This window comes from Typopeltis vanoorti, chromosome 19, assembly GCF_054136105.1.
Source record: "Typopeltis vanoorti isolate ZY-2024b chromosome 19, IOZ_Tvanoo_1.0, whole genome shotgun sequence".
NCBI lineage: Eukaryota > Metazoa > Arthropoda > Arachnida > Uropygi > Thelyphonidae > Typopeltis > Typopeltis vanoorti.
The window spans coordinates 84865709-85009887 of NC_143567.1; the positions used below are offsets into that span (position 1 = coordinate 84865709).

At 35.8% G+C, this 144179-nt stretch overlaps 1 protein-coding gene across 1 annotated transcript; it reads left to right on the top strand.

Moving 5' to 3' along the window:
- Nucleotides 1-2293: 2293 nt before the first annotated feature.
- LOC150096309 (uncharacterized) lies at nt 2294-62906 on the top strand. The gene is made up of 2 exons (XM_090409029.1): nt 2294-2416; nt 61244-62906. Exons 1-2 carry the CDS (start codon nt 2294-2296, stop codon nt 62417-62419), a joined length of 1299 nt encoding a protein of 432 aa, XP_090265155.1. The 3' UTR covers nt 62420-62906.
- Nucleotides 62907-144179: the final 81273 nt, after the last annotated feature.

Below are 144179 nucleotides of genomic sequence, written 5' to 3' on the forward strand. Positions count from 1 at the left end.
TAGATTTTGTCTTTCTCAGTGAGGAGATGGTTTTTTATGTATTTTCCATATGCGATATTTTATAACATTGATCAGAAAAATTAGGTATTTGCTCTGGTAGGGGATATTATTGCAGTTTCTGGTGGAAACTGCAATAGTACCACCTCGGAGAAAGTGGGCAACGGAATCCTAAGCACTTCAGTTGGCCTTCGCCAAATGCGCTGCACGGATAGAATAGTACCCTACTGTTTCAATTGCATAACATACTTCGCAAAAGAGGTCACAACGTTGGGGGTGATATTGTGATTTCACTAGTTTCACCGGGAGTCGTCCATAAGCGATTCACCAAGCCAAATCCCGGTGAAAAGTTTGTCCCCAGATCAGGAATCTCAAAACCAAAGAAATTGAAAAGTTTCCAGTACAGTTGCTTTGAGCTAAGCTGAAGCACCGAACCCATCTGTAACAAATCTTTTTAGTGTTTTACATATTAAATAGTACCACTCTGGTACTATCTCTGTGAATGGTCCAGCGTAGCCAGCGGTTCCAAAACATCAAAGTAGGAAATATCCAATAAGGTATTTAATTAGATTGCCAGGTGGGTGATTTGATGCCAGTGCTTTCCGTATGGTTCGAACAGTGTTGGTGAATTACTCGTGTGAATATTTCAAGATGGCCAGGGCAAACCTTCCTTGGGGGGACATGGAGAAATGTCCCGCGTACCTTGTGTATCCTGTGGCTCCAGAAGAAGTCGATGAGCTGCCTATAAATAACTTTATCTTTTGTATCTGTGATGAATATTAAGTTGATTGTGTGTGTACCTGCACTGGTATTTCATGATTGTTTTGATTATTGTTGTTGCTTTACTGTTGAAAGATATAATTTGGCTTAAAAAGAGTGAGCTTGTCATAACAGGAATTGAGTAGTTTTTGTGTTGGTAACACTGGGTTCGCAAGGAAGGGGAAACTTTAATATTGTTAGTAAACTGGTTAATGTTGGCAAACCATACGGAAGTTTGGCAGGGCCGAATTTTCTAAAAATTTAGATTTTCGTTTTGTCTGGGTTTGCGCGAAAGCTACTGAGCACGCTAAATTGTCGCAATATGCCAAATAAAATGTAAACCGAATCGTAAACCCGAAGGGGTTCAACAATATCATCAGCATACACGACAGTCTTGCTCTGTTTGGAGCCTATGGGCAGCGGAATTCGTCTCACTGCGTTTGAGTCGTCAATTTTATTACCAAAAAAAGGTTCTAGTACTAAAGACGAAAGAAGGAGCTTGGGGAAAAGAATGGATATGGAAATTGGTTTAGAAAAGAACCCATTAATGCCAATAAATGTTGTTCAATTGTAGATTCTTTTGATTATTTTCCTTACGCAAGACACCACATCCACTTTCTCTAGGATGTAGTGCAGGAAGTTGTGCTTTACACTATCGAACGCTTTTTCCAAATCCACTGACACGAGTGCGAGTGGGAGTTCCTTGCTCGTCACGAGGCGAATAAGATCTCTTATCAGAAATAGGTTGAATCCCATCAACCTACCCGGAACTCCGTACACATGAGTGCTGGTAAGCACATTTCTCATGCCCAATTTCACACGATTACACGCTGCTTTTGTGAATAGCTTGTGATCTGTATTGGTCAAGGAAATGGGCCTCCAGCTATCCACACTGTTCAAGTCTCTTTCCTTTTCGGGGATGGAAGTCGTGTACCCACTAACAAAGTCAACAGGCACGTGTCCTGTAGATAAAAACGTATTGAAAATCGAAACCATAGTAGGCAGAATGAAATTCCAGACAGACCGATAACACTCAACATGTAGCCCATCTAGGCCGGGGTTTTCTTCTTTAGTTGCTTGTAAGCCCTCTTTTAATGTTATCGGTCTACTATGAAGTGCACATAGGTGTTCAGGCATACTGTTCCAGCCATTAAAGTCGCCTATCACCCAGGCGTCATTGAAATAGGCTCTCGAATAATGATGAAAAATTGCTGCAGGATATCTCCCGTGATCTTGAAAGTTGACCGCTAACTTGGCCGAATGTAAAACGCGGCCAATGGTGTTTCCCATAACGGAAAAACAGCCTGGCGCGGAAATCGAGCTTGTTGACTTTTTTTTTTTTTTTTTTTGGCCGATATACCTCTGACTCGATTTTCACGTCTTTAATTAGGGAATCACTGGGAATACAGTTTCTTTGGGTTCGCATGGTACCACCCTAATTCTCTGTATTATCTCTCATTGTTTTCTTTTGTATATAAGCCCTTTCCCTCGAGGAATTCTAAAAAAAACTGTTTAACCTCGTTTTCTAAGGTGGCTCATGCCTCCTGATCCCAGTGTGCGTGCTTCCATTTGTCGCGTAGCAGTTGTAAATCCTCGTTATACATCTTCGGGAAGATTGGAGGATGTTTCCCAAGTCCTTTGGCTGTATCAAGGATCTCGGGTAGTTCGATAGTTAAAGAACCATTTTATGGTCTGTTAGTGAACTGCCAACCGCTATATGCTTTTCTGTAACAACTCATAGCTCTAGGTTTCTGGAAATGTCGAGTCTCGTTGAGACTTCTTCACGTGACCATGTGGTACCGACTCGCCTGGATTATCATCCCTCTAGATGTCAACATTATCATAACAGAGTTGCAGTTCCCTAAAGCTACCGGTATCCCGCGATGATATATTGAACTGTCGAAATAGGATTTTCGGGACGTGAAGGTGAGTTTTATTAGGATCAGAGACAGTGAGGAAGCGGATGGTTCTACCTCCAAACGTCTAGTCTATAGAGACTAGATGTCTTGCAACATCTTTTTGTACATTGAGAATCCGCCTAGAATAGACTGAAGAAAACAAGGATTTCCACCAGCCCCTCGCACAGTGTTCTCCGAAACACCAGAAGCTTTGTAAAAGGAAGCTTCTGGTAAAGTTTTCAATGTCACAGAAATAATCAAAATGCCTCTCCTGCAGACATCGTACATGGACCTTATGAATTAAAAGTAGTCTGCAAACAGCGCGCTGTGCTGAGATAGATCGCAAACACACACACCCCTTTTACTGTTTCAGTTAATGTCTCACCTAAGTGTGTTGTGGCCTCTTCATGAAATCCCTGTTTGAAGCTGAGATAGAGTTCTTAAATCTGTATTTACAGATAAAGAAAGATAACAACACCATTTATCTTTTTTCCCCCTTTTTTTTTCTCTAGATGAAAAGGGGAATATGAAAATGCTTTTCATATTCCCCGTTATTTGTAAAGAAAATGTATAGATAGGGTAACATAGCACTATAGGCTCTGATCATGGCAGGAAGGTAACAGCAACAGCCGAGCCTCAGTTAGAACTTCATTTGCTATCCATTACCCTCCCTGGGTACCCATTTAAGTCGCCTCGTACGACATGCATGGGCTACTGAATAAGTCAAGCCATCTCTAAAAATTAGGACGATCCATAGACCACTCCGTAGTGGCCGAAAGACTATCCAACTCAGCGTTGGCTCCACTCAGTGACGGCCTCCCCACACTACCGAGCAGAACCGTTCATATTCCAGGGAAAAGCAACCACATGTATTCAACTGCTACTACGATGAAATACTGCTTCCCACTATCTCTACACCGGTTTTTACGTTATTAACAAGCCTGGAAGTTTCTACAACTTCAAATAACACCCCCCCACAGCTATACAAATATCAACATGAACAACGAATTACTGAGTTGAAAATTGACATGGTATGAAGGGCTAATATAACAACGGGAAAAGTTTGGCTATTAAAACTAAGCTCATTGTTTTACACCATTGTTTCTGTCAGAGTCTAGCGAAAAACGAAGCAATAATGTATTACGTTAATACAGATTATGCTATTTTCATGTGCTTCTAGTTGGTAAAGATAAATCTACGCTAACAGAGCATAAGAGAAGATGTTAGAGGACGTGTTCCATTAGGGATGGATCACATTTTACATTAATTAAGTTACTTACGCGCTACTAAGTGATGAGTGAGTAGTCAAGTGATATACCTTATGGACAAACAGCACATAAAGAGTTTAAGTGTGTTACCTAAATAAAGAATCCAGTGAAAGTGTATGTAAGTAACAGGTTGATGTATGCTCTCTCTCTCTCTCTCTCTCTGTCTCTCACTATCTCTCCCTCTTTCTCGCACGCACCCATACACACAGCTCACTTGAATCCACATCGTAAATTGTAGCTCTCTCGTGCTACTGAATACCTCGGGCATTATTCATCGCAACAAGTGTAGAACAACTGATGTATCACTGTTGATGATTACTGCTTTATAAAATGTATTTTTTGGCATGCGATTATTAATGTTATAGGAGTATTCAACTGGGAAATAAAAGAAGATACATGGCGCTCAAATTAAAGTATCTCTGTTTAAAGCCTGTGGAGTGCCATCAAGTGATCCAAATGCTACGAAACAAGGAAAACTTTGGGCGGCATGGGGAAGTGATTGTTGAAAGAAAGTTCAAACATTCACCACCAGGGCGCTATATACACACCAAATGCATGGAATGTACATATCACGCTACTCAGCAGATGCCAGTAAGGTTCATAAAGATACACAACGGATTTTTCCCCTTCATTATAGTTCTTAATACCGTCCACAGTGATGGCACTAACTTTGTCCCAACGTGCTTTGCTCGTGAAGCTGAATTACCTAAACAATTGCAATGCTTTTGCTGCACTCCGCGAATTTCGATGCCTGAATAAATGTCAAGGAGGTCTGCTATCTCCATGTGTTCTGAGATGAATCATTAGTCGTTTTGAAGAAAAGGAGGGATTGTTGGGAGTTAGAACCGGCAGAGGTCGCAAAGTAATGAGTTCACATGAACTGAATGAAGTTGCTACTGTCGTTGTGGAGCAGACCATGAATAATAGCGTTGGTTCCTGCAGTACACGTGCTGTGTCAAGACACATGGATGTGCCTTACAAAACTGTCTGGAAAATTCTAAGGAAGATTCTGCATTTCTACTCATTGAAGATAACCTTGACCCAGGAGATGCAACCGCAGGACTTTGAAAGTCGATTGAAGTTAGTTTTAAGATTCCTTACTCAGCATGGCCGTGGATGATTTTTGTAGGGAGATGAGGCTCAATTTTACCTGAAGGGAGCTGTGAATAACCACGATTTCCGGGTATGGGCTAAGCAAAACCCGCATGCAATCCAACAAATTCCTTTGCATTCACTGGAAGTTACCGTCTGGTGTGGGTTCACAGCTTTGTTTATCGTCGCACCATTCTTCTTTAAGGGCATTCGCCAGATGGGTCCTGTGACCTGCTCAGTTATTTCCGAGAGGAATGGCGATATGAGAAACAATTTTGTTGTGCCACAACTACAGCAGCCTGTGCATGGATTCAGTCATTTTCATCGGTCGATCCGTACAGGAGGTTATGAGAACATTTCACGGAAACCAGAGTAATCAGCTGTACGTTTCCCGCTGCAAGGTAGCCTCGTTCACCATATCTGACCCCCTGTAAATTCTGGCTCTGCGGATTTCTCAAAGACACGGATTATCTTGATACATGGATACTTGCCAACGCTGAAAGACTGCATAAGACAGCATGTGCGCAACCTCACCCCCGACCTGCTGCGTTCTGCCGTTTAACACACTGTGCAAAGTTTGTGCCATACAGGGAAGGGCGTACATTGAATAGCACAGCCAATGAATGCATAATAGAAGTGAATAAAATGCGTTAGTTATGTTTGTGTGTTTTTACACACAGAGAAAAATTACTACAATTACTGAAAAAGAGAGCCAAAAAGCTTCACTCCGGCAATGCAAAATTATTCAGATTAAGCGGATATTGAATCCAACATTATTTCATAACCGAACATAGAAACTATAAGAGTTTCATGCCGAATATAGAGACTATATAAGTTTCGGCGGATACAAGCGTATGCCAACCTTTCATGACAGGGCAACTCGTAGTAAAGGTGGAGCAAGCGCTGATCACTATCCTTCGTATTTTCCCATAATGTAAAACACATCTCCTAGGAGATGTATGATGTTATACATTATGGGGGGAGGTCACTACCCAGACCGGTTTCGACCTATCCGCTGAAACTTATATAGTCTCTATATTCGGCATGAAACCCTTGTAGTTTCTATATTCGGCTATGAAATAATGTTGGATTCAATATCCACTTAATTTGAATAATACTACAATTACATTCGTTACATCATACAGTGCCCCTGGTGGTGAATCCAAAATTCACCACCAGGTGAATTTTTTTCTTCTTCTCAGATATCGCTTCTGCATTACGCACAATGTGTGCATTCTTTTAAAATTTTCGCAGCATTTGGATCACTCAATGGCGCTTCGAAACATTCTACACAGAGATACTTTAATTTTGATCACCCTGTATATGAAACGAAAACAGACTGACAAAACCAAATTAATATGAACAGGAATACATCGCATCCTTCAAACGTATTCTGCATCACCCATACGAAAATTGCATATAAAATCCAATCTGAATACCCGGAAACAAACTTATTTCCCATGGTTAAATATACACGCAATTAGAACGGTCACACTGAAATATCGATTTTAGAGATCACATGAGATAATTGGATTTTATTATTTTATTATTATTATTAGTTTGTTTACTATTACGTGAAAGAATGCAGTGGAGAAGTTTCATTGAGCCCTTATTTGTCTTTTCACTGCAGTAAACAAAACAGTGGAGTACAAACTCAGGTAGAAACAGTCTTGCATTCTGGTAGCGCACAATCTCTTAATTCTTTATTAAAAAGTCTAAACGGTGTTGGAGATTTTTATTGTATTACGAGTTACTACTTAATATTTTTCTCATATTTTCTTAAAAACAGAAGTAAACAAATTATGTACTTTCATCAGTAATAATTTCTAGACAAATATTTTGAGAGTAAGAAGGAAAATTCAAGAATTAACTAAAATACATTTGTACTTTTCACGTGATTTTTTCACTCGAATAAAGGTGAGTTAGTTTATCGGTACATTTAACTTTTTCTGCATCTAAGAAACTCACGATTCAGTTGTTGAATCCCGATTCAACAACTGAATCGTGATTTTCTTATATACAGTGAATTGTTGTGCAATAATTCAAGATTATCAAATCATACATGTGAATGACATCTTGTTTCGCGATAAATAATAATAATAAATGATAAATAGCATTGTTTTCTGACTAACACATTTCTAATATAATTTATATGCATTCGTAGATATTTAGGTGAATACATACCTTTCCTTGATGTGTACGTGCGAGAATTTGTTTGGGAACAGATAAACAAAATATTAATTTCAAAGCTGTAAAAAGGCTGTCAGGAAATGAGAAGAAATAAGAAGCCTACCTTATCTAATTGAATAAATATAATCCTTCAGGAAGTTATTATAAGACGAAATATTTTTAATTCCATTATGAACTACTCAAAATTCTTTAAAGCAACACACACACACACTGAAAGATTTGAATTTTTGCTATTCATCACTCTTTTTAGTATTCAATTTTATTAGTTCGTTCCTGAATTTCATAATTTAAGTTTGCTTTCTCTTATAGAACCTTTGACCTCTCGCTGTATAACAACACAGATTTAGTCTTTGTAGAAGAATGACGTCATATAATTATTCAGTCATTTATTGATTTGTAAACAGTAATAGGATGATATTGAGGCCTTTATTACAAACATGAAACATATATAAAACACTAGTAATTAAAATATAAAAAAAGAAAAAAGAAGAAATTCAAATTAAATAGAAAGTATTCTGCTATAAAATATATTAATAATTTTTGCACCATTTATTATATTCAAACAATTAATTATAATAGCATGGGCATGGGATAATGTTTTGGTTTTCGGTAAACTCTTTCAATTTTTGCATTCTTTATGTATACGTATATCCATGTATATATCCATGTATTTGGTGTTTACAAAGCCCTGGTGGTGAATGTTGGAACTTTTTCTCAGCAATCACTTCACTATGCCGCCCAATGTATTCCTTGTTTCGTAGCATTTGGATCACTTGATGGCACGCCACAGGCCTTAAACAGAGATACTTTAATTTGGATCGCCATGTATCTTCTTTTATTTCCCAGCTGAATACTACTACAATATTAATAATCGAATGCCAAAAATACATTTTATAAAGCAGTAATTATCAACAGTGATACATCAGTTGTTCTGCAGTAGTTGTGATGAATAATGCCCGAGGTATTCAGTAGCACGAGAGTGCAACAATTTTCGATGTGGATACAAGAGAGCTGTGTGTATGGGTGAGTGCGAGAAAGAAAGAGAGAGAGCATGCATCAACCTGTTACATACTCTTTTAATGGATTCTTTATTTAGGTAACCCACTTAAACTCTTTATGTGCTGTTTGTCCATAAGGTATATCATTTGACTACTCACTCATCACTTAGTAGCGCAAAAGTAAGTTAATTAATGAGAAATGTGATCCATCCCTAATGGAGCACGTCCTCTAACATCTTCTCTTATGCTCTGTTAGCGTAGATTTATTTTTACCAACTAGAAGCACTAAAATAGCATAATCTGCATTAACGTAATACATTATTGCTTCGTGTTTCGCAAGAATCTGACAGAAACAATGGTGTAAAACAATGAGCTTAGTTTTAATAGCCAAACTTTTCCCGTTATTATATTAGCCCTTCATACCATATCAATTTTCAACTCAGTAATTCGTTGTTCAGGTAGATATTTGTATAGCTGTGGAGGTAATCTAGTTTCCCGGTTATACATCCTCTACCAATAATTGTTGAAACACCCCTGTTGTTTGAAGTTGTAGAAACTTCCAGGCTTGTTAATAACGTAAAAACCGGTGTAGAGATAGTAGGAAGCAGTATTTCATCGTAGTAGCAATTGAATACATATGGTATGAAAAAACGAGGTGAAATGTGTGACTTCAAGAGAGGCGTCATTGTGGGCTGTCACATTGGTGGCATGTCCATGAGTGCCATTGCCGCTCAACTGGAGAATTCAAAATCAACGGTTGGATGTGATCAATAAATGGGGCCGTTCTTGCATCACTACTGCAGGAAAACACCCAGGACAGTCGCTGAAAATGACTGACAAGGAAGGAGGGTGGTGAATAGGTGGCAAGCAAAAACTGAATACAATCTGCACGGACCATCCATGATGAGTTCCATAGCGCCAGTAAAACCATGGTGAGCTCTAATACTTTACGAAATGAAATCCATTTACTGGGTTTCACGTTAAAGCCGAACATCACAACAACAATGAACAAGGCGGCTCGTCTGGCATGGTGCAAAGAGCGTGTGAATCGGACAATTGACCAATGGAATGAATCAAGGTTCACCTGTTTCCAGTCAGATGGCAGGGTGCGGGTGTGGAGGTAGCCTGATGAACGCTTGTTACCACTGTGTGTGGTACCCACAGTAAAGTTTGCTGGTGGTGGAGTAATTGTGTGGGGTGCATTCAGCTGGTTTGGAGTGGGACCGCTGGTCGTTGTCTGTGGTTCCGTGAAGGCAGCTCAGTACCTTGATATTCTGGATAATCAGGTGCTGCTTACACTGTGGAGTTTTTTTTGGAATGGACCCATGTTCTTATCAAGAAGACAATGCCACAAAACTGCGGTTGTTATGGAATGGTATGAAGAGATGGGTGTTAAACGACTGCCCTGGCCTGCACAGAGTTTTGACCTCAACCCCATGGAACACCTGTGGGACGAACTGGAGGAGCGATTGAACTCAGTGTTGCTTTGATGGAGAAATGGAGATAAATCCCTCCACCAAACAGCACTAAGTTCTTCCGCACATTGATGGAAAGCCTCCGTCAAAGGGTGTAGGAGGTGATCAAAAGCAAAGGTGGACGTATCCGATATTAGGGCTAGCTTACTGGTATCAATTGTAAATTTTTAAAGTGTCCGTATAATTATTGTTCGATAATGTATTTCCTGGAGAAATCCCACTGAAAGGTTATCGGATGTGGAGAAGTACAGTCTTAGCTACTGTTTAAATAAACAAAAAACATTTATTTATGTTTATTTATACAATAAGTATTTATTTATTTATGTAAACCATAAATGATTATTTCAATCTTTATTATTTGATTTTTTTATGGGACTCCCACTCACAAGACGTCGTAAATTAATAATACATTACTACAGAGAGAGGATTATTATTTATTTATTATTATGTTTACATAATCCGGAGACGGATTATGTAAAAATGTAAATTATGTAAAACTGCTCTAGAAACGGAATATGGAAATCATCAAGCCACTTCAAGCCTCCAGTATGCGGGCGATGATCTCACACCGAGCGAAGAAATTCATCTCCCATCTAAATAGAATCACAAACATCCATGCCCACTGCCGACAAGTTAGCATCTCCACTTTGTAAAAATGGATCTCTGATTGGAAGCTTCAAGTTAATGAAGCTTCAAGTTCTTTACCAAAAGACTAGCAACAACCCCCAAAGAAGATATTCAGTTATTGTTTAATAATAAGTCCATAGCAAACAGAAACAAAATACCTAGATATACAATTGGACAAAGCACTACCATCCACTAATAATGACAATCTCGTCTGCACGAAAGTATTCAAAGCAATCGCTCAACTTTACCCCGTGATTAACGGTAGTAGCAAACTAAATACGAGGGACGTCCAGAAAGTCAGTTCCGTTTTTAAATATTTTCACTGCAGCGCTGCGATTGCAATGGTGCGCATGCGTGCTGAGTTTGTTGATTCGTTAGCAAGGCGTTGGCTATTTTCAGACATTCTCGCAGTGCGTACGCTTGGTGTGTGTGTGTGTGTGTGTGTGTGTGTGTGTGTGTGTGTGTGTGTGTGTGTGTGTGTGTGTGTGTGTGTGTGTGTGTGTGTGTGTGTGTGTGTGTGTGTGTGTGTGTGTGTGTTTATAATGTCTAAGAAAATGGAATCGACCGCCGCATGTAAAATCGATGGGTAAGACTTTTTAATGAAGGAAGGACAGGTGTGCACGATGATGAACGGAGTGGGCAACCATCTTTAGTGACTGACGATTTGGACTAACGCCTAATGCCCGACCACACACGGCCGGCGTAACACAACAACTTCTCGCCACCTTCGGCCCGGAACAATTCCATCATCGCCCATATAGTCCTGACCTTGCGCCAAGCGACTTTCACCTGTTCAAACATCTGAAATCTTTCCTTGGTGGCCGTCGGTTTCAGGCCGACGACGAGGTCAAAGAAGCAGTCAATATGTGGTTTGCATCACAGGCGGCAACCTTTTATGACGAAGATATACAACTCTTGGTGCCCCGTTTTGATAAGTGCCTGAACAATGGCGGAAATTATGTAGAAAATTATTGAAAGATGTCTACTTTAATTTCCAATAAAAATGTTTTGTAAGTATATTTTTGTTTCTCTGACAGCCCATCAGAACTTACTTTCTGTACCCCCCCCCCTCGTATGAGAAATAAACCATTACTCTATCATATAGTGATACGAACTATAATTGTTTACGACTCTCCAGCTTGGAGCCATACTTCGAAATCTAACGTATTAAGACTCAGCGTAAAACAGATGCTTGCGGGTGATACTAGGTGCTCCATGGTTCACCTTCTCATTACTTCATTCTCTAGCGGTAAAGCGCTTTTCAAATGCGACCACGCACCCAAATCAAGTGATCCAACAAACTGCAGACTACAATGAATATGACCACTACAAGCATAAGAAACCAAAGGTCATTCTACTATTCGGTGATTGCATCAAAGGCCGAGCTTAAACGTCACAAACTACTCATAACAGTGTTTCTTTCTCCACAGATAAAGGGGAATATGAAAAGCGTACGCTTCACTCATCTCATCTTATCAATAGCGTTGTTGTTTCCCACTGCGGAATTCGAACCCGCAGTCTTTTAGTTGAGAGCGTATACGTTCACCACTTAGCATTTATTAATTTAAACCATAAAATAAATAACCATAAGCTTAGAGGTAAAGATAGTGTGCTTGTTAAGTAATGAGACAAAATTATTATATCAAAACAAAGAACTATATTTGGAATTGTCAATTACACGAGTTCAAAATAATAACCTTCCTCCAACTCCACACAACTTTGCATCTGTCGTACGGTGTTTTCCTCAATGTCGGTGAAGCGCTTCCCTTTGAAGGCACACTTCATCTTTGAGAAGAGGAAAAGTCTTCAGGAACCAAATGTGACGAATGGGGGAGGGTGTTCACTTACATGGATCGCTTTCGAAGCCAGAAACTACTGCACAGGCAGCGCATACTGCTCGGGTGCATTGTCGTAGAACAGACATTACTCCTAAATAATACTTACCGTTCACTGTGGGGTCCTCAGGACAAATTCGCGGTGGACAGTTCCAGCAGCGTCGAAAAACACAATAACCATTATCTTGACACGTGAGTTTTGGAACCTGACTTTCTTCAGCCGGAGAGAAGATGTTCTACGCCATTCCATGCTCTGGCGTTTCGTTTCGGGATTAAACTGGAAACCCCAACTTTCATCATCGGTGACAATTCTTTGGAACACATCACGATCTTGATCAACTGCACGGATGAAATTCTGACAACATGCAACCTGATGCTCTTTCTGTTCGTGTGCTAACGAGTGCGTCACAAACCTCGACCAAATCTTCCTCTTGTGCAAATCTCTTTCTATGTTTAATCTGGCCTTTCCTTACCGACGCCAAGATGTACAGCGAGTAGCCTAGTGGTTATTCGCCTGTCATGGGCAACAATTTCCCTAGCTTTCACCACATTTTCATTTGTCCGTCCAAAAACTGGTCGTCCACAGCGTAGTTCATCCAGGGATTCCATCCTCTTTTTAAACGTTGAAACTAGCGGAACCTATGCACGGCTAAGACAATCATCGCCGTAAACTACTTTTAGTTCTTGGTTCATTTCTGTAGCAGTTTTCTTAATTTACAGTAAGCTTTACTCTACACTCTTACTTCAACGGTTGCCACACGAAAATTGCTGCCTTATCCGAAAGAAAAAACTATTATTTGTATTCGAAACCGTTTTCAAATTACCCAATTATAGGAAATGCCATCAAATACTTCATATATGACGACGTAACTCTTCTAAGCCTCATTATCCGTCTGAATCTTACGTGCTAATAAAAGACAGTTTATGAACTCTGACATTTGTGCATTTTAAATAGTGTGATATGAAGCTTATGCCGAAATTTTCGTTTTTTTATCAGATATATTCTACCAATATTTAAAGCTTTTACGAATTAATAGTACAATTTGTTCACTTTTTTCACACGATAGACGGGTTTAGATAGTACCTTCAGAGAACATGGTTAAAATCCACTCAGAGCAAGAAGGAGAAAATTAATCAACAGAGAAACGAAAGTTATCAGGAAGCAGGAAACACTAAATTACGAAACAAAATAATGCAGATAATGTAGTTACGAGAGTTACAGTCATAATTAGCTATCAAAGAGTAAATAAATAAATTTATTTATTATATTATTTTTTAAAATCTAGTTTGTAGTATTGCGGTTGACAGTCACTATTCGTAAGAGAGTCTTTGATTTCCAATTGTTTGATGGAATGATTCACCTTCAGAGCTAGTAAAATGAATGGCTGCCCACTCACACACACACACAAAACCATCAAACTCTGAAGAGGACGAGAAGCAAGGACTTATAGAAACAACGTAGGTGATATTGCCATTCAGTATAAGCTGTGTACCTACACAGAAATGCAATTAGCGCACAAAATCGTTACAAAGACAAAATAAATAAATGCTGGCCTTCTTAACCAAGCAATTAAGCTGCAGATTTCGAGCTCCATCCAGGATTTAACTTTTTTTTTTTTTTTTTGGCTAGATGGGTGAAACAAAAATGGTTTTCATATTCCCCGTTATCTGTAAAGAAAATGTATGGATAGGGTAATATAGGGCTATATAAGTTCTGGTCATGGCAGGAGGGTAACAGCAATATTCGAGCCTCAGTTAGAACTTCATTGGCCACAGCATTATAATCCATTAGCTTCCTGGGTGCCCATTTTAGTTGCTTCGTACGACATGCATGGGATACAGTGGGGTATTCCTATCCTGGCCACCACACGGGGTAAGACCTCCATGATTTCACTTTTTTTTTCGACTAGATCGGCGAAGCAAGAATGCTTTTCATCTTCCCCGTTATCTGTATAGGACAATGTAAGGATAGGGTGTTATTGAGCTATTAAAGCTCTTATCATGGCAGGAGGGTAACAGCAACAGCCGAACCTCAGTTAGAAGTTCCTTGGCTACAGCATTGCCATCCATTACCCTCCCTGAGTACCCATTTTAGTCGCCTCGTACGACATCCATGGGCCGCAGTGGAGGTATTCGTATCACTGCCACCACACGGGAAATGATTTAGCTGACAATTAACATTAATGTCTTTAAGGGTGAAGCAAGATGCTTTTCATATTCCTGCTATCTGTTAAGGCTACAGTGAGGGCAGAATTTTATGAGCAGTTTGCTCGCCCTGGATGGACATGGACATTATGCATCGCTTCTGTAAGCAAAAATGGCTCTTGGTCTTTTATGTTTGAATATATCCGTTGCCTCGTAGGCTACTCCTTGCTGAACTAGATCAACAAGCAGTAGGACGTGGTTGGGGTGTATGGACGTTTTCAGGAAAAACTTTGATGATTTAGCTAGAACTTTATTGTCTTTAAGTGTGAAGCATAATGCTTTTAATCTCTGATATATGATAAGGTTACTGTCCAGGAAAAATTTATGAGCTGCGTGCTCAGCCCGAGTTCGGCAAGTTATAGGTCCTGAAAAGGAACTAGAATGGCCTTGGGTCGTCTATATTTGCATAATTCCAATTCGTCATAATTTGCTGCTTGTTGAACTAATTCATTTGGGTGTGAGGACGATTTCGAGAAGTACTTTACTGCTAGAGATTGCAGGAAGGAGTAGACATAAGGGACATTTGTGTCTCGATGAAGATGAACATTTCTAATGTACCATGGTGCATTTAAGATCATGCGTAAGCATTTGTTTTGCAGTTTAAGGATATTTGAGCTTGAAGTATGGCTCCAGGCGGGAGATGCATAACTGATAATGGGACGAATCATCAAGTGGTAGAGGAGCAATTTCATTTTAATGTCAAGTTTGCTGTTTCTATTGATAACAGGATGGAGCTGAGTGATGAATTTTGATGCCTTTGCACATGCGGATTTTGTATGCGTGCTGAAGGTTAGTTTTCTATCTAGCAGTACACCGAGATATTTAGCTTATCCTTATAAGGACTGGCTTAAAGGGGAGAAGCAAGAATGCCTTTCATCCTCCCCGTTATCTGTAGAGGACAGTGTAGGGATAAGGTGTTATTGAGCTATTAAAGCTCTGATCATGGCAATAGGGTAACAGCAATATCCGAGCCTAAGTTAGAACTTCATTGGCTACAGCATTGCCATCCATTACCCTTCAAGGGTATTAATCAACGCATCTCACAGTCGATAACCACCGAGATATTTAGCTTATCCTTATAAGGACTGGCTTAAAGGGGCGAAGCAAGAATGCTTTTCATCTTCCCTGTTATCTGTAGAGGACACTGTAGGGATAATGTGTTATTGAGCTATTAAATTAAAGCTCTGATCATGGCAGGAGGGTAACAGCAATAGCCGAGCCTCATTGGCTACAGCGTTGCCATCTATTACTCTCCAAGGGTATCAATCACCGCATCTCACGGTCGATTATTCACTTCTGTTATATTATATTGTATTATATTTAGCTTATAGTCCTTATAAGGGCTAGCTTAAAGGGGCGAAGCAAGAATGTTTTTCATCTTCCCCGTTATCTGTAGAGGACAGTGTAGGTATAAGGTGTTATTGCGTTATTAAAGCTCTGATCATTGCAGGAGGGTAACAGCAATAGCCGAGCCTCAGTTAGAACTTCATAGGCTACAGCATTGCCATCCATTACACTCCAAGGGTATTAATCACCGCATCTCACGGTCGATTAACTCCCTCTCTCTCTTTATATTTATATATATTAGCTTATCCTTATAAGGACTGGTTTAAAGTGGCGAAGCAAGAATGCTTTTCATCTTCCCCGTTATCAGTAGAAGACAGTATAGGGATAAGGTGTTATTGAGCAATTAAAGCTCTGATCATGGCAGGAGAATAACAGCAATAGCCAAGCCTCAGTTAGAACTTCATTGACTACAGCATTGCCATCCATTACCCTCCAAGGGTATTGGATTGAATGAATCAATCACCGCATCTCACGGTCGATTGATTCCATTCCATCTATATATTAGCTTATTCTTATAAGAACTGGGCGATGGACTGAGTCCTTGACTCTTTATCCCGTCATCTGAATGAATTAAATAAGAACTGGGCGATGGACTGAGTCCTTGACTCTTTATCCCGTCATCTGAATGAATTAAATTTGTGTGGATGGAGTGTTACTGAGCTAAAAAAGCTCTAGTCATGGCTGGATAACAGCAATAGCCGAGCCTCAGTTAAAACTTCATTGGCTACAGCATTGCCATTTGTTACCCTGGAAGTCCTAAAAAGGATTTTTTTCACTTATCCTATATGTTAGCTATCGATGTTTGTGATGATCTATAAATGGAAGATGAATTTAATTATCTGGTGTAAGAATACCGTCCTATTTATTAGAAATTTTTAAAAGTAAAAAAAAAATGTATATTTTGATTTCTTAAACAGATTTGTAGATTATGCATAAAAATATATACTATATTAATATGTTTTAATAATAAAAAACAGAAAATATTCTTAATTATCCATGATATTAACGAACGGCTTGCAATCTTCATGGGCGAGAGTCACATGAATACAAAGGTGTATTAGTTGCTCTTTCTTTTTTAATTTGTGACAAATATTTAAAGAAAATATAATATAATATCCATTATTATTTTAAAGCAAAAGCAAATAATTTTTGCTCCTCTAACTGAAAGTTTTGAAAGTATTGTCGTTGATAAATATTTATTCTACGTCTTTTAATAAAATTTATTGCTGTGGTTAATTTTAAGAATTTAAAAATAGAAAATCTCACAGTGTTTCATGACTATCTTACCAGTTATTATATGTCCTCAGACCTTTTTTGAATCTCATACAATAATATTATTATAAACAAAAAAAAATGATTTTCTGGATTTTGTTTTAAAATATAATATGCTTCTCAAACGCAACAGAATAATTAAAAAAAAATAACTGCTTTATCTACTTAACTATAATGAACACCATTTTGTGTTTTACATAAACTCATATACACTGATTAACCTTGGCGCAAATTAATGGTGCGTGGTGTGGTAGCCGGGATAAGAATAGCCTCACTGTAGCCCATGCATGTCGTACGAGGCGACAGGTTTATTCCGAAATGTTGCTCCCGGTGAGTGGGCTTAGATTTCGTGGGGTTTGTCCTGAGAGAGCAATTTGATTCTCTGTGGAGGGTGTTCTCCGGCATGGTCGGTGAGGGGCTGTGTCGTTGGATGCTTTTCCCTGGAATATGAACGGTTCTGCTCGGTGGTGTGGGGAGGCCGTCAATGAGTGGAGCTAACGCTGAGTTCGACGGTCTTTCGGCCACTATGGAGTGGTCTAGGGAACGTCCTAATTTTTAGAGATGGCTTTACTTATTCAGTAAAGAATAGCTGAATACACACACACACACATACACATATATATATATTCATGTTGCTTCGAAAGGACGTAACTCGAACGTAATCTTTCGAAGTACTAATTTATGGTTCACTTGGCGATGTTATTATTATTATTATTATTATTATTATTATTATTATTATTATTATTATTATTATTATTACGTGACACCTCCAGGGAGTCCAAAGACTCATCGAGGGAGGACACCTACTCTACAACTCTCTTTCTCCACCACTCAATCAACTACAACGAACCGCAAATACGTCAACGCCATCTTCCGCCACTCACCAACACTAGTAGTATAATATATATGTTACAATTCTTATTTCAATATTTTTTCTGGTATAATTTCTCTATTGGTTATAATATAATCAAAGATATTTATCTTCTTGTATTTTTGCATGTTATTTATGATGCATTTTATGACCAAAGAATGTATTACTTATTCTTAATTCATTATTCGTACAAAGATATATTATATTTTATTATTATTTCAATTATATCTTGGATAATTCTTGAATTTTTCCGTCTCTAATTATTATTTCATATTCTTATATATTTATTTTTGTCAATTACATTTTGCAGATCTTCAAAAAATTTATATATATATATATATATATATATATATATATATATATATATATATATTTATACCTTACGCACATGACTTCGGATGGTCTCATTCTACAGTGACGACCATTTTGAAAAATAAGGATAAAATCGTAGAGGCTGTGAAAGGATCTGCTTCCATTAAATCGACGATAATGACGAAGCAATAACATGGTCCTATCGGTGATAAGGAAAAGCTACTTGCATCGTGGTCAGAGGACCTGAACCAAAAGCGCATACCCTACCCCCTCCCCTTAGCACTGTGACCATAACCGCTAAGGCACTAAGTCTCTTCAACATGTTGAAGGAGAAAGCAGGACCCAATTATGACTACGAATTCAACGCTTCTTCCGGTTTGTTCATGAGATTCAATGTGAAAATGTATTGGAATCTGCAAGTACTGAGAAGGCTGCCAAAGAGTTTGTGGAGAAATTAGATAAAATTATTACGGAGAAAAATTATTTACCACAACAAATATTTAATATGGATGAGACATCCTTTTTTCGGAAAAAAAATACCCGAGCGGACATTCATCCACAAAAAGCTAAAATCTATTCCTGGTTTCAAAGGTCGTAATGCCTGTATTACGATTCTGTTACGGGTAATGTGGCTGGATATAAACTGAAACCATTTCTAATATGGCACAATAAGAATTCACGAATCTCAAAAACATTAGGAAGCATACTCTTCCAGTTCATTAATGGAGCAATAAGAAGTCGTGGATGACTCAAAAATTGTTTGAAGATGCTTTAATCAACTTAATCTGTTGATTACGAGTGAAATAAAAAGCTATTGTGGGAAAGAAAATGTAGAATTTAAAATTTTATTAATTCTACATAATGCACCAGATAATCCGTCTTATAGCGGTGATCTTTACCAAGTTGAAGGTCATATTTCTCCCTCCAAAACTCTACTTCATTGATCCAACCGATGGATCAGGGAGTTCTTGCAGAGTTTAAGGCTTATTATCTACGGAGAATTTTTTCACGAGCCATTTCTGCTACTGAAGAAAATGACCAGACTCTCATGCAATTCTGGAAAACAATCAGTATTTATCATGCTATTAAAATATTGCTGTGGCTTGGGACGAAATGACCACTCAATGTATGAGTGGCATATGGAAAAAGACATTAAAAAAGGTTTGTGCATGATTTTGGAAGTTAGTTCCGAACAGTGGGCCTAGCAAACAATCTGAATCGAAGTGAATGACGACGACATTGTTCAACTCATAGAAAATGCCGGTGAAGAATTGACCAAAGAAGAATTTGTCGAACTGGAGGAACGACTGTTGCAAAAGAGAAACAACGAGACAAGGAAGAGGGAAAAGAGAAACAGGAAGAGGTAGTTGAACAATTTACAATGAAAAGTCTTGTAAAAATGTTCTTTGGAGTTAGCGATGTTCTCAAAATGGCTGAAGACATGGACCCCAATATTGAACCCTATTACTAGTAGAAAGGAGAGTACATGATGTGTTTGCTTGCTATGAACAAATTCATGGTGAAAAGAAAAAAGGGGAATAAGCAAAGCACATTGGACATTTTCATCAAAAAAACAAAGGTTACACCAGAAGAGCCACAGCCTGATCGTTCACACGGGGAAGGTAATGAAGATGTGATTGTGGAGGAAGATTTGGGTGATTATTCTTCTGCTTTATAGTGGCAGTAACAACCCATATAACTCTGTTGATTTAATGTATCGACTTACGTCCTGCTGGATGAAAAAAATATATATATATAGTGAAATGGACGTGACAAGGGAAGTGATAGAGTTTGAATTAGACATTGTTGGATGCTATGTTGCAAGCCTATCTGTTCGGCAAATTGTTGAAAAATTAGGCCATCCCAGGTCAACAATCAATGATACCATACTCAGATGGAAGCGTAAGGAGTCAAATGCAAGCTCTACTCACAGTGGACGACCCACCACACTCACAGAACGTGGCCGTACGGACTACGAAGGATAATATATAAAAACCTCCATTCGTCGAGCGACACGTTGAATGCGGAATTCCCGCCATCGAGTGGAACACGAATCTGCAGAAAAGCATTCAGAAACGAGGCTCACAACGTGGGTTTCCATGGTAGGAACGAATATGCAAGCCTCCTCATTACCCGAACCAACATGCAGAGTGGCCTTCAGTGATACGTTTACAGTGGAAACTTCTAAAACTGTGTTATGGAGCAACGAATCACGCTACACCCACTAGCCTGAAGATGAATGGATGTGTCAGATGCCCGGTGAACCCCTATTTCCAGACTGCGTAACCCAAACTATGAAATTCAGAGATGGCCGTGTGATGGTAGATTTTCCTGGTTTGGCCTAGGATCTGTTTGTAGTACCACGAACTCTGAGAGGTATCTGAACATTCTGGACAATGCAATGCTTCCTCCTTTGTGGTGTTCATATGGAACTGACCATTGTCTCTCTTTCAGGAAGGCAATGCACCGTCTGTAAAACATGCTGTACCTGAGTGATTTGTGGACAGGAACGTCACCACCCTTGACTGTCCTCCACAGAGCCCTGATCTCAACCCTATTGACTATCTGTGGGATGAACTAGAGCGTCGATAAGGTCAAGGGGCGTCCACCCCATAGAAGTACAGTACTTCATTACATGAATACAGGAAGAATGGTCCAAAGTTCCTTTTGATCGTTGCCGTACGCTTCTGGAAAGTGTGCTTCGTAGGATTGCTCAGTTATCTGAGCGAAATAAGGTCCGACATCTTATTAAGGTGGGTGCCATGGCTGATTGTTCCTCACAATATTATATCCGTTGACGTCTTTTCAATCAGTGTATATCAAATAGGAGAGAGAGAGAGAGAGAGAGAGAGAGAGAGAGAGAGAGAGAGAGACAGACAGACAGACAGAGAGAGAGAAGTAATACAAGATACATCTTTGCATGTGTTTTATTGATTTAATTAAGAATTAGAATAGAGTTAAAAGGCTTAATAACTTTGATATTTTTCTTATTAACAATAAGACAATCAGAAATAATTTGAAATAGTACGCCAATACCAATTATATAATAAGCAGAGAACAAGGAGAGACTGGAGAAATTAAAATTAAAATTACCAATATCTTTATTAACAGTCTTTATCAGGAAAAAATAAGAATATAAGTAAAGAAACAAAAAATCAGAATCTTCAGTGGGGTTGTCAGCAGAAAAAAAAATAGGAAACTACAAAAATTAAATAAATGAACGAATAAATCCATTCAGATGAAGGCATTAAAAAAACTGAAGGTGTAAGAACTGAAAACAAAAGTAGGAAACTCAGACAGAAAAAGTTGTAAAATACAGCCATTAAATGATTGAATTTATTAGCAGATCTGACAGAAATATGCAGAATAATAAATGCACAAAGAATATAAAGAACAGTTTAGTAATTTTATTAAATCGTTCACTCATATAAAAATATAAACGCTACACTTATAAAACTTGAAATCTAACACACAACTAACTCCACTAATGTATATTAATGTGTTAATGCACACTCACTCCAGTAGATGACTCTGAACAAAATGCTGTCAGCAATGATGGATGCGATGTTAATTTTCTACAAACCTCCAGAGTAGCAGTAAAACATATTTGGTATTCCAGTTGATTTTATTATTGACGCAGCAGGTGGTGCCACCTGTTATTTGTATAGCAAATTATTTGCACTGAATGCTGAAATATGTTCTTTCTCGACTATTGTTGTGTAAACTGTTATAAAAGTATTCTAAATAAGCATTAGGGTTCTATAATTCTGTAATTTAATAAAAATGTAAACATGTGCTCATGTATTTGCTCGATGAGGAGTTTTGATAATAAACGGTTATAAATTTGGCATCCACAAGATATTTTATGACACATAAATTATATTATTGTCATAATAATGAGATTATTTATTACTTAATGCTTATCATAATTTTTTTTAAGTCAAACAATGACAGTACCAGTCAAAATGATGTATCAGAAATAACAGTTTTATGTGTGATAAATGAAACGCGTGCAAAGTGCCTCCATCTACCGAAAATATTAAGTACTCAGATGAATCTTACGAAAAAACGTTTCTTTTAAAGGAAAAGGGAACCGATTTCTTTCTCTCTCTGTCTCTCGCACAAACTGTTAATCATATAAAATAATAAGAATTTATCAAGAAAAACGTAAATGTTTTAAGCTTTATAAATGTTTTATATATTTTTGCTTAATTTATATTATATATTTTTGCTTAATAAACAATGTTTATTCATTTTTCCAACTTTTATTATTATTATTATTATTATTATTAATGCAAATAATAAACTCTATCTAAATATTATTAAAAAAATCGTACTGAATAATAAAGAGAGAAAGAGATAGAGGCAAATTGGACACCTTAATAAAAAATGAATAGATTAGAATGTGGTCTAACTGAATTTATCATTGGTGGTTTTTCTAAAGATTACAGGAAATGGACATGGTCATGGTCATCAGATGGAAGAACTAAGAACATGAAGAGTAGTAGTTGCCAACCTCCCTCTTTCTTATAATACTCATAAGTAGGAGAATGGAGAGTTAAACTCCTAACTGTTAAAATAATAATAAATTACGAGAGGAATTTAAAACCTCAAATTAGATTAAAAAGCATGGACATTTTTTTATCAGAAGGGAATAAAATAAAGATAAAAATATAAAGGAAAGTTAAAAAAAAAACCACAGAGGAATACATAATGTGTGACATAATGAACTTGTATGAATTTTGCAATATCCCCACGATTCGTACCCATCAAAGATATTGTCATCGCAATCCAAGTAAAACTAAAAACGGACCCCACTAAAGAAGCTATATTTCATAAAATAAATAATAGTAAATAATAAAAAAAATAATAATAATAAATAATAAAATAATAATAAAATACGGTCTAACCTCTCCCGTAATCTGCAGAAAGCTTTGTTATGGCTATAAAAGAAACCGGACATTATGATTGCTAAAGAAAACAAAGTTGATATGGTGGTCATTATAAAACCGATTATCATAATAAAATTATAGAAATTCTGAATAATTAAAATACCTACCAAAAATTCCTAACGACTCTACTTCCAACCTCATAAAACAGATTAAAAAAATAAGATAAATAAAGCAATATTGGAAAAAAAATATCCTGAACCACTCGCCCTCCATATATATTTTCGACAAGTCAAAGGTCACCAAAAGTAGGTTACCCAATACATTCCACAATTTCATATAAAGATACCACCATATCATCCCTGTCAAAATTCGTAACAAAAGTACTTAAATCATTATTAACCACACGTACATTTATGATTAAAAACACCCCTAACTTTACTCCAAAATGATATCGTAACTTCGCTTGATGCGACGGCTCTACATACCAATGTTGAAGTCTCCAAGACATTAGAAGAACATACTTGAGACTTACGTAGAAAATAAACCCCTAATGATATTTTAAACCCTCATAAAGTTAATAATCTCAGCCAACGTTTCTAAATGTAACATTGATATCCAAATATCTGAACTCTCGATGGATCAGAATATTAGCGGACAATTTGAAGAACTATTTTTTTGTTCATATCTACAGTCTGACTAATTAAATTCTACCTACCCGGCATTACTTTTTATGGCCGATTTGTGGATGATGTTTCGTGTATTGGAGAATCAATATGTATCAGATCCAATGACCACATGGAAATATTGGAATACCACATTGTGGTATCCAATTTCCTCTGGAAACTCACTTACACAGGCTCGACGATCATATCGCTATGGTTGCGGCTACAAGAACATTCTCACGACTGTCACGTACCCATTCCCGAATATCTAAGCAATAAAAAGAACAAAGAACCCAAACAATAAAAAACGAAACCAGTAAAACTGAAATCGCTACTGGTGACTGACACGCTATTAGGTGGGCATCACTAATGTTCTGTCCATTGAGTGTATCTACCAAAGTTATTCTATCGAAATTATGTCTCAAAAATTTAAAAATCAACAAGCCAAGAACACGAAGATCTTCCCTAAGGTTCATTCATTTCGTATGGTGATTCAACAGCAGTGAGCCCCTTTTTACGGGAAGGAACGGCACCACCTCAATCCTCTCTATTTTTATCCGGCTCGGGACCGGCATAGCTGGCAATTAAGCTGGAGGAATTGTCTTAAGTATTCCTGACTGTATCCGTGTGTGTATGTACAGGACCGGTTTGTCTGCTTGGGGAATGAAAAACCCCAGATAAACTGGGGAAAAGCCCTGCTGCTCAAAACCCGCTAACTTGGCTATGGGAGGAAGATCCTCAAGCTCCTCACGTCGTCGACGGGAATCGGACCTAGGACACTCCTTCCCCAGGCATATGGTTGCGAAGCGCATAGCCACTAGGCTAACCGCGCAGACTTCCCTAAGGCGAACATCTTTCATGTTATCACGTTTTTAAACATATGGCTGAATATACATCATTTATGTTTTAATATTTAATCACAGGAATAATCCATATATTTATGCTAAAAGTGCCCCTAGCATAGAAAAGAAGGGGATAAAAAAGCAAATAAAAGACAACAAATAAGATTTGGAAGAAATTAGGAACCTCACTTACCTATAGAGCAACATGACGCGCATTTGGACTGCAAAAAAAGAGATGAGGTCTTGTATAACAAAAGCGAGAGTAAACCTAGAGGCAGTGAACAAGATATAGAAAGGTAAATCAGTGAGCCTTCTCATAGAGCCGAGACTGCTGGAAACATGCCTATTCGCAAGCGCTCTCTGTTGTTGTGAGACAAGTAATGGTCAATGAATCGAATATTGGCTTTCTAAAGAAAATGTTACAGAAGGATTCTACGAATACGATAAGTGTAAAACGCTAACACAAATGAAGATATGAAGAACATTATTTCTTCGGAGAATCTAACGTAGAAAATAATTCGCAAGAAACTAAAGTATTTTGGACATCTCTGCAGAATGGATAACAGATAAAAAAAATCTGTTATCCATTGGACAATTCTTGGTACAATGGATAGTATAAACAGAAGAGGACGGCCAAGGCGAGAGTGGGTAGATGATGTGAAAGAGAGTGTGTGTGCTGAATTTGAGTCAAGTGGCAATGAACAGAGAGGAATTTCAAAGAATGGTGAAGCAGCATCAGACAGCAAGCAACTTTAACGATGATGATGATGATGATGATGTGGATAAGCTTCTAGTCTTCTCGTCCCGATATGTAGCAATGAACAGCATAAACAAAATGACCAGTGGTGTAGCTTTGATGGAGTTCATTTGGCTAATCTCTTCTGTTATCCCCGAATTTCTAAGTTTTAATTGATTTTGATCGACCAATTGTTGTTAGTTTAGCGATTTTTGATCGATAAACTATTGCTATTTATATATTTAAAAGAACTCATCCTGATTTCACATTGATTAATAGAAGCAGACTTTTGAGTCGCAAAATACGAGAGAGAAGGAGGAAAAAAGAGTACTTATCTCTCTCTCTCTTTCTGATATGGAAGTAAAAACAATAAAAGGATATCTAGAGATGCACGAGTACCTGTTCATCCCACTCAGGGTTACTCTGGAGATTCCAATATAACATCGAATTATTTAGGATATGGGATGAAATCATTCTGGAAATGGAGAGAGATTTTAAGAGAGGAAAGGAAGGGAAAGAGATTATATCACTAAAACTTGAGGAGTTTTATCTAACTAAGAATAAAATTAATGCAAATGCAGAAATTAATACATCTCTTATGTATGAAAAAACAAAGTTCTGAACTTTGTTTTCTTATATATAAGAGATGAATTTAATTAATAGGTGTAGAAACACTATTCCTCTTATTGGAAGTTCAGAAAAAATTTGAAAAGTTTTCTCTTTTATTTCTGAAGCAAAGTTTCTGGATCAGATGATATATATATATATATAAGATAAATAAAAGATTCTGAACCCACCTGCAGTGCTAATGAACTATAGGTTTACAAATAAATTTTTTTTGGTTGGAGCTACATTGAAAAATTCACAAAAATATAAAGTATAGGACTAGATTCTTTGGATTAGCATCCAACTAGGGTCAGCTAAAAATTGTCCATTTCGCAAAATTAATAAAATGAATTGGGTGAACACCAAATTAGTTCTACGGCATCGTTTGTGATTCCGCACGCACTTATTTCGTGTATCAGTCAGGTTCATCTTGTTGTTGATAGATGGCAGCACTATCCAGAATTGGGAAATATCGTTTCGGTGGTTTAATTTTTTTTCCTGTCTACTAAACTATTACGAGCTGCTGTGGTAGAGGGGAACAATCCGAGTTCCAAAATTCATTTCGGATGATCTGGAGACGGATTAGAACCTTTTCGAGTGACTTAAGGTTTCTCTTAAGTGTAATGCTTCATAATAAACTGTTAATATTATACTCTTCGAGATGGTACGCATGGCACGAAGTGGTAATATATCAGAAGTGAAGTCAAATATATTAGCACTTAGTAACGGACCATTCGCTAATGTACTTCTTATGAAGATAACCTCACAGAAGTATTATTTCAAGTTGTTTTTAGTTGAGAGCAAACGAATTTTTGTTATTGTGTAGATATAGCTTAATTATAGGCATGGAAATTAATTAGTTTGGTATACACAGGTCAAAGGAAATAAGAATACTCGTAAGTATGAAACTCTTAACAATACTTGTAAGAATATGGTTGTATAAACAAGAACATAAACCGATTTGTATGAGAAGGTCGCCTGTTGTATTGCAAAAAAAGTGTTTTTTGATTTAGCGAACGGTGGAGGTAAGATTCTCGTGCTTCCTAACACGTGATGTTTATTTATTTACTAACTTTAAGTAGGATAGTGCATAATAATGGCGTCTTTAGACTTCGAGAGATTTATATTCTTCAATTACCAGATATAAATAGAAAATATACGATAGTTCTACGTTCCAGTTTCGACATGCAATTATTTGAAGAAGAAAAACAAAACATGAATTTCTTTTATATGAATCATTTCCACGAAAGAACACGAGTATTAAACAGGGATCCAAAACCTAAGGACGAACTATATTTTCGATATGAAAAGTTTTTCATGACTAAGTCAAATGTGGGCATAACTTTATTGCAAGCGTACTAATAAATTATATTACTAAAATGTGTTATAAATTTCGTACAAATCTAATTGCAATACGTTCTTGACAAAAGTTACAAATTTTCTAAGGAGGTAATTAAGAAATTAAACTAATGCACAGTGCTTACAAAAAACAATACATAGAGACATTTCATTATGGGATATGTCCACCCTGAACTGTGAGGCATCTTTCCCAACTTCGTACCATGCTTAATACTAAGTAATTCAGGAGTTCTTTGAGAAAAACTGGCTCACTCCTCCTTCAGAGCAAGGATAAGGCCTTGTTTTCTGGAGGGGAATTTCGAGCAGCAGTGCATCTCCCTATAGAGTTCCAAATGTATTCTATGGAGTTCAGATCTGGGAAGCATGCAGGACAATCGATTCGATTAACATCCTTGGTCTCCAGAAGTATTTTCATTGCTCGAATGTGGTGTGGTATTGTCATCCATACCACTGAATTCTTCGCCTACCACACCACTGAACAATCGAACAGGACGTTGAAGACATTCGTTGCAATATCGTCCATTAGTGATAGTCCCTTTTTCTAGCAGTTGTAGCTTGCTTTATCCATTAAACACAGTGCCAACACCATGACCCCAACCCCTCCGTATCTATCCCTTACAAGAACCTTCTTACCAAGGTAAGCAGTATGAATTTCACTCCAGATCAAGTGTCATCTAGAATCGGAGAAAAGAATAAAACGTCTATCATCTGTAAAGAGTCCTATTGGTGGCCTGTCCAATTTCTATGGATGCAACACCGCTGCAAACGCGTGCTCTACGATGAGTTGTGGATAAAGGGACACAGACTACAGGCCTTCGGATGTGACCTCTTAGCAACAAACATCTAGAACACATAGCATTGGTATGAATCGCTGTTCAGAGCCTGGATAAAACGCTTTGTGAGATTCCAAACTCTCTGGCAATATCAGTAATTGTGCAGCCTTCCTCAAGCCTTCCAATAATTCTTCGCTGCTTGAAATCATTTAGATGATGTATTTGAGACATCCAAGTTTGAAGCTTTATTCCTTCACGAAAAGAGCTTCCTTCAAACGCAGTTCGCTTAGCGCAGCCTTTTGCCTTTTATTATGTTGAGTTCTACCATATTGTGTTGAGCCCTTTGCGCACGAATCGAAAATTTGAATGTGTACCAGCTTTGTATTCGAAATCATCAGCTATATAAATTGCCACAAGCTGACTCATCTGAATTCGCGGTTGTAATCTTCAGAAACAGTGTTCGTTCTTATATTTTGGACAAACGACATAGTAGCATAGAAGTCAGCCACTTCAAGCCCTAAAATGCAACTGTCATCTATTTAAGTCATTCACAAATCTCGCTGCCTACACTGGGATTCTAATGAACATCATGTTGGTTGGAGAGTGGGTAATACCTTATGGCAAATACAGCATCCTCTATCCAAAATGGTGTGTTATTACATTGGCAGATATTCTTTGTGTTTCAAGGATTCACACCACCATTAGTTTTTGTAAAATATAAGTCACATAAAACACCAGAATTCACAGATAAAAGGAAGAACCCACATTATTGAGATGCAATTCCAATTTTTATCATATTTTAACGATAACGTATTTGGATAGGACGCACAACCCAACAAGATACACAAATGTTCCATCGTTCCTATTGAGAAACACGAATTTTTATTTTGGAATAAATCCAATTCATCCCCTACTTACGTTACTTAACATGGCTTCACCGAAATCCATGTAATCCTCTGATAGGGCGATTAATCTTATATATGTACTTTAGATATTTCAGTTACGTGCATTCTTTATTGCCATTTATTCATTCTATTAAACATTATGTTAAATTCTATGGTCCGCAATTCCAGAGTTTTTCGCCTATGTAATTTCGGAACCAGCTGTTACAAGCGTTGATGAGTCGTGGGTTGGCCATAGGCCTGCGATTTTGTGATCTGCCCTCTATCTTTCGGATCCTGGAATACCTTAACTACAGCACTCCACGAAAAGCATTCGATATTAACCAGGTCTTGAATAAGTCCACCCTTCAACCGGCTACCCTACAATCACGATACTTTCGAAGTTTACTAAATCTCCTCTCTTACCCATGACGATCACCAACTTCGAGTTGTAAATGCCACTTGAAGATTACGCGCGACACATTATTTCTTTCAGGTTTTGGAGATTTATCTTCCAATGCTCCTATAATAACAACAAAATTCAAGATATTCAATATTTCTTTCAAACTCTTAACGTGAAATATCAACCAGTTTTCGATACTTGCATTCATTCAATTTACAGCATCAAATGTCGCTATATTATTAAAGAATTAATTAAAAATTATAAGGTGTGCATTTCTAAAAATTATTATTTAACTTAAATTTTCACTTATAATTAAAATACTTTAAATAATTTCATCTAACCTATAACTTTATTTTATATTATATATAAATTAACAAAATTTTTTAATATGGTGCTATATGAAATGATTACGGAGCCATCGCAGTTCACGCCATCTGCAATAAAATATGTCTGCGGCAGGATTGCTCATTGGGAAACTGATGAAAAAAAAAAACTGAATATAATAATTTAAATAAATTAAAAATAAAATTAAATATTAAATTAAAAGAACAAAAATGTGAAACTTTAGTTTATTTCCATTTCTTATAAAATACACACATGAAAAATAACACATGTTTAGTCCGGGCCAGTTACCTAAAGACACCAAGTAAAAATACAAATACTGTATTGCAGTCATTATATTATTTTATAAAATTATTATATTTAAAATGGTTCTGATGGATCAATCGACCGTGAGATGCGGTGATTGATTCATTCCATCCAATATCCTTGGAGGGTAATGGATGGCAATGCTGTAGCCAATGAAGTTCTAACTGAGGCTCGGCTATTGCTGTTACCCTCATGCCATGATCAGAGCTTTAATAGCTCAATAACACCTTATCCCTACACTGTCCTCTACAGATAACGGGAAATATGAAAAGCATTCGTGCTTCGCCCCTTTAAGCCAGTCCTTATAAGGACTATATTTAAAATGGTTAGCGAAAATGCTGAATACTCTTGGAGGGTAATGGATGGCAATGCTGTAGCTAATGAAGTTTTAACTGAAGCTCGGCTATTGCTGTTACCTTCCTGCCATAATCAGAGCTTTAATAGCTCGATAACACCTTATCCCTACACTGTCCTCTACAGATAACGGGGAAGATTAAAAGCATTCTTGCTTCGCCCCTTTAAGCCAGTCCTTATAAGGACTTTTATTTTTCATACATCTGCAGATCCTCAGAAGAGTTTTTGGTTATTCTTTGCTGATACATTTCTCGGAGCGTGTATTTACAATGAGAAGAATTTATTACTCTTTAAGCCAGGAGGCTTTCTTTTGTAGAAATTCTTTTCATATTTATGTGTGGAAACCGAAACAAGTGAAAAAAAAAATCCGCAAAAAGCTAAATACTGGCTAGCATCACGATAGATACAATCCATATTGATATTAACTGATGTGTGGAAATCTCTTTCGAAATCTTTCAACTTTACCAACAATCATTTTCTGTTGTTGGCTGCACACAGTTTATGCATGCAACATTCTTTCACGGGAATTGTTTAAAAATGAGTTACTTATTTATATTGTAACGGTTTTTCACAGTTTAATCAATTTTGTCATCCATATATTTATAGCTTTTGATGTTTACTTCCTGAAAAAGCAAACGAATTTTATTTTAAACTAGCAAATGTGTTTTACTTGACTAATGAATTTCTGTTGTCTTACGAACGTTTTAGTCGTAAAATTATTTCTTTATAAACACTCACTTTTTATCATTTTACTATTTTTTAAATCTTTATATATCTTGTATTTTTTTAGCCTACTTTCCACCCAAGAAATTGATAAAAATGGATAAAACATCGTTAGCCCACCTACGGTGCTATGGGTTTATAACCTTTTATGGGTGGGAATCACATTAAAAAAAAAAAAAGAAACACTCGCGAAATCATTAAATTCCTCTGCTTCCTCGCAATATCTTTCAAAATCACATCCGTAACGCAATAACTTGCATCCGGTTTGAGTTCACTCGTTTTCGAATATCTACAGAAACTCGTAGAACTGCTCTTAACGTTCTTATCGAAGTGTATCGCATATTAAGCTTTACAATATTAATGATTCAGTTAATACACTGTTTTTTTATTTATCATACTTTCACGATTTTTCACATTGACATTTCTTTTCTCATAATAGATCTCCTTAAGAACGTGGTTATTCAACCAACTTCATTTTTTGTTTTTGTCTCTGAATAAATTAAGATATCTGATTAGAGAAAGATGGCGTATATGAAATCTAAGATCCTACTACCCTCAAGTGTGTTCACGTGCATATTGATCAAAAAACTATTTCGAACAAGGAGAATTATAACGTTTTCAAGAGTTACAGAAGCATACGTTTCTGTAAATCCCTTATTATTATTATTATTATTATTATTATTATTAAGAGAGACCTCCAGGGATCAGGCACTCATCGAGGGATGCCACATGCTACACGCATCAGCGGTCATACTTGTTCTTGAATTCATTCACACTGCTTGCACTCACAACATCCAATGGCAATCCATTCCAATCACGCACCACCCTACGAGAGAAAAATCTAGCCCTCAAACCCTTCTTGGAGGCCTTCATTCTCAGCTTCCAAGGATGCCCTTTCGTCCTTTCCCCACCCTCCATAAATTGAAAAACTCCATCAATTGAAATCCTGTATGACCCTTTCAGAAGTTTGTAAGTCTCAATCATATCACCCCTCTTTCTCCTGTTTGCTAGTGTCTGCAGTCTACAAATTCTCAATCTGTCTTCATAATTCCACAATCCTGATATCATTTTAACACTCGCCTTTGTACTCTCCACAATATATCAGAATTACAACGGAAACCAGACCTTTGCACAATAGTCCGAGTAAGATCTTATCAAGGCCTTGTAAAGAGTAAAAATGACATCATTATCTTTAAATGTGAATGTTCGCTTCAGCATTGAAGTTATCTTTTGAGTTGTATTTACAATCTTTGCGAGATAGACTTTGAACTTCAACTTCCTGTCTACTAATACTCCAAGATCCCTAGCCTCATCAGTTTCTCGAAGCATAATCCTACCAATATAATAAGACATTGGATATCTAATCACTCCAAAGTGCATGACTTTACATTTACTGACATTAAACATATATGGGATTAGTATCTTCATTTGGAGCTTTTGTAACTCAGTTGGTTTCAAATAACCTGGGTTCAAATGCCATTTAGGATGCGAATACCTTTTGATAGAACTTTTCAACCCACGGTGGGCTATTTGGTCTTATGCAGAGGTCGCAGGGTTTTTACTTCCTTGAAACTATTGCTTTTCATCAGGCAAACAGATCCGAAAGAACAGACGTAATTTAATCATAAAAATGTTTTTAGGCATGAGACAAATCACTTTATCATATAATTATGGTTACAAATGCTAACTTGGGCAGATCGTTAAGCTTAGAGTCCTCTAAACAGCACATAGTATTATTTTTACCTACTAAGTTAAACCACGGAAGGTTATTTTTTTAACACTTCATGAATTAATGTTAAGAAACTTTAAACCTAAAATAATGTTTAGAAGTCACAATTCCTTTGCTGTCCCCCTTACATCTTGGTAAGCCTTTGACACCAGCTACTTTCTCTTTTCATGTCATTACGAAGAATACCATTTATTTTCTCCTACATATAATATCAATTATGGTCTCACCCCACATTCAGATGAATCTTTACGAAACTAGTTCCTGTTATTGAAGAAAAAAAAAACGATACTGGGTAATTGCTGCCCTGCCTCCTACCATACATTTGCTATTGACTACTGAGTCAAACTGACTTTATAAATTACTGATTTTACAACCAAAATGAGTCTTAAAATGTTACTTGTTCGTAAAATCATTCTTGAATATCTTTATCTTCGCACCAGAGAAAGATATTCAAGCATCTTTCTTATGGTTACTTCTATTAAACCAGATATTACTTAGGATGGATGATGTTTTATTTGAGTTTGGAGTTAATATAAACGCAGCGAAAACTACAAGTTCAAAAGAATTATATAAGATAGGTAAAATAGTGATTAGACGTAAGACATTAAATATGTAAAATCAGTCATATGTCTTAAAAGAATTATTCAAGGAGATGGAAGATGTAATTTGGAAAGAATAAAACATTGCCATGACAAAAGGAGCATTGAACAAAAAAAGAGATCGTTTATAAGAGATCAAGCAAGATTAGTAAAGACATATGAAAAAGATTATCTCACAAAAGTGAAAAAGAAGTCATTCATTTGAAATGCACAGTTAGGGAGTATACTCGAAGTAAATAGGCCAGAAAGAAATCCAATAAAGACGTCTTACGCGAAGCAAAAGAAAACCGAGTATTGAAGAAGACAATCCAAGGGGGAGGACAATGAAATTCCTGAGACATGTACGGAGACATAAATGACTGTAAACAATATGAGAAGGAAAGATATTAGAGAAAAGAAGAAGAGAGTGACTAAGTAAGTACTGTTACATGATTTGTTTAAATTAGATTGCAGAAGATGTGATTTATTTAATTACAAAGCCAAAACCAAAAAGAGGAAGACCCGGAAGCAGCATCTTAGTTCCAAATCGTCAATTTGGAATTAGCTGATGTTGCATGCTTTATTTGGTGGAACTATAATAATAGAGGAAGAGGCGGAAATAATGGATATTGAGGAGATGGGCGAGAGAGAGAGAGAGAGAGAGAGAGAGAGAGAGAGAGAGAGAGAAATTTGAAGTTTGGAGGACGTGTTGTGATGTTAACGAAAGAAAAACAGAGAGTAGCAAAGGCAGTGGCGCACTCAGGATTTAATCTTGGGGATGGGCGAGTTGAGTAGACGATTTGAGAATACACACTACGCATCGCATATGACTGAGCATCTGCAATGATCGCCAATACATGATACCCATGATCTCCTCTGACCCGTATAGGGCAAACGAAGTAGCACTCGGTCCGCCAGGGCACTACTTCGTCAGCCTTGCGTTCACAGCGACCGTGATTCCCGAGAGCTATAGAGTATTCCCATCTTATAGTGACCGCTAATTCATAAGTAGTATAGAAATAGAAGACACGACGCAACATAAATTTAAAAAAAAATGAATTCTAATTGGGAAAAGATTTTTGGAAAATTTTTCAGTGTTTCTTGATTTTCCTTGTTCTTTGGGGGGGAGGGGGGGAGGACCCCTTCGCTCCCCTGGGTGCGCCACTTAGCAGAGATGAGATGGTGCTGTCTCCAGCGTATAAATGATATGACAATAACTCTATCATTGTGCTATATGTCGTAAATGTCTTATGAACATGGGGAGAAAGCATTTTAATGACTATTATATTGAGATGTTATTGGCAGAGAGAGAGAGAGAGAGAGAGAGAGAGATCCTACTTATGCATTTCGTTTCTTATGTCCTCCCTACTCAGAAATACGTTGAAACAGAATTGTAGATTAGCACCATAGTGGAGGGGATTGTCAGAAATTCTGGGAACCCTTCTCTATAAACCGAATACAGCGGTTTTAAATCATCATTCCATCAAACAGGAGTATAATCCCAAACTGCTACTTACATTTCAAAAACCACCTAAACAGCCTTTCAGAAACCTCTCGTCTCTACGTGTCAGTTGAATAAAATGACGACTTTTCTAAACTTTAAGGACAATTAATCTTTATCAAATACAAATACCGGCCACTGAAAAAAAAATAAATAAAAAATTAGAAACGTTTATTTTACGTTTAGGCATGCGACTGACAATACCGATCATCTTTAAACCCCTATGCATAGTTCGGTGAGATGCGGGTCGGGAATAGCCTTCATTTAATGATTTGGTCAGTTGCTGCACACGTGAAGGTTGGTTTGCCTACACAAGCCTTCTCAGACGACGGCGATCTCTTTCTTGACAGACTGACTTAGAGCCTCTTAGACAAGTAATGTGAGTTATTCTCCCACTGATTAAACGCTCGAGATATTTCACCTTTTGAGAAACCAGTCGGTTTTACTGTTTTCAAACTCCTGGTGGCTCCAGCCGGACGGGCGCCCGAAATACGTCCTTTATCGAACTACGAGAGATCGTTTGTTTTTCCCATTGTGATCAACATTGACGATTAGTGACCAGCACCATTCTTACATGTGAGGGTGACGCATGTGATCAAGTATTTTGCATATAAGCTGCGTAAGTGATGTTTACATCTATCTGCATAAAAGTTTCTAATTCTGTGGCCAGGGTATGTTGTAGAAATTAAAAATTGGGTCACAACATTCTCTGAGTAGGAGTGAACGTTTATTCTCTTGGATTTCTTCAAAAGAACGAAAGGTTAATAGTGGATTAATCGCTTAATGGTGGTTCATTGAGCGATTACTTCCATCTGAGCTAATTGATCACACAAGACTCTCTAGTTTAGAGCATTTTCAATGGTCAGGAAGTGACGTTTGCTCCACATCCATCCTCAGAACATTATTGTTGAAAATTCGTTTCCCTCCCTCCCCCGTAATGAACATTACGAACCACCCACAGGGATGAAACTTCTCTCTCTGATACACATCAATGTACGAGGTGTTTAATTCTCAGAAGGGAGATTCTAATTCCATTGCAGATTACCATACAGCAGTTGTTGAAATTGCATCCGTAATTGATAATTACAACAATCTTCCATTGAACAAATATGTTTAAATGTTTCTACACCCATTCAAAATTTATTCTATTATAATACGTAGTGACAGAAATTCAGAGTTAACTTCGATGTCACATTTTTGGACCTATACGAAGGGGCAACGACACTTCTAGGTAGCTAGTGTGGTTTCAGAATGGAAAAATAGATCAATGAATAAATAATGGACAAAAATTGTTGGTAAAAAGATACAACCGTTTCGCTTATTAGCGCGTACATGACACTCAAGTCACTTGTAGTTACATGGGCAAAGTAACTGTAGCAATCAACGGTACAACAAGCAATGTAGAACCGCATTCCGAAACGTACGGTGAATCATAATCGATGAAATTTTTATGATCAGTACAGAACTTATCAATTATTGATATCTGATTGAGACAAATAGCCACTCATTTAAGTAGGAATTTCCTTAAACGCTTTTGTACGAATTTTTAAGGAATTCATTGACTGGTCTCACTAATATTATTCGTTGCAATTTCACGAATTAGTTCAATAGTGATACTTATCAATGTATATATCAATATTTATCATTAATAATACCATGATAGTCAACATAAAGATTATATGGCATAAAAAAAAATAACAGATAAGCACATAGTCCGTTGATAGATAGCATAATTGATTATTTTATCATATCAGATTATAAATAAATATTAAATTAAACTTGTTTAATTTTACATCTAAAAGCATTTTTACATTTTATATTTAAAAACAAAGTTTTTTGAAATTAAATTCATTCTTAAATTAAAAAAAAATGCACAGATACGATTTACCAGAAAACAAATTTAGTTTGTAGCTCGAATTAGCACATAGAAAAATCCACAGATATATTTATTCTTTCCTTAAAAAACGGAAACTATCATGTAAATATTTATTTATGAAGATATCTATTTCCCGAATTTAAATGTATTAAAAAAAATTCTGAAAATTATAAAGTTACGATATTTATCCGAGAGAGGGCGCTGATTGATGATCTTCAGTTTGCGAACAGGCAAAATTCGAGTAGAGTGAAATGGAAATAAATATGGACGAACATTATAATACAATATATTTATTTTTGAAAGGGAAAACCTCTCAAATATTAAATATATATAGAGTGTGGGTTCACCCGTCCATGCCACCTTATTCATAGACTTTTATATTCGTCCAACACCTATAATTTCACGCAGCAAACTTAGTTAATCCAAGGGAAAAGACCACATATTAACGTCAAGGAATGCATGTAGTGAGAATGAATGTTTTGGAGTTACTCAAACAACAACACAAAATGCTTATGGCATTTCAAACATCGAAAGGTAGTCCTTGTGCTTCTCTAACTTTCCTCATGTGTCATGCCCTATTAACTAAATTTTAGCAGAGAAAACAAGACAAGGCTGAAGATTTCTCAGATCAATAAGTTACGCATCACTTTCACTGCGCTAATTAAAACCTACAATGCATGTAATTCAATGAATTTCAGCTTTGTTAGGTAGTATCAATGCGTGATCAAAGCGCCCCCTTTCCATCTGGCATTTCGCTAAGCCATATTTTAGTCAGTTCCAATTGAAACGTATGAACAACTAACTGCGCATGCTCGACAACTGAAAACAGCTTACATATTGTTTGAAAACAAATTGTTTGCTGAAAACAGCTCACAGATTGTAAATAGCTATTTTTTTAACACCATGTATATGAATATAAGAATGAAACTGCTTAATAAACTGTATTAAACTATAAATATAATTTGATTTAATATATAATAACTAAATAGTAGCAAAGCATTGCAGAACGTATATATTTTTGATCAGCAATCGAGTCTTTTAACATCTCGTTTACTTGACAGTCCATCCCCCCCCCCCCCAGGAAATCAATACATCAGCGCCCTCTGGTTAGAATAAAGTTATCTTGCTAATTGAAGTCCGTCTCCGTTGTCGCATAGGAGTGACTGCAACCACTTAACGACAGCCACCACAACCTGTCACCACTTTTATTTTAAACTGTACACGCCTTTCTCTCCCCCCACACCCGTCTACAGAGCGCGCGTGACAAAGGAGATTACTTATTTTTTTTTGGCAAAACGCCTTTTCCGCGTGTTTCGCTCCACCAGCTGCCAGGAGAAAGCTGAATGAGTCGTTGTAGGACGACGGAAATAGAGCGAAACACACTGTCTACTTCTTCCTTCAAAAGCGGCAACTATCGGACCGCAGTTAATGCGGAAAGGGCTGTTATGAAACGGTTTAATTTACGGTACTAATATATGAGGTCACATAGCCCAGTTATTTTTCCTTAGTGAAAAGATGGTGGTTATGTTTATTTTTTCTCGGAAACTACAAAAAGTTTAATTGATAAACTAATTCCATTAAGTGACATATATATTTTAAAAACAGATAAAATATTTTATATCATAGAACTTTACTAAGTTTTAGAATTAAAAAAAAATGCTTTCTTTGTCCCTACACCAAATATTGGCTAGCATACAATTTCTATTAATAATGCAGTTACAGTCCTACATGGATATAGAATCCAATACTCTTGGAGGGTAATAGATGGCAATGCTGTAGCCAGTGAAGTTCTAACTGAGGCTCGGCTATTGCTGTTACCCTCCTGCCATGATCAGAGCTTTAATAATAATACATGGATATATTGGATGGATCAATCGACCGTGAGATGCGGTGATTGATTCATTCAATCCAATACCATTGGAGGGTAACGGATGGCAATGCTGTAGCCAATGAAGTTCTAACTGAGGCTCCGCTATTGCTGTTACCCTCCTGCCATGATCAGAGCCTTAATTGCTCAATAACACCTTATCCCTACACAGTCCTCTACAGATAACGGGGAATATGAAAAGCATTCTTGCTTCGCCCCTTTAAGCCAGTCCTTATAAGGACTACATGGATATGGCCGACAGGATTGATTCATTCAATCCAATACCCTTGGAGGGTAATGGATGGCAATGCTGTAGCCAATGAAGTTTTAACTGAGGCTCGGCTATTGCTGTTACCCTCCTGCCATGATCAGAGCTTTAATTGCTCAATAACACCTTATCCCTACACTGTTCTCTACAGATAACGGGGAAGATGAAAAGCATTCTTGCTTCGCCCCTTTAAGCCAGTCCTTATAAGGACTACATGGATATGGCCAAGCATTATCTGCGGAGGGATGATACTAGAAAAATCCACCAAACCCTTGGAAGGTAACGGATGGCAATGCTGTAGCCAATGAAGTTCTAACTGAGTCTCGGCTATTGCTGTCACCCTCCTGCCATCATTAGAGCTTTAATAGCTCAATAACACCTTATCCACACACACTGTCCTCTACAGATAACGGAGAAGATGAAAAGCATTCTTGCTTCGCCCCTTTAAGCCAGTCCTTATAAGGACTACAGTGGGCATCTCCCCGTGTGGTGGCCAGGATAACAATAGCCCCACTGCAGCCCATGCATGTCGTATGACGCGACTAAAATGGGCACCCAGGGAGGGCAATGGATGGCAATGCTGTAGCCAATGAAGTTTTAACTGAGGCACGGCTATTGCTGTTAACTTCCTGCCGTGATCATAGCGCTATATATTACCCCATCCATACATTTTCTTCTACAGATAACGGGGAATGTGAAAAGCATTTTTGCTTCATCCATCTAGCCAAAAAAAATTTTTTTTAAAATGACAAAAAGATATGCTAATTTTTTTTATTTATTTTTTTTATTTTTTTTACAGGGGATCCTGTTTAACACCAAAATTCCTTGGAAAAACAGAAGTTCAGATATATAAATCAGACTGCTAGACAAAAGACTAACCTTCAACTACCACATAAAGGGCTTATGTGCAAAAGCCATCGCCCAGCTCTATCCCCTAATAAATAAACAGAAACAGTAAATTACACACCAGAATCAAACTGCTTCTCTACAAACTGATGATTCGTCCTATAATCACATATGCTTCGCCAGCATGGAGCCACACCGCCGATACTAATATCTCAAACTGCAGCGAGTGCAAAACAAGTACCTTCGTATGATTCTGAACGCCCAATGGTTTGTTAGAGATGTTCGACTTCATCAGGACACAGACATCCCCTACATATACTCTTTCTTTCAGTCTCTTGCAGCAAAGTATTTCCTGAAAACGTCTTCACATCCCAATCCACAGGTGCAACAAGCTACTGACTATGATCAAACGGATCTGTACAAGCACAAAAGACCTAAATCCATTCTGATTTCAAGAAACGATCTCTAATCCCCTTGCCCTTTCAGGGCGAGCATATTGCTCATAAAATTTTTTCTTCACTTATCCATTCAGACAGCGGGGAATATGAAAAACATCTTGCTTCACCCTTGAAGTCAGTAAAGTTGAAGAATGCATTTCATTACAAATATAACTAGCGAATCATTCTAATTACAAATAAGCATGCAATCCTGAGTAAATGAAGAATATTTATATTGACTTTTCAGTTGAAGGTGAGTTAGCCTTTCACTCCAAAGTTACAGATTTTTCTCTCTGGTTTTCCTCATTTAAAACAAACTACCGAAATCAACAGCCCAAAATATATTTGCGAGAAAGACTAGTAAAGTGTGAAAGAGTAGTCTCCAGCGTAGAGTTCTGTTACTCCTTGGTAGTGGTGCCGTGTAATAATAAAAAGAATAATGATCGATTGAAACGTCAGGTATATCCAATTGTGATATAAAAGAGTTGCAACTTTAGTCTTCTGGAAAAATAAAAACTACATGTTTTTTGTTTTTTTTTCAATAATCGTGTTGTAAAAATGAAATGTGTCCGAAAACTAAAGCACCATTTGTTTATCAAACGGAGAACTATATTGCATTTTCAAAATATAAATCTTTCCTGACCAAAGTTAAGAATAATTTCTGAGTCATCTGCTGAATATATTTCAGCAAACATGGCAGCTGCACTCAACATATGCAATAATGCGCATACAAGCAGTTGAGATGGATCCTCCGGATGTTATACGCAGAGATACAAATGGGTCCTTGATAGCAATTTCAATCATTTCCGAAGTTGAAGTTTTGATTGTTCAATATCGGTTTTAAATAGCTAGTTGGGATTCGGATTTATTGGAGTTTAGATTTGTGAAAAACTCCTCCCATAGTAAAGTATAGATAAAGAACCCATATATGTCCTGATTGATAAGGTGAATGTACAACAATAATCTTTCTAGATAAGGATAATGGCCCGCGGTCCAAACTCAATTGGACCGCGGGCCGTTTGCTATAAAACTGTATCTCAAGTGGGCTGCAAAACATTTTCGACTAAAAAAACCACTTGCACTAATTAGAATCGTAGGGAAGTGAAAAAATTAGTATAAATAAATTGGAAAATTGGAATATATATATATATATATATATATATATATATATATATATATATAATTATAATAATTTAATTTCAGAAAGCTGTTTTGACTGCGGTTAATCTTAATCTGTGGGTTCTTCTGTTACCTTTCATACATGAGAATAATTGTTCACATAAATAGATGCTTCCAAAATAACATAAGATATTTGCTGCAAACATTTTTTATTTCCGAATATTTTTGACCTAAATAACTGTATATTTTTGGTACACCAACTTCTTGGTGTACCAAAATACTCGGTATTTCGCTTTTAGAATGGAATCATTTTGGAAATCAATAAGTTCCATTTGAATACAAATAGGAGCTTTTTCGAAATTAAAGGAAAAAGGATCTGTAAAAAGCGAAAAAACTTCTTCTATCTCCTTAAAATCTTTAAATCGCCTATCAAATTCTTCTTTCATCTTTTCTAGTTTGGGACAATATCGAGAAAAGGTAAAACTTTGATTCTTATTGGTCAACTGCTCACACATAGGAAAGTAATTTAGAATATTCGCTTTTGAATGATTTTGAAACAAAACTAATTTACATCTAAAACTTGCCAGTGCATCATCCATGTGTGTTATTAACAGATCTTTCCCTTGACATTTAAATCATTCAAATGTCATGTAATATCAACTAAGCATGCTAGATCTTGTACCCATGTCTGATCATTAAGAAATGCAACATCATGACTTTTCATTTCTAGGAACAAAAGACTAACCATCACATCAAGGACTTATGTGCAAAGGCATCAAAAGCCATCGCTCAGCAATTTGATCTCCTCTAAAAGTAAAAAAAAAAAAAAGCTTTACAGAACCTTATGACAAGATAACCAACGAATCTCTGTGTAATAAAGTAGCCCTTGAAATTCACTCTCCAAGTGTTTTAGAAATATATTACACAGACAACGAATGTGTCTGTATTTTATTCAGTGATACATTAAAACTACTAGTTTTTCTTGCATTTGCAGTACAGTCGCAATTGGGAAAAAGGTGTGTTGTTTACCGCGGGGAGCGAGTTATCGTCCCGACGTGAAAGTGGTTAAACTTTATTTTCGTATGCGATGCATAAGCAAAATTTTTTAATTTCTTCTTTCATAAAGTAAAATCAGGGTTCAGGAGTGTGTGAGTCATATGCGAGAGCGAGTTATATTCGAGTAAATACGGTATTTCTGTTTTTTTTTTTTTATAAAAAGCAACCATCCCTTTTTTTAATTTAATTTTTCCTTGAGGCGTCGGTGGCCGCCAGTCTGACACTCCTGTTCTAGATATATCATATTTTCTTATCCTTATAGTCTTTATATCTCTAGATGTATCATATTTTCTTATCCTTATAAGGACTGGCTTAAAGGGGCGAAGCAAGAATGCTTTTCATCTTCCCCGTTATCACTAGAGGGACAAGGTGTTATTAAGCTATTAAAGCTCTGATCATGGCAGGAGGGTAACAGCAATGGCCGAGCCTCAGTTAGAACTTCATTGGCTACAGCATTGCCATCCAATACGCTCCAAGGGTATTAATCACTGCATCACACGGTAGCTTCCTAATCTCTCCTACCGCATATACCCCATATATTATTTTCTTCCTTATCCTTATAAGGACTGGCTTAAAGGGGCGAAGCAAGTACGCTTTTCATCTTCCCCGTTATCTGTAAAGGACAGTGAAGGTGTTATTGAGCTATTAAAGCTCTGATCATGGCAGGAGGGTAACAGCAATAGCCGAACCTCAGTTAGAATTTCATTAGCTACAGCATTGCCATCCATTATTACCCTCCAAGGGTATTGGATCAACTCCGGGTCCATTATTTTCTTCTTATAAGAACTGGGCGATGGACTGAGTCCTTGACTCTTTATACCGTCATCTGAATGAATTAAATCTGTGTGAATGGGGTGTTATTGAGCTAAAGGTTCTAGTCATGGCTGGGTAGCGGCAATAGCCGAGCCTCAGTTAAAACTTCATTGGCTACAGCATTACCATCCGCTACCCTGGAAGTCCTAAAAAGGACTGATCACCATATTTTCACCTCCCCATTAACTCTGATTATTTTCTTATAGTCCTTATAAGGACTGGCTTAAAGGGGCGAAGCAGGAATGCTTTTCATATTCCCCGTTATCTGTAGAGGACAGTGTAGGGATAAGGTGTTATTGAGCAATTAAAGCTCTGAACATGGCAAGAGGGTAACAACAATACCGAGCCTCAGTTAGAACTTCATTGGCTACTGCATTGCCATCCATTACCCTCCAAGGGTATTGGATTGAATGAATCAATCACCGCATCTCACGGTCGATTGTTCATTCAGCCATGATCTAGTATATAAATTTAAATAATAAAGTATAAAGTAATCTAAAATTTATAAAAATATCGAAGTTTTTCAGGACGCCGCACTTCTACAATCTATAATCTGAGGCCATAAACGCTCATTTGTTTCAAAACTCGGAATAACATACACACACACAATCTACGCCCTCTAGTAAGTTTATTTGTATAATCACAAAAATATATCAACAATAAAATCTAAATTACAACGTTTCTCGATATCTTCAAAAAACAAACTACAGTTTGACTTTCTTCCACATAAACTCGGAAATTAATTTACAACTATTAAATAAATATAATGGTGTCTTTATTATCTGTATAATATTAAGTAATTGTTTTCAAATATTCCTTAATTTTAATTAAATAATGATCTAGTATATAAATTTAAATAATAAAGTATAAAGTAATCTAAAATTTATAAAAATATCGAAGTTTTTCAGGACCCCGCACTTCTACAATCTATAATCTGAGGCCATAAACGCTCATCTGTTTCAAAACTCGGAATAACATACACACACACAATCTACGCCCTCTAGTAAGTTTATTTGTATAATCACAAAAATATATCAACAGTAAAATCTAAATTACAACGTTTCTCGATATCTTCAAAAAACAAACTACAGTTTGACTTAAATGCGAGGAATGCTCCAGACATAAGTATAATCATGTTCAATGGACAAAATACTTTAAAATTTTAATGTTTCTTAAGATATTTGCGAATATTACATGATTGGAAATGAAATATTCTATTATTGAAGCACTGACCAAAAACAGTCTGTTAATAAAAATGAAAAGAGAAAAATCACATAATGTGCCCGCATTCTATACCCATGATTACAGCCTGAAATTACAGGTATTGAGGTTATCAGAAGATAGATAAAGGAACCGCATGATCGGGAAGTACCTTCTTCTACCACCACACCTCAGGTGGCCTGCAGCAACGCCTGCTAACTACGATTGCACTAATAGGTTCCAAGCTGCAGGCTACAGTGCCATCTACCACTTTTCACCATAAGACTTATGATGTACTTCACTTATTCCGTCTTATTTTTTCACTTTTAAATTAAGGGCGTTGACTTTTACTTCATGCCTCATTAATAGTGAAATTCTTATGACATCCGACTGTAGCATATGCCACACGCACACAAAACAAATAATATATTAAATAGTCTTACTAAGTAGTGTATTTTTTATTAAAAGCTAACAATTTTAAGAAAGGAAAACTTGATTGTCTCCCTTTTCCATGGATAGTTTATAATACTTCATTATATGAATATAGTAGTACATTTTAACAAGAAAATATCACTACAATTTTTCTTTATGCAAGTGTCACTAGAGGGAATTGCTTTGTAATTCGTTTTAAGTGTCCTTATAGTCCTTATAAGGACTGGCTTAAAGGGGAGAAGCAAGAATACTTTTCATCTTCCCCGTTATCTGTAGAGGACAGTGTAGGGATAAGGTTATTGAGCTATTAAAGCTCTGATCATGGCAGGAGGGTAACAGCAATAGCCGAGACATTAAGAACTTCATTGGCTACAGCATTGTCATCCATTACCCTCCAAGGGTCGTTTTAAGTGACAATTGACAATTGACATTTATTCTTTAAGGGTGAAGCACAATGCTTTTCATATTCCCCGCTATCTGTCGTGGTTACAGTGAGGGTAAAATTTACGAGCAGTTTGCTCGCCCTGAATGGGCATGGAGATTATGTATCGCTATAGGAGGCTAATATAGTTTTTGGTCTTCTATATTTAAATATGTCCGTTGGCTCGTATGCTGCAGCTTGTTGAACCAAATCGTTGGGATGTGTGGACGTCTTTAGAAAAAATTTGGAAGCTAAGGATTGTAGATAAGAGAGAATATAGGGAATATTTGTGTCTCTGTGGAGTTGGCTGTTTCTAACATACCACGGGGTGTTCAAAATCATTCTCAAGCACTTGTTCTGCACTCGCTGTATTTTAATAATGTTAGTATTAGAGGTGTGGCTCCAGGCTGGAGATTCTGTTGCTGAGTTTGCTATTTCTATTAATTAGCGGGTAGATCTGGGCTATGGCTTTAGATGCTTTTGCACATGCAGACTTGATATGTTGGTTGAAAGATAGCTTTTTGTCGAGAATCACACCCAGGTAATTTGTTTCTTTCTGCCAGGGAATTTTAGTATTGAATAGTAATACATCTCCTGCAGGAGACATTGGCCTTTTTGAGAAGAGAACCGCTGAGCTTTTCAGGGGGTTAACTTCCAATCTCCACTTGGAGAACCAACCCTCCAGCTTTAGAAGATTTTCTTGAAGCTTTCTGGTAACGAAGTGGGGTTTGAGAGATCTGGTTAGTATTGCCGTATCGTCCGCATACAGTGCTAAAATGGAAGTCATCGGATTGTGTGGGATGTCTGACATGTATACAGAAAACAGCAGTGGAGCCAGTAGAGATCCCTGCAGCACTCCAGCAATGATACGGCGCTGGGACGATGTAGTACTGTTAATTTTAACTTGCATTGATCTATTCTGAAGATATGAATGGATTAGATGAACCATTTTAGGTGAGATACCGGCTGAGATAAGTTTGTGCAGGAGTCCAAAATGCCAGATTTTGTCAAATGCTTTAGATAGGTCTAGGAATACCGCTCCTGTGCACTGGCGCCAGTTGTAGCTGGTGGTGATATATTCCACAATTCCACAATTCTGTGGATTTGCTGGGTAGTACTATGGTGTTGTCGAAATCCAAACTGTTCTTTAGGGAGGATGTTTAGGTCCTCTTTATATATATGTATATTTCTTCTGATTCATTACAATGTTGGAGAATTTATTCTGATTATTTATCACTGAATAAATTTAAAGCCCTTGCATATGAAAAAAACTTCATAAGTTTAAGATTCACAGTAAAATTATAATAATAATAATAATAATCGGCAATTTCTAAGCGACAGAAGTTCATTTAATTGAACACACAGCACTCAGATATGAGCATTACGGAAAACAAAAGCTCCACTAAAGGAAGTCAAGTGGCGCCCTCTACTATGATTTTCAAATACTGATGTTCTTAAATTAGTTTACAAATTAGTACATTTTAAACTGTTCAGTTTATGTGTACAGATAACTGTATAAAATGTAAAAACAGATAAAACAGTGAGTTTCATTTCATAAGCACTTACTAAATATTAATTATAATTTGTTGCACTTCACAGAAATCTTCACATTAGAGTGAATATTGTGTCCTCGAGTGTAATTGGAGTAGATGTTGTTATGTAAGTTGCTAATTTCAAGGCAGGTGGGGAAACTACCTTGAAAGACGTTTCCCAATGACAAAGGTCGTGGCAAATTTCTAGAGATAATCACTCAATTAACGGTTCCCTGGTTTTACCTCCAAGAGAAATTAGTGTGGTATTTGATGCCATGTTCACAACATAATTACAGAAGAAATTCAAGGTTTTCCAGTTCTTAGTAAACACTCATATTTTTTCAGCTAACAACATTGGTTACAGTGAATTAAATTATATCGGTTAAGAAAGAAATATTTTAGCTCTTTTATTTAAAAATAGCCACATCGACAGATTATATTTATTTGAAGGTTGAAAATATATAAATATAAAAATAAAATAGTTGATTTAAACATTATTCTGCTTTGCAATTAACTCACAAACATTATTTTATGTTAAACATTTTTTTTTTTTTTTTTAGCTAGATGGGTAAAGCAAGAATGCTTTTCATATTCCCCTTTATCTGTAGAAGAAAATAGATGGATGGGATGCTATTGAGCTATAAGATCTGATCATATATATATATATATATATATATATATAATGTATGGATGGAGTAATATAGATATGGAGTAACATTGGCTACAGCATTGTCATCCATTACCCTCACTGGGTAATGGATGACAATCGCCTCGTACGACATGCATGGAGTACAGGTGTGGATATTCTTATCTCAGACCCCGCACGGGGTATATTTATACAGGAAAATCGGCTCTTTAGAACACACGCAATTTACAGACAAAAAATACTAGTTGTGGTGGGCGGTAGATGGCGTTCATGGAGATGATTCGTAGTAGAGGTTCGGTATAGTGCTTGAGACAGTTGTAGGTGTCCTCCCGCGATGAGTCATTTTCGGACTCCATGAAGGTGTCAGGAATAACAATAATAATAATAAATATTTATATATATTTTTGACAATTGACTTTAATGGCTTTAGGGATGAAGCAAGATGCATTTCATATTCCCCGCTATCTGTTACGGCTACAGTGAGAGTAATTTTATCAGCAGTTTGCTCTCCCTGAATGGGCATGGAGATTATGCATCGCTACAGGAAGTTAAAATGGCTTTTTCTCTTTTATGTTTGAAGATATCCGTTGTCTCGTAGGCTACAGCTTGCTGAACTAGATCGTTGGAGTGTATGGACGAATATGAATGAATTATGGTCATTTACTGGAGTCGATTTTTTGGTAGTGATACTTGTTGCAGATGAGTTCTGAAGATCTCGCCATTATATGCCAGTGCTTTGATCCAAAAAATTCGGAGTTTTGCAGAGTGATGGCTAGGCTACAACTGCACGGTAAGCGGTGTTTTTTTTTTTTTTTTTCCAGCTTCTGACACATCACATTGATAGACATGGAAAAACAAATAGATGAGACGATATCTGAGGAAGTATATCGTGAATTCATCAGACTGGGCGAGCTGCTTAATAACAACTGGCAGTTAAAGGTGAAGCTTTATGACACGTCCCCCCCCCCCCCATGCAAGCGTGACAGGCGATGACGCCGCTAACATGGAGGAACAGTTGGAATCGGTGATCTCTTACTCCCTCAGATTTTGAAGAGGTCTGCGAACGCAAGAAGCGCAAAACAACCGTAGACCCGTAGAAAGATAAAGAAATGGAACAAGACGGTCCAGTTTCGGACTCCACTGCTTCCTCCAAAGAAAAGGTGCCTCCGATCATACTAGCAGAAAAGCACAGATGATCAGCTCTAAGAATATTTATATTCTTAGATATTGATAAGAATATTTATATTTTATGAACTGAAGCTAAAGTTCTAAACAGAACCGGCTTGATGGGCGAAGCAAAATTGCTTTTCATATTCCCCGTTATCTGTAGAGGACAATGTAAGGATAGGGTGTTATTGAGCCATATAAAGCTCTGATCATGTCATGAGGGTAACAGGAATAGCAGTTAGAACTTCATTGGTTACAGCATTGCCATCCATTACCCTCCTTGGGTAACGCATTTTAGTCGCCTCGTACGACATGCATGAGCTACATTGGGGCTATTCTTATCCCACGACCACACGGGATATATATGTATATATATATATACGACCGAACTATATATATATATATATATATGCTTTTCATCTTTCCCGTTATCTGTAGAGGACAGTTTAGGGATAAGGTTATTGAGCTATTAAAGCTCCGATCATGGCAGGAGGGTAACAGCAATAGCCGAGCCTCAGTTAAAACTTCATCGGCTACAGCATTGCCATCCATTACCCACCAAGGGTATATTAATCACCACATCTCATGGTCGATTCTAGTGACCAATCTCTATATTTATATTTAAATAGTTCTTGAAAGAACTGGGAGATGGATTGAGTCCTTGACTCTTTATCCCGTCATCTGAATGAAGAAAATCTGTGTGGATGTGGGTGTTATTGAGCTAAAAGCTCCAGTCATGGCTGGGTAACGGGCAATAGCCGAGCCTCAGTTATAACTTCATTGGCTACAGCATTGCCAATCGTTATCCTGGAAGTCCTAAAAAGGACTTGTTTTTCTTACAGATATATTTATATATTTATATAATTATATTTATATCCCTTTTAGAAATGTTAATTAATTTTCATAGATTAAATATTTTGGTTTGCTTCATTAATTTATATATTTACAAGGAAATTCCAGTCAGAAGTTTTCAAAATATCTCGAAAAAGTATAAAATAATTTTGTTTTTACTATTTTGATTATAAAAATTATAATAATTCTTAGAGTAATCAATCACTGCTTATTATTACTCATATATCTCTGTTTGGAGTATGGTGTTACACGTGTTACTTAACTGTAGCGTCAATATTACCGTTATGTTCATTATTCCTCTTAGATTGGATTAAAATTAGATGAAATCAACCAAATCTTGTTGTATAATCCTTTAATTTGTAGTTATTTTAAGTTTTAAAGAAAAAGGAACTTTCATGATGAAGGTATGTTATGAACAACACCCCCCCCCCCCAAAAGGAAGTCGGTACTTATTTTCTTTATTTTGTACTTTAGTTTGGGAACAATAGAATTATATATATATGTATATCTCTAACAGACATCTCCGATGACATTAAATTCTAATGACAGACTCGTGGGTTATAAAACATTTATTTCAATACACGTTTCTTTTCAGTTCTCTCTTTCAAATATCTTTTTTTCCTGGTTCGATTCAGCAGTTTTCATAGCACGTTGGAGTGCAATATGCTTCCTGTTCCTATTCTGTATCAGCCATTTGTTTATTTTAACTTTTTTTTTGGAAGTCAAACCAATTTTTTCAAAATTTAAGTCGATCTCTCAATAATAAATCCCATAACAGTATAAAACTGTTCAATTAATCATAATAAAATAGGACACATATAGTTACCAAAATGGCAGTAGATGACGCTCTGATCTAGATAATTTATTTTATTTGTCCACGAAAACTATAGAATACCAACCAAGTGGCCCATATTATCATAATTACATAGAAATTTGAGGTAGAGAGAAGGAAATTATTAGTTAATGCGTCGAAAACTATATGAATAGTCGGTGATTTATAACCAAAAAGTATATGAATATTTACTTGCGTAATATTTTCAGCTTGTTCAGCACTCAATGCATACTTCCTCGTCATCAGAAACATATTGTCAAAATATGTTTCTGATGGAAACATATTTGATAGAAAGGACTATGCCTTATAGTCCTTAAGGACTGGCTTAAAGGAGCGAAGCAAGAATGCTTTTCATGTTCCATGTTATCTGTAGAGGACTGTGTAGGGATAAGGTGTTATTGAGCTATTAAAGCCCTGATCATGGCAAGAGGGTAACAGCAATAGCGAGCCTCAGTTAGAACTTCATTGGCTACTGCGTTGCTATCCATTACCCTCCAAGGATATTAATCACGGCATCTCACGGTCGATTTATTAGAAAGACTATGCTTCCAAAATTGTAATACTTATAGAATTATCATATTCAAAATAAATTACTGTATAAGTAATAAGAAAATTCTTTTATTATAAATTAGTAAATACAAAAACATTAACACTATCGAATTATTGCATAATTAACTATTTAAAATAATATATTAACTTCTCATGAAGTTTCAAAAATTGAAATGTAAATTGGCTTGAAATTTTCATTAATAAAATATCGCAGAGAACAGTTACATTCAGATGCAAAACAAAAAAAAAAAGCATTTTGCATAGAACTAAGAGCATTCAAACAGAAATAAAAATTGCTTGTAACGATCTAAATTTTAAAGAATATAGTATTTTGTTATTAATTTGTCATTAATTTCAGATTATCATAATAGCATTAATTTATTACAAATTAATAGCAAAATACTATTTTCTTTAAAATTTAGATCGTTCCAAAGAATGTTTAATTCTGTTTGAATGCTCTTAGTATATATATATATATATATATATATATATATATATATATATTTTATACTACTACTACTACTATTATTATTATTATTATTATTATTATTATTATTATTATTATACGATCATGTAATATTAATTATCTTTTATGCCAGATAGAATATTAAAATATGAAATAATTAAATGAAATATTAATAACAAAAAATAAAACTAAATGTAACAATTATTTTCTTAATTTTCCTTAAACATCTTTCTGTTTTTTTAAAAAAAAATTGTCACTTTTAGAATACACCTTTTTTTTATAATATGCCAATAACTGTGAAACGTACATCCGAAGCTAATAACATATCAGCTAGATTCATTCCTTATACGAAACCGGAAGTAGCGTCTTCTAGAAGACCTCAACCTTAAATTTTGTGTGAGTTATACGCAAGTTCAAGCAATTTTCATATCTTTTAATGTCGAATGTTACATAACGACCTACTTAAAAACTACTAAATTGCTATGGTGGCATAGCCATAACCTACACTAGAAACAGACCTTAAACGGCTGAAAGAAATTTCTCTCCATCGAATCAGCTAAATACTGGGATTGCTTAGTTGCTTAATCATTACAAACCTATGACCTAAAAAATTTCCTTCGGCGTTATCTAGTAGGTGTATTGTTTCGAATGTTAATTTCTAAAAATCGTCAGTTTAAGAGGAAGTGCATTCAAAGTTTATGGTACGTTATTGTTCGTGGCTTTACGTAATCGATACTGTGTATTCCAGAGTGGCAAACTACAAACCGATATTTGTCAAGTGATTGGATTTTATAGCAATTTTTTATTTATTTATTTTTTAAAAAAAGAGTGATGCACACACGCAATTAATAGACATAATGTTTATTTATTTATTTATTATTATTATTATTTAGATTGGAAACAGTTCCCTTTCCTATCACAAAATAAATAAAATAAAACTTGGGTTCGAATACTGTCTAGGTGGACAACTGGTATTTCTTTACCCACCACTCCTCTGATCAGCCGGAGGATACATTCAAACTGACAGTTGTGGAAATTATGTTCCAATACAATAATATTGGAACAAAACTTTAATTAAAAAAAGAATCTCAACAACAGAAAAGTTACAGCTATTTTTTTATTTTACTTAGAATTTATTAAACACCATTTAATTTTTTTAATCTAACGGAATTTAATTTTCGCAGCCACAAACAATTTAATCACGGACAGAGATCAATCAACCGTGAGATGCGGTGATTGATTTATTCAATCCAATACCCTTGGAGGGTAATGGATGGCAATGCTGTAGCTAATGAAGTTCTAACTGAGGCTCGGCTATTGCTGTTGCCCTCCTGCCATGATGAGAGCTTTAATAGCTCAATAACATCTTATCCTACACTGTCTTCTACAGATAACGGGGAATATGAAAAGCATTCTTGCTTCGCCCCTTTAAGCCAGTCCTTATAAGGACTATAAGGACAATTTTATCACCGTGAGGGAGGAATCAATCGACAGTGAGATGCGGTGATTGATTCATTCAATCCAATACCTTTGGTGGGTAATGGATGGCAATGCTGTAGCCAATGAAGTTCTAACTGAGGCTCAGCTATTGCTGTTACCCTCCTGCCATGATCAGAGCTTTAATTTCTCAATAACACCTTATCCCTACACTGTCCTATACAGATAACGGGGAAGATGAAAAGCATTTTTGCTTCGCCCCTTTAAGCCAGTCCTTATAAGGACAATTTTATCACCGGCTAGGGATAAGATAGAGCCGGTGATAAAATGGACTCTAGCCCAGTTATTTTAAGAACAATAACGTACCAGACAGGATATTAAATTAAATGCTGAAGTGTAACGAATGGCAATGCTGGAGCCAATGAACTTTAACTGAGGCTCGGCTATTGCTAATATGAGTTCGCTCTCTTAAGGTTTTTGCCTTAAGGGAGCAATTTGAGTCTCCGGGGAAAGTGTTCTCCGGCACGGCCCGGTGAGGCGCTTTGTCGATGAATGTTTTTCTTCGGAATTTGAGCGGTTCTGCTCGGTGGTGGTGGTGGTGGTGGTAGGTGAAAGGCTGTAGCCAATGAATGCCATCACTGCGAGGAGTCACCGCTGAGATGGACGGTCTTTCTCCCACGATTGAGTGGCCTAGAAATCGTCCGAATTTTTAGAGACGGCTTTACCTTTAGATAAGGACTTCCAGAGCAACAAATGGCAATACTGTAGCCAATGAAGTTTTAATTGAGGCTCGGCTATTGCTGTTACCCAGCCATGACTAGAGCGTTTAGCTCAATAACACCCCATCCACACAGATTTTCTTCATTCAGATGAAGAGAGAAAGAGTCAAGGACTCAGTCCATCTCCCAGTTCTTTTAAGAACTTGAAGAATAACATACCATTCCAGAGAAGTGAAGCTTACATGCTCTTTAAAATTCTCACAGTAAAGTAAGAAAAGTTTCCGTTTTACAAATTATTTCTCAATGTTCATTGTGATATGTAGCATGATTTATAAAGGAATAAAACCGATCCAATGGGATTCTCTTTGGGAAGCAGAAACGTCATAGGTATCTGTATCTCCGTTATTGAGACTAGATCTAATGGTCCAACATGGAATTTCCGTCTTTGACGGTGATTCAAACTTTGCATATAAGTAATACAAAATTGTCCAGTCTAATAAATAATGGAATATGAAAAAAAAAAAAAAAAAAATCTCATTACACAAAAAAAAAAAAAAAAAAAAAAAAAATACACAAATACACAGGTTCATGTAAATATAATTCTAATAATGTAGGATGACGTTTTTTGTAAATAAATATTACATTTCCGCTTGAAATCAATTACTATTTCACTCCTTTCAGAGTTAAACTTTAAAATTACTGCTTCAAACAGATATATTGTGAAAAGGTTCATATTATTTCACGGAGATTTGGACTCATACAATGCCTTCGCACTTGAAATGGGAGAAAATATCTGTAGCGGAGGTTATTGTTGCCATTTCACAAGTCCTGATAAAAATGACAATCGTAACTTTTTAGCGCGCATTTACCACTCTATGACTCTCAAAAGTGCAGTTTTATTTTTTTTTTTTTATTTTCTGCAAACAGACACAGGAGGTTTAATGTATGTTCACTTTCCCATGAAATTCTTAACTCACGAAAGTATGAAAGAAGGAAAAAAACAGTAAAGGGTAAACAATTCAAATATCAGTGACAGGTGTAGAATACCAAACAAATAAACAAAAAAAAAATGAAAAGAGAAAGAAAGAAAAATAAAAGAAACAAAGGCACCACCAGTGGTGTTTCTTGGACAGGTACCTTAGTTAAAAACTAGCCCAAGAACACAGAGTAAAGGGAAGTTAGCATTTCAAACAAAGGACGACAAAAACAAAGTTTCCGTTCCGACTTATTAGCGTGTTTAAACTGTGGTCACTAGGGTTAATACGAAGCTCGTCACGCTTTCTCAAACAGCCCTCTATTAAGGAGGAAGAATAGAAACAAGGCGACCAGCCAGCGGGTCGTGATCTGGAACGATAATCGTCAAAGAAAACGACCTACCCTTGGTAACTACTTTCGAGAATCAGCAATGCACGTGAATCTTAACCCCCCCCCCCCTTTCGTAACATGGGTGACATTGTATACTGTCGGAGCTACATGCAAGTAAAAGAAATTAAAGTGTACCGAAATAAATGCATTTTACATAATATTAACCTAATTTTAGTGTCTTATTTACTATCTGCTTCGTTGTCTTAATCCATGAAATTATAAACTGCCATAATGTAAAATCTAAATGTAAGAAAACACCTGATACGCCAACTCTGGTTTCAAGGTCTTTCAATAGTTTCTTTACTGTGTTTTGTTTGAATGTCTTCTACTTTTCTCTTTATTCATACCCAAGTTTTAACTCCTTTTTCTTGTCAAACAGCTTAGTTCCTTCTTGCACATTCGAAACGTTAAGGAGTTTGATCAAAATATATCTTAATTTATTTGTTCAGCCATCTTGTATCTGTGTCTTGCCGAAAAACTTCCTAACTATGAAACGTTTTTAATATATCTCACTCTGTACATTGGGATATTAATAAAAAAAGCTAGAAAAAAAAAGAGATTAGCAATAAGTGACTCTTGGTGTCGTGCCCCAATGAGAAATCCTGAATGCCACCTTTCATTGCCGTTTCCGACCAACGCCTATAATGTTACGTTTCAGTTGAAGTATTCCATGCAATTTTTTGGCGACATAAAAGGAATTTTGTCTTGCATAAAGATGGTTGACGAATAGGAGGAAATTTGATCCTGGAATATCACCTGACAAGTGACGTCACGTGACGTAGTAGGGGCCTCTTGCGTTCCCAGTATCCACTATTTAAACCACGGGTTAACAATGGATTTAGAGATAACGGACTTGTTGGTGAACAAGTAAGGGACGGTCAACCAAGTTAAGTGCCCACCAATAACATCCAGGAAGAATGCAACCAAGGATTTTGTGGGTAAGCGAATTATATTGTTAAACCATTAAATGCAGTATAAATCTTATTAATCCAATCATTTATATCACCATCATATTTATATTAAATAGAATACATTAGAATCAAAGGTGAAAATGGAGAGGCATCTTCTGCCATTCATTTGGTTCTCTGAGCTTCTGGACAATTTTGCATTGCTCATTGTTGAGTCAATGAAGAAACACTTCATCAAAGACTACCTGAGGTGGTCTTTGATGAAGTGCTACGCTACAGTTCATGCAAGTGCAAGAAAACTTGTCTTCATGGTACCTGTCTCAAGTATGATAATTATAAATGAAATAGAATCCATTAGCCAATATTAATATTTTCAAAAAGGAAATACGAGATTTTTAAGAAATGTGATCTGTGCTATGTTCATAGAAACATATCCTTGTTATTTCATCGTGTGAGTTTCGTTTCCATGACAACATCAAATGTATTGGAAAGAATGTTAACAACATTTACCAGCATCTGCTCAAAATGATATTTGGACTTATAATCCAGATAACTGGAATGATAATCACCTAGTTCTTTTGGAATTTATTTCAACAAATGTCGTAAGAAATTTCTGTGCAGTAGTTCTATTAAATGAAATTATTAAGAAGCTCCTACAAGCTGAAGATTTCAGTAAATCCATAATTCTAAAAATATGAAAATGTTTGTCTGACATCAACAGCTTACTGTTTGTCGCAACTGTAACTATTGCAAAATAAGCAGGATATTATTGCAACTCCATATCTAAACGATCCATGATTTGTTCGCAGTAAGATGATTGTATACATCTATATGTGTTTTAAGAATTGCAAATACGGAGTGTCTACGACTATCATGCTTGCAGGATTAATGATGGAAGTAATGAAGTTTTATGGTTGCTAAATATAGCTTATTGAAATAGAGTGTTATCAATGTCTTATGAAACAGGAAAAAAAAAACGAATAACTTTTGTGTGTCATACCTGCAACAAAAAGGATCATGACGTTGAAACTTAAAGAATATTGTCTGCAGATGCCTTAATCTGCTGATTATACTGCTCTTAAATTTAAATTGGTATCATATTGGTGATATCACATTAAAAACGAGGATATTAGGAAAGAACTTGACATTGTCAGCATCCAGGAATGCGTTAGCAGAGCTAATCGCAGGTGGTATGGTCACTTAAGCAGAATGGGCGAGGAAAGATTAGCAAAGCAAGTGTTCTCTGCCAGGTTGGCAGCAAAACGACCCAGAGGAAGACCAAGATATAGGTGGATTGATACGGTACAAAGTGCCTTAGACGATAGAAATATAAGATCTGATAATGTTGGAGTCTTGACAAGTAACAGACTGATTTGGAGGAAAATTGTAGATAGGAAGTTAGTAATGATGTAAAATTTAATTTGTAATATATTATCTACGTATATATTTGTAAAATAAATACGTAGATAATATACTTCTCAGGATTAGGAACATCGTCTCCTTCTTATCTATCAAGCTGCGAAAATGCACTCTACAGCAGCGATGGTGAGGCTTGGAGACAGGTTGCCTGCTGATTTACCAATGACTAGTGCTTAAAGCGTGCTGTCTATTCCATTTGAAAATGTAAAGGAACTAGATTTCTTTATTATTTTATGATTTAGTGAATAAGTATCACTTTTCTCCGAAATAATGCGTCTTTTAATATATTCATCTGTGGGCTGGCATTAACATCGCTATCATATACTTACTACTTTTCCAAAATGCCTCAAAGAAAGCAAATTCAAATATCATTTGCTATATATTGCTATTTCTTTTGAAATAACTATTCTTGTTAATGTATAATTATTTAAAAGTTGTTTTCAGTGGATGCAATCTACTAAAAAGAGTGAAAAGCGGAAGTGAAAAGGAATTTATTATCATCCAATCGAGAGGGAGTACCTGCTGACTTCACCGTTTTAATATTTCACTATCTACTGTTTGATGCTGTCTCCCACGGACAACAGTGGCAAACTCAAGGATCTCATTAATGCTGCTAACTTTAACAATCCTCAAGTACATTTTACCCAAACTGTATCGTGGTTGGCTGAATAATATCTCTTTCTCTCTCCAACCAATAAGCAGTGGATTAGAATCTCACTGTGGTATGGACATCTGCGATTGTCTTTAGGTGGTAAACACTTTTTGTCGGGGTGTACGAGACCGTAAACCTGCTTATCGAAATTCTGAAGTGGCTTGAAAAAGTTCAGTACTTGAATTTTAGAGCAAGGGTCCTAGAGTTTCTAACTCTAAGCCCATCAACGGCTAATGCGCTATTACTTTACAACCTTTCTTAATGGAATTCTCAAGTTTTGATTCTCTCGTATAACCAACATGTAGTCTGATATAAGACTTGTAAATAAATGCAATCTCATTTGCCCTTCTTCCACGTGTTTGGCTCTTGTTTTTTTATCAGAAATTATACCATATTCATCGTCATCTTTTTCATTATCCGTAGATATAATCCTAATTACTGTAATCAGGAATCGCCATTCTACCTTAAAGGTTGAACTTATAAGGCATTCATCTGTCCACTCCACCTATACCTGTTATTATAGACAGACATAACTCATCTTGCTCATTCTGTGCTATATGTTTAACGTTGCAAGATGTTTCACTTTCTTTTATTTCCACAGGCTTATTTATATACAAATGTTAAGGTAAGTTGTTTTATCGTTTGGGATTACAATTAAACCTGTCTCTTGTATTATTTTTTCCCCTGTTTTTCGAGATGAAAACCAAAGTTTCTGGGATGAAAAACACTCTGTTATCTCTCGTATATCGTATAAGACCCCTTCAGATTGTGTGTGTGTTTAAACATGCTACCATATATCTATTCATTGGATTTTTAAGGTATTTGAAGAAACCAAATTCGCCATTCCACCTCAGTATAAAATTAAATAAAAGGAATTACACGATGATAATGAAAAAATAAATAAATAAAAGGACCTTAAATTAAAATCAATATAAAATTAATGATATCACAGATGGATAACAACTTAACTTTTCTCGGTATGATGTTGTAAAGAGTTTGATGGGCTACGTCATTTCTTGTTCTTCACCAAAGATGTATATTTTCTATTCCAAGATTCGAAGCAGATAAGTTAAGGTGCATTTCCTAATTTTATGTTAGATTATGTTTTGTACGGTGATGTTTGTTTCGTATTTTCCATATTCGCTACTTTATACGGTTGAAGATGAAAATTAAATAATTTTGGTTTTTCCTCAAGTGAGAGGTTGGGGGGGGGGGGTACTAGTAAGGCCATCTCTGAAAACGTTGGCTTTTGGCACTTCATTCAATCCCTGCCAAATATGTTGTACTGATGGATAATAATAAAAGAGATGCCTACACGTTTCAGTATCATAGCACACGTCACAATAGGGGTTCTACGGTCTGGGGCGATATAGCGATTTCACCAGTTTCACCTAGAATCGGCTGTAAGCGATCCTTCTATGGCCAAATCCCGATAAAATGGTTGTCTCCCACGGTTTTTGATATTCGTGAAGATATTTTTTTTGCGGACAAAAAAGTTTCTGTTAGAGTTATTTCGGTTTTAGTTGAGGAACCCAGGCTCCCAGTTGACGAACTCAGTTAAAAGTCTTAAATTTCGGCACCACCTCAGAAAACAGAACCACGGCGGTTGGTCTACAACCAAGGTAAGAAAAATCCAAGAAAATGCTTAATTAGAATGCCTGAAGTTCGATTTGATACCGGTACTTTCCGTATGGTTTGAGCCGTGTTAGTGATGTATGAGTATTATGGGAAGGGGAAACCCTCCTTTCATAGGTGGTAGATAGAGAAAAGCCCTGCACACTTCGTGTTTCCTATAACACTACAAGAAATCAATCAGATGCCTCTAACTTATTTTACCGGGTTACAGTAATGATGAACAATACTTCATTCTCATTACAAGTGAGCCAGCCTTATCCTTATAAGGACTGGCTTAAAGGGGCGAAGGAAGAATGCTTTTATCTTCCCCGTTATCTGCAGAGGACAGTGTAGGGATAAGGTGTTATTGAGCTATTAAAGTTCTGATCATGGTAGGAGGGTAACAGCAATAGCCGAGCCTCAGTTAGAACTTTATTGGCTACAGCATTGCTATACATTACCCTCCAAGGGTATGTGAACAGCCTCAACACCGGTTCTTAAAAGAACTGGCCAATGGACTGAGTTCTTGACTCTTTATCCCGTCATTGGTTACAGCATTGCCATTTGTTACCATGGAAGTCATAAAAAGGACTTTTTCATCCTTCCACTTACTCAACACCAGTTTATCCTTATTAGTCCTTATATAAGGACTGGCTTAAAGGGGCGAAGCAAGAATGCTTTTCATCTTCCCCGTTATCTGTAGAGGACAGTGTAGGGATAAGGTGTTATTGAGCTATTAAATTATTAAAGCTCTGATCATGGCAGGAGGGTAATAGCAATAGCCGAGCCTCAGTTAGAACTTCATTGGCTACAGCATTGCCATCCATTACCCTCCAAGGGTATTGGATTGAATGAATCAATCACCGCATCTCACGGTCGATTGATTCCTTATTCATCTCAACACCAGTTTTTGTCTGCATGCAGACTTTCATATTTCTAATATTAATGCGTTTTGATGGTGTTTTTATTTAACTTAAAATTAATTTAATAATTTTCTATCTTTCTCATTTTAGATTTCAAAGTAAATTAAAACTAAATATTTTTCCCTTTTTTAAATATTTTTATTTTTAAATTCTTTCTTTAATTTTTAAAAAAATATTTTTCATTTATTTTAATATGAGTCATTTTATTAAATACCTCTCGTAAAGTGTAGATTTAATCACAGTAAGCTGACTACTATTACATGATGTGCTTATGTAAAAACGTCGTTAAATATAACCAGCTATTCAAAAACAATAAAGGAAACAATTAAAATAACTTAAAGGTGCAAAATGTTTTAGATTTTTTTTTTTTGGAATTAAAATGCTGTGAAATTAGGTCACTTATAGTAGGTTAATCTGTTTGTTTTGCTGTGTTATTTCGATAAAGAATATGTATAGAAAACAAACTATTTTTTATCATTTTTCATTTTTATTATTTTTTTTTCAAAGTACTTTTTAAAGTAACCTAAAAGAATGTATTCTAATCAACATCTTGATTTGGATTTATTCTTTTTTTTCTACTTTTATGTGGTTTTGGGAAAGCACACCTACTAATTTTTTGAATGTTTTAAATATTAAAGACATTATATGTACTTCGTCCTGAAAGTGTTGAATTTTTTTTCTTTGATTTTTTTTTTCTTTTAATGATATCGTGCTTTTGTAATGTCAAAAAAAAAGTGTGTTTTTTTTTAAATAAAATTTTAAACAGTGGGATGCACTTGATTCGCTGTATGTATATTCTTGTTGCAGTAGAACGAGGCCATCTTTGATCTTTTGATAAATATAAAATATGCAGTAGGTTGGAACCCAATAGTATATATTGATACTTTTTGAATATATTTACATTTTGAGCCTTATTACACAGACTTCAGTTTACAAATAATAATAAATAAATGATGTTTTTCTTACTAACTGATATGTTTGGTTATAATTTCAGAGTATTGCTGGTATACTTATTGGACTCTTCAGCCTATCTTTTGCCAAAAGACCAGCTTCAAAAAAGGTTACAGAAGATCTAGTTGCTCAAGATTCAGTGCCTCTGTTGTACGGTGGACTTGGCTATGCCGGAGGGCAGGGCTATGGAGCTCTTGGTTCATATGGCGGCGGTGGTGGTCAAGGAGGTCTAGGGAATTATGGTGGCTATGCCGGGTACGGAGGCGGCCTAGGCAACGTTGACTCTATAGGATACAAGGGATATTCTGGCTACGGTGGCCAGGGTGGTCACTCAGGTCTGAAAAAACATGGCTATGATCAATCACATATTGGTAAGGAACAACTTGGAGGACACAAAGTACTAGTTTCTGATCACGGTGCTTATGGCGGAGGTAACACGCAAGGAGGTCAGTCGTACGGATCGCATAACGATGGAGGTGGACAAAATCAGTACGGAGCCGGAGGAAGCCATTTTGACAAATATGGTAAAGACGTACAAGGGGCCGAAGGTGGTGGCGGTTATGAGTCTGGAAATGTAGCAGAGGAAAAGCACGGGGGTCATGGTGCGCACGGAGACAAAAACGGAGGCGAACTCTATAAGGATCGAGGCCATAAAAATCGAGGATTCAAAAACGTTTACCACAAGGAAGAGTACGGGGATCAAAAGACCTATCACGACGACTTCAGGGATGGCGATTTCAAGAAGAAATACAATGACCACAACGAGTACTACAATAACAACGGAGGCAAATTCCATAAAGGCCAAGGAGGAAAGAACTTCCACGGAGCCACTAATCACGGCGATGACTATCACAAGTACGGCAAGAACCACCAACAAGGCGGTTATGGGGGAGGCTACCAAAAAGGAGGTCACCATAAAAATCTCGGCGGAGGTTTCAAAGAAGGCGGCGGAGGTCACCAGAAAACCTTGTACGGAAAAGGCAACCAAGGCTACGGACTTAACGGAGGCCACGCCAGTGGTTACGGAGGCGGCTACGGTGGAGCCGGACTTCAAGCAGGAGGTTATGGAGGCAGCGCTCGGCATCTTATCGGACAAGGAGGTGGTTACGGAGGTCTACAGGGCGTTAAATACGGAGGACAATTGGGTGGTGGTCACGGTGGCTATCAAAATTTGGGTGTTGTTGGCGGTCAAGGATATGGCTACCCTCACATCGGTTAAATGATTCAGTCCGTACGGGCTTCTACATGGAAATGTTGGAACGGTAATTTAACTTATACGCGCACATTTTTTGTAAAGAAAAATTACTTTGATTGTAACTTCTCTTTCTTAAGTTTATATATCACATCACTACTAAAGTCTTTCAGTACACAACCCGCTGAACCAGAAGGTGCTAAAGAGAGAACAGAAGATGTATGATTGAGTAACATCATTCTGTAGCTGCTGTAAAATTAATTTTAAATTTATCCTATTTCAATGTTTTTTTATTTTTTTTCCAAAACAGGCCATGTTTTATTACTATTACTATTGTTATTTTTATTTCTAGGGTGCCTTAATGTTTTTTTCTTTCGCACTTTGAAATGTTAAATATATCTTTGCTCACTTATCACTTGCTGTTTTCACTGTAAATGTGTTCAGTCACCTTGTGCAAGTAAGACAATGTACACAGTAAACTATTGGCATTTTCCCAAAAATAGTTTACATTCTGTACAGAACAATATACAACAAAAATATATACCAAATAAAAGAATTGTCATTTGGGATGTTGCTGTGGTTGTTACTCGATCAAAATACATAGGCATAATGAAATGAAAATGGCAAGAAAAGTACTCTAAGGAGGCATAGTTGAATTATTTCCTCAGTAATTTCAAGAAGGTTTCGATGTGCAAGAGTTGCCTTTTTCTAATACTGTTAAATTTATTTCTAATACTGTGAAATTTGTGTACAATTAAAAAAAAATTATTCTAATAATAGCGAGCATTATTGACGTTTGAAGAATGTTTAAATACTGCGATAATAGTAACAAAAATAGTATTTTCCTGGCACATAAAATTTCTCACACATTCAATATTTATTTGACATCATCAAAATGGCAAATTCTTTCAAATATTATAATAACTTTATTTTTAAAGGATAAAGGTGTGTTTACAAATATATAAATTATTTTAAAATATAAAATTTAATGAAATTATTTCTAATTTTAAAACATTCATAACTAGTTACAGATTATTTAATAAATATTTATTCATAAATATTAAATACACTTTAGAAATACTTATCAACTTTTCCCAATAAAACGGTATTTATTTTGTGAAAAAAAATGCGAGTTCCTTAGTAATTTTCTACAGGTGTTCTGGATTCATATAGCGGTTTAAAATGATCAAATTCAAATCTTTGGTATTGATGCAACCAGGGAAAAAAGGCATGGAATCAACTGACCTGTAATATATGAAATGACTCAAAGAGGAAAGGTTATTCACAGAACAGTGAATTAATTATACTCGGAAATCTACTCCCACGCAAGGAGACAAAAACAATGCACGAATGAATTGACTAGTCTTCCATTTTCCATAAAGTAACAAAAGATATTTGTTAGGCAGGTCTATTTTCTTGGTCACTATCTGGAACGTTTCCTATTAGACCTGCAACCGTCCATTACTAATCGAATGCCAATTTGCCTCGAAAAACACTTAAAAACCTGCTGGCTTCTTTAATCTGTTTTCGTTAGCATTTGAAACTAAGAACTTGGCAGGTCTTTGCATGTTAAACTGATGAACGTGGCTCTAAAAAAATCGCTGAAGGTTGGTCGGGTGAACCAACGAGATCAAAATCATCATTTCCGCTTTTACTAACTCGACAATCGAACAATGATTGGATAGTGGCATTTTTTTTTCTAATGAAATAACAGGAGATTTCTCTGTTTATAGTAGTTTACCTGTTCAATAATCTCTCCTTGCATCTGAAAACACAGAAATGCGAATTCCTGACAAGTTCCTCTTGTCCAGTTTTGATAATGGACGCATTACAACAACCAGGATGCTTTATCTGATAGATATGAAAACTACTTAGCGTTAACATTTTTTCCTTCTTCCTGCTGACAATCTATTCTTCCTTTTTCTTTTCTTCCCTTTTCCGTCTTGCAGCTAATATATTCTGAAGGCTTCCTGAAATAAAAAACATTCTCCTTTAAACTAATTATTGCTTATCAGTTAGATACGTTTAATGCACCTCCCGGAACAGTTTTCATTGCATTATAAAGAGCAGACAGCTATTTAGTGATGTCTTTGAAAAACAAAGGATCCCGATAAATGCGATAGATTTTTAAGAATAATGAAATGACAGCTGAAGGGTTTAGTGTTAGATTTGTTTATCTCAAGCTTTGTTGTAAATACAGGAAGTTGCCATTGTAGCGGTTTTCGACCTGTTATGGAGAGAATGTTTAAACACTGTTCGACCTGCTGTCGCAATTTAGCTGACAAGAAAATTAAAATGAATAATGAATTTCTAAGGAATTTTTATTACTAAATTCTTTCTTTTTTTTGTGTAAAAATTAATTTTATTTGCTGTCTTTGTCAAGCCAGTTTGCATCTCTTTATTGAAAAAAACATCCGGGGCCTAGAATTCTCCGCTTCCTGAGAATTCTTCCGCTTCACAGCCCATTCGATACTTGGGAGTAACGAATGAGCTGTGAAGGTAAATTCACAGCCCACATCCGCTTAGTATTCCCCATTCGTTAAGGGAATAGAGGAAAACGAATTGAAAAAAAAAAAAGACTGCTGATATTCAAATAAACGAAAGAACAAACTAAATCTTGAGCTAACTTTGATCTAATTTGTAGATGGTTGCTGAGTTGCACCACTTTACTACAGAGTAAAGACTATGCTCCTAAAAGAGCTTTTGCCAAGATGAGGAAGCTGAAAGAAAGAGAGAGGAAACGTACATATTCCTTAGACATAGAACAATTGTGTCCAACCTTCATATCATATGCCCACACTACTTTCTGGCATTAAATGTATTCCCTACATGCAATGAAATTATTGGTATTTAGAAGTTGCAATAAAAATGAAACAAATTAATAAAATGTTATTAAGGATTTTTTAAAAAATGTGGCGATGGGAGTTGTCACTTGGAGTACAATATTAAATTCACAGGAATGAGATCTCCTTACAAAGCAGCCGAAAATTTCCGCTAAACTAGTGTCAACCTCCTCTTCCCGAAGTATGTTTTTCCGTTTAATAAGATAATGCATAAATAAAAATTGAAGATTACGCCAATGGGAGTAACATTTATTGGAAATTCTCAGAGTTGGAAATGTTTGAGACAAAATAAATATGTGTATTAATAAAAACAGATCGTGCCAATAGAATTTCTGAGAAGTGAACTATTTGATAAAATTAAATATATGAATCAAAATACATGAATTAAATATCATTAAATCACAATAATAATTTGAATTATTAAATATAATTACAATTATTATTATTATTATTATTAAGAGAGATCTCCAGGGAGATAGGGGCTCATCGAGGGAGGCAGCATTTTACTTACACCAGCTAACATAACTGGTCTTGAATTCATTCACACTGCTTGCACTCACCACAATGGCAATCCATTCCAATCACGCACCACCCTATGAGAGAATAATCTAGCTTCACCCCCTTCTTAGCGGCATTCATTCTCAGATTCCAAGAATGTTCTCTTCTCCTTTCCCCACCTTCCATAAATTGAAAACTTCCATCAATTGAAATCTTGTATGACCCTTTCAGAAATTTGCACTTCTCAATCATATCACCGCTCTTTCTCCTGCTAATGTCTGTAGTCTACAAATTCTCATCCTGTCTTCATAATTAGTATTTCATAATCCTGATATAATTTTAACACTGTCTTTTGCACTTTCTTTACTATATCAAAAACACAACGGAATTGGAGACCAGACCTGCTCACAATAGCCCAAGTTAGGTCTTATCAAGCTCTTGTAAAGAGGCAAAATGACATCCTTATCTTTACATATAAAGGTTCGTTTCAGCATTGCAATTATCTTTTGGGTTGTATTGGAAACCTTCGCTACATGACCCCCGAACTTCAGCTTCCTATCTACTAACACTCCACGATCCCTAGCCACATCAGTTCCTTATAGCATAATCCCACCAACATAATACGACATTGGGTATCTAATCACTCCAAAGTGCATGCCTTTGAATTTACTGACATTAAAATGACATTCATTTTCCCATGCCCACAATTCCAGCCTATTCAAATTATTCTCAAAGACTGCATATCAGCAGTATTCTTGATTACCCTACCTATCTTTGCGTCATAAGAAAATACGGTATGTCGTATGTTAAATCCTTCGAAATATCATTAATGTACAGACTGAATAACAGTTGACAAGGAATGATCCTTGTAGTACACCACTAGTTACTTTAAATCTTTCAGAGTCATCGCTCCCCGTAGACCTCTTTTTGATATCTGTCAGTCAGCCATCCTTTTATCCACGCTAATATTTTTCAATCTAACCAGATATTGTCCAATTTATGCAACAGTCTTCTTCATTCCGTGCTGTATTCCCTCAAAAGTCTTATCAAAATCCAAAAGTATCATGGTGTATCCATTCCCCTTGTCTATGTCAATGGTAACATTGGTATAGAATGTGAGCAAGTTGCTAAAACATGTCCTTCCCTTCATAAACCGATGTTGTTCATTGCAAAGTAGAGATTCACTGTCAACTCATTTCTGAATGCTGGCCCTAACCGATTTTTCCAAAATCTTCACCACCACTCCTGAGATACTAATTGGTCGATAATTGTATACATCGTTCTTTGCACCACCCCTGTGAAAATGGGATTACTGTACATTCTTTCCATTTCTGGGAATCTTCCTTGTTCTGGAACTGAAATTATATAGCCAGGTCAAAGGAATAGCCAGATCAACTGAACACTCCTTAGCATCCATCATGATATCCCATTAATCCCTATTGCTAAATTCTTATTCAGTTTGTGCAACAGCTCTAATACTTCCTGTTCATACACTTGAGTTTCTTCATTCGGTGAAGAGGTAGCAGTGAACGCAATGTTGCATACACCAGGTTGATAGCTTTTAACAAAATGGACACTCATTGGTTGAACAACGTCGTCTGCATATGTCACTCTCACACCATCTCTATTCAGAAGAGTTATTCTTTCATCCTTTCTTTTATTGCAGCATATCGATAGAAATTCTTGTCAGCACGCAGAGTTAGTTTCTTTTCATACTCATACTTTGCTTTCCGTACAACAATTGTGACACTTCTAGCCTACTGCTTATAACGGACGTCATCCTTATGCAAACGGTATTCCTTCCACATCGTCAGTTTCTTAAGAATCTCTTGATTAATAAGATTACACACACATTTGATTCCTACTCTATTTATTCTTCGAACTCTCGGGACATATTCTGATATCGCATCATTCAAGTGTTGTTTAAATGCTTCGTATGCACTGTCGATATTCTTTCCATCCAGCAACCGATCCCATTCCACTGAATTCAAAATACTCCTCACTTGATCATAATTTCCTGCTTTGTAGTTCAGCATGTAATCTTTCCTGAATGGAACATTCATAAACTTAGTCACTTCTCAAGTGAGTACCGCACGATCACTGTCACCAACCGGAGGCAGAATAGTTACGTGTTTAACTGAAACACCCTCTGATACATTAATCAAATCTAACACTCTTTGACCTCGAGTTACTTGTGTCACATGCTGCTTGAGGAAATTGTTTCGCAACAGTTCAATAAATTCAGTTTCATTATTCTCATGAGATTTTACTACTACCCAATCAATATTTGCATAATTAAAGTCTCCCATTATGATTACTATTTTCGTGCTCATCTTGTCTATTCCGTGATAAATTTCTTTATCACTAGCATCCGATCCACCAGGTCTGTAACAACATCCCACTATGTAATTGATTTTCTTAGATTCCACCCTACACCAAATGGCTTCAAACTCAGTCAACACGAAATATTGTTATTAGTAGTACTACAATCATATTTCTCAACACGCTGGATTCAAGTCATCCGATATCATTAGCAGCACTCCCCCTCCTCTCCTGTCCTTCCTAAAAATACTGTACCCATTACACTCAATATCAGTTAGTATGTCTAATTTTGATAATCAGGTATCACTAATGCCTACATAACCAAACCCCTTCGTTTCTGATACTCTTAGCATTCGTGTACAGACATAATAATCTACCTTCATGTTCTTTTGTATACTCTTGTCTGCAGTCTGCATGACACAGTTGGACAACTTGCATATCCCTATTCTTTTGTAGTACCTTATACATGTAGATACCTTTATATATTTGTTGGATCCGAATTGGAAGAACACAAAGTCGAAATCCTTCTCTCCTCGTAATGATTTCCATGACAATTCATATTCCCGTCATTAACATTTTTTAGCAAAATTATATAATATTGTCTCTCTTACACTCATATTCTCGCCATTCTTCCCATTATAATTTAGTTTCCCTGAGCCTCTGTGATAGGTAGTTTAGTGTTTTATAATACTTTTTATATTAATCATATAAAAAATTTATTTAATCAAATTTAAATTGATTCAATATAATAATCACGCAGAACGCAGAACATTACTTGGTTTGATGGATGAAGCATAAATGCTTTTCATATTCCCCTTTGTCTGTGAGGGAAATTCTTTGAGTGGAGTGTTATTGAGCTCTAGGCTAGCCCTGTGAGGGCATTCAGATTAGCATAAGATTGATTTTGTATTATTCCGCTTCAATGTAGTCCGAAGCTTGTTTGATCAGCTGGTTTGGATGATTACTTGCCTTGATGAAGAACTTTTCTGCTAGATCACGGAGAAGGAATATAATAATTTTTTATTTTTATTTTTTTTTGGCTAGCTGGGTGAAGCAAGAATGCTTTTCATATTTCCCTTTATCTGGGGAAGAAAATGTATGGATAAGGTAACATATAGTTATATGCTCTAACCATGGCAGGAGGCTAACAGCAATAGCCGAGCCTCAGTTGAAACTTTATTGAATGAATCAATCACCGCATCTCACCCACTGCTCCTAATCCTTATAGTCCTTATAAGGACTGGCTTGAAGGGGCGAAGCAAGAATGCTTTTCATCTTCCCCGTTATCTGTAGAGGACAGTGTAGGGATAAGGTGTTATTGAGCTATTAATGCTCTGATCATGGCAGGAGGGTAACAACTGCTCCTAATTAGCTGTTATGTCTATTTCAATGATATCATAAAATTAATTGAATGGTGTAAGAACACTTTCTCATTTATCTAAGTTCAGGTCTAAATTAAGAATACTTTTTAAAAGTAACTACAACGAAGATTTTAGAATATGTAAAAATCTTAAAATATAAGAATAAATGAAATATAAAAATAAGAACAACACTTTTCCAATCTATGATGCTATTATCTTAGGAACAACTAGTTGGATATTGCGAATTCGTCAGGTAGCGTTACTGACGTTAATCGTTCATAAATATAAACTATTTATAGCAGGTAAACTAGAAAAGTTAAAAACTTTTTGTCGAAAGCTAAGATAATACTTAAATATGAATGCGAAAAAAAAGAAAAGAAAAAAAGTACAAATCGGGAATTTTCTATAATCACACGAAATCAACTATGTTTGGAATTTTTGCAAACTTTCTCGCTGTTCAATCTACATCGCCATCATTTTTCATTTGCACAAATCAGTATTATTATTGAATATTGATTTTACATAAACATTCTTTAATATTTTTATTAAATAAATCTATCATATTAAAATCACTGTAAGAATATATTTATAATAAATTTTTCATGATTATTCATCCCTCTTCTTAAAATTTATAAATATTATATTAAATAAATTACGTTTTTTTTTTTGTTTCACAGTCCTTCATCTACATACTTAAATTGTTCCCTTGATGTAAAGATTTAGAGCGATGAGGAATGACTGATGTAAAATGATTTCTGTTTAAAATGCTCCTTGCGTACAAATACTGCTTATTTTTCAAAACGTTTTTACTAAGAATTATAAGTGAAGATAGTTGCATTAAGGAGTTATTTAATTTCCATTTGTTTCATAGCGTTATAATTTAAAGAAAGAGAGTGATGTATGCGTACAAGATTAAAATGAAACACGCATTCATTCAAACGAACTAACGAATTCCTGACAAGAAATAAATAATCTTAGGTATTTCTGAAGGTACAGAGAGAGAGAGAGAGAGAGAGAATCTAGTCTGTGACGAGCTTCCACTCTAGTGATATATTGGTCAGCTCTACAATAATATCTTACGAAGGTATTCGGTGAGGCGGGGTACCTTATGGGCCTTGCACTTAGAATCCACTTGCGTGAGAGAATGTGAAACATCGTCGTCCGGAATATTGTATTACGATCACGTGGCAAACGTTATTTGTCGATTATCCAGTAAACGTCGATGCATCCTTCGCCCAACATAAATATCAACTTTGTGTTACTTCGACCGGAGGTGGTACCGCCAATGTTGTCCCGTTCTTGTGTGCGCCTTTTCTACTGTTGACTATAAGCAAAGTGTTCTATTACACCTAAAGTTATAGTTATTAGTCCATTTTAAAAGTATACAACGTAGGCGTGACGTTCGTAGGACTTGTAGAAGCAGTAATGATTTCTTATGTTTATTCACTAATGCTGGAAGTATTCGAAATAAGGGGGAACGAAATTGTTGCTTTGCTCGAGTCTGTTCCCCAAAATTGTTGGTACAAGTGAGACGTGGTTAGATGACGATGACATCCTGACAGGAATACAGATGAACGGATATGATATTTTTCGTGAAGATAGACAAGGAAGAAAGGGAGGAGGAGTACTGTTAATGGTAGTAGATGAGTTGTGTCCATCTAAGGTGGAATTGCAAGGTGCAAATAGTGGTCACGGTTTTGAGGTGAGGTAGAAGTAAATAGGATGAAATATTTAGTTGGGTGTTGCTATAGGCCTGGTAACATGGAGGGTAATGAGAAGGAAATGTATAGGCAAATTGGCCTAGCTAGAAAGAAACGAATGATCATTATGGGCGACTTTAATTATGGTAATATAGACTGGAAGCAAGAGACTGCATCTGGGGGTAAAGAAAATTAATTTTTGGAGTTTTTGAAAGATAATTACCTTAGGCAGCACGTAACGGAGGGTACACGAGAATCAACAGTATTGGATTTGATCATCTCATTAGATGATGTTATTATAAATGAGGTGTCAAATCTTCCACCAGTTTTTGAGAGTGACCACGAGATGATCACGTGCAGGGTGCCAGTCATTCGAGGACGTCTGTTAGAAAGGGATATATGTGGAATTCTAAGACTGGTAATTACGAAAAGCTCAGGAAACAGCTTGCGATAATAAATTGGAAAGAGGAACTGGATGGAAAGGATATCAATGCTGCTTGGGCCATACTCAAGAACCACTTGGTGGAGGCAATATCACAGTGTATTCCAAGGGTCAGGAGGGTAAATAGAGTGGGTGTAAAATGAATGAATCAAGAGATAAGGTATGCAATCTGGAAGAAGGTATTATGGAAAAAACACAAAATTAGTATTTATAACAACCAATTGCATGAGAAGTACAAAGAGCAGGCGAGGAAGGTGACTAGCTTGGTAAGGGTAGCAAAAATGCAGTATGAGCAGCAGTTAGCTAAAGCGGTCAAAAAATCCTAAGGAGTTTTTTCGATATGTCGCCAGTAGAAGAAAGAATGATTATGGTAGCATGGGATTGATTGGTGAAAACGAAGGAATGATATCCGCTGCGGAGGATATAGTTGAGATATTTAGTGAGCAATTTCTAAAGGTATTTCATTCTTGTGGCATCATGCAGAACTTGAAAGCAGTGGAAAAGGAAGAGGAACTGTTAGTAAGCGAAAAGGAGGTATATGAGGAATTGAATAGACTAATAGACTTGATGTAAATAATGCTGTGGAACTTGATGCTATTTCTCCACGTGTCTTGAGGGAATGTGCCAGAGAGTTAACAACAGCTTTTGTATGTCTTTTCAACATGAGTCTCTCACTGGGTCAAGTCCAAAACAGTGGAAAGAGGGTAAAATTTTTCCAATTCATAAGGGAGGTGATAAGAGTAAGGCTTTGAATTATAAACCAGTCTTTGTGTCTGGAGTTGTGGTCAAGGTATTAGAGAAGTTAGTTAGGAATAAGATTCCGAATTGGATTGACAATAGAAAAATATTCTTTGGCGGCCAGCATGGCTTTACTAAAGGAAGATCGTACTTTAGCAACCTGCTTACTTTTTATAATAAAGTGACAAATACGTTGGATAAGGATGTTGCATATACAGTGGTATATTTAGATTTTGCAAAACCGTTTGATAAATTGCCACATGACAAGCTGGTAATTAAATTGGAACGGATGGGGCTGAACAGTAGATTGGTTCGCTGGATTGGAGATTGGCTGTCTGATAGGTATCAGCGAGTTGTCTATGGAGGAGCGATATCCCAGAAGAGGAAAGTTACTAGTGGTGTACCTCAAGGGTCTGTTTTTGGGTCCATTGTTGTTTAATTTGTATGTAAATGATATCTGGAGAAGTCTGAATGATGATGTGCAGTTGTTTGCAGATGATGTAAAGCTAGGGAGAGCTATCAGGAGTAGTGTGGATGCTGTACCTTTGCAAGAGGACTTAAATACACTGGCTTAATGGTAAATAAGTGGGGATGTCAATTCAATATTTCAAAGTGCAAGGTTTTGAAATTTGGGAAACAGAGATGGGATGTAAAGTACACAGTCGGTGCAAATATCTTGGAAGAGGTAGAGGAAATGAGAGATCAGGGAGTGATTGCAGACAAGGACCTAAAATTTCAGAGACATGTTACTAAAATGGTGAAGACAACACAGCGGATAATGGGAATGATGCGGAGGACATTGACTTGTAGAAGTAAGGATGTTATGGTTCCTTTGTATGAGGCTTTGATCAGGCCACATATGGATTACTGTGCACAGATCTGGTCACCTGGTTTTCAAAAAGATGAAATTGCGTTGAAAAAGTTCAGAGGCGATTGACTAAGGTGGTTTCTGGTCTCTGGAATGTAGAGTATGAAGACAGATTGACAAAATGCAATTTGCAGAAATTGATGGATAGAAGGAGGAGGGGGGGGGGATATGATTGAGACATATAAGCTGTTAAGAGGTTATTACCAGATTAATATCGGGGAGGTTTTGCACAGGATGGGTGAGGATAGCAGGAGAACAAGAGGTCATTCCTGGAAGCTGTATAAGGAGGGTGTGAGCAAGGGAGTCAGGGGCAGGTTTTTTGCATGGAGAGTGGTGAGTGATTGGAATGCTTTGCCGGCGAGTGTGGTGTGTGTGCAGAGACAGTGAATATATTTAAGGCACAGTATGATAAACTGTGTGTATAACAGTGGACCTCCCACGATGAGTCTTTGACTTCATGGAGGTTTTTATAATAATAATAATAATAATAATAATAATAATAATAATAATAATAATAATAATAATAATAATAATATATTTTTGTTCCCATGTCTGCAAATTCAACACTATGGTTTGTACAATTCATACACTCTGCTTGAGTACAGTGCGACATATACACGTACGTTTACACTGCAGTAGACTGGGCTTATTTTATGCTGTGTAAGGATATTTCAGTTGGCAGTTAGCATTTTAAATGAAAACAAGCCTTCTATTATTGACGAGAAAATACATGATGAATCTTTGTGTCTTATTAGCATTATAACTACGAAAATTGAAATATTATGCCGTTGTCCTTTTCTTGATAGCTGTTTAGGGAAAGACTGAAATAAATCAATTAAACATTTCAGCCTACAGTGGACTGGAGTATGAAATTATCTCCTTGGGGGTTAAAATATCTCTTCTACAAGAATTGCTAAAAATCAAGGTTATAAATGATTAGCGTACGATTAAAATGCTTATCAGATATACACTTGTAAGGATAAAGATCAATAGAAGGATCAAAATGATCTCTACTGAAGTGCAGAAGAAATTCATCTACATGGAAACAAAACAGACCCGTGCTTATTCAAACGTAAAGGGTCAAAAAAAGAGAACTTCAAATAAAACGAAATGAAACCTACTAATCACATGATGCAGCCAGCCAAGAAGTAGTTACAGATATGTCCGTCGAAGATGAGATGATGAGATTAGAAATTAACTTCTCAAGAATATTCTGACAGTACACCACCCACAAAGCACCTATTTCCGACTGATCCAGGATAACCTGAGTATTTGAGTGTGTTCCCCCCCCCCTCAAACAAGGACGCACGTATCCCTGAACTGTGACAACATTAAGGAGCGGACAAATGCTAAAGGCTATTTTAGTTATCGTAGATGACGGTGTGTCGCACGTACTCGTCTTAATAAAAATTCCTTGGTTCTGGAAGAGTGGTCATTCGAAGAATATGGAGCAGACATTCCCTTTTTTTGTGTGTATTGTGATTAATTAAAAAAAAGCTCTATTATATTCAAGTTGTGTTGACACATTAAAAGTGGGTTCCGATTTTCGGAATTATAAAAGAAAACAATACATCCTCCCACTTTCTTCTTGTCCCATAAATCGGGTTTGGGAGAATGAAAGACTGTGGAGAGAGAGTTGCGTAATCCACGTCGTTTTTTTTGTAGAAATATTTCGGACTATTTGAGTTCTTAGATAGAGCAGGAGATATCTCGTTACACTCTTATTTATAGGGTGTGCTCTTTATTGATCGCGGAAATGGTTGTTAAAATGGAGACAGTTGTACTTAAAGCAAATTTGCAAATTTGCTTTAAGTACAATATTATGCTTAGCCTTTATTAGACTTCGGGTGATGATTCATTCTTATTTATTACTTTTTAATTGAAAAAATTCCGATACGGCACCCACACGTGCTTCGTAATAGCCTGGTTTGCATGAAATAGAATCTCACTAGCTGACAAAGACCAATAAACTCGTAACATTTGGGAAATGGTGCGGGACACTTCACTCTTGGTCGCACAAAAACTAAAGCTGAAAGAACTACATCAGATGACCTTGCTTGAAGTGAAGAGATATGCCGCTCCCATTGGGAAGTCAATCTTTATTAGATGCTTTCTGAGAAAGTTCATGGTAATACTCGAAGTATCTTCTTTTTTGCTGGTTTTTTTCCGGTACCTCCTACAAGAAAAAATAAAGTTTTGTGAATACTCACTGGTAAAGTATAGAGAAGGCTTCTCATAAGATTGATAATGCATTTATATGTTGATCATTCAAGAGTTTTTCACAAATAAAAAAGTACTCTTCACACAGAAAGAAATAATTCGTGCTATGTAACCTCTCTCAAAAATATAATAAACCTGCAACTAATTACAAAATCTCGTTTGCTTAATTATTGCGCTGCTCTTTATGAGTAAACATGTTTTAAGATTATAGAACATAAAGTAAAACAAATAAATAAATTACATCACTAGCACACACATATGCACACACATGCATATCGACTAACACGTTTTCGGTGAATTCTACGAAAAGTCGAAAGTCTATGTATGATGCATTAGCACTATGATCGGAAAGCTTGATTTACAAAACTAAACAATGTTCTAGTTTAAGTCTGAAGATAATAAAGAAACACTTTTCAATTATGATAGGTTTTATTTTATTTATTTTTTTAAAGAGCCATTCTCCTCCTCTCACTGTACTTCTGCAATTTCAAACACCGTATCAAAAGCAATTTTTCTATCACAAATTAGTTCAATTTCGAACATAAATTCAAATTATTTTCCCCATTAATCTTCCACATTTTATGAAAAATTATTATGATAAGCACGTTTATACAACAAAATTTTGATATTATCTAAATATTGAATAAAATGAGAATAAACTAAAAGGGAACATGGTTTCGATTAATTAATTTTGATTATTCTGGAGTACTTTATTCCACCTCCGGGTGTCTGACAATATACGAAGTTAATAAAACAGTAATTGTGACGTAAGGCACGAACTGCAGAGAGTAACTAAAATGTTAAAGAAAATTTAAATAAGTAGGAAACTTAAGCGGTAGAGGCTATGCAAGACTGGATAAAGGAACAAAGAAACATTCATCTTTATATATATAGGACATATTTTATCTTCATATATTAACTACTGTCGTGATTAGATTTATAGATTGATAGTGCTCCTTTAGTTACACAGTATTAAGTGAAGCACCAACATGACGCCTACAAACCCCCACAAAAAAAAAAAAAAAAAACGACTTTAGCCTCTTTAGAATTTATCCATACAGTCCCTTTAAATAAAATAGTTTCAGTCTCAAAACGATACTTCAGTTAGAAGGAACCAGAACAAGCCATATTTAGCACATTCAGTTAATCATTTATATAGGGGAAATTTAACTATTCTTCTTTCAAATAATTTGAATAGTATGAAGTGAATACATCGTTGTATAAACCCTGTTCTCTCTCTCTCTCATATCTGCTATCCAATCAGTTTCAACTTGGCCTATCATTTCAGAAAAATTTCAAGGATAGCTAAACGCTTTGTTATTCTTGGTGTTTTCTAAAATTCCCATCACAATTATACGATTCATTAATGAAGATTTACAGAAAGAATTATTTTACGATTATTTATAATTTAAAAAATAAAGAAGTGTGTCATTTGTCCAGGTTCAGCTTATTCCATGAAAATTCATTGAAAACAATTATAGAAAGACAGATCACTCAGAAAGCAATAAATCGAATAAATAATTCATAAAATTAATCGAATGGGCCAAATAATCGAATAAACAAATAATCGAATGTTAATTAATCCAATAAACAATTCAATGAATGTCAGTTCACCAAAAGAATAATTCATCGAACAACAGCCAGTTCATCGAAAAAAAACAATTCATCGACCAATTTTCAATGATTTTTTTTGTAATTCACTGAACTTATATATTTATGAAATATTGCTTTTTTTTTCGATAAAATGTCGGCAAAATGAACACATGGATCTTCGAGAATTTTAATACAGTTCTATATTATAACATTCTGTAACGTGTATCTACTATTCATCTCATCGTTATCAATAATATTTTAACATGCAATTAAGGATTACTGTTATTATGGAGGAGAATATGAGAAGTAGCTCTGTAAAAATCAGCATTTATTCTCATTTCACCGAGAATATTCTTCAGCTATTATGCAGTGGGATTTCTGCAGAGGGTAATGCTTGTTTTCAGCCGTACTTATGATACATTTCTTTCAGGGATCAAGTAGTGAGTGTTCTTTTGTTGTTTTTGTTTAACTCACGGAAGTTTACAGCACTATTTTGCACCACTTATACTTTACAAATACCTTCTAGAGAGAGATAAGATTTCTTTTATCCCTAGGCTATGGAATAAAGCCACTCAAAATATCAAAGTTGAGTGTTAACTGTAAACCAGAAACAACGAAAAGTTTCCCAAAAATGATTCAGAATTAATTAAAAAATACGAGATGCAGCAGATGATAAAACTTTCACTCATTGAAATAGTGTTAAAAATATTTCAGATCTCAATCAATCACATGTCTGCTTTGATTTCATTTTTCGTTCAATTATTCACTTCAATTAACTGTGATTTTTCGATGTCGATTTTCGGTGAATTGCATTTCGATTAATTTCTTATTTCGATTATCTGTTGTTCAATTCATTGTTTTTCTGATTAATTGTTGTTCGATGAAATGCTTTGTTTAGGTTAATTGTTATTCGATGAACTGTCTTTCGATGAACTACGTTTGGCGAATTTTCTCCATACCGTTCCAGCTAGTTTCTCAGTTATGTCGCTGAAAGAGAACTCGATTTTCCAAGAAGGTTTCCGAATCGTTATGGAACTATGTAACTCATCTTTATTCAGATACCAGAAAGCGCCTTAATCTAAACAGCTAAGTCCCATAGCTATTCACACGATAGGATTAGTTGTTTGTTCAATCTTTTCTATTAATTCATCCACCTTTTGTTTTGGAAACCTTCAACAAGAAGAACATCTGTAAAATATGATTAATCAAAGGATCTAATAAGAGTTACTCTATAAGGAGAAAAGTCTTCCATCGATCATTTGAATAACAGAGCTTCAAAAATTCAATTTGAAATAGAAGTAAAATAAAAATTACTTCTCTTTACCATGATTGAGTATTTTATTCATGAGAAATGCATACTGCAACCTAGAGAACGGTAAAGAAAACTGTGCCCTACGTACATGTCACTAGATCTAGCCCAAACGAAAAAATGCAAAAATAAAAGAAACAAAATTCTCACATCTAGAAGAGGTTCTGGAGCTCACTGAATATTTACACTAAGACTACGAAACCTCTGGTAAAAAAAATAGAGACACGCTTCTCTTCATAGCAGGCATTCTATTACAACAGAAGATACAGAGGGTTATCAAAATAAAGGAAACACCTACAAATCGTTTTGGAGAATTTTTTATTAATAAGTTTTAGGCTCATCTAGGGCTGTTAGAACACGATGGATTCGACGTGGAATGGACTGATACAAGTCATGTGCATAAGAATGGAATTTGAGATCATTCTTCCGCAAAATATGTTCCAACTGTGCTAGTGATGTTGAAGTAAAAAAATGTGATCGAACCCCTGGGAGAACCGATTGTAGACAACGCCTTGGTTGTTTCCATACCTTGTCATGATCTTCGATATTGTCACTAGTGGTACACGTTCGATTTCTGCCATGTTGGTTACGGCAGCTACTGAAAGCCGCACTCCATACCTTATTTGGAGGTCAATGAAATCTGACATTTTACACACTAACTGCACAACAACAATCACAGGGACAGAATCATCCGCGATGTGATGGTGCAGTAAGATATCAGCTATCACATAGCAGTGTCATAGTCCATGCAGATTTACTGTTGTGCAGTTAGTGTGCAAAATGTCAGACCATAGTGACCTCCAAAAAGGTATGATCATTGGAGTGCGGCTTGTAGGAGCTGCTGTAACCAAAACGGCAGGAATCGCAGGTGTATCACGAGCCACAATATCGAAGATTATGACAAGGTATGGAAAAAACAAGGCGTTGTCGCAATCGGTTCTCCCAGGTTCGATCACATTTTCCGCCTGCAACATCACTGGCATAGTTTGGACATATTTTGCGGAAGAATGGTTTCAAATTCCATGACTTCTATTAGTTTATTCCACTTCGAATTTATGGTGTTCTAACAGCCCGAGGCATGCCTACAGCTTGTTAATAAAAAACTTCCAAAAATATTTAAGTGTTTCCATTATTTTGATACCTCCTTGTAGTTTAAAAACTTAAAATTTAAGATAAGATGGCATTCACGTGTTGAGGATCGTGAGGGGGAGAGTGTACGAAATTCCATACACAATACAACTATGCGACTTGGGTACTTTTGTACATAATATCAGAGAGTGTGTGACATTCTGCGTTATCCAGATGAAAGTAATGGTGCTCCTTACAACAAAATCCTCCAAATCCTGGTAGATGTCTAAATTAAGAAGTTAATTTTTTTTTTTTTGAATGGTAACACCGGTCATTTCTCGTAGATGCACGTCTTTATAGCCGATTTCAAGCTCGCATGTAAAATATTCATCTTAAATCTTCACACATGTCAAGATTCCTGCAAAACAAAGGTTAAGATACCCACTTAGACTCCCATTGTGAAGATTTAAGATGAATATTAGTTCATTTTCTTAGTTCATTTGAGGAGTATTTAACAATACAGAAAGCAATTGTTTATAGAAAAGACAAAGAATTCCAAAAATACAAATAATTTTATTATTCATTTACTAGAGGTCTTTATATCTTCAAAAGTTTTGTATTTCTAAAACGTATTCAATGAAATTAATTCCAAGTGTTTATCAGATGTGGTAGAAAGTAATTAAACAGTAGAGACATTCTCTTTCGCCTGAGTCACTGTTTGGTATGCATTATCGTTAGCAATTTGTTTTTCTTTCCTAATTTCTACAATTAAAATGATTCGGTAAAGTACAAGGTGTCGCCACCACCAACAGAGAAAAAAAATCGCATTTATTCAGGGGTGTCTCTTTTATTGGATAGTAATGATGACCTGCAAGGTTACAATTACCAACAGGTCGAGTATCTAATAGAACAACACAGCGATCAGGATCGAAGCGCTTCACTGACCACCGCTAAGGGGGAAAAAAAAAAGTCACCACGCGCGACACCAACTACCGATTTTAGAATCCAGTGACTTACATCAGCCATAATTTCGCTCATAAAACAAATACATTCTTGCTCCACGCATCCCCGTACCTTGGGTTGTGTTGTAAGTTTTTTTTTATAGCTTGCTAAACAATGTCGTGAATTCAGCGCTTGACACAAGAAATCACGTGATGTCGACTCTTGTGGAAACACATTTTTCATGGTGCCCCGATTAGAGTATTTAAGGAGCCTAAAACGGTTGTGGTGGCATTAAAACGATACAGCCTGCAGTGCTTAAACAGGAAGTACCGGACTTGGTCTGTCCTTTGAAGCAGGAAAGCACCAGCCATGGGATTGCTTACAAGCCCAGTAAGTATCAAACTACAGTGCACTCTTCTCATAATATTTTCTCATATTCATCAGCTCTATAGGACAACATACGAATGCTCTTGCTTATTATTTTATGTTTCTACTGGAGCAATAGTACTTCGTTAGATGAATACTGGTACTAATATGCAAATACCTAGTGTATGTAGTTCTTTGTAGGGGGATAGAGAAACGACATCCCACCTAAGGACAGGCACTTGCAAAGTAATATGTTTTAAACTAAGTACTTTAGTGTGAGTGATCATTATAAAAGTTCATCGTTCGATACTTTTAAACTTTGAGTTTGCGTTATATATACTAGATTTTTAACACAAAAGAAAAATCTATATTGATACCGTATAAGCAATAATCCAATTAAAGCAACAAAATTCATAATTAAGTTTTAAAGTCGTTGCTATGAACGATTCATTTAACGTATGATGGTGATACGGACATGAGGTCCATACGAGCAGATATGGCACCATCCAACGAAACCAATATAAAGCTATTGGTTGTTGTATTTTTGCATGTCAATTGCGTGCATTCTTCTTGCAGGTTTGTCTGATTGATTGCGGTACGAAAAACCCACGTTTTCAGATGGAAAAACCATTCCCACCTTCAGTTGAAAAGACTGATAAATATTCTTGGCGTCCTAGACAGGATTCGAACTAAGCGCTTTAGAACCAAATCTCATGGTTGAAACAGACCGAACCTACGGAGGGTCTCGTTGCTATGGTCTAAAAGGGGCGTAGAAATGTACACTTGAAGAACAGATAGAGCCAGGCTCTTATATTTCGACAGATTCATACAATATTGATTTTTTTCAAAATTTCATTTATTTATTTTTACGAAGAATTGCTATGGAATTCTACCTGAAATTGGCTAATATGATCTCGGTGCAATTTTTAGCATTCTTTGCCAGTAAAGCAAAAGCAACACATATTACTGATATGTGTCTGTCTGTCTTTCGCGTCTTTTACTTCTTAGTAGTTTTGGATTACATTTAGTTAAAATAATTAATTCTTCAATCAAAAAAACAACAAACTACTTTCTGAAATTCAAGGTCAGTTTAATTTTTTGACATTAAAAGGGCATTAATTTTCTTATACATCTTTTTCTTAATTACATATATAATAATTATATATGAAGTCATTTTTCATGAAATATTGTATTTTAGCTATTAAAATGTATCTTCCATTGTGACGAAACTCCGCTAGTTCATCCTCTTACAGTACTGGGCATTTCATTTCTGGGAAGTCCGGTTCTGCCCATCCGAAAATTAAAGGACTTCTGTAACGAAAAATTAAAGTCTTTTAAGGCCAGTTATTTGTCATTCTACCTCAGAGCTAGAGTATTAAAACAGTCATTCCACAGTGCTCATGCATACGATTAACGTAAACTGGCATAATAGAAATTCAAGAAAATTAACTTTATAACCCACTAATAGATTTTTTCTGGAATAATAGGAAGCATGAAACTAGGAAAGAATACCTAAAACATAAAACTAATTAAAGGGGATCTTCGCTTCCCAGTCTAAAATACCTATACCTTTTAAAACCACACGGAAGGCTTTAAGGAACTTAAGGGTTATTTTCTTCCCTACTTTGGGACCTCGGATCATGCTGGTCCTCGCGCAGAGGTTGTGCTTGAGTGGTATTGTCTACTTTATCCACTTCTTCCGGTGAAGTGGATAAAGTCGCGATACAGACTCAGACCGTGCGATTCATTATGTGAAGTTTGCCAGAATGTTGAACTGGTGGGACATTTCTTCTACTGTTGTCCACCTGCTCAGCGTATCTAGCGAAGACTCAGTAACGTACTAGGCACCCCAATGCTGACCTTTGTGGAAGTCATGTATTTACAGTTCCCGCTACCTGTTAGGAAAACGCAGAAATTCTTAATTTTCCTAGCAAATGTGCTGAAATACCATATCTGGAAAGTGAGAAAAAATTCTAGATAGAGGACGAAAATGGAGTATACGCGACAGTCCTCAGTGGGTTTTATTTTTACTTGCCTAGGTTCTTGGCACAGGAGAGATACCTGCTAGGGGATGGAAGGTTTTCAACAAATGGTACAAACCACCTATTATCTGTTTCATGACACACGGACAAATTAAACCTTGTCTACTTGTCTATTTTTATAAAATGATTCTTTGGTTCTATAGCTCACAAATAGGAAAGGGTTGACTTGAATTAAACCTGAGTTGAGAAGGACAACATCGAGGCGGTTTATCAGTTCCCTGAGAGTTTTAACACTCTGGTCAGGTTCTTCCCCTATTTTTCTTTTCGTTTGGCTCTCTAGTCAATTCGTTATTGCATTGTCTTCATGATCATTTCGTCTCTTTTGTTCATTCATTTTGGATGATGTATTTTTATTTTTTTATTTTTAGCACCTTTTAGGACAGGTGTGATAAAAGTGATGTCTAAAGACCTTTCAGCTACAACCTCACGATTATATATCTAAATTGGTCGACTGAGGCCTCTTTTATATCCTCCTACTATCATAATCTACCTTTGATCTCTTCCCCCTCTCACTACTTGCTGATCCTCAGCTCTCTTTTATACTATAAAGGCCGATGATCAGGAACATGAACTCTCAAAATATCTTTGAATCTTATGTGTCTGAATTAATTTTGAAATTATCATATAAGTTTTAAATTATTCTATGTTGCAGCAACTCGCAAAATAAAACTGATATTTGTAAACAAAATTACCAAAATATAACTGATCAATGCAATGTATTCCACGAAACTTAATGTGGGATGAATAACAATGGTTCATATGATTAGGATACAAACAAGTCTTCGGTAACTATGGAAACATTAATACTAAGTAGTTGATCTTTTCCATGATGTAATGTGTTGCTACCAACGTCTCAATGGGTGAATAAACACCAGGATTACAGTGACCCGACTCCATTTAGGTGCTTTACACTATAGGTTATCTGGATTATTTTACATTAACCTTAATTAAGCGTGCGCACTGTCTTGTAACGAAAAGATGAAGGTATGTTTCTTGTGAAAATGTTATCAGCCACGTTACTTTGAAATGACGCAAGACCCTGATGATTATTGTATGACAGTAACGAAACTGCAATCAGCCAAGCGTTTCTTTCATTTTGGGTGTTGCCATTATGTCGATGGTTCCTTTTGGGAAATACAATCATTATGTTGTGCTGGTTAAATAAAACAAGCTTTATTAACCGATAGAAATGCGTTCAGTTTTATATTTAATTTTAAAATGCATTTTATATTAGTATTTGAATGCGTCAAGTGTTTTCTGCTACCAGATGGCACTAGTAACAATCGTTAGCCTACTTTCTTTGCATTCATTTTCTCGTGTTAATTTCCTATTCATTGTAATAGCTGAATAAGTGTTGTTTAACGGCAAAATCAATTGTAATTTATTTAGAATGACTTGTGTTCATCTATGTTTGTTATTCTATGGACCACTGACTAAATAGGTGATGTGAAGAATGGAAAGTGATTTTTCACAAATAGTTTGATGTATGCAAACCTATTTTATGTTCCTGTTTCACTCGAAATAATATTTAGGAAAATTCTTTTAAATAGTAAGGAATTTTGTACAATTATTCTGTAGACAGAAGAAACCCGATGCAAATTTCGTGTGGAATGAACCTTTAAAACGAATAGTTAAAAGGGAAGAAGTGAAAAGCACTTTTAGTTTAAAATAATTCGCTCACAACTTACCAGTGCAAGTTGAAAGAGTGTTGAAATAACGATACTGCACTTTCATTTCTTGGAAGGATCTATAAGCCTGTCTCACTATTTTTGTGTTCTTTCTCCATGCTTTTTAGTATTCGACAAAATAATTTTACCTTTATTTACTAAATTATGAATATACGTATGAGTTAGCCAAATACGGAACATTTTTTGTGAAGTCCAGTGATCAAAAATGAAGTATTTTCCCCCCATATTAGTATTTTGATTGCATATTATGATTGCGGAATTTGGTTGATAGGAGAAAAATGGGATATGATAGAAACATTTAAGTTGTTTAAAGGGTTTTATGGAATTGATGCAGGGCGAAATGTTTCACCACTTGGCTGGAGGAGCGAGAACAAGGGAAGGGTCATCCCTGGAAGTTGAATAAAGGTGTGGTTAGTAGGTGGTGTGTGGACTAGATATTTTGCATGGAGAGCTGTGAATGGGTTAGATAGATTGTGTGGATAGTTTGGGTCTCCCGCGATGTCTTCGAACACCATGGAGGTGCTCGTACAATAATAATAATAATAATAATAATAATAATAATAATAATAATAATAATAATAATAATATTTTACTTGCTTTTTTGCGTATACACAGATCTCTTTGGTGGAATTGTTTAGTAATTAAATTAATTCCCTTCCCCATCATACGCACATTTTTATTTCCATACCATTATACTGACTTTTAAATTTTAAATAAATAAATATTAATAAACGCTGTTATAAATTTTAAATAAGCATAAATAATAAACATTGTGTTATAGTCCTTATAAGGACTGAATTAAAAGGGCGAAGCAAGAATGCTTTTCATCTTCCCCGTTATCTGTTGAGGAGAGTGTGGGGATAAGGTGTTATTGAGCTATTAAAGCTCTGATCATGGCAAGAGGGTAACAGCAATAGCCAAGCCTCAGTTAGATCTTCATTGGCTACAGCACTACCATCCATTACCCTCCAAGGGTATTAATCATCACATCTCACGGTCGATTAACCCTCATCGTAGCAGTCCTTAACCTTATATCCTTATAAGGACTGGCTTAAAGGGGTGAAGCAAGAATGCTTTCCATCTTCCCCGTTATCTGTAGAGGACAGTGTAGTGATAAGGTGTTATTGAGCTATTAAGTCTCTGTTCATGGCAGGAGGATAACAGCAATAGCTTCAGTTAGAACTTCATTGGCTACAGCATTGCCATCCATTACCCTCCAAGGGTATAATTAATCCATCAAGACTTGAAAAGATTTATTATGTAGCATATTTTGTATATAAAGTGGTGTATATTAAAATTCTTAATAAAGACATATAAATAAACAGCGTATAAGGAACTTTCTATTAATTAAGTAGTATATTATAGAAAAAAAGAAATTATATATTGATCTTATTACTAATACTAAATAACTGACTGATTTTCTATTTTAGACTATTTCTGCTCTGGCTATTCTACTGGTGATATGTATCGCAAACGCAAAAGAAAATGAGGAGTCGGGAAGTGATCTGATGGTAGCAGCATCTCATCATGGACACCACTATGAACACGGAGAGCATCATGGTCATCACGACGAAGGGGGTCATGGAGGTCATAAACACGGTCATGAAGATCATGGTGAATATGGAGGAGGCCATAAACACGGAGGTCATGATTACAGCGATCATGGAAGTCATGGAGGTCATCATGAGTTTGACAAAGGAGGTCATTCCTTCGACAAACACGGCAGTGGTCACCACGGTTCGTCCGAGGGTGGAGGATACAAAGCAGGAAAGCATGGCGAAAGTCACTGGGGAGGCCATGGATCTTCAGGTTCAAAATATGGAGGAGGTTATCACAAGGACAAAGGACACAAAAATAAAGGGTTTAAGAACGTTTACCACAAGGAGGAATACGGGGATCATAAAACTTACCACGACGACTTTAGGGATAGCGACTACAAGAAGAAATACGGGGAACATCACGATCACCACAAGCATCATGGTGGAAAACACTTCGCCAGCCACGGAGGCAAAGATTACCACGGCAGCCACAAACACGGCAGCGACTTCCACAAGTTCGGTAAAGGCGGACATGGCGGTCACCACGGAAGCCATCACAAAAAGGGTGGAGGACATCATAGCAGCGGAGGAGGATTCAAGCACGGAGGAGGTGGACACCACGACAGCGAATGGGGAGGAGGACATCATAAGCACGGAAAGAGCGGTCACAGCGGAGGTCATTATTCCCATGGACACGGTGGTGGTGGTGGAGGAGGTGGCTACGGAGGTCATCACTAATCTATCAACGCCGTCTATCACTAGAAAGGACATTGATCAGTGTGTTATTCGTATTGAGGAGAGCAGATGAGGCACCAGATTGAAATGAAAATTCCACAGAACAGTCGATGAGGGTTTGTTCATTAGTACTCAGAAGGTGGAGTTCTACTGATTACTGCGGAGAGACTACGGCCAAATTGCTTATCTTTAAAGTGCGCTCTCAGTGCTACCAACTATGTATTTATTGCTTCTAGGGTTTCATCAACTTTGTCTCTCTCTCTCTCTCTCTTATCCATTACTCCTGCCTGATGCTTCCCTTTCAATTAAAACTAACATTATATAACATCATAGCCAAACGCACAGGATAAAAAAATAAAATATTTCTATTACTTTCTAAATCCTTTTTCTAATCTAGGCTAAATATTTGGTGGCCAGGTGTGGGGATTCCATGAAGACCGTTCTTCTACTTCCGCTTTTCGCACAGTTTATCATTTCAGTTTGTTAACTGAGTTGTATGTATAATTTGTGAAAAAAAATAAACAGCTATAATCAAAATGTTGTCCTCTTAATACTGTCCAAATATGAACACGTACCCTTCATGTTTATTTGAAATTATTGGCTATCAAATACAACCTAAACTGCAGAAATATAGTTAGCACGACCAGAAAACACTTACAATTCTAAAGTTGTTACTTTGTAACGACAATAGAAAAACATTACCTTTCCAGATATGTTTTCTTTAACTGCTCAAACCAATCCAGATGTTTAAATGCTATTTTGGAAACTAACCATTCAATCATAATTCTGACAATTAAAATCAAATATTATTATTCGGCACATCTGACAGTCACTGAGAGAAATACACTATTTATATATCTTTGCACTGGTCATCCATCTTGCTTTGATTATACATTCGGTTAAGTAATAATTATGATATTTTAATAAAAAGCAGTGGGATAAAGTGTACTCTGAAAGAGGAGTAGTCGATCTTCTGCAAACGGTATTTTATCACAATTATCAATGACGGTTTGTGATAACTTCCATATCAAGCCCTTATTTATATTATATTTATAATATAATCTTCCAACAGCTAATTTTTTCCTGTTCTGTTTATTTATTTTTCAAACCTTCACGTTAATCCGCATATCAGCAACACCGTGTTATTCTTATAGTCCTTATAAGGACTGGCTTGAAGGGGCGAAGCAAGAATGCTTTTCATCTTCCCCGTTATCTGTAGAGGACAGTGTATGGATAAGGTGTTATTGGGCTATTAAAGCTCTGATCATGGCAGGAGGGTAACAGCAATAGCCGAGCCTCAGTTAGAAGTTCATTGGCTACAACATTGCCATATGTTAAAGTAAAGCCGTCTCTAAAAATTCGGACGATCCCTAGGCCACTCAATCGTGGGCGAAAGACCGCCCATCATCGTAGGCCTTTCACCCACACGCCACCACCAAGCAGAACTGCTCAAATTCCGATGAAAAGCATTCACCGACAAAGCCCCTCAGCAGGCCGTGCTGGAGATTTCTCCGGAGATTAAAATTGCTCCCTTAAGAGAGCGAACTCAAACTCTCGAATCTCTGCGCCCCAAGGTGTTGTAACAGCAAAAGCCGAGCCTCAGTTAAATTTCATTGCCATCCATTACCCTCCAAGGGTATTAATCACCGCCGGGCCTTAGCAACATTATAAAAATGAACCTAACATAAGCCTAATATATATGAAATAATTTAAGGTGTATTTTTACTTTTCATTCAACAACTAAAAATATCTAAGATTCAAAAGAAATTTCTCTTGTTTCGTTAGACGATAAAGAATATAAACGACTTTTTATGTTATAGTCTAATTAAACAGAGATTTTGTTTTTTATTTCAGTTTATAAAATATTCTTACATTATATAATAATCACGTATCGCCTTTATATACAAATAATACTCATTGCAGAACTGGTTAACCTATTCAACAGACTGAAAGTATGAATCTGCCGTGGCGCCTTCCGCCACACATACCAGAGGTCTGAGGTGGCTTGAAGGAGTTCCATGTTTGGAATCGTAGGAGAGGAGTTTCTGGATTATGTGAAAATTATAAATTTAATAAAAAAATAGAAATGGTATAAATGATACCGAATTGCATGTAATAAACTGCTTAATCCTAACCCAATCTTCATTTAAAATAGATTTGTTTACATAGTTCAGGAAAAAGAAGCAACCTTAGATTAGTTTTTTTGTGTTTAACGGGATTGAACAACTCTTTATTCATAAAAGTTCAAAGAAGAATACCTCGTATAATTTCTTCGTATATTTATAGCCCATTTTTTACTTTGAGAATTGTGAAGATATGAAATATACAAAAAATAAAAATAAATAAATAAAACCTATTAAAGCAATATTTTTACTTTAATAGGTTTTATTGAACACACACACACACACACACACACACACACACACACACACACGGTGGTGTGTGTGTGTGTGTGTGTGTGTGTGTGTGTGTGTGTGTGTGTGTGTGTGTGTGTGTGTGTGTGTGTGTGTGTGTGTGTGTGTGTGTGTGTGTGTGTGTGCGCGTGCGTGCGTGCATACACACGGTACTTACAATAAGGTGCATACAATAAGGTACTTACTAGTTGCATGCTTTATACGGTAGCAAATTCGATATAATGACAACAAATCCTGCCAAATGAATACCAAACGTATGTGATGGATTTAGACATCCCACTTTGCAAACTAAGCTTTCGACTAAAGATCACAGACAGCACTCTTCCTAGTTAGTCTGATACGTTTCGTTTTTTTGTGTGTTGCTTGTGAATGTAGAGATATGTTTTCATTTTATATTGTATTCCCGGATGATGTCTCTGTGACTGAGACGAAATATAGGAAACATTAAAGAGATATTTAATTCTTTCTCTGTGCTGTTTCTCCCATTAAACCTTTAGCGAGAATTCTAAGTAGAATTTAAACCTAAACAACCGGTTACTAAACACCTTATAGCAAATAGTATTTATCTCTTCAGGTTGTTGGAGGAAACCATGGCGTTTGCAATATGGTAAAGATTTTCGACTGAAAAATGAGGTATATCCAGGTCTTTCTAACCGAGGGGAGGTTTTAAGGTGCTCTTCAAATGTTTCGAATGGGAATTTCCTTCCACCAAAACAGTCTAATGGACCGAGTAATGTAATGGACTTTGTAATGTTGGAATATATGATCTTATCATGGCTTTACTTGTAAGCAACGTAACGCTGTTTATTTGTTATATCTCTCCCTCGAAGCAGAGAAACTCATAACTCAGTAGTAGTTAATGACTGATTCCGGAGAAGATGAAGGTTTGTTTCTCTCCTATAACAGTATAGAATCGCTCGTGGAAGCCATAATACCAGACCAGCTGTACGTAAATGCTCAAATAGAAATAGTTACGTTTATTTATTATTAATAACAACAAAGCAACTAAAGCCGTGAGCGACGTGCATTATGTTTTGTGTTTAGTTGATCTGTTTAGTAGTGTTGGAATAAACGTCAGAGGGAACCTTACTACCGTTGTATAAGTTTGATTAATCTTTTCTCGTCTGAAAAGTCCTTATAAATATTCATGAAATATTACACGGGATTCGAAATTAAGTCTTTCCTTTCGAAACTGCATGCGCGTTTTAGACAAGATTCTAAGAATTTGGGATCATGAGACTTCATACCAAACAATTCACAATTTCGAATTAAGGATGGACTGTTCATCAAATTAAAGATAGACCCCTTACCCCTTTTCAGTACGTACTCAACCAAAACAAGGAAACCAATTCATGAGAAAGATTATTTTGGATGAACTTTCCAACAACCAGGCTCTAGATATTCTCGGATGAGTTATGAAAATATGGAATGATTCGAGAAAGAAGAATGGTTTGAGTAAGGGCAGAGCATTGTTCTATCTTTATTTAAAATAATACAGTGAAACAAGGCAGAGGCTAGCCAGATAAAAATGCTGATTGATATGCTCCGATCAAAGTACATTTGACATCAAGTCAAACTTTAACACCTGATGAAGACAATAAACTGTTAAACTGATCATGAAACGATTATTACAACCGAATTCTAATGATAGTGGCCGACAAATGAGTAAAACTGAGTGAATATGGGAAGCCTCTGGAATATTGTATCCTACACTTACCGCTCCTGAAACTTTTATTTAATACTTTGTTGGTCCTCCGTTAGCCCGAATTACAGCACACATGCGGTTTGGCATGGATTTCACAAGGTGTTGGATTGCAGGTACGTCTACAACATACCATGCATTCGTCAGACAACCCTTTAACTAGCTTAGGTTCGACGGAAGTGGACATGACTCCCGGATCTGTTTTTTCTAACAAATCTCATAAGTTATCAATAGGTTTTAGATTCGGGTTTTGTGGTAACCAAGGAAGATGGTGAACAATTTTTGCGCAGTGGATATTAGGTTCATGAAGCAACCGTCACTTTCTGCATAAAAGTCAATATTGCAGAATGAACTTGATCGGCAACAACGTTCAAAAATTCCTTGCAGGACACCCTACCTTCCAGCAATATCAAGGGGCCATTCAGTAGTAACAGAACATGTCCTACACCACCTCTAAAATCTTGAATTGTGTTTACAAGGAAAGCTGGGTTCATTGCTTCATGATGGCACAAGCCAAAATCTCTGTTTACTGTCGAACAGATAAGGTGTAAAGTGACTCGTAGGATTACATAGCTCTTTTTCCCAATCGTCCAGTGTCAAGTCACAGTGTTTCTGATACTACTATAGACGAACTTTCTGATTCCTAGCAGAAATCAGGGGTTTCCGGATACCCATGCTACAGCCGTACCGATCCTTTTAAATTCCTTGCAAATAGTTTGGTGAGATATGAGTTGGGAATAGCCTTCATTAAATGCTTCGGTCAACTGCTGCCCACAAGAAGTTCTGTTTTTTTTTTCGTACAAGAATTTTCAGACGACGACGATCTTGTTTTAATAGTTAGTGTTAGGACCACAATTACTTCTCTTATACAAGTAATGCGGCTTATTGTTCCACTGATTAAGATATCCCAGATATCCCACTTTTTGAGAAACCAGTCAGCTCTGCTGTTTTCAAATTCGTGTTTCCAGTAAGACAGGAACCCACGATACGTCCTCTGTTGAACTCCAGAGATCCACTTACCAGCTGCATTCTTAAATAGTTGTCTAGAACACGGGGTGAGGTATGTAACCAAGTATTTGCATATACGCTGCATAAGTGATGTTTACGTACATCTACGAGAGTGGTCTGAAAGGTTTTCGGCCTAACAATAAAAAAACGATTTTATAATTTCAAAATTATTTCAATTTTTCAACATAATCTCCCTTAAGAGATACATTTATTCCAGCGATGCTCCAGAACCATTATCCCGTCCCTGTAGTGGTTCTCAGTAAGATCTGCAAAATACCCCCTACAGTTGCAATCACCTCTTGATTCGAAGAAAAACGCTGACCAGCGAGGAAAAGGTTTAGTTTTGGGAAGAAATAGAAGTCAGAGGGAGCCAAATCTGGGGAATAGGGTGGATGTTCCAACTATTCATAGTGAAGATCCCTTCATTTTCCATTCCGTGCATTTGATCAATGATTTCTCGTGTTGTTACACTTTTTGGATGTCCTTCACGTGGATCATTTTCAAGGCTGGTAGGTCCGCGTTTAAACTCGCCAGCCCATTTCTTAATTGTCGAAAACAAAGAAGAAGAGTGCCCATAAACTTTTACGAACTTCGTTTTCGAAGTTCTTTTGGCGTTAAGCCTTCTCTTAAAAAGAATTGTATAACCGCATGATACTCAATTGTATCACATTTCAAGGGATACAGACAACAATGTTGCCTCAGACAGCTGTATAAAACATACTACTTGATAGAAGAATGACTTGCAGTTTCACATGGATGCTTATGACAGCTGTACCAACCTAGAAAAAATCTTTTTAATAGTGTTGCCATATATGGTCGAGGCTGGGAACTTTTCATACCACCCTCGTACATGAAGGTTTCTAATTCCTTGGCCGATAAACCGTCTCAGTTTTTGCAATTGAAAATTAGCAAACTTTGGCAAAACGTTTCGAAATAACGCAGAGTATTTCCTCCTAGCTAATCTTGAGTAATTTCTTTCCCTATATCTACACTCCACGGATGTTTATGATGGTACAAAAGAACACTTTGCATTATTTGTCGACAGTTTTTCTTCAAACTAATCTGTTATCTATCACGACTAGAATGTTCTCAACTCCTGCATTTTTCGGAATTCTAAGGCGCTTCTGACTCTGATCAGTCTACTTACATCTACGTCTTCTCTAGGACTTTTCCCTGTCATCCTGAAAACAAAAACGTGATTTGTTATACGTTTATTCCTATTCTGTTTCAGTGATTATACCACCTGAGATTCTCTATGTTAACACATTCCTCAATGCACAATATCAGAGTTCTTCCTAATATCCTCATGTGTATAAATTAGGAGATAGAACAAGTGACATCAATCTCTATTGATGCCATTTAACTTTCCTAATTTTTCTCTGAACTCTCATGTCCATTGTTCATGTTCTGCACTCTTTAATCAAATGTTTAACTTCTAACTCAGTGCTCGGATTCTTAAGTTAAAACTGGCTTGAATACTGTTTTGTACACTACTAGTTTAGTATTTTGTGTACTTTATCTCTTACTTCATGTACATTTACTCAGGGTGACTCCCCACCATATTCCTTTGCTAATTTTGTTGTGTATTTCCATATTTAATTTTTGCTTTTTAAATTAAAACTGTGCTAAAATAGTTGAAATGTTTTACTTGTTCTATACTTCTCCATCAAGAATGCATTTGAAGTTTTCGATGTTCCTGCCTATTTTCATAATTTTAGTCTTTATTTCTCATGTTAACGACGCATTTTACAGCAGTTATTCAACTTAGATAAGGAATCTTGCAAAACTGTACTAAACTTAGGAGTATAACATCATGTGGATAATATAAAGAGCTGAGATGAATGTCTCCAGTTGTGATATCTTTGATTTTGCATAAAGTTTTGTAAAATAATTATGAATGAAGGGGAATGTATAACGGCTTTTATACTAACTGGACGCTACTCCACCGGGTTTTAATTGATGACCATTATTTACAGATACACATGTTTCGTGTTTTTCTTTTTGATAATATCTGCTTTATATTATGAATGATTTTTATCTTCCGGTGTCAGACTACTACCACCAGCCCTACTACTCTGTTTATTGAGGACTGGCAGTAAAGTCGATATTTAGGGAGTAAGGAGGACTGTCATAAAAATAATTACATGTTTACATTGCTATTATCGGATTTTACTTCTAACTTTAAGCAGAGGTTTAATTTAATTAGTTAATAGATAACATTTAGGATTATTGTTTTTTTTTTATCTAATTGTTTATATACTCTTCTGGAAGAATATGGATCGTAGAGAGTACATCATTTTGATTTGCAATTTTTGGGAGTGCAACATATTAGATGGTTAGAAAACAACTAGATGGGGGTGGAAGTTGCTTTTCAACTTCTTCCTGCCTTTTATCATTATAATATCACATTGCTGTTTATAACGGAGTTAGAATATTACCAAAATTTAAATTTACCACTAATTTACTTCGTTCTGCTCTCTAGAAACCAAAATTGGAGCTGCTGTAAATTTAGTAATTATTACAAATATTAAATTTCATCAAAAGTCGTCTCTTTAAGAGCTATTTTGTCACATGGCTCCATTTGAAAAATGGATGGACAAAGTGACTCAGTTTCTTCGAAATGATAATTTTCTTATTACTAATCTCAGTATCACAACAAACATAATTAATTAATAGATTACCGCCATATATAATATAATCTGTTGGTAGCAATCGTGTTATTTTTAGTGTTTTAAATTCCGTGTAGTCGAGTCATTACTTTATTGAATATAACAATACTGCGCACAGCTGTCAATCAAGCATACCAGCGATCATTTTGTGGAGTCGAGACTCCGACTGCGGTAGGAAGATCAAGATTCCACGATTTAGAAAAGATCAGGGTTCAAATCCCATTTAGAAACGCAAGGAATCGATAAAACTATTCAACTTAAAGTAACCTAGCCGATCTCATATATGGTACGCTTTTTCCCTACAAGAAACTCCAGTTTTTCATTACTCAATATAGACAAACCGAGAACAGAACACATGATCAATTGACCTCATATTTTTGTTATTTCGACTGTAAAGAATAAGAGTAAACTACAAATACAGTGGATGATTTTGCTCTAACAGCTTTGGGCTGCTTTTCAAGAGTCCTTTCACTTTGATAACGTGCAAGAAATAATTTAAAAACGCAAGTAGCAATATGATAAGCACATTTTCACTCTTATTTACTTTAGAATTAAAATATATACTCAACTATAAATATAAAACTCGCCTTCCTATTATTGTCAGTAACTTCACTGAACTGTAAACTAAGCAAAGGTGAGCTTTCTAGAAATTCGATGAATGAATAATTTTTAATGAGAATAAACTCGCAGACAGTTTTAAACCTATTGGACATTTAGTAACGGAGGTAGATAGTGGGGTGTTGGTTAAATTACAATGCTCTTGAGACCAAACAGGAACCTTTTTTTGCGTTCACATCAAACCTCCAATAATCAAAGTGATGCTCTTAGCAGGCAATGAAACCATTTACCATCTGGAATTAATAATAAAAATTGACTTTTTTTTACATAGATATGAATACTGTGAGTAAATTGAATTTAGATATTAAAATGTTCCAGAAAATTTCTTGTATCTAATATTAATTACATCATAATTATTACACTTCATTCTCTGAAATATATTCTATGACTATTCCATAGCTCTAAAATAATTGTCAAATAACAGAACGTTCGGTATCCACCAACTAATGTTTTAGTTTAACAGATAAGTTTTATATATTAATTTTGTATACAATAGGAGTATTGTCTTCAAGAATATAGAAGGCCATCACATTAATTTTTCAGATATACAACTCTAAGCATAACTCCCTGGTTGTCTGTGATTACTATTTCATACAAACGTGTTAGTATGAGATTTCATCTCATATTAACAGCCCGCTATCCGATTTCATCGCTAGTGAACAATGTGCTGAAAAGGGGACCAAAACCTTCTACTTCTCAATAAACGCAAAGGAAGATTCATATTAAAAGGCGTCTTTTACGAGACACATTTGCCACATAACGAAGTTAAAGAAGCGATGTTTCCTTGGTTGCAGAAACAACTAAACCCTTTCTGAGACATCACTAAAAACACGTGCAACGATTTAATAGCGGTTCAGAAAACAACATTGAAAAGGGAACAGAATAATAGTGTTTGCGTTACTCCTTTACATTTAATAATAATAATAATAAAAACAATTACCTATGTGTTTGTTCTATCTACTTATTCCGTATTAAAACTCAGTTACTCAATCTTCAGCACACTCTTAAAATCACGTAAAAATCATAATTCTTATGAATTATTAAAACAAAATTAAACAACACACTGATAATTACAATTAATTTTTAAACACTTTTACGATCCCTTCAGATGGCACAATTTAAATTATATAGTTAAACAGAAGTAACAACTGCAGTCTAAACTGATCGAAACCTTCATACGCCAAGTAATGAGTGGATATCGGCGTTATGTTGAATATAGTTAAGTCTTCTTAAAGATATGATTCCTATGAGAAAAAAAAAAAAAAGAAATCCGCATTATGTGCCATGTTTCGGCTGTAGGAGTGAAATGCCGTTACTTTCCCGTGAGTTTACTGACTGAGTGACTCTCAAGTGGGTTAGCAAATAAGTTAACAAATCGCAGTGGTTAATTAGGTCCAACGCGGTTTACCGAAATTATTACATGCAAAACTTGTAGATTGTAGGATTTTTGTGTTGCTACGCTTCACTAGTTGTTACTATAGTGACAATGACGGGTTCCACCTAGTCAGCAAATTCCGATATTTACGACTTTATTACGCATTCTTAAGTTATTTGTGTGTTCCGTTTCTTGCGGTAAAATTTAACACCTTTTAGATCCCCTGAGGTAAGCTGTGCTTGACACTGGGAATGCCTTTCGATAAAATGTCATTTGGAAACAAAGAGTTGCTACGAGTATTTAAGAGGGCGAACTAACATCCAGAGTCAGTAGCAAACTGCAGCAGCAGTGGTGAAGTGAACTCCTCTTGAGTCCTTTTGGGAACTACCTTCAGAAAGTGCACAGCTCGGTACAGCAAACATGGGAAACCTGACATTTTCGGTAAGAGTGGTGTAGTAAATGGTTGTTGCATGCAAAAAAATCACTGAGACGGATATCTATCTAATGCCTTATGCAAAATCAGATTCTGAATAGCATTAAACTACTATAGTTATATATTAATTAAACGGGTGTAGGAAACTTAGAATAGCTAGTTTTGTAAATTTTAATGAATTAAAGCTAAAACTTAATGAAAACAAAGCTGTTTAAAAAGATACGTTTTATTAATAATTAAACTTAAAATCGAATTTTAACTTGTATACAATTTTAAAACTTGTATACAAATTTCTGAATATGTATATTAAAATACTTTAGGAATGTTATTGAGAAGCTTTAAATGAAGTGAGCTTAAATTTTGAAAGCAATAATAGTTTTAAAAGGTGCATTTATATTTTCTTAGCACTCATAATTACCTGAATAATTTTAAATCACATCTAATGATAGGAAATGATGGTTTCAACACCTAAATATACTTTAAACTATTTTAAGTAAACTTTAATTCAAAAGGTGTGGGACCTACAATATTATAGCTTTAAATAAAATAATTACATAAAATGTAAAAAACATGTAATGTTTAATTTTATTAATAATTACATAATAATAAAGTTTAATTATTAATAAAGCTTGGATAATTTTATAATTTATCATGAGCTATACAGATATCCTTGCAACTATTTTTATGTGCAAATGTTGTGAACATATTGTTCATTAGTACCGTGGGTGGAATAAGGTTTACATAATCTGGAAACCCTAATCTAGAAACCATAGCCGGTTGGATGGAAAGCTGGTTTGCTATTACTATGCCAACAAGACCAGCAACTCTTTTATATAATAACAGTTATATAAATCTATCATTCTCTTGTGTAAATTGTGGTCAATACTTAGCATTATTATTTTTTTTTTTTTATTTAGGTCTTATTTCTTACTTGCCTTCTTGTCACCTTACTAACTTCCGCTAAGGGTCATGGAGGAGGAGGAGGACATGGCTACTCTGGAGGAGGCTATAACAATCACCACAGCACCGGTGGTTACGGAGGACACAAGCACGGAAAAGATAACCATGGATCTTACGGAGGCGGTCACAAACACGGAAGCAACGACTTCAGTGATTACGGCAGCCACGGTGGAAATGACGGCTTCGACAACGGCGGTTACGGATTCGACAATTACGGAAGCGATCACACCGGATCTAATGCAGGTGGAGGTTACAATGCAGGCAACTACGGAGAGAGTATGTACGGAGGCAACGGCCAGACTGGACTTTCGTACGGCGGGATGTACGCCAGCGACAGAGGTCACGACAACAAAGGATTCTCGAACGTGTACCACAAAGAAGAGCACGGAAACAAGAAGTCCTATCACGATGACGTCAGGGACACCGACTACAAGAAGAAGTACGGAAACCACCATGATTATTACAAGAACGACGGTGGCAAATATTTCAAGGAACAGGATGGAAAGGAATACTACGCCAAGCACAAGCATGGAGATGATTACGCCAAATATGGCAAAGGTGGATTCGGTAGTTACCATGGAAACGACTACAAGAAGGGTGGAGGACACTACAATGCTAACAACGGATCCAACCAGGGCGGAGGAGGATACCAAAACAGCCAATACGGTGGTGGAAACAACAATTACGGAAACAGCGGTTACAGCAGTGGTAGCTACGGAGGAGGAATGGGAGGTGGTATGGGAGGATACGGTGGAGGAATACATGGCGGATATGGTGGAGGAGGATACGGTGGTGGTGGATATGGTGGAAAGTATGGCGGATACGCAGGCTATGGAGGATATCATTAAATCATTATGCGAATGTAATAACAGAACTGTCCACAGCGCTTTTACGGGGATTCAACCAAATTCGCTAACATGGCATTACGATATTGAAAAGACACCCTTCTATGGTATGTTATTCTATTCCGTGTTTTTCCTTCTCTCCGGATCTCCGTTTTTCTCAATATCTACCCAGCCTTCGATGCAATGATGTTTTGTATGTCCATTATAAACTGAGATGAATCTAAGATCCTCCTAGGACTGCTTCAAGATGGTGTGTTTGGTTTCAGTGGATGTGGACTATTACTGTTGGGAAGCAACTTGAAGTGGTTTGTATTGGGATGCTCAGCACAATAACTCAGAAACTAGTGTCATTTATTTCTGTGCTTTATTTATTTATGCAATAAAGTTAAGTTATTATGCAAATTTTGTCTATGATACGTTTATTTGTATGTCACTTTCAAGTGTCTTATGTGCATCTAAAAATATTTTTTTTTCAAAAACAAACTCCTAATCTCTTCACTCACCAACTGAACTAAAACATTATCACGAGAGTGATAATGTTTTAGTTCAGTTGGTGAATAGACTATAGACTATTTAAAAATAGCATTTGTTCATAATTCTTATCCAAACTTAATAAGAATATCGTATTCAAACAGAACTATGAAACAGAAAAAAATGCTAGAAATATTGAAGACCAAGAACATTTATTTATTTAAGAATATTTATTAAGTTTTATTGTGTGTGTGTGTGTGTGTGTGTGTGTGTGTGTGTGTGTGTGTGTGTGTGTGTGTGTGTGTGTGTGTGTGTGTGTGTGTGTGTGTGTGTGTGTGTGTGTGTGTGCGCGTGCGTGCGTGCTTGCGTGCGTGTGTGTGTTCCAAAATTCCTTAATTCGAGATAATACACACGGATCACTAAAATGCAGATCGTAGAGAACATTTTGAATTGTATTTTAAATGTGCTCTATCATCTTCAATAATTCGAATATCTTATTTCATCAAGTGGAATCGGAAGCCAAGTATTGACCTGAAGATAGATAATCTCTCAAATATTTAAGCCATTTTGTAGCACGCAATTTTGAACTCCTGCAATGGAGGTTTATTAACTCTTAGGAGGAAGACAAAAAAAATGAATAATACAGTCCTATTCGAAACAAGGATATTTTCCCTTGGAGTTATTACGAAATTTTACAGTAAAAATACTCAGATTGCAGTTTAATATCAACAAGTATTTAAATGTCATATTTTTAACTGTTATTCAATTGTAATTATTTGTAAGAAATACACAGAATTACAAAAAATACTACTTTATTGAAGCATCTAAATAACCGCATTTTAAGAAGTATAATTTAATAGTGAAGAAGTGAAAGTTAAATTTTTTTAAATATTTAATATTATGTCTCTTACATGCCTTATTTTTCCTATAAATTATGGCTTAACACAGGAGTTTTTTTTCTTTTTCTCATTAGAATGCCTTTTGCTGAGAACAACTCACGAGTTTCACACAACGTTGTATAATTAATCAATAAATTATACAATTTTTTATATATTGACATCATATGGAATGTTTAACTGTAGGAAAATAGCAAATACTTCACGAATTGAATACATCCATTAAAAATAAGCGTTAAAATAGTAACAACCTGAGCAAAGTATTTGATTTAGACTTTTATTAACATATTTAATCCGAGAAAATCTCTTAAGGTGTTATTATTAAAAATTATTCAGCACTTTAGAACTACTGTTTTCTAGATGATTAATTTTCTCATTTTAAATAGATATAAATATAAATGGAAGAATAACGTATGATTACAATATTTTAGACTTAAATTAAACTCGTGTTTTTTTTTTTTTGGAACAAAACTCCCACTAATACATATTTCAAAAAGAACCTACAAACTAGCATTAAGTTAATAGTCCTTATAAGGACTGGCTTAAAGGGACGAAGCAAGAATGCTTTTCATCTTCCCTTTATCTGTAGTGGACAGTGTAGGGATAAGGTGTTATTGAGCTATTAAAGCTCTGATCATGGCAGGAGGGTGACAGCAATAGAAGAACCTCAGTTAAAACTTCATTGGCTACAGCACTGCTATCCATATCCTCCAAGGGTATTAATCACTGCATCTCACGGTCGATTCTCAATTCGTTCTTCCTCTCTCTCACATGACATATACCATAACAGAATTTACACTCTGCCGAAGTTAGCATCACGTGACGCAAGACGTTGCTGACTATAAGGGTGAAGCAAAATGCTTTTATAATCCCTGCTATCTGATAAGGATTGCTGTGTGAGGAAAAGTTTATGAGCTAAGTGCTCTGCCTGAGTGGGTGCGATTTAAAGATCTTCATTTGGAAGTAGGATGGCCTTGGGTATCCTGTATTTTGAGAAGTCAGTTTCATCATAATTTGCTGCTTGTTGCACTAATTCATTTGGATGTGAAGAGGATGCTGAGAAGAACTTTACTGCTGAAGACTGCAGGAAAGAGTAGATGTAGGGGATATTTGTATCCCGGTGGAGTAGGACATTTCTGACATACCATGGCATGGTGCGTTTAAGATAATGCGGAGACATTTGTTTTGCACTCTCTGTAGTTCGATGATATTTGTACTTGAGGTGTGGCTCCAGGCTGGGGACGCATAAGTAATAATGGGTCGAATCATCAACTGGTAAACGAGCAGTTTTATTTTGGTATCCAACTTGCTATTCCTATTGATAAGAGGGTAAAGCTGTGCAATGACTCTTGATGCTTTTGTACATGAGGCTTTTATATGTGAACTGAAGATTAGTTTTCTGTCCAGCAGTACACCCAGATATTTGGCTTCTGCTTTCCAGGGAATCTTGATATTAAATAGGAAGATGTTATCTTTGGGCGATATTGAGTTTTTAGTGAAGAGCATGCGATAGACTTCTGAGGATTTAATTGCAGTCTCCATTCCGAGAACCAGTGCTCTAATCTCTGCAGGTTTTCTTGCAGTTTCTTGATGACAAGGTGCGGTTTAATAGGTCTGGCTAGTATAGCTGTATCGTCTGCGTATAGGGAAATGATGGATGACATTGGATTGTGCGGAATGTCCGCCATGTAAATCGTGAAAAGTATCGGTGCTAGTAGGAACCCCTGAATAACTTTATAATTTGGACTAGATCTAATGGAATGTCAGCTAAAATCAACTTGTATAGTAGTCCAAAGTGCCATAATTTGTCGAACGCCTTTTCTAAGTCAAGAAAAACTGCTCCGATGTATTGGTGCCAATTGTAACTTGTGATAATGAATTCTATTAGTATATGAATTTGTTGGGTAGTACTGTGAAATTGGCGAAAACCAAACTGTTCTAAAGGAAGGATGTTTAATTTATTTACTGAAAGTTGAATTATGGAAAGGATATATTTTTCTGTTATTTTGCCCAAATTAGAAATCAGACTTATGGGACGATAACTTTGAGGCTGTTTGAGGATTCTTGCCAGGCTTGTATATAGGAACTACGTCTGCCAACTTCCATGCAGAAGGGAAGTACTTAAACCTGAATATAGCATTTATTATTGTTGTAAGATATACGATGGCCTTTCGGGGTAGCAGTTTAATAACTTTGTTGGTAATGCCGTCAGGCCCTACAGCTTTTTTACTCTTTAAATTCTTTATAATGTCATAAATTTCAGCTGGGGAAGTAGGTGTGAGTTGGCTAGTACAGGTATCAGGCCGTTTTAACACGTGTCTGTCGTGGCGGTCGACTTTGTAAATATGATTGAAATTTAGATTATTGTATGAAGGGCTACACTGTTTTTTTAAATTTTAGCTATAGTTTCGGCTTTTTCTGCATCTGTGTAAACAATGTTCAGGTCAGATTTGAGAGGAGGAAGAGATTTGTTTTTGTTTTTGATGTTTCTCAGGAACTTCCAAACGTATTGATCACCAGGTGATATGGAGGCTAATTTATCTTCCCATAGTTTGTTTCTATGGACTTTAAGTGAATCTCTCACTGCACTGTTCATTTTGTTGAGATGTATTTTGTCTTGGGATGCTCTGGTGTTGTGGTATCTTTTTCTTGCTTTATTTTTTTCCCTGATTAATATCATTATGTCATCTGGTAGTCGTTTAAGCTTGAAGACAATCGAATTTGAGGTGATAGATGCTATGGCTGTGTTGATTTGATCAGTAAGTTTATTGACTGCAGAATCAATTTCTTCCTTGGAATTAATATGAGGGATGGGATCAATGTAGTTTGGAAGCATTTTGGATAGTTTTTCCCAGGGAATGAAGGTGTGAGGCGAAGAGGGAAGTCCCCTCTGATAACCCAGTTGGAGCAGAATAGGATTGTGGTCTGATGATAATTCATTCAATGATTCCAGGGTGTGCTGTAGGTTGACATTCTGCAAATTACAGAGGGTGCATTTGCCACGCAAAAAACAGGCAAACTGAGTTAATCAGTCAATCTACCTTATTATCAGAAACGAGAGCCCCAGAAGATCAAGTTCATCAGGCTCCTATTCGTTTGAACAAGATGACAGGCGTTCACCCACCATCAACTGAGCCCCCTAAGAAATTAAATCTTCAACACCAAACAAGAACATATGCTGACGTGGCCCCCCCCCAAAAAAAAGCAATCCATGACCAGAATATGCCAAATCCACATTCAAATATAACAGCCATCATCACCTCTTCTCTTGTAAATATGTTAAAGGTTTCAGTAACGCAAATCCATCACTAAGTACTACAAAAATATCTTGCAGCAAACACAGTTCATTTTATCTGCACTCTCCAATGCATAGAAAAAAATTTACCCAAAATTCTCTAATGATTATTTCATGGAATGCCAACGGCCTTAAAAATAAAATACTAGAAGTGCAGGAATTCAATGAAAGATATAATCCGGATATATTATTAATTAATGAGACTCACCTAACACCTGCTGACAATCCTAAATTCAAAGGATATCAACTCTACAGGAATGACAGACTGGATTACAGAGGTAGTGGCACAGCCATCCTCATCAAAAATCACATCAACCATCATGCTGTAGCCATTCCTGCAACCACTAATCTCGAAGTCACAGGTATCAATGTCATCACAAACTCTGTCGAAAACATAAAATTCTATGCTGCTTATAACCCACCATCAAAAACATTGCTGACCACAGATATCGATGCTATCCTCAGTGTTAAACTGCCAGTTATTATTGCAGGAGATTTTAACGCAAAACATCACGCCTGGAATAGTAGGTCTATAAATAGGAATGGCCGCATCCTCTTTAACTACACAAACTCAAATTGCGCAACTGTGGCTGGCCCCTCAGTGCCAACTCACCACAGTCCTACTGGCTCATCCGACGTCTTGAATATAGCTGTCCTTCACGTTATTGACAATTGACATTAATGTCTTTAGGGGTGAAGCAAGATGCTTTCCATATTCCCCGCTATCTGTTGTGGTTACAGTGAAGGTAAAATTTATGAGCAGATTGCTCGCCCTGAATGGTCATGGAGATTATGCATCACTAAAGGAGGCCAATATAGCTTTTGGTCTTCTATATTTGAATATGTCCGTTGAATCGTATGCTGCAGCTTGCTGAACCAAATCATTGGGATGTGTGGAGGTTTTTAGGAAAAACTTGGTTGCTAAGGATTGTAGAAAAGAGAAAATATAGGGAATATTTGTGTCTCTGTGGAGTTGATTGTTTCTAACATACCACGGGGCGTTCAGAATCATTCTCAAGCACTTATTCTGCACTCGCTGTATTTTGATAATGTTAGCATTAGAGGTGTGGCTCCAGGCCGGAGAGGCATAGGTGATTATAGGACGAATCGTCATCTGGTATAGTTGCAATTTGATTCTGTTGCTGAGCTTGCTATTTCTATTAATTAGCGGATAGATCTGAGCTATGGCTTTAGATGCCTTTGTGCACGCAGATTTGATGTGTTGGTTGAAAGATAGCTTTTTGTCGAGAATTATACCCAGGTAATTTCTTTCTGTCTGCCAGGGAATTTTAGTATTGAATAGTAACACATCTCCTGCAGGTGACATTGGCCTTTTTGAGAAAAGAACGGCTGAGCTTTTCTGGGGGTTGACTTCCAATCTCCACTTGGAGAATCAACCCTCCAGCTTTAGAAGGTTTTCTTGAAGCTTTCTGGTAATGAAATGAGGTCTGAGAGATCTGGTTAGTATTGCCGTATCGTCCGCATACAGGGCCAAAATGGAAGTCATCGGATTGTGCGGGATGTCTGACATGTATATAGAGAACGGCAATGGAGCCAGTAGAGATCCCTGTGGCACTCCAGCAAAGATGTGGGGCTGGGAGGATGTAGAACCTTTGATTTGTACTTGCATTGATCTATTCTGAAGATATGAATGGATTAAGTGAACCATTTTTAGTGAGGTACCGGCTGAGATAAGTTTGTGCAGGAGTCCAAAATGCCAGATTTTGTCAAATGCTTTGGATAAGTCTAGGAAAACAGCGCCTGTGCACTGATGCCAGTTGTAGCTAGTGGTGATGTATTCCACAATTCTGTGGATTTGCTGGGTAGTACTATGGTGTTGTCTGAAACCAAACTGTTCTTTAGGGAGGATGTTTAGGTCATTTACTGAGGTTTGAAGTCTTGAGAGGATGACCTTTTCTGCAACCTTACCCAGATTTGAGATAAGACTGATTGGACGATAATTTTGCGGTAGGTGTGGGTCTTTGCCTGGCTTATGTATAGGAATTACGTCAGCCAGTTTCCAGGTGGAAGGAAAATAGTGAAATCTTAAAATTGCATTTATTATACTGGTCAGGTACAGGTACACTACTGCTTTTCGTAGCAGAAGTTTAATCACCCGATTAGTAATGCCATCTGGCCCAGGAGCTTTTTTGTTCTTTAATATTTTAATAATGTCATATCCCTCAGCAGGTGATGTTGGTGCAATATGGTCAGTGCTGGAGATAGGAAGTTTGAGTGAGTGTCTGACCTTGCTGTGAATCTTGTATATGTGGTCACTGTCAAAGTTTCCATTCGGAGGCCTGCATTGCTCCTCTAAGTTGTGTGCTATAACTTCTGCTTTGTCTACATCTGTGTGAGCAAGACCATGGTCAGAGAATATTGGGGGAAGGGATCTGTCTTTGTTTTTGATATTTTTCAGTAGTCTCCAGATGGAGTGATCAGTAAGAGAAATGGAGGATAACTTTTCATCCCATACTTGGTCTCTATGGGCTCTGAGTGCATCTCTTACTGTCCCATTTAATCTGTTTAGATTTCTTTTATCTTGTGGTGCACACGTGTTACGGTATCTTTTCCTAGCTCTGTTTTTGTCTCTGATCAAGTTCATGATGTCTTTAGGCAAACGATCTGGCTTGCGGGCAGATTTGTAGGAGGAAGCTACCTTCATAGCAGAATTAATTTGTTGTGTGAGATTTGTAACTGCAGTTTCTACTTCTTTTTTTGTGCGTATGTGAGGAACAGGTCCAATATAATCCTTCAGTGCTGCTGACAGTCTTTCCCATGCAATGTAGGAGTGAGAAAGACGACATAGGTATTCTTGACTTCCCAGCTGTAGTAGAATTGGATTGTGATCGGATGATAGTTCATCCATAGATATGATGCTGAATTGAAGTTTAATATCCTGAAGGATAGCTATATCCAGGATGTCAGCAGTGCCGAACGTACTGAGATGAGTTGGTTCGGTGGGGCCTGCCACAACAGCGTTGCTTGATCCTAAGTAATTGTAAAGGATGCAACCATTCTTGTTTTTGGTTGTACAATTCCACGCAGGATGCTTGGAATTCAGATCCCCGGCAGTAATAGTGGGCTCTCTGGTGCATAAGATGGCATTTAAATCAAAGTGAAGTAGAGGTTGTAAGCTAAGTAGATTTTCAGTTTGCCAGTGGAGCTGGTGACTACTTCCACTCCTGTGATCTCAAGGTTAGTGGTTGAATGAATGCTCACAGAGTGGTGCTTAATGTAGTTTTTTATAAAGATGGCAGCGCCGTCGCCTCTGTAGAGTAGTCTGTCATTTCTGTATAGGTGATAGTCCCTTATTGTAGGTTTGTCTGAGGGTTTTAAATGAGTTTCACTAATTAAAATAACATCTGGTTGATACCTAGATGTGAAGTGTCGGAGTTCCAGAATTTTGTTTTTAAGGCCATTTGCGTTCCACGCAACTATCTGAAGAGATGCAGGAATGAGTTTGTTACTATTCATTTATGAGAGCTGTGAGGATGACCTGTGTTTCACGAAGAAATCTTTTAGTGGAAGTTTCAGTAGGGTTTGATAGGCTGAAATTTTGTAGCATGTTTGCTAGTGAGGCCGTAATAACAGCTGTTAGGTTTTTAGGTGCTGTTGGTTGATTTTGTTCTGGATTTGGTCTAGTTGTACGTGTCACATCAGCATAGCTTCTTGTTTGCTTTCGGGTGTCTCTACTATTGGAGGTCTCCGACTGTGGCCGCTGAATCTCCGGTTTTGATGTCTGGGCCTCTGGTGTTCTTGTGCTGAAGGAGGAGAGCTGATTGATTGCCTCCATCCGTCTGTTCTTTGGGTGCTGAGTACATCCTTGTAGTTCGCTGGATGAGGGCCACTGCAGTTGGCACATTTGGCAGAGGTAGTCCTCGGCTTTGTGCAGGTATTGGTTGGGTGGCTGTCTCCACATTTTAAACATCTATATTCCGCTCTGCATAGATTCTGGGCATTGCCAAACTTCTGGCACCTGTGGCACTGCCCAGAAGATGATCTTTTACGGAGTGGTTCCGGTGTGAGGATGAGACCACAGACTGTTTTTAAGTTGTAAATATCCTTGTATATTTTATGAATCTCAACAAGGACCAATGGCATGGGATTCTTGTCAGCTTTGTACATTCTGCTCACTTTGACTGGGGGCAGATCCTGAGAATTTAGGTCCAGCTATTTCTGCTGTGTCAATGTCTTCACAGACAACACGAAGGACTACTTTTAAGTTTTTTTCGGAGCTGAGCTCTAAGGTATGATACTGGATGCCTCTGTCGTCCAGTTCTTTGGACAACCTTCTATAGTCTGTCACTGTTGCCGGCTGGATCTTTATGCCTTCATCCATGTTTTTGGCCTTAATGAAGCCAATATGCAAATTGGACATTGTGGATCTTAAAGCTGCCCACTTATGCTTTTCTCTAAGGATGATCGGAGGCACCTTTTCTTTGGGAGAAATAGGGGCGTCCGAACCCTGAGAATTCTTTTCCATTTCACTATTGTCATTGTGCGGTTCATCTGTTGTTCTTCGCTTTACAAAGTCTGAAGGAGTAGAAGGCACCGATTCTAAATGATCTTCAGCGACAACGTCTGAGACACATTCGGGCGGAAACGTGTCATACAGTTTCACTTTTCCAGGCCAATTATCACTCAGCAGCTTTCCCAGTCTGAGGAATTCCTTATATAGATCCTCGAACCTGGTTTCATTCACAAGTTTTGCCATTTCAAGACACAGATGGAGAAGGAGTAGAGATTTCTCAGGTGTCCCGAGCAGGTAAAGATAATCCTGTGGACTTTTGAGGGTCCACTAGCAAATCCGGTAGACACTCTTAGGTGTCTACCAGCAATAAAATGTCACTATAAGAAACAAACAAAGGAGATTCTAGCGGCTGTAGGCCTAGCGTATTGCCCTTGTAATTACAAATGACTTACCTGGATAAACACTATGGAAAATAAAGTGACTACAAATGACTTACCTGGATAAACACTATGGAAAATAAAGTGACTACAAATGACTTACCTGGATAAACACTATGGAAAATAAAGTGACTATTTATGGTAGCAAGCAATTAACTACTATTACTAATGAATAAGCATAAATATAAATCGCTAAAAACATATCAAACCAATTCATAATTCATCATCAATAATACACGACACTAAACACTAACACACGAGCCGCCATCTTTCATTCATCTCCTCAATGAGTAGAACGACATATCATCTCCGTCCTTCACGTTAGTCCTTATATAAGGACTGGCTTAAAGGGGCGAAGCAAGAATGCTTTTCATCTTCCCCGTTATCTGTAGAGGACAGCGTAGGGATAAGGTGTTATTGAGATATTAAATTAAATTAAAGCTCTGATCATGGCAGGAGGATAACAACAATAGCCGAGCCTCAGTTAGAACTTCATTGGCTACAGCATCGCGATCTATTATTACCCTCCAAGGTGTATTGGATTGAATGAATCAATCACCGCATCTCACGGTCGATTGTTTCTCCTTCACGTTAAAACTTAAACTTCATAATTTAATTCAAACTGATAATAAAAATTGAAAGGTGTGTTTACAAATTTAAGAAAAACTAAGTTTTTTCTTTATTTTTTTTAGAAAATTACATTTGTTTTAAAAATAAAATAATAAAATCTAAAATATATTTTCAATTTTCAATTTTTTTAAATATAAAAATAATGAAGTGATGAAAAATACATTTTAATAACTTTCGCTAATTATTTTGAAAAATATAATATTTTCCCCTGAACATGACATTTCACTGATTTCACTGATTTCACTCAAATGAAAAACAGATCAATGAATGTGCGTAATTTTTACCAATTCGACTTGCAGTTCTTGAAATATTTCACACTCCTTGCACTATTATAAGAGTATTTTTATATACTCAGTAATTTCATCATTGATGTTCTTTATCATAAATAGTTAAATACAGTAGCTGTGATACCATGATTCTTAAAAAAATGTTTAATTTTCCGTTTTTTTTTTGTTTTTTTTTTGTCATTCGTAGCATATTTAAAGTATATTTATCTGGAAGAGAAATGCAGATGATATATATTCAAACAATGCTACAGTTCAGTTTAATTTATTGTTGAAGAATGACATACAGATCCATTACACCAATGCACAGTTATGTGTGTTATTGTATAATACAGCGATTTTCAACCGGTGTGGCGCAGCACATTGGTGTGCCGCGAGATTTGTGAAAATAAATTAATTGAAAGAAATAATGTCGTAATTTGCGCATTTATTCCCTTGAAGCTCCCAAAAAGGATAAGTAATTACTATTATTAATATCTTCGATATGTAAATCAATCAAATTTATGCCTATTTTTTCCAGATCGTCAAAAAATTAAAAGAATATATTTTTAGCGTGCCGCAGAATTTTAATAATTAGTCAAGGTGTGCGATATCATGAAATAGGTTGAAAATCACTGGTTTAATATATAAAAACAATGAAAATGTCAAATATTTTTATAAAGATGTGTGGGATCTCTTTATAAAAGATGCTTTATCCTCTTTGAATTATGCACATAAATTTTAATTTATAATAAAGTGATATTTCAATTTTCCAGTCTATATCAAAATTGAATCCAAGTTCTTCAAAGGTCAACACATGTAATTTAAGATAGCAAACTGCAAATTCTTATCAGAGAAAGATAGACTGGACTGGATATTTTATTGCTTTCTAGCAAATGCTAGTAGAGAAAGAGGGATGATATAGGTCTGTAACCTTTTGAATGTGCCTTATAGAATATCATCTGATGAAAATTTTCATCATTAGAAAGGTGGGGAGAGAACATGGGGGGTATCCATGGCAGTTAAGTTTGTTCGCGGTTAAGGAATGGAAAAGAGGTAGATCTTGTCTCATAGAGCAGTCAGTGACTGGAACAGCTTGCCTCTTGAAGTGGTGAGTTCATTCCAAGGTATCGTATTGTATTAATCTGAGTGATTGTAGTGGTTTTCTGTGTGTTTTTTTATGTTGGAGAGTGGATGTTGGATGGTTATATATTTGTTATCAACTGGTCGAGTCAGTGGATTTCTGAATGTGATTAATTTTGTCTTATCTGAGTTTAGGTGTATGGAGTTTTTGATGAGCCAGTCTATGAGGAGATTTATGTCATGTTGCATATTTGTTTGGGCTATGCTTTCGTTATTATGGATGTATATTATAGCTGTGTCGTCTGCGTATTGGAGTATCTTACCTTTGTGGGGTAGCTGATTAATATCGTGTGTGTAAATGTTGTATAGAGTTGGGGAGAGTACAGCTCCTTGTGGCACCCACAGGTTACTGGTAGCTCTATACTTCAGTTTGACCCGATACGTGTGATATGCTTTCTATTTTGGAAGTAGTTTGTAAACCACCTGTGCAGAGGTCCATCTATTCCAACATGCCTCAGCTTTAATAACAAGGTTTGATGTGTATGTGTATCAAATGCTTTAGGCAGATCAATATAAACTACCATAGCAATTTTTTTTGTCTAAGGCAGTATTAATTACGTCTGTAAAGTCTTCCAAGAGAGATATTGTTCCCTTATGAAAGGTCTCTGTGTATGCTGTGAGTTTCTTCAGTATGGTCTCCTCCATAATTTGATTGATGATTGGTAATGTTGCTATGGGTTTGTAATTGCTGATTAAATTTCTTTTTCCATGTTTGTATATGGGTGTAATTATGGTGGTCTTTAGCATAGTTGGTATCTGTCCTGTTTGAAAATAGGCCCTAAGCAAGTTGCATGTTGCTTGATATCCTTAGGTCTTATACCATCTATTCCTGGGCCTTTGTTTGTTTTGATTTGAAGAATTGCAGAGAGAAGTTCTGCTTCTTTTATGGTTGGGAATCATAAAGTCCGTTTTGATTGTGGTCCAAGTGGAGGATCACGTTTTGTGATTTGAGGAATATTTCTGCATAGTTCTTGTATGGAGCCTGCAAAGTATTGGTTAAAGTCATTTGCTAGTTGTTGGATAGGTTTTGCATCTTTCGTGAAGCTGTGTTTTATGGTTTCGGAGGCGGTGGTGTTGGGAGCACAGTCTAGCATTTCGTTGATCAGATGCTAGGTTTGTTTCATGTTGTTTTGTGCAGAGGTTAATTTGTCTCTGTAGTAGTTTCTTTTTGAATTTCTTATTTGTGTTGTATGACGATTCCTTGTTATCTTATATTCGGTTTTTTTTCTCTGTTATTTGGATATCGCTTTAATTTTTTCTATATAGCGCCCTTTCTGTGTATTTCTAGGATTAAGTGTTGTGTTATCCAAGGATTCTGGGTTGTTTTTGAGCGAATTCTGATTTTCTTTGCAGCTTTCTTATATATGGGTGTAAGTTGCATGTTGCAACTTACACCCATATATACGAAATTTCCTGTAATGTAAATTTCTTATTTACACCCATAAATAAGAAATTTCCTGCAATGTGAGTTTAATGTTGTTGTATGAGATATCTGTTGAATCCGGTGCTTTGTATTCCCAGTTGGTATTTCTTATTTCGTGGTTGACCATTTCCTCGTCTATTATTGTTTTCTGTTGCTTTTCTTCTGTGGAGCATTGCATGGATATTGTCTTAGTGTGTAGGTTTAGAGCGGTGAAGTAATGTTCTGCTTCTTTGCGTTTTATGACTGATGCAGTGTAACCGTTCGGTGGTGCTCGGACGTTTATATGAACTAGGCAGGAAGCAGTGATAGTATTTCCGAATATTTCTTCTCTAGTATATGGTGTTATTGTTGTTATTAGATTATACATGGACAGTGTGTCTAGGTATTGTACAGTGTTGTACTGGTTTTCGTTTGCAATATTTATGTTTACGTCGCCGATTATCATTAGGTATTCGGTTGAGCACATTTCTTGCGTGAAAGCCAGCAATTGAGTTCGTGCAAGAATTTTATCATGTTTAGGTTTGGTGGCCTGTAAATAGCATTTAGTATTATGGGATGCTGTCTATTGGTAGTATTAGTGATTTCGAGGCAATGGGTCAAATTGATAAGCGGTTTCTTTTGCTAGTTATTTCCGTTCGATAAATATTAATATTTCACCCCTTCTTTTTGTTTGGCGGCATGATGTATATTGTTGGAAACCGGGAATTTGGAAAGCAGTCGCTTCGTCATTAGTTATGGATACTTCTGTTAGCACCAATTTATCAATCATACCGGTGTAATTCCTCAGATAAGCCTGTAACAATAACCAATGTTTTCGGATGCATCATCATCATCATCATCATCATCAAATTCCTGCCATGTACCCTTAAGGGGTGTGCAGGATATGATAGTACTACATGAAAAAAAAAATTTTTTTTTAATTTTTTTCATGTATTTTTCGGATGCTTCTGATGTTAATATGCAAGATCCAGAGTCTTCAATCTTGCATAATAATGCAGATATAGTACCTCGTTGCATTTGAACAGTTCTCTCAGCTAAACAATCAAACGAATATCTCATTTTTAAATTCATCACGAAAAAAATATAAATTATTCTAAAAATAATATTAGCTTGTTAACCTTGAATAAATATTATATCTAAACTCGTTTTATCCTTGATGGAAAAAATGAAAGAAATTATCAATTTAGAACCAGTTTAAGTAAGAAATACCCATTAATCATGCGAAATGTATGAGGTGTAATTGACATGTGGACTATTTCAAACGTTAACGTATATTGTGCATGCATGGGGATGATGCAATAGTCTTCCTTACAAGTCATATGTATGTTAGAGTGAGTAAAAATCACTGATCCTCACTATCGTTCTGATGAATTTCCCCAGACTTCGATCTATTCCTTAAGTGTAAAGAACACTCCGTGATAAACGCCTCACTACCATTAATGAGGTTTCCGCTGATGTGATCCAACTCATCAAAAACTTTATCAACAGGAATACAGAAACGTCTTCGGCAGCAATGATAAGGTAGAATGGAGATTGAAATACTGAAGGGTTTTAAGTTTTATTGAATTATAATAAATATAGCTAAGTTTAATATTGGCTGCTTAAGTATCTCAATGGTCTTTCTGAAATCTGAACCTAAAATTTTAAAAATTTGATCAGTTATTATACTTTAACTTTCTTTTTTTAATAAACAGCATTTATTTAATTAATAACAAACCAATAACTACAAATTAGGTCACAATGGACAAATTTCAAGCTATTTGGAATTGTTATATTTCACTGATTTCATCAAGGGTGGGATACTCGTGTTTCTCTAAGGCTTAACAGTTTATTTCAAAATTGGAGCATTCCTCAAGGGTGAATCAAAAATATTTAATAGGTCAGAATAAGAAAAGTAGAGTTATAGCGTAAAAACTCGGTTAGTATTTTTACAACAGAAGTTATAGTATAACGTCCATATATCCTTTCCAGCACTTAAATTCGATTCAGGCAAAATATATCGAAAACCAATTTGTGGTGCAAAATGCGTGTTTCGTAATTTCTCACCTGAAGCTGCTTCACGCGCCAATAATTCCTCCTTGAATGCTTACTGGAATACAAAACCTCAGCGACACATTTTGAAAATAAAAGAAATACAAACGTTGCTTGTTCCAACACTTGTCATACTTAACCCAGATGCATTTCTGTGATTATTGAAACTGAATAAAAATTCTATAAATTGGAATATTGACCTAAATAAATGGAAACAAAACTGTACACTTTAAAGAAGTTAACGATTTTAAATTTTAGATGGAGACAAAAATAAACTTCAAAAATATATAAAGAATATTTGTAAAGAAATTTACTGGATTAACTTTGTAACTTAATTGATTTCTGTTCTTTAAAAAATAATAATAATAAAAAAAAGAATATTTCGTTTATAAATATATTTAAATAATAAAATAATTTTAAAATATCTTCAAACCTGTGTAATTTACTTAAATGTACTTCTTCAAAAATGTTTTAAATGTATACATCGATAATTATTTCAAATAATTATTAATTAAATATAACTTAGTTCTAGGTTGGGAATCTGAATCCACCGTGAAATCGGTGATCAATACCTTGGAGGGTAATGGATGGCAATGCTGTAGCCAATGAAGTTCTAACTGAGGCTCGACTATTGTTGTTACCCTCCTGCCATGATCTGAGTTTTAATTGTTCAATAACGCCTTATCCCTACACTGTCCTCTACAGATAACGTGGAAGCTTAAAGGGGCGAAGCATTCTTGCTTCGCCCCTTTAAGCCAGTCCTTATAAGGATTATATCACTTTAAATTTAAAGTAAATACATTCTCATGATACCTTTTATAAATTAAAGGTATTAAAATCGTTTTACGATTAAAGCAACTGTGAAATCTTTTAAAGGGATGCAACTTAAGTAATATTATTGATCTTTTATTATTGTTATGTTTTATATATATATATATATATATAATTTTAGGCATATAAAACTTAAAATCACACTAATGAAATTATTATTATTACTGTTGTATCAGATAAATTGATAAATCACTTAGGAAATATGATTATTATCAGGTAGCTTTTATAATCGCCGAAGACAATGTAATTGTTATATATAAATATGCGTAAGATAAAGTATTTAAATAACTTTAATTTAAATGTTGATTGATAATAAATTTATTATTAGTTATTTTAAAATTGTATTAAAATAAGTATTACGAAAAGAAATACAGAATCAATAACTAATTATTTTGTTGTACCATTTTAAGAAGCGATTTTGCTTCTGTTTTTCTTTGCTCTTTAGAGATTTATAATCCTATTTGTAGATTTTTTTTTAATTGTGGCATGTAAAACTGCAACTTCTATCATTGCAGGTGTTCATAAGTGGACCTGAGAAATAATTGTATCTACTTGAACTCTTTCCTTTGTATTTAGTGACGCTACCAGTTCCCAATGCTCAAAATTATGGAGGATTAAACTGAATTACTAATGAAATACAACTCTTTGGGAACTATATTAACAGTACTTAATTCAAAAGAACTATTTATTATGGTCGATTAAAACTCGAGTGGTTCATTTTTTCAGATCAGTATTATTTGTTAACTATTACATCATATTTTAAGTCACGGAACGCACCGTAAGTGAACTTGCCATTATCGGTTTTATCCTCGTTATAAAGATTTATCTACTGGTTAAGATTTATCTACTGTGGCAATGAGACAACCGTAATGGGGAGGCGAACACATACCACAATAATGACGAGACCTTTAATTGACCAAAAAATTTAGTTTTAAGTAAATTACCGAATGTCAATATGGTAGATGTGTGTGGAATCTGTGCTGTTACGCCTCACTTGTTGCTACTGACTACTCTAAGTGCATGTTCCTTGTTTAGTGGCTTAAGATATTATTACGCATTGTTAAGTTATTAGACATGAGCGTCTGTTCCGCTTCTCTTAGAATTTGACACCTTTTGGAGTTGCACTGGTGGTGCTTGACACTGAGGAATACCTGATGGTAAAATCATACTTGCAAATGGTGACTGGTTGCAAGTACTTAAGGAGCCGAATACACATTGCCATCATCAGTTCAGCAGAGCCACAGAACGAAGTGTTGGTTTATCCCTCCTGTTCAGTGAGAAAAATCCCTCACAGCTGTTTCAAACATGAAGACACATTCGGTAAGTTAGCAGTAAAGAAGCTTACTATGATGGTAATATTAGAATAGCATTTACAATAGTCAATAGATAAAGATGGTGGACGGTATACAGGAGATAACCCTTAGAAATCTTACTGCTTGATCTTTGCAGTAAGGATTATCAATTTAGATTTCACAAATTAGAAAGACAGTTGTTAGATTATTTTTAATAATTTTTAGCCGAGCCTCAGTTAAAACTTCATTGACTACAGCATTGCCATTACCTCCCTGGGTGTCCATTTTAATCGCCTCGTACGATATGCATGGGCTACACTGGGGCTATTCTGGAGAGAAAGAAAAAATAAATGTCTGAGTCTTCGTATTAATTTGCAAAGTGAGTTAATTATTATGCAAGCGATACGACGTAGAAATAAAAATAAAGTATAAAGTAGATGCTTATACTGGAAAAACAAACAATTAGTAAGAAAAACTAAAATCAAACAGGAAAGATAATATCTCATCCCAAGCCACCACAAGCGGTTAATCACGAAATAGTCCTTATAAGGACTGGCTTAAAGGGGCGAAGCAATAATGCTTTTCATATTCACCGTTATCTGTAGCGGACAGTGTAGGGATAAGGTTATTGGGCTATTATTGAAGCTCTGATCATGGCAGGAGGGTAACAGCAATAGCCGAGCCTCAGTTAGAACTTCATTAGCTACAGCATTGCTATCCATTATCCATTACCCTCCAAGGGTATTGGATTGAATGAATCAATCACCGCATCTCACGGTTGGTTGATTGCAATCTAATCACGAAACAAATAATTACAAGTCAACTAATAGATCACTTATGCAATAATAATTAAGGTGTGTTAAGTAATTAACACTTATTTATTCAATTCTTTCAGAATTTTACTTTTAATTCTTTATTTATTATTATAATTAAATTAAAATGGAAGTAATTTAAGTAATTTAAGAATTATTGACAAAATAACAAAAATTAAAAAATCTAAAATTAAATAGAAAAGAAAAGAAGTATTGCAAGTATATTATACCCCGACTCATTAAAACTACAGAAGACTTTAAGATTTAGCTTGAGATTTAAGATTTAGCTTTTCTTAATTTCTCATATCATTGATTACATTAATTTCTAGATTTAAATTATTATGCATTAGATTTCTCATTCTTATTATCTCTTATGTAAATACTGAAAGAACTGTTTTCAATTTTAATGTGGGCTATAGTAATTCAATTATGTAAATTAACTATGTCTTGGATCACCGATACAGCTAAATATTAAATTTCGTGTTAACCAAACATTAAATTACTGTAAAGAGTAAGATGTCGAGAAAAATATGTGTACACATTTTAAGCTTAATATTTATAATACAATCTACCAAGATCTGATGAAGAATGAAAAAAATAATAATAATAATCCATCTCAAAAATGAATTTCGTAAACTAGAAAAAAAAACCTTAGAAACTTATAAATATATTTTTCCATTTCAGTTGTTACTTGTTGTTGCCCTTCTCATCACGTTACTGACAGTTTCGAAAGGTTTTGGTGGTGGAGGCGGTGGAGGTGGTGATGGCTACAAAAGCGGTGGCTTTAAGAACTACAACAGCAAGGACGGCTATGGAGGAAACAAGTTTGGAAAGGAAAACCACGGATCATACGGCGATAGCAAGAAGCACGGCAACAACGACTTCAGTGATTACGGCAGCAAAGGCGGGAAGAGCGGTTTCGACAAAGGAGGTTACGGATTTGACAAATACGGAAGCGACAACACTGGATCTTCTGCTGGCGGAGGTTACAATGAAGGCAAATATGGAGAAAGCATGTACGGAGGCAGCGGAGAAGCCGGAGCTTCTTACGGTGGAACTTACTCCAGCGACAAAGGTCATAACAACAAGGGATTCTCGAACGTGTATCACAAGGAAGAACACGGAGACCAGAAATCTTACCAGGACAAGATGAGGGATACCGACTACAAGAAGAAATACGGAGACCAGAACGACTATTACAAGAACGACGGCGGAAAGTACTTCAAGGGACAAGACGGTAAAGAGTACTATGCCAAGAAGAAACACGGCGACGATTACGCCAAATACGGCAAAGGAGGATTCAGCAGCAATCATGGAAGCAACTACAAGAAGGGCGGAGGAAATTACAACAGCGACAACGGATTCAACCAGGGCGGCGGAGGATACCAAAACAGCCAATACGGTGGCGGAAACAACGATTACGGAAACAGCGGTTACAGCAGTGGTAGCTACGGAGGAGGAATGGGAGGAATGGGAGGTGGTATGGGAGGTGGCATGGGAGGTGGAGGATATGGAGGTGGAGGATATGGCGGTGGAGGTAAAGGAGGCGGTGGTGGAGGATATGGAGGTGGAGGATATGGAGGTGGAGGCAAAGGAGGCGGTGGTGGAGGATACGGTGGACACTATTAGATTACCTGTTGTATATAATGCTTACGGAACTGCCAGTTGGGTTTGTCAAGAAATTCGGGTACTGCCACTCTCAACGTTGACAGCGAGATCCTGATGAAGCCATTTTGTGTTCAATGAGTACTAGTTCAGTTGCTGTTCCTACTCCCGTGTATCTTTTCCGTTCAACAAGCTTCAAACAAATAAACAATAAAGTAATCAATGCTTTTGGTGAACTTAATGACTGTTTTGTTTATTGAATCTCTTAGGGGATGTGCGCGTGTGCTGGTTAACACTCTATGAGTGAACTTTCTTTTGCTCTACATACGTGGAAACAAGTGACAGCTGGACATCTGTCATATGTGCGCGTCTTTATATGCTGCCAAGCGTTACGTCTGTGTGCTTTATTATCATTTATATGAGCCAAGTGTGCTCTGAGAATGTATTTGCCATCGTGAAAAATATGTAGAAAATAAAGCAATAAATATATATATTTTTAAAATTTATTCGTAAAATTATATTTACAAAATAAGCTCATAAAATTTCAAGGAGGAATATCCAAAATATATACATTAGAACTTACACATCAATTTCATAATTCTATACTAAACATATATCAGTTTAATGACATAGGTATTATTATTATTATTTATTTTTTTTTTTTTGAGCGGATATGGCTTTGAAAATCCAGAGGATAGCAGATGGTAATGCTGTAGCCACTGAAGTCTTAACTGAGGCTCGGCTATTGCCGTTACCCCGCCATGGCCAGAGCTTATAGCCCAATAACACCCCATGAATACATTTTCTTCTACAGATAATTGGGAATATGAAAAGCATTCTTGCTTCACCCATCTAGCCAATTTTTTTTATTAATTTTTTTTGAATATTTCACTAATAGTGCAAATTCTTCTTGATGACTTTTTATATTTTATATTTTCAATTGTGATTGTGATATACAAAAATTGCCTTTTTATTCGTTTCCTTATTTTCTTTTAATTTTATGAAGCCGTGAAATTATCACTGATGTTTGTATGTTCTATATTCTCCGGTAAATAAACACGTCTAGTAAATTTAGGTTTTGCTGATTAAGAGTTGAGAACGCCAAACATTAAGATAAAGACGATGTTGGAAATTAATGCCAAACATTAAGATAAAGATTGTAGAAATGCATTTGTTTTTCTCTCGATGGTCTTGAAAATTCATCCAAAATATAGCCTGTGATCCAAATTACTATTCTGTGATTTCTATTTATAATGCAGAATCTTCAAGTGTATACCAATCACAGCAATCTAGAACCTTTTCCATCTGAAGTCTATAGTAATAAGGTAATAAGTAACACAGATCGACTTCTTCTAGATTGTACATGGAATGAACCTGATGAGGCTTCACAGCCAGCGAATAAATCCTACTGTCTCTTTTACTATGACAAATCATGCCTGGAGGGGGAGCTGAATATTTCGATATGCGGAGAGCTTCGTCGAGGTTACACAATATCCACGAGAGACGTTTCCTATGTGCTCGATATGTTCACGTCTTTAGTCCTGTTCTGTATCACTCAGTGAAGTAAGGCATCAACAGTAATTACAATATGACAAACGATGTGATAGATCATTTTCAGACATCCAAACACAACCTGGGTTATTTATATCAGAACTACAACTGACAAATCTACAGATACTGTCTGTCTGTAGTCACTATTCCAACTACACTACACGCAATTCCTTCTTAAGGTAGTGCTTGTGTGTTCATCATAAGAAATAGCATACCTAGAGTGCATTCTTTTATTTATCTTTCCCAACTCAAAATAAACTTGCCTGCGTTCAACTGCTGTCTTTATCGCTCTCGAAGTCACCATGAGCTCTTTTGTTTAATATTTATAATGTAAGCTTGAATTTCTAAGGCCCCAAAAAGAGGATTCTGAAAACTTCAACATCCATAACTCCAATTGGTCTGTTTACTCTGTAGACTACCACAATATCTTTACCATTTTCCCAACATCTTGGAGATTTTCTTAATCAACTTTCCTTCGAAATATTCTCTAGATATCTGCTTTCTTACTTCGGAACTAAGAACATAATCTCTCCTTTTCAGCATAATATCTTTTCCCCACGCAGTGTCTTTTGACGCTAGACCGGGCAAAATGGGATGACCTCCGTGAATTCTACTCCATCATTCCATGGTCTAATTGTTGTTTACAGTCTCGTTTTCGGATCAAACAACAGAACTTATTGCTGGAATGAAAACTTTCATCCTTCATTTTAACTAAAAATCCGGACAACCATGCTAACACAAAATTCTGCGCATCAGAAACGCTTAGAAAAAACAAAAAACCCGGAGAAAAAGACTTCAGCTTCACAAACAGCGAAAAAAAAAATCTAAATCCAGTTTAGAAAGTTTATCTCCTGTTCAAACGTATGTGATGCCTCGAGGCTCTCTGAGAATGTTCAGCTTTTTGCCGCGCCATGCGTATGTCTTTTTCTCACATATTTCAGATGACTCCGCTGTAACATCAACCGAAGTTGCTTCTAAAGGGCAATTTATTGCTTCTCTTCAGATTTAAATAAAATATATTAAAAAAAAACAACTGGAATTACTTATTTTACATATTTTTACCCAGTGGGTATTTTAATCTTTTCAGAATTTCAAAATCTATTTCGGTTGTCATTGATTTTTAAAAATAGATAACTTCGAAAATTAGTGTCAGAGTTAACCCTTAATCTATAGAAATGAATGAAGCAAAAGTTGAAACACACACACTATGTTTAAATAAGTATAGGACCCTTCGTTTTAGACTAAAACATACTGATATATAAATACCATCAAGTCGTAACAAGTATTTTATAAAAAAAAAAAATAGACATTTTCTCTATATCTTTATACAGACGAGGGCATGTAAACATGCACTTAAGACCATATTTTTCGCATGGAAGTATTTAGTAAAAACATATTCTTGAAATTAATCTCGTATTTATTCGAATATCCATGTTACTCTGAATGGGAGGAAGACCTCTTAATGCAATAGTCAATGTGGGGTTTTGTGGTTTTTTAAACCCAGTATGTGAAATTAAAGTTTATCAATTCTCCAGTTTAAAGAGTATGTTTTTTGAAACTGTCTTAAACTTATGCGTTATTTCTGGAGCCCTCTTAAGCATGTACTAAATTATGTGGTCTTCAATAGATAGAGAATATAGTAGGTCGCAGTGCATTATGACCGATCCAGAGATTTTAAAGCCATATACAAAAAGGTGCACGACACTGAGTATATTATAAAGTCCTAGATGATAAACAAATTCATTGGATCAAACAATTACAGTACTTTTTTTTTTAATTTTTATTTCTATATATTAAAATATTAAAACTTCAAAAATTTCACAATTGCCGGCCAGTATATTGAATTCTTTAATTTGAGAAAACGTAGATTTGATCACACTCAGGGAAGGGGGTGGGAGAAAACTCAATCATACTACTCATTAACAACAGAACAAGAATTGTCTTAGTATAGCCTTAAAAGTCAACGAATGCTTTATCACTTCTTATATAATGTTATATAAGCAATTGCTTTAGATATGCAAGAAAAAATACTATTACTGCAGTTCTGCAGTTTTTATTAGTCAGAATTTGTTTATTGAAAAGAATAGTTTAATAAATATTATTGGAACTTTTATTTTAATTAAAGGTTTAATTTAAACTAGATTTTTATTTCAAATTAATTTTTTTATTTCAATAATAATAATACACCATTTTAAATATTGTAGAATTATAAGTAACTGATAAATGCGTGAGCAATTTTGATGCGGGGATGTGAACAATCGACCGTGAGATGCGGTGATTGAATCATTCAATCCAATATCCTTGGACGGTAATGGATGGCAATGCTGTAGCCAATGAAGTTCTAACTGAGGCTCGGCTGTTGCTGTTACCCTCCTGCCATGATCAGAGCTTTAATAGCTCAATAACACCTTATCCCTACACTGTCCTCTACAGATAACGGGGAAGATGAAAAGCATTCTTGCTTCGCCCCTTTAAGCCAGTCCTTATAAGGACTATATAAGGACTAAAATTTTGATGCGCGGGGGGTTGACGAGGAGGGATCAATCGACCGTGAGATGCGGTGATTGATTCATTCAATCCAATATCCGTGGAGGGTAATGGATGGCAATGCTGTAGCCAATGAAGTTCTAACTGAGGCTCGGCTATTGCTGTTATCCTCCTGCCATGATCAGAGCTTTAATTGCTCAATAACACCTTATCCATACACTGTCCTGTACAGATAACGGGGAAGATGAAAAGCATTCTTGCTTCGCCCCTTTAAGCCAGTCCTTATAAGGACTATTTTGATGCGTGGAATGACAATGCTGTAGCCAATGAAGTTTTAACTGAGGCTCGGCTGTTGCTGTTATCCAGCCATGACTAGAGCTTTTAGCTCAATAACACCCCCATCCATACAGATTTTCTTCATTCAGATGACGGGATAAAGAGTCAAGGACTCAGTCCATCTCCCCAGTTCTTTTAAGAACTTTAAATTTTGATGCGCTTTGGCATTGAGCATACTTTAAAGGCTTATGTTTTCCTGAACGGTGTCAAATATGTTTGAGTGGGATTTTAAGTATGCACAATGAGTTGCTTGATTTGTATGATAAATCAGGAAACTCATTGCACATACTTATTTGATATATCTTTAATAACTCGATTTGAATTACTGAGAATATTAAGCAATATTTAATAACCATTATTACAAAGAATTACTATCGTCTGCTTAACAAATCCTGCCAATAATTTAAACTCAAATAAACACAAGCTAGTCCTCCTCCATATTTATGAATTTAGGGACACGAAACACTCGTGTTGAAAAGATTATTTTACTGATTAATAATAAAATAATATCTTGACGTTTCGACCCCTGTATTGAGGTCATCATCAAAAGGATACATCTGAATAAGAACCAAGTTACATGCTGGTGCACTATACATGTAAACTACATCTACGTTGTTAACCAATCTTTTTTCTTAGCCTGCCCTCTAGAGATAAAAAACAAACTACAATAAACTCTTCTAAAGTCCTCACGTACTAGGATTCTTCTGGAAATATACAGTTCATATTGTTATATTACGATTATCTTCTGGATTTGTAGAGTACAGGTTGCTATTGAATGTTCAGGAAAAAAAAAATTTCACCAAGTCTTCTTGTATTGAGATTTTTCATTGTGGTTGCTATGAAGGTTGCAGATGGATCCTCCACATGCTTGGAATGGTTAGACCATCATTTTTATTCAGATTCGGTCATGTTTGAGCATTTCACATGCTTCCTTGGATTTCCGTTCGAACCAGGTTTTGGTGCGGTGTAGGGACTTGGTACCTTTCAATCAATTCTGTGGTATGTTTGGAGTGCATGGTCAGAAAGGCCAGTTTTTCCAAAATGGAGGTATTTTATGTGTCGTTTGTGTTCATCCATCCTGATTGGGATGGTTCACCCTGCTTATCCTATGTATGGTATGTTACATGTGCATTGTATTTTGTAATCCCCTGGGTGGGCTAGGTGTGGCAGAGGATCCTTGGAAGAACTGAGTAGGTGTCTTAATTTTGTTAGGGATTTAAAGGTGGTTTTTATGTTGTATTTGTGTAGCGTTCTGTCTATTTTTTTCGGAAATGCCTGTATCATATGATATAGATTCTTGAAATCTTTTTTGTTATTAGTGGTATCTTTGTGGAGGATCTTGTGAATGGTTTTTATACTGTATCCATTTTTTACAAAAGTATGTTTGATGGTTAAGAGCTTGTTCATTTGAACAAATAGTTTGAGCTCTGTGTTTAAGGTTGCTTATACCCCCTAATTTTTGTGTTGGGTGGTGATAAGAAGTTTTGTGTATGTACTGGCCTGTGTGCGTGTAGGTTTGCGGTAAACTGAGAAGGAGAGACAGCCTGAAGGAAGACGTGTGGCAAGTGTGTCTAGGAACGGAAGAGAGTTGTTTTTTTCTATTTCAATGGTGAATTGGATGCGTTTGTGTTGTTTGTTCAGGTGGCTAAGTAATGTATTTAGTGGCAACAATAAATTCTGGTCGCGCGGGCACACTGTGGTATTAATTTTTTAATTGTTTCTTCCGGCCACGTATTAACTGATTTAAGTAGTTCGGTAGTTTTTGTTTTGTTGCGTTGCGTAGGGTTGTGATTGACCATTTGGTAGGTGTTGTGATCCGATACCAAATGGTTCATTTTTTCTATGTAGGTTGTCCGATTTAAAAGAACAGTGGCATTCCCTTTATCTGGTTTTGAGATAATAATGTCACGATTATTTTTTAGGGATTTGAAGGCCATTTTTTTCCAAATTCAATCAAATTCCAAATTTGGTTGAATTTCTAAATTCAACGAAAAAATTAAGCAGCAACCTAAACAAAGAGGAAAAACTGGCTCTCAAATCCAGAAGATAATCGTAATATAACAATATGAACTGTATAATTCCAGAAGAATCCTAGTACGTGAGGACTTTAGAAGAGTTTATTGTAGGTTTTTTTATCACTAGAGGGCAGGCTAAGAAAAAAGATTAGTTAACAACGTAGATGCAATTTACCTGTATAGTGCAACAGCATGTAGCTTGGTTCTTATACACATGTGTCCTTCTGATGATGACCTCAATACAGGGGTCGAAACGTCAAGTTATTATTTCATTATTAATCAGTAAAATAATGTTTTCAACACGTATGTTTTGTGTCCCTAAATTCATAAATATGAATGCTGATCATCGTGTAACCTTAAAAGAAAGAACAACCTAGTCCTACGTAAGGAGAGAGAAAAAAAACACCGGAAATTACTTAGACAGGAATAGGTTGTGTTCTTTAAAGTAACGCAAATATCAGGGGCGAATGCTGGTCTTGAAATTCACGCTTGCTCTTGTTATCATTCAGGGAATGAGAGGTGTGATTGAAGTCTGATTAGCGGAATTATCAATTACTGACCATTTAAAACTATATATTTAGAAATTTATGTACATTTAATCATACAAATACACCATTTATTTTACAAATGATATTCTATCTTTTTCAATTTAGCTACTTGAAATACAAATTCTACCTTACTGTTCTTCTTTTTGAAGTGGTCAATAACATCGTCATAAAAATTAGTTGTAACTTAATTTTCCCAAGCAACATGCACACTTGTAAGGGCTGGCTGAAGCTCACTGGATAGAGCTACTTTGACTGAGTATGGCCTGTGTTTAAGCAACAGAGTAAGACGACGTGAAATGGCTGTGCGCGCGCATGAAATCACAGTGCTGCAGCGATGACCTGGAATCTCCGACAACCGAGCAAGCCAAGGTAGCTTTGACTAGACGAGCAAGCATCGGCCTTCGATACACAACGCAAAGCTCAATTATTGCCGCGCAAGCTTAAGACGCCTTCTGTCTACAAAAATAAAAGCCTAAATGGAATGATTATAAATGCATGCATTTATTAACAAATAAATATTACTTCTTTCTCAAGTAATGAGCTTGCGCAGCAAGCATGAAGAATTCGCCCATGGCAAATACTTATTTGGAGGCTTGTAAACTGTTCTAATTTGGTGCGTTTTAGGAGTGGGCGTAACTACTAACTACGCTTTCAACTTAACTAGTAGTTAAAATTGTCATGGTATCAACAGATTCATATATAAATGTCAGAAAAATGTCTCCCCTCTGAATAATTAACGTTATATATCTATGTAATTTAACCTTAGGTCATAGGTGAGTTGATCTTACTATTAAGCACGCGCGCTGACCCATTCGATCTCATGGTGTTGTAGTGACTACCGCAGTATATGATGAATGTTCTAATAGGTTGTTTAACTGGACACTTTCTATAGTTTTGACATTTGAGATACATTGCTTGATGATTGAATCTTCTTAAAAGGACTGAAAGTAATGTTGGCAAGACAACATCGAACCAAACCAAAACGAGACCATTAGGAGGTCTGACTGCCACTGGACATCGTCAGACATTGGCTTTTCGTGAAGAAAGATGAAGAAATGTTGCAGATTTCTTACATTTATTACCAACCGATGTACATTTAATTCTCATCACCTTAAAACAGATTGTTATATGACCCGAGATTTAGTTTTAATGCCTTAATTCCCTTTTGAGAACAAGTTTTGAGATTGAGTTATAAAATGATTTAATCATTTATATTAAATATAATAGTAATAACAACATTTTCAATATCAAAGTTTATTATTATATGGCGTATTTACATATATACAATTAAAATTATTATTACATTTCTGTCGCCACAAAATTTCAGTATACAAAATACAAAGGACATTCAGTTCTGATAAAGATCCATGATTGTTTATGTCATTGCTGCACTGAACTTTTTTTTTTCTATTTGTTCTGGTGGCGTTTCGACTTTTATCCACGAATCGTATGCTGAGCTCATCTGAGGAAGATGTCAGATCACAGTCGTTTCGTGGTTTTGTTCCATACCAACGACAAGCCAGTAAGTTCAGGTTTTCTGGTTAGTGTGTGGAAATGAGTGCACGCGCCATGGACAACAATTGCTTGCTTTGACCTTTCTGAAGGGGGAATGGACAAGGTGTGTTTGTATTAGTGTTTGAGAGAATTTCGTTATTATTATTTATTTCAGTAAATTTTCCGTCTAATGTTTCATCTCACTATAATATCTATATAGTGCTTGTTTTAATTCTCTGTATGTTCCTAGGTTTGTGTCCTCGAATGGCAGTTTGTTTATCCTGTCAGGAACGTAGAAGTTTCGGATGGCTTTGCCGTAGGGACTTTTGTACTTATATGTTATGTAGTTTGTTTATTGTGGTTTTATTATCTGATATGTTGTTCTGATTATTGTGTAGGTTGAAGTGAAGTAGCGTTTTAGCGTGGCTGTGTAGTGGCATAATTGTTTTATCTTAAATATTTCGTGTTTTCTGCCATTGAAGCCAGTACAAGTATGGGCTCTTCTCTTTGTTCCCAGAATATCAGTTGAATCATTTTATATTGCAGCGATTGTAATCTGTTAAGTTCGTGGTCTGCGCAGAATGCATATGTTGTACTTGTATAAATATCTTAAAATGTTTTCTTAAATATCTTTCATATCTAATAATAATAATAATAATAATCAGTTTTACTCACTATAAAATACCATACTTTTTTCTAACTACCATGGATATGTTTCCATGCCAACAGTGGACATTGAGTATGTTTTCACAGTTAGCAGTATACACTCAGTAATGAATGGATGATGTCTTAGCACAACTGAGTACGTGTAGAACTTTAAAATAAAATAAATAAAATGAATAAAATTTTTATTTTATTTTAAAAGTCTCATCGAAGTCTCATCAAGGGAGATCACCTCCTTTACAGCTCTCTATCTCCACCACCCAATGCGGGATTCAAACCCGCTGCCTTTTGGCCAAAGAGCGGATACGCTAACCACTCGGCCAACCAGGCTGGCAATTATAATAAGGGACTGAATCTTCTACTCGAACAGTTTCAAATTAACACACACATAATGTTTGTAAGTCTGTGGAGGGGAAATTAGCTGCATAATTCGTTTTATAGACAAAATAACTATGGTCACAGGAAAATCTATCGAGAGCTGAGCATTATTTTCAACTTACAAACAATGAAATTTGTGTATTTAAAGTGTTTCGACATTTTCGATTATATTAACGTTGGTCCAAGTTAACGAAAGTAAAAACGTTATCACAGAGATAAACGCGAAACTATTATTACATGTAATGAATTTTTTAAGATGATTGGAATTAAACTCACTTTTTTTAAAGATCAACTCATAATTAGTAGCTCTTTCTAATAAAAATAAGCTATTTAATAGTTCCAAACATTTTTTAAGCAAAGATATTTAATTTCTAATATATATATATATATATATATATATATGTATGTATGTTTTTGCAACAAGACTGCATTTAGAAATCTTATTTTTGCTATTAATATTCCATATTAGCTCAAAGATATATAATTTGCATAGTTCCTTGAAATACATGAAAATAAAATGGAAAAATAAATAAATAAGAAACAATTGTACGTGTGTGCCGCTCCTCACCGTATCTATGTTTTTATTTTAACCTGTGAATTATATATATATATATATATATATATATATATATATATATATATATATATATTATTTATAATTACATTCTTTCATTATTTATTTATTTATTGCTTAATTTAATAAAAAATACACTTAATAAAATAAATTTTTATTAATATAAATCAATAAACGCGATAAAATTAAAATTGAAACAATCACCGATCAGTTTTAGATTAAGAAATACCATACATCATTTGAATACACTGAGCTCTGAGATCTAATTTTTTTAAAATCAGCCTTGTCGACAACTAATAGAAACTACACCAGTACTTTAATACTGTACGATGACTAATTTAGATAATCCAGGAACAATCTTACTCTACAGAAAATACATGCACCTTTTTTAAGCCACCTGTTTCCAAGAAGCAGAGTAGTTTTCTGAACACGGGCCAATCATACGGTACCCAAAGCTTTTCACAAACATCCACGCCAGAGTAGGATTCTGATCTACCTGTGTATAAAAGAGCTCTACCGGGCCAACCATCTCGACCAGTATTTCTGTTGCAATCGTACTATCAGACCAATCGTCTGATAGCACGTTGATTAGAAGTCATTTTTTTTCCTATTTTTATTATTCTATTTTAGCTTTCTTAAAAAAAAATGAAAACTCCATTCTTGAGTACCCCCCCCACACACACGCACGCACACATTTCTGCATGGAAGAAGGCATGGATATTTTATTTTAATTCTACTTTAATATTTAAAGTAGAATTCATCTATTTTAAATATTAAAGATTTCTTTTTGACTATTTTGTAACAAACGTGTTCTAATGCTCAGTCTATCTAATAACTCAACACAATTAACAATTCACACAAACATTTGCACATGAAATCCAGTCTATATCGTGTATCGAGAAGTTCCTCTGCTTAATCCAGGCAGTGCTGTATTCTAAGGTTTCGAACAGACTTAAATACTCCATTCTTAACACGGAACACGATTTCAAGTGTTCAGTAAACCTCCCCCCCCCCCCCATGTACACTCCAGTAGGTCATCAACTCTAGTAGATGAAATAGTTCGAACTTCCCTTGAATTCCGTAGTGTTAATAGCAACTGCCGTGTAGCAATTATAACGCAAGAGATAAATGTAATTATAAATGCAGTTAGGCCACCGGCATTAAGGACATTTTTTTCCTGCATAAAACTTACCAATTAATTTTAAATTTAGCTTCTGTTCTTAAAGATAAACGTCTTCCTTAAAAAACTTCAGATAAGTTCTCTCCCCCGTCGACTATGTATCCAAGGGGGTGTCCCGACTTCACGGTCCATTACTTTCGGTCGCTAAGCATTTAATGGGTGGACAAAAATATGTGTAGCGAAGAAAATTAAATTATGCAGTCGAGCATTGCCAACGATATCAAAAGTCAAAAACAAAATCCAAACAAAAAAGTGCTGGCATTTATAGTAGACGCTTTTGTTAGTAAGGAATGAGAGAAAGACTTTTTTAGTCCTATCACGCCAGGCAACACCTTAATCAGAAAACCGGTTTTGATTCCTAGCGATTTTTATTGCTTGAAGACGCTCCTATTCAAATCTAAGTCATAAACGAGTCTTTGAATGTAATGAAAAAGAGCATTAAAGAGAATACTGTACATTAAAAGCAGAATAAGCAACCACAAATACAATACAGCTATCCAGCCATTTTAAGACAGCAGTTCGTTTCCTGATAAAATTTTTTTTGTTTGTTTCCAACAAAAGACTGCTGAATGATATGAAGTGCCACCTATCGGATGCAAACAATTTTCTGTTACTTAACTGTATTAGTGCAATGCAATTGAACGTTTAATAATTCAAAACGACTGATCATATGAGAAATATTTTTCTCTATTTTTATATGATTAATATATTATTAATGTAATGAGATCTTGAGATAAAATTAAAGTATGCATACATTTCTGGAAAAGAAACCTGTACAAAAACGTTTATATAAACTAATCCACACCAAAACTTATTTTTAATATGATTTATTGATTAGCCTATAGCTGATATTCCTCAATATCCAAATTCTACAATCACAGATTAAATGCTGATGATATGCTTTTTAGAAAGAGCTCTGTCCCAAACGAGCTACTAAAAGACTCCAAAACATTATTCATACATTTCCTGGAGGATCCAAGGAAACCCACTGAAGAGTTCAGCCACCCTGTTTACCAAAAAGAAGTTTCAGATTGAGGAAGACATACACCTGCTAGGTGTCAGGATCCCATAGCAGAGTGAAGTCGAATACCTCAGTGTCATGTTTGACAATAAATAACAATTCACCAGTCATATAAAACACATAAGCTCGAAGACATCCAAAGCAATCGCTCAGCTCTACCCCATGATCAACAGAAGAAGTAAATTGGATACCCGGAACAAACTACTCATATACAAGATGATAATACGCCCAGTCATCACTTACGCATCTCCTGCATGGAGCCACACCTCGAATACAAATATTCTAAAGCTGCAGAGAATACAGAACAAATGCCTGAGAATGATTCTGGATGCCGCATGGTTCATTAGAAACTCCAGGATTCACAGAGAAGTCAACACTTCCTACATTCCTCACTAGCAGAAAAGTTCTTCACCAAGACACTGGATACCCGGAACCAAACATCCAAACCCGCTGATCAAGCAAGCTTCAGACTACAATGAAGCAGAATTCTACAAACACAAAAGACTCAAGTCAATTCTATGTTGCTGAACACAGCTAATCTCACTGTCCTTCCAGGGCGAGCTTAACACTCAATAACTCTCCATTCAAAGAACTCCCCCTTAGACAAAGGAGAATATGAAAAGCATTTAGGCTTCAGCCATCAAGTCAGCAACGTTCTGCGTTCTTCAAATAATCATGCGAATGTGATGGAACTTTCTATGGAAGAGTTTGCTGTATCATCAACCCAAAACCATGAACCCAATTTTAGAAATAGATGTATGCTATTTGATAATATTATTGAAATAAAGATTTTTATCTGTATATGGATATGGATTTGCCAAATGCACGGTTTAATTTCTTGCATTAACCTCTTAACAAAAGAGGGGAAAGCTACTTTCCTCTACTGCGTTTATAATTTCAGAAGGTTTGGCATGATCTGGTGATCGGATGTGTAACTTGCGTTTTAATTTTATTAAAGATCGGAAGGGCGAAACTTAAAATGGAGCTTGATATGGATAACAAACGAGACTCTTGATACACACTGAGATATAAATATTGCAATAATAAGCATCATGCATATTTTTGAGTATTATTTTATTTTATTTATTCACGACTGACAAACTCGGTTTTGGTTGATGCCAGTTTTTCTGGAACAGTTTACATGTTTTATAAAAACATGTAAACTTGTTTTATATATTTTTATAAATTTTATAGCTTTACATGTTTTATAAAAGTAATTTCGTATTATTATTATAAATGATGATGTAACTTGTATTTTAATTTTATCCAAGAAATACTTTTTAAATATTTAAATTCTTTTCTAAAATCCCAAAACAATAATACACCTTTATATTTTTAATATCATGATATTACAATAAAATTATGACAATTTATGTTTTGAAGTTATGTGCAGCCTTGATTTCGTTATATATATCAGTTTGGTAGATATCAATTTACAGATATCTATAGATATAAACAACGGCAATGGAACATTCGTTCCGAAGCGTATCAAAATTCCGTAATAAAGGCTTAGAAATCCTGTTTTAATAAAATATTCATTCCGAAGCGTATCAAAATTCCCTAATAAAGGCTTAGAAATCCTGTTTTAGTAAAACAAGAATGGACGCCATACTGCGAGTGTTTATGCTCAAATATATCTGAATGATCACTATATTATGATCTATATAACCGAACATTTTTTAAAGTGCTCTGTGCGTAGCATTGGTTATATGCAATCGTATCTTTCGTACTCAAACATATTTGTTCTGACATGTTTTTTAAAAGCAATTAGTGCAAGTATTGTTATGTAATTTTGCGAATTAAATTGTCTTCTGTACTGATCAGTTTTTCTGTACAGATAAATCAGATACATTCTTCAAAATTTCAATATTTGTAGTTAGAGTTTGTCGACCATCAAGCTGAGAATCATTGCAGTAGAGCATGCGCATAACTTAATACAAACTTGTCTTCACTTTCGAATCATATCTTCAAAGGCTTTTCACTGGTAAAAATCCCAATATTCCACAGTATGTGGGAGCCGTAAGTGCCATATATGAGACCAAACTGGACAAGAGTACTGCATGATTTATTTCGGATGAGACAATTTCAAGTAACAGAGTTAAACAAAGATTTTTATGTTGTCCTATAAAATTTAGTTTTGTTTTTTAACCTGTTAAATATTTAGTTGAGGTACACCAAGCATACATATGACTAAGCAATTTGTTAAGCGTGAAAAGAAATCCACTTCCAATGAGGAAACAGAAATAAATTATAATTGCAATTAATAATATCACAATAACGCATTGAGCAGTTGCAAGGCACGTTCTAAAGGAAGCCTGCTGGGATAAAAATAATAACCCTTTCACTGGAAATTTCCTGAAAGGAAGCACTGATTAGTTTTCTATAGAAAGGTGCCATATTTAACTCCTTGTACCGTAAAATTTGGCACACATCAAACGTTGTCAACACCCTGGGTTCCTAATAAACACGCTTGAGATGATGCATAATGTTTGCAGGAATATTTTCTGATTTATTTTCAATATGATTTGTCATGCCCCGATAGCTTGTTATATAACGGGTGTAATGGCTCCTACCAGACACAAGTTGTCCTACCTTCGATAGGAAAACATCTCTCCCTCTGTTCAGATAGTATCGCGCTGTAATAATCTCATCTGATTAGATTTGAGAGAAATACGCGGCCTTAGAGCCGGGACGCGAAAATCCGCTGCTTACTTCAAGCAGTTATTAAGAAAACAAGGCTTCTTACTATTCATAAGAATTTTTGCCTGAAAAACTCAAGTACAAGATGGAGATAGTAACATTAACGGTAAGATGTGATATTTCGTTACGTAGTTTCAATATATATATATTAGATTTTAGATAAGTTCGTAAAACTATGCTGTTGCGTGTAAATCCATGTTTAATAATGTTTCATATCTATCCGATCTTTTTTCCTTTATTTTACTGGTACAACGTTTGTATAACATTAAATAATAATAAAAAAAGAACTTTGTTAATGGGTCAGTTGAATTAATGCTAGCATCCCCTACAACACTAATTCGTCTTATTTACAATTTTGTGTCAATCTGTATATATATATATATATATATATATATATATATCACTTATACTTTATCCCAATTTATTAGAAAATATTTTTCTGAATAAAATAATAACGTAACCTATATTTCGTCTATAAAATATTAAAAAATTAAAAATTTTTGAGAATATGTTCAAATTATTTACAATATTATAATACGCCTTTAATAATTTCATATCATGATACTATAATTAATTTGATTTAGCTATTCTAAATTATAAAACTATAATTTAGCTATTTTAAAAGTACTTCTAAAAGTAATTATAAGTATATAATTATAAGTATTTATAAAAATTATTTTCCAATTTAATAATTTTATATATAATTTTCCAATTTAATAATTTTATATCATAATAGTACAATAATTTGATTTTAGCATTTTTTTAAAAACATATTTTTAGTGTTTGTGGTAAGTTCTCTGATTTTGACGTCTAAGAAATACGATCGTTTGCCATTAAGATAATAAACCGTTTCAAACTCGCAAAAAGCATCGTTTAAAGCTTGATTTTGAACACACGTATTTTTAAAGTAACGCATAAAGCATATTCAAGCAAAAATTTTTATTTGCTCAGATGCTATGCTGTGTGCCCATTTTATTTGAGTGCCTCTACAGGCGCTGTGAGGAGGAGGAAAAAATTACAGCCAATGAAATACAAATATTTCTTGTTATGTTTGGTTTTGAAATAGTTCTTTAATTGTCATTCCAATCTCAGTGAACCGATACTGGATTTAAGGTTACAGATATTATTAATCTATTACAGAAAGAAAATCGCTCTCCTGATAATAGATAATGCAAGAATTCATATTACGAATTACAAAATAAGGTTATACATCGCTGCGAACATAAGTTGTTACTTAAACGTTTTACACTTGAATGCACATAAGATTTTATTTTTAGTTAAGCTATTTACTTCTAACGCATTTCAAGAGAAATTTATTCAGCTTATTCATCCTATTATCTATCATTCTTCCAGAAAGAGGAAAAAAGGCAATCAGCATTAGTAACTGTTTTGCTTATGATCTTTGACATTTATGCATGTAATTTCTATTTCACTGAATTTGGTTGATAAATTCGCCCTCTAGAGGTGACAGTAATTAGAAGGATGTACGTCATTGATAAACAAAAACTTTTTTTTTTAAATATTATCTGTAGTAAATATTTAAAAAAAGCATATTATTTATTAATTTATTTATTTTTACTGTAGATTGTCCTAGCTGCCGCTGTCTTGAGTGGAGATGCAATTATCACTGAAGAAATTGACGACCTTGATACGGCAGCATATGAACCTAAAAAATATGTGAAATTTGGTGGTGGTAAAGAAGATTATGACGACAAAGGCAGTTATGGAGGCGAAAAAATGTTCAAAGATAATTACGGAAAATATGGCAGTAACAAGAAAAAGAACATACAGGACTATAGCGATTACGATAACTATGGAAAGAAAAAAGGTTTTGATCAAGGTGGGAGCAAGTTCGACAAATATGGCTCCAATCAGCAGAAGAAATCGAAAGATGGCGGATACAAAGGTGGCAAATACGGAAATTCAAAATGGGGTGGCGATGGAAATTCTGGATCGAAAACTGGAGGCGTTAAACTCAACGACAAAGGCCATAAGAAGAAAGGATTCAACAATATTTACCACAAAGAAGAATTCGGAGACCAAAAGAGTTACCACGACGACTTCAGGGATTCCGACTACAAGAAGAAATCGGGCAAGGACAACAAATACTACAAGGATGATGGAGGCAAATATTACAAGGGATACGACGGTAAAGACTATTTAGACAGCATGAAAGGAGGAGATGACTTCAAGAAATACGGTAAGTCCGGTTACGACAATAACAAAGGTGGTCACTTCAAGAAAGGAGGAGGACACAAGAAGCTTGATGGAGGTTATAAGACAGGCGGAGGAAAGTATGACGACAAGAAATGGGGTGGCAATCACTTCAAGCAAGACAAGAAAACACAAAATTCCAAAGATTACGGTGGTAAATACCCAATGTTTGGTGGAGGAGGAGGAGGAGGAGGAGGAGGTGGTGGTGGCGGCGGATATTCTCAAGGAGGTGGAGGAGGAGGAGATTACGGAGGTTATGGTGGAGATTATGGTGGATATTGACATTGAATTTGGTTGAAGATCTAACCGCATCGTCACGACGGAAAACAACGTTTGTAAATAGGAATTCTCTCCTTTATTTAAACATGTGTTCCCAATACTTCTTAATTTATTGCCAGTGGTTTTACATCAGTATGTTACTTATTTTCATATGCTCGGGTTCAACTGTCATCACTTGTATATACTCTTTAATTTATGAATACTGGTGTAAAGCTTTGGGAAGGGTGTTTGGTTGTGCCCAATGACGTGGATTTGCTCAAATAAGTTCATCCAATAATGTATTTGTTGAAAGCATTGAAATAAAATGTTTGTTTGACGTTTGTTTCTTAATTAAATAAATACTAAAATAAGTATACTCCTTATAATACAACTCATGATTATGGAATAGACTTAAACAGACACTAAATATTACATTTGATAGCAGTCATTGAATTTTAAGTTGATTATTAAAACTTCAGACTTGCTTTAAAGAGAAAAATCTAAGACAAAGTATCGAAAAAGTTGTTCAGATGAAATAAGAATTACATTTAATTAGTAAAATGCTTACCAACTATTATTTGTTCATTGAAGACATATGGTGACTGATATAAAATATTAAAACGTAAGTTGAAATCACTAGTAGCGACATGCCTTTATGAACGATATTGTTATATATACGGTTCTTTTATTTATCAATGATGCTAATATGCAATTCGCAGTGACATAGATAAGTCTTAATACACAATGATATCTTTCTTACAAGTTAAAGCCTATTTTCTGCGACTTACCTTCCCCTTAGCAAAATGTCTCCATGTTCATTAGTGTAGTTTTGACATTCCGGTGTTAACATACAAAAAAAATAAATAAATAATATAAAATAGATGAATAAATAAACCATGACTTCACAATATTTTTAGGATAATCCTGAAAAAAAAAATGCAAATTTAAAAGAATCAACCTTATCTTTCTAATTGAATTAATTTTTTATTTACATAATTCAACTCGCAACTGTAGGCTATTGGTGTAATGTAACTGAATTATGGATCCATTGTTCCATATAACATACGTCATAATTAAACTGTTTTAAAAGAATTTTGAATTACATTCTATTTCAACTTGATATGTGATGTCCTGCATTCTCAAAACATTATTATAGATATTTGCAAAAGTTCTATGTACTGACCTCGGATTGTTTGTTTATCAAAATCTTATCGGTCATTGAATATTCTTCCCTAAACTTTCAGCTTGAGTTTTGGAAAGAAAAAAAATCGAAAAAAATTTTTGAATCAATTCGTGCAGTTTTTGTACAGAACTAATGCCATAGATAAAGCACAATGAGCTGGTGCATTGTCATGGCAGACTAATCTCCACAGCATCCATTTTCAGATAAATTTAATCGCACCACGTCTTCGAATAGCGATATGTATTTCGTTATAAGGACAAATTCCTCGATCAGTGAGATACACTGTCATCCATTTATTTTTTATTATTATTATTTCCTATCGACACAACTTTTAGTATTATTGAAAGACATTTACTCCACTTTCACAGATTGATTTCTTTCAGAAAGAGTTCGAATAACTGCAAGGTTTCTGTATTTCTTCTGTAAACTTTTTCTTCTCACATACAAAAACTCCACTTGGAAATAAAGATCAAATATCAAATGACCCAGAAACTTAAATACTCTTAGCAGAAGAACTGTATATTAACTATTATAGCGTTATCTGGTGGTAAGTTTGTTTAAACGCATAAAACATTTTGATTTTCACAGCAGTGTTGTTTAAGAAACATACTATTTCTTTCTTTTTCTTTTTATTTTTTTCATTAATCTTACCTCGTATCCAGAAATTTGGGCCTAACATAGAAGATAAAGAGACTAGATTCTGAACGAGAAAGTTGATAAAAGCAACTTGTTTCTAAAAGAAAAAAACCGAATGGAAAATGAAGTTAGATATCTCATAAACCAAAACTTTCTGAACCTTGTTCAGAAAAGTTTTGAACAGTTTCATGCTCATGAAATTAAACACAATTCATAAATCTGTAGAGAGAGCGAGAGAGAGAGAGAGAGAGAGAGAGAGAGAGAGAGAGAGAGAGAGAGAGAAGAAGAAGAAGAAAAGCATACAACATGCATTTCCTTGCTTTCAAAATGGCAGCAGTTATCTGTGTTGTCCTTCATTTTTTACGAGAATGCTTATTCTTTGCAATTCGAGAGTTAGACGTTTTTACACAACCTGGACTGTAAAATCCGAGCATGTTTAGGATTATGTTACTTAAGATACCATTAAAAAATTCAACCGCTTAACACTATTTACCATTATTTAAAATGAATATATCTTCATCATCGTGCAACGCATGAGGCTTACCACTTGGCTCTATAGAAACTCAATTAATTCAATAATGAAGTGGTTAGTGTGTGTAATGACTTTGTTATACAATTTAGCAGCTGCAAATAGCAGCTGCAAAGTCATTACACACACACACGCACGCACGTGCGTGCGTGCGTGCGTGTGTGTGTGTAATGACTTTGTTATACAATTTAGCAGCTGCAAATATTCAGTTTATTTTTTCCCTTCAAATAACTAGTCAAATCGGCCATCAGAACACACGCATCGACTACAGGCAAATTAGTTATCAGAATACATGTCATTTACTGTTGGTGGTGGTGATGGGCAGTAGATGGCGTTGATGGTAGTAGTGTCGTTATGCGTAGGTGGAGAATTAGATGTGTATAGCGAAATAAAGTTGAGTGCCCTCCCGAGATGAATCCATAGACTCTTGGAGGTGTCACGTAATAATAAATCAATGCACAATCCATAATTCGTGTTTTGATTTGTGGACAAAAGGAAAACTCAGAATGCATGTAATAACACTGAGGAGAATTCTTTGAAATACAAGGAACAGAAGCGTACGTGAATGAATGTCTTCTCAATGTTAATTGCAAGCAAAATGTAGTTTCAACTCTTGCTTCTTTTCATAAATTTATTTATTTATTTATTGCCGAAACTTAATTTTATTACATAATTTCTAACCGTTTGAAATCATTGCTTCACACAGCTTGAAATTTCTGTATTAACAAATCAATACTATTCCTATTAGGTGTCATAAGACACATTATTCTGTTAAATGAGTCGAACAACGCTAATTTAAATCAAGAAAACTGAAAAATATTACTACAAAATTATAATGACATTGTTATCACTTATAATGACAACATTACTAGCAGTAATATAAACATACTATAAAGCAAGGCATAATTGTATGACAAAATAATAATAATAATTGAGAAGAATGATTGTAAAAGGCACTGAAAGAAACAACGAAAATATAAAATTGAAAACTTCGCCCTTTACTATATATCACTTGAGTTTGTCAAAAACTATTACTATTCCAATATTCACTTCCTGTTTTAGTGAATGCACATTTTATTAGAATGTCGATTATTACAATTTGATTTGTTACTGTGATATTCATTACAAAACTGTTATCTCTGTTGTATCACTGACACATGTGAAAATGAACCAATTATGTTGTCAGCAAAATTGTCCATTGTACGTTAATTATTTGTATGAAATTATTTTTTAAGTATGCACTCAACTAGAAAAAATACACATATAAAAATCTTATAATTATCTGGAAAAGATTAGCTGAAAGATTGTGAAACACACCATTTTGAAAAAATTTCTGAAATTGCATAAAAGCGGGTCACGGAGTCCTACAGAATTGCTTGCAATAGCTCATATCTCAGACTGTTTTGTGTCCTAATTGTATTGAAAATAATTGCATTGAAAATATATTTGCGTTTTTGAAATAAAGATATTTGTAGAAATGGGTGAACGAGTAGATTTATCGTTGTAACATTTACTTTTTTATACTTTCTTATCTTATATATTTGTACGCAGATGGACAGGAAAAGTAAAAAAAAATTATCATTTGATATTATATTATATTATAATATAATATAATAATAGGGAAAGAAACAGAAATAACTGAACTTTTTTTTTTGGCTTACCTAAGCAGCATGCCCAGTCGTTTCCGTCTACTACGAACACCGAAGGTAATTCCTTGCCCTTACTAGTGGCCAAGTCAATCAGCATGAAGCTTCGCTGCGGTTATGTTCCGCTGAACAGTGACCTTGTCATTTTTTGTGGCTCGGCTGAAAGGGAAAACAAACCGGTTTGTTTATTCTATTGTTTATACTAAATAGTATAGGTAAATTAGATCACACACACTTGAATGAAAGATCTGTTTTGGTTTTTTTTTTTTTCTCTTTAAAATATGCGTAAAACAATGAACTCAATGTCGCGATGTTTTATTATTTTTATTTAGATAAACTGGTTGCGTAAACTTGATTTAGAATTCTACTTTAAACAAGAACTATAAAGTAATCGGCCTCTCCGAGCATTAAGCGAATTTCGTGGGTGGAAACCAGATAAAAAAAGTGACGCGACCCACTTACAGTCCCTGCACTTTTAGTTCAATTTAAATGAATTTTTCAGAGGACCATAAACGATCTCAGATTTCAAAATTTGGTAGAAAAATTCTTTGAAAGATACGACTTTTAGAAATTTGCATAGGATATGATCTCCCCCCCCCATCTTTAGAATCTTAATTTACTAAAAAGGTAAATTAAGATTGGAGGGAGGAGGTATACTTCCTCCCTCCCAATTCAATCAGATAAAAACGCTATCGAATAAAAGTGGAAGATTAGTAACATTCAACTTAAGTTAGAGTTACGACAAGTCGAATTTTGGATGTAATGATTCTTGGAATACTCTTGCAATAAGAGTATTTCCAAGTAGTGCGAATACTTCTAATATACTTATAATAAGTGTACCACTACTCTTATTACAGCACTTGTCTTAAGCATCATTGCCATGACGTCCTTGCCTAGTCTTCATATTCCTAGCGCTTTTCCCGGTTTAAGGCAGGGTTCGCTGGTGGGCACTGCTTCCTCCATCTTGCACGGTCTTCAGCAATTCTACTGTTGACAATTGCTGTGTGCATGTCTTTAGTTAGGCGATCAAGCCAACGTGTCTTTGGTCGGCCTCTTGGTCGTTGTCGATCGACATTATGCCTCATGGCTGATTTTGGCACAGAGTCTTCATTGCTACGTAGCACGTGGCCATACCATCTTAGGCGTGCCTCTTGCACGCCTTTGTGTTCCAAGTGTCCATCTCAGCATTCTCATTTCCATGGAATGATTTGACGAAAGATTTCATGAAAGATTTGACGAAATTTTGTGTTTCTTTGTTGTTGGCAAGCATTCACGCTAAATTTCATCCGGATGCTCGACGAGAAAGTGCACGCAATGCAGATTAAAAGACAAGAACATGCTGATGGAACTGGTCTAACAACTGTTCTATAGATCTGTGATTTTAGGTATAGTCACAAAGAACTCCAGTGACTTCGCCACTTCATCCGGGAAGAGTTCGTTGTGGCTTCAGCATCCGTTGTTCTATTGCCATTGGAGCTAATGCTTGAACTGGGTGCATCTGTTCAGTTTCGTGCCATCTATTCTAAGCATGTGATCGGTTTGGTCACCTCTTTGCATATATTCTGTCTTCTTGGCGTTAAGTCTCATATGAGCTGGTTTTCCATTTCTGCACGAGATGTTGGAGTTCATTTTGCGAAATAGTGCTAAGTATTACGTCATCAGCATATAATAGTGACCAGGGATGTGTCTTCTGAATATCCTTGGTTACAGTGTCTATACAAAGGATGAAGAGAGGGCAGATGAACTCGTATACCTTTATTGGGAAGATGTCAGAGTTTCCTACTGCGAAGAATAATGTGCTGGTGACATTTTGATAGAGCATTTTTATGCATTACACATAGGTGTCGGGTACATAATGTGTTCTGAATGTCATCCAGATGAGATCGTGTGGTGTGCAATAGAATGCCTTGTATAGATCTAAGAAAGCCATAGGTAAGTGTATTTTTTTCTTTTCTAGATGCATGGATCGCATCTATTGTTTCACAATTAAAAAAAAACCACACTGATTTGGGAAGATTTCGACGACGGCTCTAAGGCGCGCCTCCAGTATCCGTTCGAAAACCTTCATTGTATGACAAAATAACACAATTGGTATGTAGTTTGAGCAGTCACCAATGTCTTCCTTGCCTTTCCAGAGGGGAATTATTATTACTGGTTAGCTAGCTTGATGTTACTTCATTTTCTTTTATGATCTCGTTGAACAGCATTATCAGCCATTGTGGTCCGAGTAGCTTCTAGATATATAAATATTTAATATTTATAGTACAATATTAATATTGCAATATTTATATTGATTAAATTTATAGTCGAATAGTAATCTATGTATATGTAGAAAATTATATATTTTAAATTTATAAATATTTAAATTCATGAGCTTTGAACGCGTGTATGTTTCCCTCAACCCAATGGTTGATGGGAAACCAGCGATACTTTGCAGTTGAATTTTATTATTAGAACAGGGTGGTCTCCAGTTGCCTTCCTGGTATATTGTACGTCTGTAGATCTGTGTATTCACGAGGATTGACCCGTTTTGAGAGATGAAAAACCGGAGTATCCGGAAAGATAAACTCTGTATCTCCCATGAAACCGGATAACACACGACTTTTGTTTATAAAAAAGTTCTGGTATAGTTTCTTCATATTTTATGTGAAGAAATTCGGTGTTTAAAAAATATTATTATTGTATGTGAATTACTTTCTGCCGTAAACTGATTTTTCAATTAATTTTTCTATTAATTTTTTTTAGGTGGTTGTTCTTTTTAGTGAATAGTTCGATGAACTTTCTTTCAATGATTTTTTTTAACCTACTCTCACATTATATTGCAAAGAACGTGTGCGATTGTTGCCCGAATAACAATCGCCCCTTCTTATACACCAGTTTATCGTTGGGAAATACTTAGACAACAGTTGAATCGATATTGCATACAAGAATATATTTTGTAGCCAACGGCCATTTTAATGCTTCAATTCAACAACATTGACAAAAAAAAGGGGGGGGGAAGAAAGTAATACGGTTTTATAAGAAATAAATAGCTCATATGACATGTTAAAATTAAAATCAATAGGATTATATCCAACTAAGTAATTTGTATTGTTTCATACTTCGGGATTTGGTAGCTAAATACGAATTCAATTTTCATTATCTTCGTGTTACATCTTGAAGATTATGCTCAACTACTTCTCCGTACCGTTTGTGGGAGTCTCCAAAGGTTTGTTTATGACAGTTTAATTCGCTTTTTTCCCTAAGGCGTCATTTCTGTCCTCCACCCGCACAATGGGCACACAGAAATCCTATATAATAATTTTCTCCTTCAGCCTAATACTCTGCTAACACAAAAACATCCGAAGGTGTGGAAATGACCGAGTTATCTGTTTGACGCCAAAGGCAAAACTGACGGTAAAAAAGGTGTCACCATTTCAGTATGCAATAAAAAATAATAATAATTAACAGTGAGCCCAGCGTGGAAGATGGTTATTTTTTGAGGAAGGGGGGGGGTACTCTTCTGTCTATTAAGTACACCTCCTACCTGCTCTATTAATACAAAGTGAATCCACAGGTGTGGAAATAATTATTTCGACAGCCACTTAGGAAAAAGTGATAGTAAAATTATTTCTTTCATGCTTGGGTAATGGAATTTTGTTTTCGTAGCTACTGAGATGAATAAAAATATTTTCTTCAACTCATATGTACGGCTCATTGTTGTAGACGTCACGTTCCATCGAAAAGTTATTGAATAAATAATATGGTACATGGGAATTACGATCACGAACTCTAAAACATCATTTCAAAGTCTTTTATTCTTTGAAAAGTCCAGAATGACGATGTAGAAGCGCATTCATGAATAAATCCGATCGAAATGTACCGAACAGAACCTCCTCTGTTTGCATTACTTCCATTTCCTGCTTCTTCTTTTTTTTATTGCTATTTATTTATTTTATTATGCATGTTTCGTAATTCGTAGTTTTTCATCTGACTCGAACACTATAATATTCTGATTATAATAGTCATCCATCCTTTCAACAATGCTGTCCAAATATTATTATATTATCAGTTATCAGCCATAGAATTTAAAACCAGTTACAATATTAAAAAACACCAAATACGGAAATAGCAATTGAACAAATACGCAAAAAATACGTAAAAATATTTATTTGAACAATTGAAAAATATGTTAACAATGACACAGAAGAATTAGCAAGTCAAGAATAAAGGCAGAACAATTCGAAGTTGGGTTTTTGATTTAATAAGGACTAAATAATGTATACTTTTCATATTATTATTTATTTTTTAAGAGTCTTGTTCTCTTGAACAAGAAACTCTTACGAATTTGAGACTCGATTAATTTCTGTTTTTCACCGACATATTTCTGTCATATCCGAAACACACACACACACAAAAAAAATTCAAATAGTAATTTAAATTCTAAGCAACTACAGCCAAGACAGTAGTAATCTGTCAAATATACATGAGTGAT

Excerpts from the sequence above, each read along its gene's own strand:
- LOC150096309 (XM_090409029.1), top strand. The coding sequence starts at position 2,294 with ATGCCTCCTGATCCCAGTGTGCGTGCTTCCATTTGTCGCGTAGCAGTT. Across the intron at positions 2,417-61,243 it reads GGCTGTATCAAGGATCTCGG|AGTATTGCTGGTATACTTAT; the intron begins GTAGTTCGATAG and ends TTATAATTTCAG.